The sequence below is a fragment of the Raphanus sativus genome, chromosome 2 (assembly GCF_000801105.2).
Source record: "Raphanus sativus cultivar WK10039 chromosome 2, ASM80110v3, whole genome shotgun sequence".
Lineage (NCBI taxonomy): Eukaryota > Viridiplantae > Streptophyta > Magnoliopsida > Brassicales > Brassicaceae > Raphanus > Raphanus sativus.
The window spans coordinates 18,525,294-18,667,894 of NC_079512.1; the positions used below are offsets into that span (position 1 = coordinate 18,525,294).

At 35.2% G+C, this 142,601-nt stretch overlaps 12 protein-coding genes and 5 long non-coding RNA genes across 29 annotated transcripts; 10 read left to right on the forward strand and 7 right to left on the reverse strand.

Annotated features, from left to right (window-relative positions):
• The first annotated feature begins 1,128 nt into the window (after window positions 1-1,128).
• Window positions 1,129-2,529, forward strand: LOC108839956 (NADH dehydrogenase [ubiquinone] 1 alpha subcomplex subunit 8-B). The gene is made up of 3 exons (XM_018612745.2): window positions 1,129-1,226; window positions 1,342-1,559; window positions 2,170-2,529. The coding sequence occupies exons 2-3, from the start codon at window positions 1,369-1,371 to the stop codon at window positions 2,300-2,302; spliced, it is 324 nt and encodes a 107-aa protein (XP_018468247.1). The 5' UTR covers window positions 1,129-1,226; window positions 1,342-1,368; the 3' UTR covers window positions 2,303-2,529.
• A 213-nt stretch (window positions 2,530-2,742) lies between these two features.
• LOC108821765 (chaperonin 60 subunit alpha 2, chloroplastic) lies at window positions 2,743-5,634 on the forward strand. The gene is made up of 9 exons (XM_018594761.2): window positions 2,743-2,875; window positions 2,966-3,131; window positions 3,321-3,442; window positions 3,546-3,753; window positions 3,842-3,987; window positions 4,095-4,401; window positions 4,487-4,737; window positions 4,865-5,068; window positions 5,149-5,634. The coding sequence occupies exons 1-9, from the start codon at window positions 2,828-2,830 to the stop codon at window positions 5,437-5,439; spliced, it is 1,743 nt and encodes a 580-aa protein (XP_018450263.2). The 5' UTR covers window positions 2,743-2,827; the 3' UTR covers window positions 5,440-5,634.
• A 23,516-nt stretch (window positions 5,635-29,150) lies between these two features.
• LOC108832616 (squamosa promoter-binding-like protein 7) lies at window positions 29,151-33,556 on the forward strand. The gene is made up of 10 exons (XM_018606083.2): window positions 29,151-29,781; window positions 30,230-30,396; window positions 30,513-30,739; window positions 30,825-30,899; window positions 30,994-31,101; window positions 31,434-31,551; window positions 31,676-31,811; window positions 32,018-32,171; window positions 32,254-32,808; window positions 32,931-33,556. Exons 1-10 carry the CDS (start codon window positions 29,273-29,275, stop codon window positions 33,228-33,230), a joined length of 2,349 nt encoding a protein of 782 aa, XP_018461585.2. The 5' UTR covers window positions 29,151-29,272; the 3' UTR covers window positions 33,231-33,556.
• Window positions 33,557-34,116: 560 nt separating this feature from the next.
• LOC130508598 (uncharacterized) lies at window positions 34,117-34,896 on the forward strand. Its single transcript, XM_057004180.1, has 2 exons — window positions 34,117-34,791; window positions 34,867-34,896. Exons 1-2 carry the CDS (start codon window positions 34,117-34,119, stop codon window positions 34,894-34,896), a joined length of 705 nt encoding a protein of 234 aa, XP_056860160.1.
• A 108-nt stretch (window positions 34,897-35,004) lies between these two features.
• On the forward strand, window positions 35,005-36,866 carry LOC130507221 (uncharacterized protein At3g43530-like). Its single transcript, XM_057001937.1, has 3 exons — window positions 35,005-35,716; window positions 35,789-35,950; window positions 36,060-36,866. The coding sequence occupies exons 1-3, from the start codon at window positions 35,018-35,020 to the stop codon at window positions 36,546-36,548; spliced, it is 1,350 nt and encodes a 449-aa protein (XP_056857917.1). The 5' UTR covers window positions 35,005-35,017; the 3' UTR covers window positions 36,549-36,866.
• On the reverse strand, window positions 36,804-41,993 carry LOC108835463 (protein FAR1-RELATED SEQUENCE 4-like). The gene is made up of 3 exons (XM_057001926.1): window positions 41,295-41,993; window positions 37,345-41,027; window positions 36,804-37,127 (listed from the first exon to the last, which is right to left on the reverse strand). Exon 2 carries the CDS (start codon window positions 40,038-40,040, stop codon window positions 38,568-38,570), a length of 1,473 nt encoding a protein of 490 aa, XP_056857906.1. The 5' UTR covers window positions 40,041-41,027; window positions 41,295-41,993; the 3' UTR covers window positions 36,804-37,127; window positions 37,345-38,567.
• A 2,846-nt stretch (window positions 41,994-44,839) lies between these two features.
• LOC108836625 (nucleoside hydrolase 4) lies at window positions 44,840-50,120 on the forward strand. The gene is made up of 12 exons (XM_018609764.2): window positions 44,840-45,026; window positions 45,119-45,298; window positions 46,659-46,769; window positions 46,914-47,201; window positions 47,275-47,451; window positions 47,859-48,158; window positions 48,249-48,374; window positions 48,455-48,652; window positions 48,743-48,996; window positions 49,067-49,256; window positions 49,336-49,641; window positions 49,725-50,120. The coding sequence occupies exons 1-12, from the start codon at window positions 44,853-44,855 to the stop codon at window positions 50,118-50,120; spliced, it is 2,700 nt and encodes an 899-aa protein (XP_018465266.2). The 5' UTR covers window positions 44,840-44,852.
• A 264-nt stretch (window positions 50,121-50,384) lies between these two features.
• Window positions 50,385-52,195, reverse strand: LOC108820987 (probable prolyl 4-hydroxylase 4). Its single transcript, XM_018594033.2, has 7 exons — window positions 51,957-52,195; window positions 51,805-51,862; window positions 51,610-51,714; window positions 51,304-51,361; window positions 51,044-51,219; window positions 50,903-50,972; window positions 50,385-50,831 (listed from the first exon to the last, which is right to left on the reverse strand). The coding sequence occupies exons 1-7, from the start codon at window positions 52,079-52,081 to the stop codon at window positions 50,536-50,538; spliced, it is 888 nt and encodes a 295-aa protein (XP_018449535.1). The 5' UTR covers window positions 52,082-52,195; the 3' UTR covers window positions 50,385-50,535.
• A 2,422-nt stretch (window positions 52,196-54,617) lies between these two features.
• Window positions 54,618-57,558, forward strand: LOC130507235 (uncharacterized). 8 transcript variants are annotated; one of them, XR_008942241.1, is made up of 8 exons: window positions 54,618-55,085; window positions 55,205-55,419; window positions 55,519-55,700; window positions 55,796-55,991; window positions 56,078-56,245; window positions 56,327-56,393; window positions 56,720-56,809; window positions 56,919-57,558. It is a non-coding gene; the product is annotated as an uncharacterized LOC130507235 (long non-coding RNA). The 8 variants fall into 8 exon arrangements; XR_008942246.1 differs by having other exon boundaries at window positions 54,623-55,085; window positions 56,327-56,809; window positions 56,919-57,137; window positions 57,236-57,558; XR_008942245.1 differs by having other exon boundaries at window positions 54,623-55,085; window positions 56,327-56,809; window positions 56,919-57,137; window positions 57,239-57,558.
• Window positions 57,559-61,414: 3,856 nt separating this feature from the next.
• LOC108836634 (receptor-like cytosolic serine/threonine-protein kinase RBK2) lies at window positions 61,415-64,393 on the reverse strand. The gene is made up of 9 exons (XM_018609774.2): window positions 64,256-64,393; window positions 64,031-64,122; window positions 63,526-63,945; window positions 63,189-63,440; window positions 62,933-63,087; window positions 62,631-62,710; window positions 62,391-62,526; window positions 61,849-61,998; window positions 61,415-61,759 (listed from the first exon to the last, which is right to left on the reverse strand). Exons 1-9 carry the CDS (start codon window positions 64,321-64,323, stop codon window positions 61,577-61,579), a joined length of 1,536 nt encoding a protein of 511 aa, XP_018465276.1. The 5' UTR covers window positions 64,324-64,393; the 3' UTR covers window positions 61,415-61,576.
• A 4,231-nt stretch (window positions 64,394-68,624) lies between these two features.
• On the forward strand, window positions 68,625-71,103 carry LOC108843484 (BTB/POZ and MATH domain-containing protein 1). The gene is given in 5 exon segments (XM_018616695.2): window positions 68,625-68,981; window positions 68,983-69,344; window positions 69,451-69,799; window positions 70,327-70,603; window positions 70,707-71,103. Coding segments are annotated over 5 exon segments (1,212 nt in total). The 5' UTR covers window positions 68,625-68,939; the 3' UTR covers window positions 70,889-71,103.
• A 2,791-nt stretch (window positions 71,104-73,894) lies between these two features.
• On the forward strand, window positions 73,895-75,491 carry LOC130498313 (uncharacterized). 3 transcript variants are annotated; one of them, XR_008937209.1, is made up of 5 exons: window positions 73,898-73,948; window positions 74,052-74,209; window positions 74,735-74,827; window positions 74,895-75,177; window positions 75,268-75,491. It is a non-coding gene; the product is annotated as an uncharacterized LOC130498313 (long non-coding RNA). The 3 variants fall into 3 exon arrangements; XR_008937206.1 differs by having other exon boundaries at window positions 73,895-73,948; window positions 74,735-75,177; XR_008937205.1 differs by lacking the exons at window positions 73,898-73,948; window positions 74,052-74,209 and having other exon boundaries at window positions 74,234-74,827.
• Window positions 75,492-76,365: 874 nt separating this feature from the next.
• Window positions 76,366-77,686, reverse strand: LOC130503415 (uncharacterized). Its single transcript, XR_008940811.1, has 2 exons — window positions 76,758-77,686; window positions 76,366-76,670 (listed from the first exon to the last, which is right to left on the reverse strand). It is a non-coding gene; the product is annotated as an uncharacterized LOC130503415 (long non-coding RNA).
• A 2,538-nt stretch (window positions 77,687-80,224) lies between these two features.
• LOC108840120 (adenylate isopentenyltransferase 5, chloroplastic-like) lies at window positions 80,225-82,189 on the reverse strand. Its single transcript, XM_018612943.2, has 2 exons — window positions 81,945-82,189; window positions 80,225-81,817 (listed from the first exon to the last, which is right to left on the reverse strand). Exon 2 carries the CDS (start codon window positions 81,796-81,798, stop codon window positions 80,794-80,796), a length of 1,005 nt encoding a protein of 334 aa, XP_018468445.2. The 5' UTR covers window positions 81,799-81,817; window positions 81,945-82,189; the 3' UTR covers window positions 80,225-80,793.
• Window positions 82,190-83,198: 1,009 nt separating this feature from the next.
• On the reverse strand, window positions 83,199-84,196 carry LOC108840916 (uncharacterized). Its single transcript, XR_008937832.1, has 2 exons — window positions 83,774-84,196; window positions 83,199-83,589 (listed from the first exon to the last, which is right to left on the reverse strand). It is a non-coding gene; the product is annotated as an uncharacterized LOC108840916 (long non-coding RNA).
• Window positions 84,197-115,667: 31,471 nt separating this feature from the next.
• On the reverse strand, window positions 115,668-118,670 carry LOC108839869 (uncharacterized). Of its 2 annotated transcripts, none has more exons than XR_008942269.1 (6): window positions 118,472-118,670; window positions 118,225-118,334; window positions 118,004-118,162; window positions 117,792-117,895; window positions 116,074-117,630; window positions 115,668-115,990 (listed from the first exon to the last, which is right to left on the reverse strand). It is a non-coding gene; the product is annotated as an uncharacterized LOC108839869 (long non-coding RNA). The 2 variants fall into 2 exon arrangements; XR_008942268.1 differs by having other exon boundaries at window positions 118,464-118,669.
• An 8,549-nt stretch (window positions 118,671-127,219) lies between these two features.
• Window positions 127,220-129,969, forward strand: LOC108843001 (heavy metal-associated isoprenylated plant protein 33). Of its 3 annotated transcripts, none has more exons than XM_057001993.1 (5): window positions 127,220-127,512; window positions 127,602-127,701; window positions 127,808-127,883; window positions 128,011-128,316; window positions 128,368-129,969. In XM_057001993.1, exons 2-5 carry the CDS (start codon window positions 127,672-127,674, stop codon window positions 129,735-129,737), a joined length of 1,782 nt encoding a protein of 593 aa, XP_056857973.1. In that variant the 5' UTR covers window positions 127,220-127,512; window positions 127,602-127,671; the 3' UTR covers window positions 129,738-129,969. The 3 variants fall into 3 exon arrangements, with proteins under 3 accessions (XP_056857973.1, XP_056857977.1, XP_056857968.1); XM_057001997.1 differs by having other exon boundaries at window positions 127,220-127,392; window positions 128,011-128,319; window positions 128,410-129,969; XM_057001988.1 differs by having other exon boundaries at window positions 127,220-127,392.
• Window positions 129,970-142,601: the final 12,632 nt, after the last annotated feature.

A 142,601-nucleotide genomic window follows, 5' to 3' on the forward strand; every position in this document is an offset into this window, starting at 1 on the left:
TATCTACATATATTAATAACTCATATATCACTATTAAAGTAATATATATATATATATATATATCACATAATAAAAATAGGCTAAATAAGAGTAAAAATATATATGGCATCAACAAACACAAAAATAAAATAACACTAATCAATTTTTAATAGTTAAATGATTAAAATTTTATTTAAATTTATCTATTCATCAAGTTAATTAACAAATTGATTTTCCAGTTTAACATATTAAAATAAAATAAAAAACTCAAATTTATTAGAATTTATATATATATATATGTATATATAACTAGATGATAAGATATAACATTTAAAATAAATATAATATAATTAAAAATATATTTTTAATGTATTTTTTCTTTTATTAAAATTTAAATAAAATCAAATTGAAATCGTTAAACCAACTCAAGAATCACAAGACTACAGAAAATAAATTTATGATATTTTTTTCAGACCATTGAATTTAAAATATAAACCAATAATGTTTAAATATAAATTAAGTTTTATCTTTTGAAATAAAAAATAACTCAGATAAAATTCCTAGTTATTTTAAGTTTCTGTTTTGGCAAAGGTCATCTATGAGTACCTGGAAAATGAACCCAGGATTCAAATTTCATGGCTTGGCTCGTTTATGTGCTTCTATGTTCTCCAACTCCTCCCCTGAGATGTTGTCAGTCATTCTTGAGACATACTTTAGCCTAGAACACCACAATTTTGTGTGTTTTACATGTAGATCTGCCAACAATTTTGTTTTTACATGTAGATCCCCAGGAACTAGTTTTATGATTTACTGGTAACATAGGGGAGAAATGGATTTTGTACCATCATGCGACCTAGAAACCTAAAGAGACCTAGAAACCTAAAGAGCAAAGTGCAATCACGAACCTTTTACTATACATTTTCATAGATTTTGGAAGCAGATCAATAAAATTGAGAAGGATAAATTCACCGACTGAAACAGAATATCAACAAAGAGATGGAGCAGCAGGAACTCTTACCTATGACAGTCGGCTACGAGACGGCGGCGATACGACGGCTGAGAGAAATCGGGAGTGAGAAGAAGCTAAGAAACACTGAAAATGAAACAAAAAGGCTTTATAAGGATATCCGGCCCATTTAAATATTGATAGGCCCAGAGTGGCCCATTTTATCTAAACAACTCTCACCTGGTTCTGTTATCTCTCTCTGTTCAGTGGAGAAGAAGATCCAAATCGATTCGTTGAAAAGGTACGATGAAGATGTTCGTTGCTACCCAGTAACTAGCGTCTTTGATTTTGAGTTTCCTTTTCTTTTGCTTTGCTATTAGATTGGATTAACTTTATCTTCTCCGTTTGGGATTCAGTCTCAGGGACAATCTAATTTGTGAGCTATGTCGAGTGCTGCGGTGGACGCGACGGGGAACCCGATCCCTACATCTGCGGTGTTGACTGCCTCAGCGAAGCATATAGGTCTAAGATGTATGCCTGAGAACGTTGCGTTTCTCAAATGCAAGAAGAACGATCCAAACCCTGAGAAATGTCTCGACAAGGGTCGTGACGTCACTCGCTGTGTCCTTGGCTTGTACGTTTCTTCAAATCTCTCTTCTATCTCTTTTTCCAGTCTTAGTAAGTTCTTCCTTGGTTTGGTTATGTTTAGGATGACGATGAAGATGATTGACTGAGTATCAATTGGTGAAGAAGATCACCAATTGAGAAAATATATATGAACATAGCTGTGCCATTGTCTTTCCAACATGCTTTTAGCTATTCTTAGACATGAGCATGAGATCATAAGAAAAGCACAAGAAATGTAGTTTAAGCTATCAGGTACTTTTGAACAGATGAGTTAACTAGTAAATGTTGTTTAGCCTTATGATACTGGCTCACACCAAGCAGTAGAGTGTAACCATCTGTTTCACAAAATAGAGACAGGTAGCTCACAACTTGTCATTAAGCCAATTATTTCCCTTGGGGAGTTAGTCTAGGACTCAGTTTGATGTATAGTTGTCTACTCTTACACAATGATACAATGCTGTAATAATATCAATCAACAAGACTCATACATACTGTGCTTCATTATATCATTTCTGCATCATTCTGAAAATCTACGATGACTGTCCACACTCAAACATTATATAGTACCTCTGGCAAAACATTTTTTTTTTCCATAATGGATTGGTAAATTTTTGCAGGCTGAAGGATCTTCACCAAAAGTGCCAAAAGGAGATGGATGACTATGTTGGGTGTATGTATTACTACACAAATGAGTTTGATCTGTGTAGGAAAGAGCAAGAAGCCTTCGAGAAAGTCTGCCCCCTGAAATGAAGTTACTGTCTCATGTTTTAATTTGTAATCTCCTAATAAAGCAGCATGTTCATTTTTGAATGAGCTTTACTCCCTCTCCTCTTATTCTTGTCATCACCATTCTTTCCTTTCAAATGTTGTCGAAGTGAGTTCTCAGAGACTTCAACATAACTCAGTTTTCATTGCTTGATGGTTATTTACTCAGAGCATAAGCGATTTCACGAGGAAAAATCTGGTTTATTTACTTATATCTTTTGCCATAATAATTGACAACTACTGTGTGTTTGTTTATAAGAGTCTTCAATCTTGATTTCAGTTGTATCCAGGCTATGGTTATAGGCTTATGGGCCTAAATTATATGGGCTTAACATACTATTGGATTCTTAAAAGTAGAGGCGAACAGGCCCACAAGGGACTTAGATTGGAAAATGCAGGACTCGTTCTTGACTCGTCCGGGTCATCGAACTTGGAAAACTCGTTCATCTAATTAAAACCCTTGGCCAAAACCTCCCTGGCTTCTCTACCATATAAACCGGAAGACACGAAATGTTCGCCGTTTCACCGTCGTACTTTTCGCCGGCAACAATCTCTTTGGTGAGTTCCTATGCTTACTTCTCATGGTTCTATTTTCCCGAGATTCTTCCTAATTTAACGACCGATAAAGCTCTCTACTCTCTCTTGTAGAGCCGTAGTAGCGGTCATCAGGGGAAGAGACCTCAATTGGCGAGGAAACTCTTGGTGGTGAGGGCAGGAGGTAAGAGGATACTGTACGGTAAAGATAGCAGAGAGGCTCTACAAGCCGGCATCGATAAATTAGCTGATGCTGTTTCCGTCACCTTGGGCCCTAGAGGTGAGACACGAGTCTATGAACATAGTTGGTTTGAATCAGAGTGTCTATGAGATTATTCATTGAATAGTTTGGTTAATGTGAATTAGAATTGAATTATAGAGCTAACTAAAAGCCTTCTTAGAGATCTCTCTTAAGCGATAATGAAATGATTTCTTTTTTTTTTTGTTAATGTGGAAAACGACGACGCAGGGCGTAATGTAGTGCTGGCTGAATCAGATACAATCAAAGTGATCAACGATGGTGTCACCATTGCTAAATCCATTGAGCTATCTGACACCATCGAGAATGCTGGAGCTACACTTATCCAAGAGGTTATATGGTGGCTAAAATTATTCTCTTCTTCTTGTTAGTTTTGAGCATGAATGAGAAGTAAGAACGAGTACCCTGAGGCTGGTTATGTCTATGTTTTTCTAGGTTGCGATTAAAATGAATGAATCAGCGGGTGATGGGACAACCACTGCAATCATTTTGGCTCGAGAAATGATCAAAGCTGGCTCTTTGGCTATTGCTTTTGGAGCTAATGCTGTTTCCGTTAAGAACGGAATGAACAAGACTGTTAAAGAGTTGGTCAGGGTGTTGCTAATGAAAAGTGTTCCTGTCAAAGGGAAGACTGATGTTAAAGGTTACTTACTACTTATTATCTCAGCTAAGTTTTGATCCACCAGAGTCTTAGTTTGAGATAATTCACTAGGGATTTTTGTGTTTTGTAGCCGTGGCTTCAATCTCTGCTGGCAACGATGAATTTGTGGGGAAGTTGATTGCCGAAACTGTGGAAAAGATTGGCCCTGATGGCGTCATCTCCATTGAAACATCTTCCACTTCAGAAACATCTGTTATAGTTGAGGAAGGCATGAAGGTTAGTGTTTCAAATGCTTCACAATGACACTTTCACCCTTTACCGTCTTTAAGATGATCAGTCCATTGAGTATCTGCGATTCATGAGGAATGTTTTCTTCTGTACAGTTTGACAAAGGCTATATGTCGCCTCATTTCATCACAAACCAGGAGAAGTCTACAGTGGAATTCGATAAAGCTAAAATCCTCGTGACGGATCAGAAAATCACTTCAGCCAAAGAGCTAGTTCCTTTACTGGAGAAGACTTCGCAACTGAGTGTTCCGCTCCTCATTATCGCAGAAGATATCTCGGCGGAAGTGCTCGAGATACTGGTGGTGAACAAGAAGCAAGGTTTGATCAATGTCGCTGTCGTAAAATGTCCTGGAATGTTGGATGGAAAAAAGGCTTTGCTACAAGACATCGCACTCATGACAGGTTTTTTCTAACTCATTTATACTTTCCGTGTTCGGTTTCTTACTTACAAGTCTCAGTTGCTAACGTGACAAATGATGTTAAACAGGAGCTGATTATCTTTCCGGAGATTTAGGCATGAGTCTAATGGGCGCAACTTCAGATCAGTTAGGTGTTGCTAGGAAAGTAACAGTCACAGCTAACTCAACAACTATAGTCGCAGACCCTTCAACTAAACCGGAGATTCAAGCAAGAATAGCTCAGATGAAGAAGGATCTAGCTGAGACAGATAATTCATATATGACAGGAAAAATCGCAGAGAGAATTGCTAAGCTCTCCGGAGGTGTGGCTGTAATAAAGGTCCGGTTTTACAATAACCCTTCTTTGCTTACAATATGCTGACACAAAAAAAAAATGTTCGGTTCGTGATGGTTCTTTTATTTGAGTCCTCTTAAAAAGCATCAGCTTAACCTGGTGTCTGATTCAGGTGGGAGGTCACACTGAAACAGAACTTGAGGACAGGAAACTTAGAATAGAAGACGCGAAGAACGCAACGTTTGCAGCCATGAGAGAAGGTATAGTACCAGGTGGTGGTGCCACGTATATCCATCTTTTAGACGAGATCCCGAGAATCAAGAAGACTCTAATGGAAGATTCATACGAACAAATAGGTGCAGATATAGTGGCAACGGTATGAAACCTGTTTTTTTTTTTAACCTTCTTGAAAGACCCTTCAAAAGTTATTATCACTCTGTGTGTGTGTGTTTGCAGGCGCTCACGGCACCTGCAATGGTCATAGCAACCAATGCCGGGGTTGATGGATCAGTTGTAGTGGAGAAGACCAGAGAACTCGAATGGAGAAGCGGTTACAACGCAATGTCTGGAAGATATGAGGATCTTCTAAACGCTGGAGTCGCAGATCCTTGCAAAGTTTCAAGATTCGCCCTGCAAAACGCGGTTTCTGTTGCGGGAATTGTTCTCACGACCCAAGCAGTGCTAGTGGAGAAGATCAAGCAGCCTAAACCTGCGGTTCCTGAAGTTCCTGGCATACCCACCTCATAACCAAGCATAAAAACCAGACTCTTTTAGCAAGTTTTGTCTAAATCCAAACCTTTGCTCACAAAATGGTGTTTGGTTTGGTCGTCATTAGTAAAACGGCCTCAGAATCTGTGATGCAGTGGTGAGTGCACAGGGTTAAATGAAAAAGAATATTGTAATCATTGTTGCTTATTGTGGAAGCCAAGCTTATTGTTAGCATCAATTATCCGACGAAGCAACAAGAGATGTGCCTTCTAATGCAAAATTCAAACGTTGTAAGCCCTTGTTACTATTCAGCGTGATATATCATTCGATTATATATTAATTGAACTCTTGGCACAAAATCTTATCAAGTGACTGGTTTATAACCGACTTAATTTAATCAAATATGTAACAAGGTGTGATCAAATACTAATTTCCTCAAAATAAGAGTTTCATCTTTGTAGAATCTATGAAACCATAGCGATGTTTTTTGAGTTCTGAAAGTAACTTCGGAAATATAAAGTATTGCACACGTCTAACATTCATCACTCAACATGATTTCCGAAGCTACAGATCTAGATTCTGGAATGCCTATTGTGGACGTGGAGTCAATGTCATGACACTTTATACAGTGGTAAAGAAATTTGTCTCGAAAGGAAAGATTTCAAAAGCATTTGATTTGCATCATCCAATGTTACAAAGAGTGGCCTTTTTTTTGTTTTCATCTGTTCATGTATTGTTCATGATGTCGTCATTTTCTCTTGGGCCCGGACTTGCCCTAACAAGAGCTGGGCTAATCTTTCAATTTTCATCACATATTCTCGTACCACCCACCCAATCACTGGACATGTATTATTGCTATACAGTAGTTATCACATGGTAAGTGGAGATACGTGTCGATGTTCCTATGGTGTTTGACTTGGGACCAAGCCAAGTTCTACCATTATTCTTGGAGAAAAAGAAAAAAGAAAAAAGAAGAGAGAGCTCACGTCCCAAATAACACTGATCTGACGTCGTTTTCGATAACGACTGATGAACAATCGGTTTCCTCAAACTCGCGTAGCTTGCACTCGACTTCTCTCTTTAGTTTTTTCTTGGCCAATGTAACGCGTGCCTGTCACGCCCCACACTCCTACCTGGCTTACTACACACACACTCCTTCGCCTCAATCAAGTTTATAAAACCTTTCAAACTTGTTTTCATTAAACTTATTTTAACATTTCAATTAATATAATTATTTTGTTTTCAACATGTTTTTGCATTTGGTCTGGGACACACTACAACGACTCTAATGTCGTGTCTATTACTCATGCTTATTTGAAGACTTAAAAATTGTAAAGCATATTATAAAGTAAATATCAACAATTTGTATGTATGAAAACAGTATTCTTCAATGGTTGACAAAAAGAATATTGATCTATTCATGTTTGTGTGTCACTAATGATCCATAAGCTTTCTAAAGTAGTACCACTGAAATTCGCCTATTAAATGATAAAACGAGTATAGAAATTCCATAGAAATTCTCTCTCAGGCCCGAGCCCCGATGCACGCCTACCGACTCCAGCAGCAGTAAATCTCCGTCGCAGAAACTCCACCACCACCGCAACAAAGAAGAGCACCGCCGTCTCTATTCTTCCGATGACCTAAAAAATTTCCAGATCAACATTTCCTTCGGTCAGATGGTAGATCCCGGCACGGCTAATCTCCTCCTACACTCCTTTCTCCGTGGGGATATCAGCTTGCTAGGGTTTTAAGGTCTCCGAAGTTCGTACGGTGGTTTTTGAGTCATCTACTGCTTTTCCAGATTTACCTCTGTTTGAGGATTTTCTCTACAGCTTCTCTACAGTTTGTCTCACATCTCTAGCAGTAACTCAACTTTTCTGTTTCATAAGTCAAGCTCAACAAAACATGGCTCACAGACTCTCGCGAGCAGAGAAGGGGAAATGGGCAGAAGATTCGTCTAGGGAGCGCCCGGATCCCAGTTAGGATTCCAGTTGACGACAACGCAGCTTTGATTGAAGAAAACAAGTTAACCCTCATTGGAAGGGTGACGAATCCAGCAGTTCAGAAGACGCAATGGGTCGTCGATTGGCTAGTCCAGTACTGGAATGTCGAGGAAGAGCTCACGGGAAGGGAGTTAGGACCCGAACTATTCCAAATCCGCTTCACCTCAGAGGAAGCGTTAAAATCAGTGCTCAGGAAGGGACCTTACCACTACAAACGATGGATGATACTCCTCCAACGATGGGAACCGGTAGTCTCAAACTCCTTCCCTAGGATGATAGCTTTCTGGATCAGGATACATGGCCTTCCCCTACACTTTTGGACGGAAGGAACTTTCTCAGCCATAGGCGACGAACTTGGGCATGTCTTGGACAGAGACGTAGAACATGGGCGAGTCAGAGTACTCATTGACGGGTTGAAGAAGCTTGAGATGCGTCTTCCCATTGAGCGAGCAGGAGAAGTGATTAAGGTTGACCTGGAGTACGAGAAATTAGAAAAGCATTGCTTCATTTGTTTTTCTCTCTGCCACGAGAAAGAAACTTGCCCTCTGAATAGGGACAGAACCTCCACAAAGATAGTAACTCAAGGGATCAGTCAGCATAACACGCTTAAGAAGTTGGAAGAGCATCGTCGGAAACATGATTCCAGGAGAGTCAACTCAGTTAGCTCTAGGGAAAGGAACTCATATACTAGAGAACAACAACAACAAAGCAGTCAAAGGTCTGTCTACTCCCGCTTGCAGGAACCAGAAAGAAACAGAGCTCCACTAAATGAGAGAACAAGATCCCTTGGATCAAGAGATGAGGGAAAAAGAGCCTATGGAGATTACAGGAGAGAGAGACATAACGACAGAGAGATGTCCTCCCACCATAGCTTCCTATCTCACCGTCATCACTCCCCTGGTAGAAGAACAGGCAGAGGACCCTCCCCGCCTCCCAGGAGTAATGAGTACAATAGACACCAAAACTCAGGACAAAGAACCCAGAGCTCAAGAACTCCGCCTCCTAGGCCTAACAGAGAAGCTATGAATTTACCGGCTGCTCCGGAACCTGTTGAAGTTAACAGTCGATCCAAAGAACGTATCTCAGCCCTTGAGCGGATTGAAGAAAGGCCAAATCAGCCAGGGGTTAGAGTATCAGCCCTCGAAAGACTAGAGGAAGGTACCAACCAGTCTGCTGACAGAATCTCTGCGCTAGAAAGAATTCAACCACCCATGGAAGAAGATCAAAGAAATGTCGGTCTCTCAGATTCTCTCCTGGCAAGGCTGCAGGATGTAGAAGTCCGATATATGGAGGAAGATCATCAAAGCCCACTTATAGGAGATGACCATACGGGAGGCAACCAGCAACAGGAGCCACAAAGAACTCCAGCCTCCCTACGTTTGGGATCAGCTTCGGAAAGAAAACGAAACCCTCCCAGAGCGGCAGCGGGGAAAGCAGCACAGGCAAGATTGGCTCTCCAAGCAAAAAAGGCGACAAAGAAACCCCCCACCGGTAAAGTGACAGGATCAACCAGAACTAGGGGAAACAGAAGCCCAGTGCAAGGACTACGAGTGTCTAAACAAATTGCGCTAAGAGGCAGACCTCCTGCAAAGAAGCGCCTCTGTGTTGAGAAGACTGGTCAAGATCAAAATTTACCTTGTAATAAGGATGTTGTTGCTCCTGGAATGGGGAATATAGCAGGAACAAGTAGAGGTAAGGTGGATTTTCAAAATCCACCAAGCCTAATTCCTTAGCTATTTTGAGTTGGAACTGTCAAGGATTGGGAAGTGAATTGACAGTTCCTAGAGTCCGGGAGCTGAGACGTGTTCAAGCCCCGGACATTATGTACTTTATGGAAACTAAAAATCAAGATGATTTTGTACTCTCAAATCTTATTACTCCAGAGTATAACCACCACTTCCTAGTACCACCCTCAGGGCTCAGCGGCGGACTGGCCCTTCTTTGGAAAAATGAGGTCAACTTAACGATCCTGAAGTCATCCCCCAACTGCATAGACACAAGCGTAATCTACAAAAACAAAGCCTTCTACATCACGTTTATCTACGGAATCCCACAGCAAGAGAAGAGAGCAGCATTCTGGGATGAAATCTCGCTTATGGGCCAAGGCAGAGATTCAGCTTGGGCCATAACAGGGGACTTTAATGACATCTTGGACAATACAGAGAAAGAAGGAGGCCCAGAAAGAAGTGAGGGCTCGTTTATCCCTTTCAGAAGTTTTGTCTCCGTTAACGGCCTGTGGGACATCAAGCATACTGGCAACCAGCTCTCTTGGAGAGGAAGACGGCACACTCACGACATTAAATCCAGGCTGGATAGAACATTAGCAAACATTGCTTGGGCGGACATGTTTCCAGCTAGCTGCTGCCATTACCTCCGATATGAGGGCTCGGATCACCGTCCTCTATTGACTTATTTGGATGCTTCGAAACTAAAGCGCAGAAGACCGTTTCGTTATGACAGAAGGCTCAACGAAAACGAGGAGGCGAGAAGAATCATTGAGACAGCATGGAGAAAGGAGGATGACGAGACCATCGAAACTAAGATCTCTAGATGCCGCCGCGAGATCATAAGATGGTCAAAAGAGCAAAAGGAGATTAGTGCAAAAGAAGTACTACAGAGGCAAAAAGAGTTGGAGGAGGAATTATCAGCAACAACCCCCGATACTGGCAAAATCATGGAACTCACAGAAGCACTCGTCAAGGCCTACAAGGCGGAGGAACTGTTCTGGAGACAGAGAAGCCGAATCCTATGGCTGCAAGGAGGAGACAGAAACAGCGCCTTCTTCCACGCTGTTACTAAAGATCGCAAGGCGAGGAACAGCATTACAGCCATAGAAAACGCAGAAGGAGTCCCGGTTTATGAGGAAGAAGAGATAAGTGAGGTCTTTGGAAAATTCTACCAGCAACTCTTCTCTACTAATAGCAATGAGGACTATCACACGGTAGAGGAAACAATTACAGAGTGCATAACTGAGGAAATGAACAACAATCTCTGCAGTATTCCTGACGAAGATGAAGTGAGAGCCGTCATTTTTGCCATACATGCAGATAAGGCACCGGGTCCCGATGGATTTTCGGCCAGCTTTTACCAGTCTTTCTGGAGCCTTTTGGGGTCTGATATTTACCGAGAAATTCGGAGCTTTTTCACCTCGGGAACTTTGACGCCACAGATCAAGGAGACACACATCTGTTTGATACCAAAGATCTCGGCTCCAACGACTGCAGCGGATTACCGGCCAATTGCTCTCTGCAATGTACGGTACAAAATTATAGCAAAGATCCTCACCAAAAGACTTCAGCAGTACCTCCCAGAGCTAATATCTCAGCACCAAACAGCTTTCGTCCCAGGCAGAGCAATGTCGGATAACGTACTAATCACACATGAAACCCTCCATTACTTGAAGTGCTCGGAAGCAAAGAAGCGATGCTCAATGGTCATAAAAACTGACATGAGCAAGGCTTACGACCGCATAGAATGGGGGTTCTTGAGAGAGGTTATGAAAAGAATGGGTTTCCGAGGAATCTGGATAGAGTGGATCATGGAATGTGTCACCACGGTGTCCTACGCCTTCCTCATAAATGGTGCACCACTCGGGAATGTCACCCCATCCCGAGGTCTTCGCCAAGGAGATCCACTCTCCCCCATCTCTTTATTTTGTGCGCTGAAGTCCTGTCCGGTTTATGCAAAAACGCTCAGCTGAACGGCAGCCTCCTCGGTCTACAAGTCTCACAAAGAAGCCCGTATGTTAATCATCTCTTGTTTGCGGATGACACAATGCTATTTTGCAAAACAAACGAGAAGAACTGTCGAGTACTTGTTTCTATCCTGAAGAAATATGAGATCAGCTCGGGGCAAAGCATCAATCTGGCCAAGTCTACGATCACATACTCATCAAAAACTCCGGCAAGCATTAAAGAGAGAGTAAAAGCATCGCTGGGAATAGACAAAGAAGGTGGGATGGGAAAGTATCTTGGCCTGCCAGAAACGTTTGGTAGGAGGAAAAAAGATGTCTTCACAGGCCTGGTGGATAAGATCAGACAACGAGCCCAATCTTGGTCAACTAGGTTCCTCTCGGGTGCGGGGAAGCATGTGATGCTGCAATCGGTTCTGACTGCTCTACCTACACACTCGATGTCATGCTTCAAAATTCCAGTTTCTTTGTGCAAGCGCATACAGTCCATTCTCACACGCTTTTGGTGGGATAGCTCACCCGATAGGAGAAAGATTGCTTGGGTGGCCTGGAGCACTATGGCGCAACCCAAACAGTTGGGAGGGCTAGGCTTCAAAGATTTGGGGGATTATAATGACTCGCTACTAGCAAAACTTAGCTGGAGAATCCACAGTAATCCGAACTCCATGCTATCCCAAGTGCTCAAAGGTAAATATTTCCATGATTGCTCTTTCTTGGAGAGCAGCGAGAAGTCGGGATCTTCCCACGGATGGACGAGCATCATGGCTGGGAAAGGGGTTCTAGAAAAGGGTCTGGGCTTTATTGTGGGAAATGGAGACAGCATCAGTGTATGGTCAGACTATTGGCTCTCCCCCCTTCGCCCCTGGACGCCAATAGGTCCACCAACCTTCTCCAATCAGAACTTGAAGGTGGTGGATCTGTTAGACACCCAGTCAAATGAGTGGAATCTGGATCAAATCCGTCTACACTTACCTCATTATGAGGATATCATCAGACTTATCATACCGAGCTCCCTCAAAACGTGTGATAAAAGAGTCTGGTTGCCTGAGCCATCAGGAGTTTACTCATCAAAGTCAGGGTACAAAAGGATTTTTGAGGAGAAACATACCACCCCCCATGAGCAGTTTGACTGGATGGCTTTGGTTTGGAAGCTCCATATTCCCCCAAAGATCCAACACTTCCTGTGGAGAATGCTTAACAGAGCACTACCTGTGGGTTCCCTCCTGGCTACGAGAGGGATAAACTTAGAACTTAGTTGCAAAAGATGTGGAGAACTGGAAACTATAGACCACATGTTCATTTCCTGTCCTTTTGCAGCAGAGTTCTGGAGTAAAGCCCCACTTGCAGGACCAATGGTAGGGGTGTCTCCGGAGATACAGATCAGGATCTGGATCGCGAGCTTTGTTAAAAGGGCTTCCCAACCGCCCCTAGGAATCATAGAGTCTCCCCTTGTCCCATGGTTAATCTGGAATTTGTGGCTAGCGAGAAACAAGCTGGTTTTTGAAGGAAAGGAATACAAGGTGGAGGACATTATCACCAAAGCAGTCAAGGAAGCAAGAGATTGGGAGTCTGCGAATACAAAGAAGAAGCAACTGATAAAACAAAAAGCTCATGTAAGTTCAAGACTGTTGAAAGCACCAAAGTGTTGGTGTGATGGTGCTTGGCAGGAAAGCTCGCAAACAGGAGGCATGGGATGGATCATCAAGACTGAAGAGGGAGCTGTGTTATGTCGTGGATCCTCTAGCAGATCACACATCTCCTCAGCGCTGGTGGCCGAAGCCTTGGCCATACGTGAAGCTCTCAAGAAAGCCAGAGACTTAAACCTCCAGGGTCTCAACATATTTTCGGACTGTCAAGTCCTTATTACCGCTCTGCGTGAAGAGCAAGACGTGAACGAGATCGCGGGTATCCTCCAAGACATTAGGAACCTTGCCACTCTCTTCTGTCATCTATCTTTCTCTTTTATTCCAAGGCTAGAAAATATTCAGGCTGACTCTTTGGCAAGTACAGCCCTTGCTCTTTTTGCTGTTGTAGACTGAAACAAGTTTCTTTTGAAGTTCTATTTGAAGTAGTTGTTTGACAAAAAAAAATGATAAAACGAGTAATAGACATGTTTTTATGTCTTCAAAATCACAATCTTACCAATTGTGATTCTTTTTGACAAAAATATATTTTAATGAAACTGTGTGAGGGATAATATAAAAACATCAATCACCGAAAAAAACTTTAACCTCATTTAAGCTTTTGAAAAGTGTAGGTAAAGTTTTTTTTTTTTTTGAACACAAACAATGTCAAAAGTTAAGCACTAAAAATGGAAAATAATACTATGTGAATAAACTATTACAGCACGATTAAAACTAATCATGATTGTGTTTATTAGTTCAACGACTTCACGTTCATAAAAGAAAAACTGTACACTAGTTTAGATAAATTATTTTATTGGCCTTAGAAATTATAATTATATTTTGGGTGAATTAGCGTAATAGCCATATTTTGGAGTGTAATAGAGGGAATGGACATGATTTTGACATAATTTAGCAACTGTCTTTTTGCCTTCAATCTAGCCGGTAATACCCTTGTGAGGGAAAGGTTTCCGGTTTCCTTCACATAAAGGAAGAACGTGTTTCATTTGTGACCTACAGTTACAATCACGGAAACAACGAAGCGCGTGGAATGAAAATCAAAGAAAAAAAAATGCTGTGGGATGAGAATAGAGAAATTTTCTAAGTGTTGAATAACGTTAGACAAACGGAGTGTACTAGATTCATATTTCCAAACTATATAACATGGATACTATATAGCATGGATAGAATACTATCAGTCCAAATATAGAATGACATGACCCGTTACACTTTATGTACTAGAAGTGTAAGTTACTTATACAAGAAAAGATGAGCCGTAAACCGAGAATAAGAAGGAGAACATACAATTTAGGTGTAAGCATGTGTAATTGACAGGGAAGTTGAAGTCCGGCAGGGAGAAGCGAAAACTTGTAATGAGACAGTATGATTATAAGGTTACATTTTATGTGATATTATATTACATTCCACATGAACAAAATAGAATAGCGTGCCGTTTACTAAATTAGTAATATAATGACGACCAAAATTTGGTGAAGTGACAGAATGGGGAGAGGCGGTGATGTAGTTAGCACAATAAATGTGCAATTGTGTGTTACAGCTATTCCAAATAAAAGAGTAGGGAAAGCCACGTAGAAAAGTAGATTTACTTAAGATATTTTTACTGTGGAGAGGTAAACAAGTGGTTCAAATTAGTAACTCTAATCTTAAATGGTGATGTGAAAGCAAAGCATAAATGGTGTATTATATAGAATAATCACTGTAATCTATCTGAAGAAGAACCTCAGAAGGACGAGAGAGGGAGGAAGTTAAAGATTTTTAGCTTTCAAGCAGCAGAGGTAAGTTCTGGATTCGTAGAAATTTACTATTTTTTTATTGGAAAATGGAATACTATTCTGTAGATGTAGTCTACAAATTAAGATATTTAAATGGATTTCCACTTACTTGTACCTGTAGATGAAAAGCGATGACAAGGTTTTACTAGTATTTGGAACTTGGGTTTGTGACAGCCATAGAAAATGGGGGTTCGAAGCTGACAATTCCTTCAGAGCTGAGCACTATATTAGCATCAACAGTGGTATGAGCATGTCTGATTTAGTCAGAGGAGTAAGAGATGAAATAGAGCCAACTTACGCAGCAGTCAATTTGAAACTCTCATATCAATACCCGGAATAGATCTCAGCTGATGGGGGAGGTCTTGAAATGCCCCAATACATAACCGATGACACTGAAGTAGGGGCATTCATCGAGCTTAGACGATCAATAGCGCCAGTTAATTTACTATTCTCAGTTAGCAGTCCCACTGCGCTTGATGATGTCATAGAAGGTAGAGAAGATGCTGTGATAGAAGATGATGACTGGCATGAATTTGCGATGGCTGATACCCCTTTGATGACTCCTGCTACCAAGTGTAATGCAGGTCCGAAGGAGCTTAATTTCCTTGATACTATGATAGAGGACCTATATGGAATAGCAAACACCGGAAGAAGTTCTATTCCATATCATACAGGTGGAGTGAAAATCAGAGAGCCGGACCTAAATACTCGACAACGGATTCAGCGTCAGTCTGATCTATCTATGCAGAAGGGGAAGAAAAAAATGAGGATTGAAATATTTCAGGACATCATATGTGTTGGGCCCGAATATGGCCCGGTAGCTGATCTCCAAATAATAAAAGATGGTAATGGGCCGGGACAGGCCCATCGCAGGGTCAATGCCTAAAAAGAGCCGGAGGCTGAAAGCTAAGGATTCTAACTAAGGAGGTCACGACGAAGCGGAAGCTCACGTCACAACAATAAGAAGCGCAGGACCCGGTCAAAGGGAAGCTGTTGCAGATTCCACCTCAAGCGGAGAGGATCTCGGAGACCAGTTGCAAACAACCTAAAGAAGTCCAAAGCTATAAAAAGAGAAGGTCGAAGACTAAGAAGGGGATCCGATCCAACTCATATTTTCACTCAACATTCACAAAAACATTCTTAGGACAATACTCTTGTAATCTTTATATTCATCGAAAGATACATCTTCTTGTAACCATCCCATTTTCTATTATATCAATACAAATCGAAGTTCATTCATCAAGTTCTTACGGGATTCAGCCCGCGATAATCTTTCCCTAACCTTTCCTAAACATAAAACCTGATCTAAAATCTAGGTGTGAGTTTAATCCCTCACAATTGGCGCCGTCTGTGGGGAAGAAACAATCGAATCCCTTACTCTAACTCGAGGATGAACCCTACCGATCAGACAACAACCCCGTCTGACCTTAACCTCCCGATTCAGAGCGATGGCTCACCGAATGACGGAGGCTCTAGTCTCGTAATCACAGAGCCTCAACATGGCGACCACCGATCTGGGCAACAGCTTCCGGTTGATACTCGAACGAGCCAAACTACAACCGGAGTTACTAACCCGAGGTCATTAGGTGGAAACACCTCCGAGCTCCCGGTTACCGAGAATCCTCAGCAGCAAGCCATTCCGAATCAAACGGAGGCTCAGCTCTCTGAGATCCGCCAGATGATGATACAATTACTAGACCGAGCTCAGGAAAGTGAGCGCACGATGCATCAGCTGGCTGTACGTCAACAACGATTCGAAGAGATAACTAGATCTCTAAACGCAACAACCCAACCACCGCAACGTCAAGCTCCGGGGGTCATCTTCCATGATCGATTAACCGATCCCTCTTTTCCCCGAGCACGTTTAAACTTTTCCCCTGATAGCACTGCCCCTGAAGGACGCGGATCTGCTTTCCAGACACCTCATACTGGAACAGTTCCCGTATCCAATCCACCTAATGCCAGTGCTATGGGAAGTAACGTAGCGACAACCAGCTCCACCCCCGGTCAGGTCACTGACAGAAGTAATCGTTTACCTCCTCCGCCACCTGATCCTAGGTCCGGAGCAGGAATATCCTTCCCATCTGGAGGCAGAGCGTCAGCTTCGGTTTATCAAACCAGAAGCTCGGTCCCAAATGAGGACGGTTATCAAAGGATAAACTCCGATAACCCAAGAAATGTCGAGCGACTTAGCCCACTAACCGCATGGGAAGATGAGCCAACTCGATTCCGTCAGGAACCTACTCATCGGGTACCTGCGAACGATCCAACTATCCTTCCGTTTGAAGGACCTGAAGCTATCCGTAGATATATGGAGAGAACTCACGCGGCTCTCCAGAAATTGGGAGCTCAAGTCCATAAAGCTACGAGTTCAGCTCCCGAAATCGATAGCTTAATCGAAGAAACCCGTGGAACTCCATTCACGGACAGAATTGCCGGCTCTCACATAAGAGATACCCGAAAAATCAGAATTCCTGAGTATGATGGGACCTCCGACCCAATGGCCTATTTGAGAGCTTTCCGATTGGCAATTGTTAAAGCTCATTTCACTCAGGAAGAATGTGAAGCAGGTTACTGTAGAACATTCGCCGAAAATTTGGTCGGAACAGCCCTTGAGTGGTTCTCCGGCCTCGAGCCAGCCTCGATAGACAACTTTGATCAATTAACCAACGCCTTTATGAAGCAATACTCAACCCATATCCGGAAGCAAGCTTCCGAGGCCGAACTTTGGAAGGTCAGCCAAGGAATGGGAGATTCATTACGAGTCTACATTGAGAAATTCAGGGCAATAAGAACTAAGCTATCGAATCCTAACGACCTAGTCGCCATCGAGGCCCTTAGGAGAGGTCTGTTCTATAGGTCGAAATTCTGGTCAGAGTTAACACTCAACGCTCCTCCAACTATCGATGACGCTCTTCATAGAGCCACTAAGTATATTACTTTGGAGGAGGAAACAGCTGCACTGGATAAACTCCACAAGAAACCACAGAATCATGCGAAAGGTGACTCCTCCGAGACTAAGGGACCTCATAAAAGGGGTAACCCCCGAAATAATCAAACTCAGGGAGAACATTCCTACGCAATCGAGGAAGACAAGGAAGAGAAACCTATTGCAGCTGCAAACAAAACTCCCTGGTCAAAAGGCTTCGATAAAGGCAAACATTGCTCTTGTCACGATCGCGAAGGACACTCAACCGAAGAATGTTGGGACCTCCAACGCCAGCTGGCAGCTAAATTCGCAGCCGGAGAAATAAAGGGCGTGGATCTTAAAAAGCCGCCACCTTATCAGAAAAGAGGTTCCAGGGACATTTCCCCGAAACGCGAGAGGTCACCTGAGAAGGAAACCGATTCGCCACCTCCAGTTCCCAAAAAAAGAGTCGACATGATTCTTGGGAAATTCCCCCAAGGAAAAAGTTTACAAGTCGAAGCTCTCTTGAGCAAACCCTCCCATCAATCGAACCCCGACTCGAGGGTGGACTGTATCCTTGGAGGATCAGACATATGTCAAGACTCCGTCAATTCCATTAAGAATCACGTGCGGAAGGCTGTGTCTAACACTGGACCTAAGCCTTCTAATCCTGAATCCAACACCAAGATTTTTTCTGGGAAAGCGAGACCTCAAACCTTGACAGACCTCACGATGATGCGTTGATCGTCACCCTGAACATCGCAGGATACGAGGTTCCTAAGCTCATGATAGACACAGGAAGCTCTGTCGACCTCATTTTCTATAACACCCTAAAAGGGATGGAAATAGACGACTACGAAATTATTGGCCAAAAAGCTAATCTCGTAGGCTTCTCCGGAGAAACAGCTACCTCATTGGGAACAATCAAGCTCCCAGTCATAGATGGCGGAATAATGAAAATGACCAACTTAGTAGTCATCGATAGACCTTCCCCGTTCCACGCGATTTTGGGAAGACCTTGGATCCACAAAATGAAGGCAGTAGCCTCAACGTACCATCAGTGCGTAAAATTTCCAACACCCGAAGGGATAGCTACCATACACGGTAGCCAGAAGATATCCAGGATCTGCTACTTGGGAGGATTCGAAATCCTCAAAAAATCCCCCCAATAGCAATTACAGATCCAGGAAGGTCGCGAGATGCAACAAAATATTCGAGGTCCCCCCAGGAACCTAACCGAAAAAATTTGCATCGACGACTCAAATCCTGAAAGACAGGTGAGCATCGGCTCCGAGCTACCTCTTGAGACAAAAAAGGAGCTCATCGATTTTTTGAAAAGCAATGTCAAAACCTTTGCGTGGTCCACCAACGACATGAAAGGAATAGATCCGAACGTCACCACCCATAAGCTAAAAGTTGACCCTACTTTCAAACCAATCAAACAGAAGCGTCGTAAGCTAGGTCTCGAAAAGGCTCAAGCTGTTAACGACGAAGTTGACCGACTTACGAAAGCTGGGTCCATTCGAGAGGTACATTACCCCGACTGGTTAGCTAACCCAGTAGTGGTAAAGAAGAAAAACGGGAAGTGGAGAATCTGCGTAGATTTCACAGACCTAAACAAAGCTTGCCCTAAAGACAGCTTCCCGTTACCTCACATCGACCGCCTAGTTGAAGCAACAGCTGGCCATCGACTCCTATCCTTCATGGATGCCTTCTCAGGATATAACCAAATCATGATGGATCCTGAGGACCAAGAGAAAACTGCATTCATAACCGAACGAGGAACCTATTGTTATAAGGTTATGCCATTCGGATTAAAGAACGCAGGAGCTACCTATCAAAGGCTAGTAAATAAGATGTTTGCTGGACAACTTGGAAAAACCATGGAGGTCTATATCGACGACATGCTAGTCAAATCCTCAGCCGGGGAAGATCATATCTCCCATTTAAGGGAATGCTTCGATATCTTGAACAAGTACGATATGAAGCTCAATCCCACTAAATGTACTTTCGGGGTACCCTCAGGCGAGTTCCTAGGCTATCTCGTAACCGAAAGAGGCATTGAAGCCAACCCGCAGCAGATAGCAACCTTCCTAGAAATGCCGTCACCTAAGACGACCAGGGAGGTGCAGAGACTGACTGGACGAATCGCGGCGTTGAATCGATTCATATCCAAGTCTACCGATAAATGTCTCCCATTTTACAAGCTTCTAAGAAATAATAAGAAGTTCGTATGGGACGAGAAATGTGAAGAAGCCTTCAAGCAATTGAAAGCTTACCTCTCCGAACCTCCGATCCTATCTAAACCAGTAGTAGGAGAGCCATTGTACCTATATCTCGCTGTATCTACTGCTGCAGTCAGCGGCGTTCTAGTACGGGAGGAACAAAACGAACAAAGACCTGTCTATTACACCAGTAAAAGTTTGATAGATGCCGAAACCAGGTACCCTGCGATGGAAAAACTAGCTCTAGCAGTCGTAACAGCTGCCAGAAAATTGCGACCTTACTTCCAATCGCATTCGATCGTTGTAATGACCTCACAACCATTACGAATGATCTTGCACAGCCCCAGCCAGTCAGGGCGATTGGCTAAATGGGCCATAGAATTCAGCGAATATGATATTGAGTATAGACCTCGAGCAGCAGCGAAAGCTCAGGTCCTCGCTGACTTTATCATCGAATTGACATCCGAGCAGTTAGACTCCGAAATGGAATCTCCGAAGTGGAGCCTATACGTCGACGGAGCCTCATCAAAACAGGGCTCCGGTATCGGTCTAAGGCTAACTTCTTCAGCAGGAGAAACCATCGAGCAGTCATATAGGCTCGGATTCAGCGCCTCAAACAACGAAGCTGAATATGAAGCACTAATCGCAGGGTTGAAGCTAGCCCTAAGCCTCGGAATCCGAGAGCTAAACGCTTATAGTGATTCACAGCTAGTAGCTAGCCAGTTTCACGGAGAATATGAAACGAGGGACGAAAGAATGGGGGCATATCTCGAAGTCGTCCAGAACCTCACTAGGCAGTTCGACAAATTCCAGCTAACGAGAATCCCACGAGGTGAGAACTCCTCAGCAGATGCATTGGCTGCTTTAGCTTCCACATCAGACCCCCTCGTAAAACGAATCATACCCGTAGAAGGAATCGAGAAACCAAGCATCGATATAGCTACTAAAGCTGAAAAAGAGAGCAAACTAAAAGCGCAGCCCGAAGGTACCTGCCCTGAAGCGGTAGCTACCCAGGTTTTCACAACATTTTGGTTTCCAAAAACCAGAATATGCAGCGCAAAAAAGCATACCTCCGGGAACATAATCCAAGTCACGGAAGATATTCCTCGAAATTCAGACTCCTTAGAGCCTGATCTCGAGAATACCCCGGGGGCACCAACTCAGACCCAGTCATCTGCAGAGTTAAAACCAGAAGCCGTACAGCTCTCCAAAATTCATCTGGAGGTATTCCTCGGAATTCAGACTCCCTGGAGTCCAGTCCTACCAATACCTCCGGGGGCACCACGACACCAGGTCCCGAACAGGAACCTCCCTCGTCTCTTCATAACAAAGTTGTAGGAAGAGAGGATTGGAGAATTCCAATCACGCAATACATCCTGGAGGGAAAGACTCCACCCAATAAATGGGAGGCTCGAAAGCTCAAAGCATTAAGCGCGAGATATTGCGTAACTGAATCTGTCCTCCTCAAACGAAGCATTTCCGGACCTTACCTAAAATGCGTCCATGGCCTCGTTGCTATGAGACTCATGAAGGAAATGCACGACGGTTCCTGCGGAAACCACTCTGGAGGAAGAGCTTTAGCCATCAGAATCAAAAGACAAGGATATTTCTGGCCTACCATTATTGCAGATTGTGAGGCCTATTCCTCTTCATGCGACAAATGCCAGAGGCATGCACCGATTATACACCAACCTGCGGAGAAGCTGTCTAACATATCCGCCCCTTACCCATTTATGAGATGGTCCATGGATATCGTGGGGCCACTAGTACCATCAGGAAGTGGAAAGAAGAAGCTACGCTTCCTCTTAGTCTTAACGGACTACTTCACAAAATGGATAGAGGCTGAAGCTTTCCAGCAGGTAACCAGGGTCGAGGTCGAGCAATTTGTATGGAAAGATATTGTGTGTAGACACGGCGTCCCGTACGAAATCGTAACTGACAATGGAGGACAATTCATATCCCACGATTTCAAAATATTTTGTGACAAGTGGAATATTCGCCTGACCTTCTCATCACCTCGCCGACCTCAAGGTAACGGACAGGCGGAGGCTGCTAATAAATCAGTATTAGCAAACCTCAAGAAGCGCCTCGGAACCCAGAAGGAACTCTGGTCAGAGAAGTTACTTGAAGTACTTTGGGCATGTCGGACCACCCCACGAAAAGCTACAGAAGAAACTCCTTTCTCCTTAGCATATGGGATGGAAGCCGTCGTTCCGGCTGAAACCATTGCTGGTAGCCTCCGCCGGGAATTCTGTACATCCAATCCCGCAGCTAATGATCAGCTCCTAACTGACAGCCTCGATCTAATCGAGGAAAGACGGGACCGAGCTTTGATTCGCATTCAGAACTATCAGCAAGCAATGGCACGGCAGTACAATTCCAAAGTCAGGCTCCGGCAGTTTGCTGTAGGTGACCTAGTACTTAGGAAAGTTTTCGAAGGAACCAAAGAGCCAAATGCTGGGAAGTTAGGAACTAACTGGGAAGGTCCCTATCAGATCATCCATGTAGTACGACCTGGCGTTTACAAGCTCCGAAAGGTGCGAACCGGGGTACCTGAAATCAGATCGTGGAACGCCACGAATCTTAAGAGATATTATCATTAGGTACCTAAAATTCCCGAACTACGTTAGGCTTGATCCCTTGACTGGGTACGTAGGCAACTCCGTCATGAGTGCAGCCCCAACCTCATTTCAAACACTTCGTTCACTACAATCAAAGGGGGCATATGTCTGATTAAAATCACATAGCCCGTGCAGCAAGTGTATGATCATCGTAATACAACAATTGTATGATTACTATGATACCACGTATCCAATTATCAATAAAGAAATTATTCTCGATATCTCAATTCTTTAACAAAACAGGTCCCTGCAAACATGGACCTAGGGTCCTAAAAACCCTTCGGTGTAGCTCAGGTCTCTACAAACCTGGACCTAAGGTCTTAAAATCCTTAACAATCTTAAAGGTCTTAAAATCCTTCAAGCAATATCAGATCTCGACGAACCTGGACCTAAGGTCTTAAAATCCTTACCAAGTCTCTAAGGTCTTAAAATCCTTACCAAATCTCTAAGGTCTTAAAATCCTTACCAAATCTCTAAGGTCTTAAAATCCTTACCAAATCTCCAAGGTCTTAAAATCCTTACCAAATCCCCAAGGTCTTAAAATCCTTATCAAATCTTCGAGGTCTTAAAATCCTCACCAAACCTCAGAAGGTCTTAAAATCCTAAGCAAATCTCAACGGGTCTTAAAATCCCACAAGCAAACTCAGGTTCCCAGGAACCCCCACCTAAGGTGTCCAGATTAAACTTAGGTTCCTAAAAACCCTAAGCTAATCCCAGTACTCCAAGATTTCCTCTTAAGGAACTAAAAATGACCAAAGTCCTCCAGACTTATTATAAAATTTGATTATGATCAAGTTGTCATATTTCACGATTAAAGCCAAAAACTCAAAATGAAACGAAAACCAAGTTTGAAATTAAAACAAGGGTTTAAAAGCCTCCCCATGCTAACAAAGATTCGAAGTGCAAACAGATAAAGGTTTAAAAGCCTCCTCAGGCTAAATGAAACAAAGCCCATCGGGCAGAAATCTTAGAAAACATGAAAGAGCCTCAGCTCTTAAACTTCTTTGTCATCCGAGCTCTTCTCAGCTCCCTTACCAGCTGGATCTTCCTCCTCAGGAACCTCCTCCTCCATCTCTTTGTCGCTACCTCCAGAGGCGGCTTCGACTGGGGCTGAGTAAGAACCCACCAATCCCAAATTAGAGCCAAACTCTCCAGAAAAGGAGAGATTAAACATATTAACCTCAAAAGTACCTGAGCTCTCAGAAAGCTGGGGAAGAGGAAGCTTGCCGATCGAGAAGTCCGAGACCTGAGCTTTCTCGTATGCTGCAACAGCTTCCGGCATTATGGCCACCAAGTGATCGTACTCGTCTTGAGCACTCTTAATCTCGCCATCCAGCATGTCTTTCAGCAGCTCGGTGTTGGCTTGAATCTCTTGAGCGTGAACCAGGAGGTCGACTTCGTCCTTCTTCTTGGAGAACTTCTCCTTAACAACAAGCAGAATCTTGTTGTAAGCTTCGGCTAACTCCTTCTTTCCTCTCCGGACGGCTAGCCTGACCTCAGCTTCCTTGTTCTTCTGGCTGTTCTGGGATGTGGAAATCAGTTCCTTAACTTGATACTCGGCTATCTTCCGAGCAGCATCCAACTCCCCAATCTTCCTTTTTTCACCTGGAGGTAAATCAGCTGGCTCTCAATCGTCCCTTGCTGAGCATCACACTTAGAGCCAAGTCTCTTCACCTCGGCTTGAAGATCCGAGATCAGGGCTCGAGTCTGGTTGAGCTCAGTCTTGTTGGCCTTGACTAATTCAGTGACCTGGGCTAATTCCTCGACACTAGGGGCATTGTGTACAGCGTCCTCAAACTTGAACTGAGCTCTGTTGATAGCACCAGCCAGCTGCAGAAAACGGAAAACGATTTAGCAAAATCTTCCAAAGAAAAAAGCTGAAAAAATGAAATAAACTTCATACCTGACCCATGTGATGAGCAATATCGACGTACTCATCCTTGTGCGTGAGATTAGAGATAGAGGGGAGGGAACACCCGGGACTCTTCATGTGCCTCATCAGAGTAGCCAAACCCCACGGATCGTCCAAAACCGATCCAGGCTTCGAATGAGCAAAGTTCCAGCCAACAGTTCCTCCTCTAGAGGAGGAGGAGGAAGACCTCGAAGGTCTGTCAACCTGGTCAGTTCGGGACCTCTTGTTTCTCGGAGGCTCAAACTCCGGAGGATCCCTCACTATTTGAGGATCAGCCTCAGACATCGGGACCTCGGAGGGAAGGCCGACTTCCTGAACCTTAGGCTCCGAAGAGCCAACACCTTTAGCAGGAGCAGAACCTCCTTCATCAAGAGCCTCCTTCACAGAGTCAAGGAAGGATCCTCCCTGGTTCTTGTCACTCCCTCTAGAGGAGCTGGCAGCCTTGGTTGATCTACCCCTGGAACGGAAGGAAGGTTGAATTGGCATCTTCTGTGATTGAGTCTTCGAGGAAGTACTTGCTCCAGAGGAAACTTCGAAAACGGAATCACCTTCAGAAACTAAGACATGAAAAAGATTCATCAATCGCGTGAGACAAATTCAGGCAGTAAAAATCATGAATTAAGAATAAAAGGTTACCTTCTAAACCAGCAACCGTCACTGAATCAGGGAAGGACGCCTGGTATCGCTCAGGAAACCTAGCTGATCCGACTCTTGAAGTGGTATAAGCCCCCCAAGTGTTAGGACTATGCTGTAGCTTCCTGTAGAGAGCTCTAGTGAGTTTGCTAGATAACTTGACGGGATCTTTGATTCCTGCAAAAGGAGTCAAAAGACAATTAGCGTAACATGACAAACAAAGATAAACATGTGAGCATATCCCTAAAATCCTAACCAGAAATATCAGACCACGAGTTCCTGAGGTCACGGCCTACAGGAACCGTCGAAGGATCAATCTTGACATAAAAATACTTCCTACGCCAGTCATCATCACTGGCCGAGAACTTGAAAACGCCTAGCCCTGGACGACAGGGGAGATAGTAGGTACCGCTCCCGCCATCCTTGGAGGTGCTCTCCTTTATCGAGAAGAGACTCATTAACTCAGATAGCCCAACGATAACTCCTTCTTCCTTGGCTCTAGTGATGAACCCGTTTATCACTCGGATGACCGACGGGCAAAGTTGAGGAAGAGCTAGCTGGTAATGGTCTAAGAGATCCAGTAAAAGGGTAGGAAGAGGAAATCTAAGGTGGGACTTGGAGATATATTTTTCATGAACGCAGAACCAACCCTCCGGAGCGGTCTCGGGGTTCTCGTTTTCAGCACAAGCTCTAACAAGATCAGTCTTGCCGTGAGCTTGAACGGCAAGGTTGACAACGTCCTGACCCTTCAAAAGGGAAGGAAAGTGAGGACCGGAGGAAGTGCTCTTGCCGCCTTTCTTCTTCATTCTCTTAACTCGTGCTCCGATCGAGTCTTTACTCTTTTTCTTCTTGGCTTCCGCCATCTTCTCACCAGCTTCCTGTTTGACCTTCATAATACGGGCGCCGGAGGCTGAGATCTGAACTTCGCCGGAACCTTCTTTTCGACTCATGATAGGGAAGGAGAAGAAAGATAGGAAGCAAAAGAAGAGAATCGATCTAAGGCAGAATCTCAGAGAGAAGTTCAGGATGAACTAGATTGATCGAGAAGCAGATAAAAAAAAGTAATGACGAAAAAACGGTAAAATAAAGGAAAGAGGGTGAATTACCTTGGAAACCGTCGAGAGGCGTGGAGGAAGTGGAGAGACAAGTAGTTAATTCTCTCAGCTTTATATCCCATCACGTCTCGAAAACCGGAAATCAAATTTCAAACTCGCTTTAATCTAAGCCATCGATTTAATCAAAAGAAATTTACAGCCGTTCGATCAGATAAAAGTAAATATGGTTGAGATAGCTAGTAATCATGATCTCAACAAGAGAATCTAGCTTGGGCGGCTAAGTTTAGCTCCCGAGAATAATGATACCTAGTCTCGAGAGCTGGGGGCAACTGTTGGGCCCGAATATGGCCCGGTAGCTGATCTCCAAATAATAAAAGATGGTAATGGGCCGGGACAGGCCCATCGCAGGGTCAATGCCTAAAAAGAGCCGGAGGCTGAAAGCTAAGGATTCTAACTAAGGAGGTCACGACGAAGCGGAAGCTCACGTCACAACAATAAGAAGCGCAGGACCCGGTCAAAGGGAAGCTGTTGCAGATTCCACCTCAAGCGGAGAGGATCTCGGAGACCAGTTGCAAACAACCTAAAGAAGTCCAAAGCTATAAAAAGAGAAGGTCGAAGACTAAGAAGGGGATCCGATCCAACTCATATTTTCACTCAACATTCACAAAAACATTCTTAGGACAATACTCTTGTAATCTTTATATTCATCGAAAGATACATCTTCTTGTAACCATCCCATTTTCTATTATATCAATACAAATCGAAGTTCATTCATCAAGTTCTTACGGGATTCAGCCCGCGATAATCTTTCCCTAACCTTTCCTAAACATAAAACCTGATCTAAAATCTAGGTGTGAGTTTAATCCCTCACAATATGTACCTAATATGTAATTAAATTGCTTTATGTTAAGTGGAATAGTAGTATGACTAAATAGAACCTAGTAATCCTATTATAAAGAATATAACTAATCCCGGATAATACATTCTAAATGTGATTTCAGCTTTTAACACACATATATTGTCATCTAGCATCATTTAATATTACCGGTTGTTCTGAAGTAATCACTAAATCCTAGTTTGGGAATTTCAACCCAAATCCATTGAGAAACCAAAACTTTCTAAAACAAAATACAAGTGCAATAACAGAAAGAGGAATGTAATTAATGTCTTCATTACGCATATGAACTTCATATTAATGGCCATGGTGATAGGAAATTTGTCTGTGAACACTAAACCCAAGTTAAAGAACTATAAACCCAAATACATGTGTAAAACATTTTACCATATCTAATACCTGATATATGATTCACCTAAACCCAAACTTCCAAAACACAAATAGAAATATATAAAGCCATGGAGTAGAAGTGCCACAAATAGAAATATATAAAGCCATAGAAGATGGAGGTAGAACATCCCTTCCCGCGCGTTCCTTTACCCTTCGACTTAAGGTGGACGCCCACTATTGGTCCATAATTGAGCTCTGTCACAAATGCGAAGTCTTGAATAGCATAACGAATTGACTTCCCAATGAAAAGCCACCAAAGTTTGAAATCCTTCTCTGTTACCAACTGGCGTGAAAGGATGTAATGAAGAAACATAACGGAGAAGGTATGGGACCCCGTCCTCATGACTTGGCCAAACTGTGATGCATTCAACAACGCAAGGTCCTTATCCTCCAATGCTCCCTTTATTGTTTCAATCCAACGGAGATGGAAGTAGTTGTTAACCCTTTTTCTGCCAGTGGGTTCAAAGTCCGTCTCAAACAATCTACTTGGAAGTTCTAACTCCTCCATACCAATCCTGCATAATGAAAACAAGGAGAAAGAGTAAGAATGATTGACAGTGGGATATTGAATATAAAAATGAATAACAAAAATACAGTTGAACATCACATGGCACATATATACTATTCCACACCAGATGGAATATAATTATTAGCATTCTATTTTGTTTGATTGTGACTACCTAATACTCCTCTTGGTAGTAAAAATAATGAAAGCACACACATGTACTAATTCTATGAAGACTAATAACGAAAATATTTTCAGACTGCAACAGACTGTATTCATAAGTAACTGAAAACTATTTCATTCCAAATAGAAACCAGAACAAAAATTACATACTATTCCGTTTGGTTTCGAATCACTAATACGCCTCTTGGTAGTAAAAAACAATGAAACCACACACATCAACCAATTATAAGAAGAATAATTACGAAAAGAATTACATACTACAACACATAGTTCATAGGTAACTTAAAACTATTTCATTCCAAATGGAAACCAGAACTAAAAATCCATACTACTCTGTTTGGTTTCGAATACAAAATCCTCCTCTTGGTAGTAAATACAATGAAACCACACACATCTACCAATTCTATGAAGACTAATAATGAAAATATTTTCATACTACAACACATAGTTCACAGGTAACTAAAAACTATTTCATTCCAAATGGAAACCAGAACTAAAATTCCATACTATGTTTAAACAAACCATTCCAAATTTATAAAATACTACACAGTTTTAGTATGACTTACTACCCCACATATTTTACAGCTACATGAAACAATTCAAATTCAAAAAGCCATGACGGCAACAACTCGGGAACGCCCAAACCCTAATTCTATTCCTCAAATTCCTATCCAGACACAAACTCTGATTAACCGTAATAATGGTTTCCTACAGGATCTATGATACTATCTAATAGGATGTCAAACCCTGGTTATGAGCAAATCGGGAAATTGGAATCCAACAAACAGATGTGAAAGAAAAAACGGCAATAGCTTACAGAGGGGAGAGAGGTAAGCGGCAGAAAGCAACTATAAAGGAGTACACAACCACCGGCGGTATTATTCCCCTCCGTCGAGATCATAACAAAAAGGACAACCAGGCGATTGGAAGAGAGACAGACTGAGATAGAGCAGACTTTGAGTAGATGCACCGTCGAACTGATTGTGGAGGAGCTATAGCAGAATTGCGGATGGAGATTTCTGAGAGGGAGAGACGGGGAGAATGAAAGCAAAGAGAAACTTTATGTGGAAGGGGAAAAGACACGAGTTACTTTGCAGGTAAAATTTTTATTTTTATTTTTTATTTCTATCAGGTCACCCGGCAATTTATCAAGGATAACATAGTAATATTATGTATTAAAGACGCCGTATATCGTTCTGTTAGGTTAAAAGGCTATTATTCTAATTAGTGTTTTTTTCATGGCTATAGCTCCTAATTCCCCTTATATTAATATGTTTAATATAAAATACAAAAAAAACTCAGTTTTTGTAATGACTATTCCCCAGATATGGAGGACTTGTTATGCAATTTAACCCAAAAACCTTCAACCAAAATCACCAACTTCCTCAACAACCGATGATGCGTCCTTAAACGATTAGAAAGACGCATCATCTTCTATGTCGCAATCTCCACCGGAGATGGATATCCAACCGCCGGCATTGCTCGACGACGATCCTTCCTCCTCACCTATGTGGGATTGGGGAGATCTCCTCGACTTCGCCGCAGACGACACTCTTCTCTTCTCCCCCGCCGTCCCTCCTCCGATGATTGCGACGCAGCAACCTCCGACGCAATCCGAATCCTATCCCTCTCCGGACGAATCGGGCTCGGGTTCGGATCGGGTCAGGAAGCGGGACCCGAGGCTGCTCTGTTCCAATTTCGTGCAGGGAATGGTTCCGTGCTCGTGTCCGGAGCTCGATCAGAAGCTGGAGGAGGCTGAGCTGCCGAAGAGGAAGCGGGTTCGAGGCGGGTCGGGCGTGGTTAGGTGTCAGGTTCCGGGTTGTGAGGTGGATATAAGGGAGCTCAAAGGGTATCATAAGAGGCATAGGGTTTGTCTCACGTGTGCTAACGCTAGCTCCGTTGTGCTTGATGGAGAGGATAAGAGATACTGTCAACAGTGTGGAAAGTATGTTCCTGCTTTGATCCTATGCTTTATGGCTTAACAGATATATACAATAGTAACTATCTTGATTATCAACACCAAGTCTTCAAGATCTGGATTGATTCCTTTTGTCTGTTTGATTGGATTACAAACTGTTGAGAATCTATCATAGCCATTGTCTTGGTTAGAAGCTGGGACGAAACTAATATATTACATGTGATTTTTGGGGATTACGGGCTTGGGCCCTAACCTTTTGGTATTCAAAAGAAAAAGAGAAATAGATATTAGATAACTTGGGGAGAGACTGTTGATCTGTTTGAATGATTGATTCCACAGACCACCTAAATGATTAACCAACTCTCTTTGTTCAGCATAAGCTGAGTCAATATTATTAGCTAGCGGAAACTTTTATCACTTTTTTTGGTCGTATCGATGCTGGTTCCATGCTTACAGTGAGTAAACCATATGGCAGGTTCCACGTGCTCCCGGACTTTGATGAGGGAAAACGCAGCTGTCGGAGAAAGCTAGAGCGTCACAATAACAGGCGAAAAAGGAAAGATAAAGGAGGAGTTTCTTCTAAACAACAGCAAGTGTTATCACAGAATGACAACAGTGTAATTGATGTTGACGATGGCAAAGGTAAGCACAAATCATGTCATCATGTGATTTTTTTTTTTTTTGTGTTGTTTAGATTGCATTTTTTTTCTTTGGAATTCAAGCTGATTCCACTTGGCCATGGTATTACCTTCAAGCAGATAATACATGCTCTAGTGACCAGAGAGTGGAACAAGAGGCTTCATTGATTTGTGAAGATTGGAATATTCCCACTCAGGGTTCTGTGCCCTGTCCTGGTAGCATCAATGCAGACAACTTTGTCCCTGTTACAGGTTCGGGTGAAGCTCAACCAGATGAAGGAATGAATGACACAAAGTTTGAACTTTCACCTTCTCGTGGGAACAACAAAAGTGCTTACTCAACTGTGGTGGGTTTCTCCTCAGCCATTCTTATATCAAAAACTTGTGTGTGCTTTATGAACTATTTTTTTTTTTTCTTAAATTTCATTGTAGTGCCCTACAGGACGGATATCTTTTAAGCTCTACGATTGGAATCCAGCAGAATTCCCACGGAGACTACGTCATCAAGTAATTTTGTATTACAGTTTAGTGTTCAGAGACTATGTTTACCCTTTTCGACATCTCAAAAACTCATTTTTCGTGGGATTAATTGAATTTGCAGATATTCCAATGGTTGGCCAACATGCCTGTTGAGCTGGAGGGCTATGTCCGTCCAGGATGTACAATTTTGACCGTCTTTATCGCAATGCCAGAGATTATGTGGGCGAAGGTACATTATATTATCTTTTACTTATCGTTTTCATGTTCTTGTTGCTATAACACAATATAAAAATCGTTTCGTTTCACCTATTTTCAAAGGTGCTCTACTTTCTTGCACATTTTCCCTCTTAAGTACTATATGCACATGCAGAAAAAGTACTATATTTGCATAAACTTCTTACGGGTTTGTGTGTCCTGGAGTTCTTTTGTTTCTGAAACTTGTGCATTATCTGGAAGATTGTGTCCCAGAGGGAGAAAATACCAGCTTAATATCTCTTTCCTGCGAGCTCTCTCTTTGACTTTTCACTTTATTAAGCGTTTCCTATTTTTTCATTTAAGCAGTTGTCTAAAGATCCGGTGGCATATCTTGATGAATTCATTCTTAAACCTGGAAAGATGCTATTTGGAAGAGGCTCGATGACTGTATATTTGAATAGCATGATATTCCGTCTTTTGAAAGGCAAGATGATGTGCTTTGCTTTTTTCTCTGCTTTTCTTGTTCCCTATCATACGTGATACGCATAACCTTGGGAGTTCAGACATTATCAGTGCAAGTTATACTTATATGTTTTGGTTTTTGACAGGTGGATCAACTTTAAAAAGAGTTGATGTAAAACTAGAATCACCAAAGCTTCAGTTTGTGTATCCAACATGTTTTGAAGCTGGAAAACCAATTGAGCTCATTGTTTGTGGACTGAACCTTGTGCAACCCAAATGCCGGTATGCGTATCAGCCCTTGTTTTGATCTGTGCCTCAGGCTTCTCTGCATGTTTTAGTTCTGTTATATCGCTCATGTGATGAAACTACATTTCAAGAGCCTTCGAAATGTTTGCATTAGGATTACTACTCATTGTGTGTTGGTTTAGTTTCTTGGCCTTGTTTTGACCTGGATAGGAAAGAATAACATGATAATGGTTTCATTGCAGGTTTCTTGTGTCTTTTGCTGGGAAGTACTTACCACATAACTATTCTGTTGTACCTGCACCAGACCAGAATGGGAAGCGTTCTTGTAATAACAAGTTGTACAGGATAAACATTGTGAATTCTGACCCTACTCTCTTTGGCCCTGCATTTGTCGAGGTACCCGCTTGTTGAAAATATACATTTTTACAAGTTGCTCTGTTCCTGCAAATAATATGGTCCTCCTCTAATCCTTTTGTAGGTTGAAAATGAATCTGGCTTATCAAATTTTATACCTCTAATAATTGGAGATAAAACTATTTGTTCTGAAATGAAACTAATAGAGCAGAAGTTCAATGCTGCACTCCTTCCAGAAGGACAAGACGTTACCGCATGCTGTTGCTCTTTGACTTGCCGTTGCCGGGATTTCAAAGAGAGGCAAAACACCTTTACTGGGCTCTTGTTAGATATTGCATGGTCAGTGAAGGTGCCCTCTGCAGGATGCACTGAGCTAACCGTTAACCGATGTCAGATAAAAAGATACAACAGAGTGTTGGATTATTTGAAACAGAGTAACTCGCCCTCAATCTTAGGAAACATACTGCACAATCTGGAAATTTTGGTGAAGAAAATGGAGCCGGACAGTCTCATTCACAGCAAATGTGACTGCGACGTGAGGCTTCTACACGAGAATATGAATCTAGCAAGAAAGCAGCAAACCCATGAAGATTTAAAGCTGGATCCAGTTACATCAGCATGCTGTTGTGAGAGCAGTTTTCAGAAGGATATACCATCAAGAACATTAAACTTCAATCAGGTGTTTTTTCACTAACATCTGATTTCCCTTATTTGATAATATAAGCTGGACTTGGCACACAATCTTGCATCTATTTATTCTTTTTTTGCATACTAACATATCCCTCTTTGTTGTATTTACAGGATCCGGAAGCAGGATTAGATCGTAAGGAGAGAGTGCAAGCGACTTCACTAGATGCTGGCGGAAAAGAAACCGATCCTCTTTTAAACAAAGAGGTTGTCATGAACGTAAGTGACATAGGAAACTGGCCGTGGAAGTCCTGTATATCAAGACACACTGCCCAAACATTCAGGTCCCGTCAAACTGCTTTCTTAATCACTACATTCGTCGTCTGCTTTGCGGTCTGTGCGGTTATCTACCATCCAAACAAGGTCAGACAGCTTTCAGTGGCAATCCGAGCGAGATTGGCACACAAACTTTGATAAGAAAGTTCAATGGCAGAGACTCTTATTTTAACCGGTGAAAGTGTGTTCATTAAAGAAAAGCTTGAAGGGAGCTGTATTAAAAAAAAGCTTGTCTCAGCTTTCAACAGAGCTAAGCTACAGCTTGGCAGATAGATTCCCTTGACAAAGAAACAAATTGGTTAAATGATCAGATGAGTTTTCCTTGCTCTTTCTCTGTGTTTCATCTTCTTCCCAATTTCTTAAAGACTGGTGGTGGTGCTTCAACTGTAATAACAGGAAATGGTCTGCTCAGTGATCTTATGATTCCTTATCGAGTAGTGTTATATATGTTAGGGTTTGCTTTCGCTGGCTGTATAACATCTTTTGGGAGGCATCTCCTGTAGAGCCCCTAAATGTCAAAAGGCAATCTCTGATAGACACTCATATAAACATAAAGATAAACATTTATTTAAAAAATCGGAAATGGTGGAAATGACATAAAAACCGTGGGATAGTTAAAGTATTTACAAGTGTTACCAGGGTATAACCCATCCGCCCGGACCCGACCCGGATTTATGGTCAATTGAATTGAACCGAATCGTCTAACCATCTAACCCATCCCTCGAAACCAAACCAATCCCTCGAAACCAAACCCAGTCCTCGAAACCGAACCAATCCCTGGAAAACCAAACCAAATCTGTCGGTTTTCAATAACTCAATTTAATTAAACCTCAATTCCTCAATTTAACTCTCTTCTCTCCATTTTCCCCCTTTCACTCCACTCAAACCCTAATTCGAATTTGTACTCACTCGAGTTTTGCGAATTTCGACTCCTCACTCTTTCAGCCTCCAATTCCTCTACGTACCCAAAATCAACGGTGAGAACGAACGGAGAGAGAGAAGAATTCAGAGGAAATCGAGTGCGATGGTGGTTGAAACGAGAGGAGGTAAGAGGAAGGATAATCCAACGAAGGAAGAGGCTCGGAGAGTGAAGTTTGCGAAGGAGAAGGAGACGAGTCAGACGACGGCGGCGGAGGCCTCCGATAACATCGAGAAGACGACGGAGATGGCGGAGACTGCGGAGAAGACGAGTGAGGACTCGAGGGAGACTACGGCGGGAGGAACGAAGCCGACTGAGCCGACTGCTCCGACGACAGTTGTTGGTGGCCCATCTCCTCCAGCTCCTCCAGCTCCTCCAGCAACTCCGGCGATTGGAACTCATTCTGGAGATGATGAGATTGAAGGTTCTGAAGAAGGAAATGAAGACGGAGAAGATTCTGAAGAAGAGAATGGAGATGGAGATGGAGCTGCGGAAGGAAAGGATGATGAGAATGGAGGTTCCGAAGATGAAGCTTCTGAAAATGAAGCTTCTGAAAAAGAAGCTTCTGAAAATGAAGCTTCTGAAAATGAAGCTTGTGAAGATGAAATGGATGATGATAATGGAGGTTCTGAAGAAGAAAATGGAGAAGGAGAAGAAGAGTTAGCAGATGGAGATAGAGAAGCCTCTAGAGAAGCAAACGAGGATGATAATGAGAATCCACCAGAGAACGAGAATGAGAATCCACCAGAGAACCAGAATGAGAATCCACCAGAACCCGAGGTAAGAAATTATCACTTAGGTAGGAGTCTCCTTAGGTAGGGGAACTTGGATATAACTGTTTGGATATAACTGTAGGGGAACTTGGATATCACTGTTTGGATATAACTGTAGGGGAACTTGGATATAACTTGTAGGAAAATTTTAGTATAACTTGGATATAAAACTTTGGTATAACTTGCAGGGTTTGAATGGAAATGTGGGACTCGATATAGTCAAACCGACGAGCATGTTCTTCAAGCCCAGCGAGTACAGCAAGAAAATAAAGCTTGGCACAAGGTGTATGATAGCTAGCGCGATTAAGACGCTAAAAGATCTGAGACCTAAGCTGTCTAACGCGGAGTGGAGCTGGTTCACGGAGCATCCCCAATTCAAACACATTTTCCACATGAAGACGGAGAATAACCATAGGGTACATGGGATGTGGATGTTGTTGTTGCGTACTGCTGGTAGCGAGAGGCAGAGAGAGAGGTGGTTTATAGTGAATGGGGTTGCTATCCGTTACGGGCTGAGGGAGCATGGTTTGATATCTGGCCTATTCTGTCACAACTATCCTCTCGGCTACAAACAGCTTGGTGGGACGAGGTTTGTTGATCGTCATTTCAAGGAAGGAGAATCTAGAAGGTTAGAGGATGTTAAGAAGAAGCTGGTGAACATGGGACCCCACAAAGACAGACTGAAGATGGCGGTTCTATTCTTCTTAGCTTCGGTTGTTTGTGCGCAAACCAAGGCTGGACACAAGGCTAATGATGTTTTGGAGGTGTTCCAGAGAGCAGTGGACGATCTTGACTACTGCAAGTCCTTTCCGTGGGGGAGATTGTCATATGATTACATGCTGAAAGAGATATCTCACACAATGGAGCATTTTGGAGGAGTGGTGAAAGAGAAAACATTATGGCCGCTTCCAGGATTTTGTGTTCCATTAGAGGTATGCAAAATCCCATTAAACCAGTTAGTGGTTATTGTTGTGAACTGATGCATTTTTTTTTATGTGTAACAGCTTCTTGCATTCGAGGCAATTCCCAAGCTAGGAGTTGCGTTCAGAGAGCCTGTTGATGGAGCTTCTCCCAACTGTCCGAGGATGTGTAAGAGCTCATTCAAAAGAAATGGATCCACAGGGGTGTCACTTGCTGTGATAAACAAGGAACTGGGTAACACAACTGTAAGTCTTCCTGTGAACTAAAGTATTCCTGTGAAACTGTGGTAGAACTAAGGTAGTACTAGAAACCGAACTATGGAATAAGTTTTGAAAATAATTATGTTTGTGGCAGGTTATTGACAGCATCATCCCCACCAGAACTCCACAAGAAGAAAGACTGTTGGATGAGATTTTGGAAGATGAAGACGACGTTGATCAATCCGATATAGCTGTGGACAGTTGGGAGAAGTGTCTGGATGCAGGTGAAAAGATATTTTTTAAAGACATGTTCGACGAAGATGTAGCTGGGCGTTCAAAACAGCCAGAACCGATTGAAGATGCAGCAGGGGATGGAGTACAGATAGGTGAGCAGTCGGTTCAAGTGGGAGATGTTATGACGTTGGTGACGTTGGTGAAAAAGACAATGAAACTGTTGAAGACAGTTGACAAGAAGGTGGACCAGTTGGATGGGAGACTGGACCAGTTGGATGGGAGATTGGCCCCTATTGAGGAGTTTGTCAAGGAAGCACAAGGCAAAGAAGCAGAGGTAGATGAAGCAGAAGCACACGGGAAAGGTAAAAGCCAGAAACGCAAGAGGTCTGTGGGTAAAGGCAAGAAGTGAAGCTATGTTTATCTAGTTTGTTGTGGATTTAGATCTTTGGATGTTTATCTAGTTTGTCTTTGTGGATTTAGAACTTTAACTATGTTATGACTATCTTGTTATGACTATTTTGCTCCTTTAATTTTGTTATGTGTTGACCATGAGAGTTAAAGTGAGAGCTACAAATTGTAGGTATTAGCTTAAAATGATTGGACAGAATACAAACTTTTTTAAAATTAACATGAGATAATATGAGATGAGATTCAAGACATGAGATAAGGGTTCTAACATTAGATAAGATTCAAGACTAGCTTCGAATATAACATAAGTTTTGACAGAGACACTTATACAAGTCTTAACAAACAAAGACTTGTATTAACCGAAATTATTGGAAATAGATAGGGAAATACAAAGTTTTTTAGCAAATCCATTAACTGAGTACTTAGAGTTGAGAGCATCGTCTCATGGAGGGGAGGTGGAGGTAATAAGCCTCTTAAGCTTAGCAATCTCTTCAGCCATATTATTGACCTCCATCCTTAGTTGCCTCACTTCATCCTCAAGACCAAAAGTCCATGGCTGACGAAAGTGCATCCCATCATCCTGCACAGTTTCACCCAGAGTAAACCTCAGTTTCACCGAGTATGACTAAACACAGTTTCACCCAGAGTAAACCTCAGTTTCACCGAGTATGACTAAACACAGTTTCACCCAAAGTAAATCTCAGTTTCACGGAGTATGACTAAACACAGTTTCTACCAGAGTATAACACAGTTTCACCCAGTATGATTAACACAGTTTCTACAAAGAAGAAGATTACCTCATAATTCTTGCAGGTGAAGTACCTACTTCCAGGCAAGGTATCGAAATCGTGGCGATACTTCGGATTTGGAGACACATCTGTCTTGATTTCACCACCACATGGGCAACGGGTAGGAATTCCATATTGGGCATCGCAAATGTAGCCTAACATGTCGTAGTGTTTCTTCAGCTTCTTCATCTCCTTCGCCTCTTCGTAAGGATGAGTCATTGTCAAATCGTGAGAGAGAAAGATAATGGATTTTGGAGAGATGAGAGGAAAGATAATGGATTTTGGAGAGATGAGAGGAAAGATAATGGATTTTGGAGAGGTGAGAGGAGAGAGTAGAGAGAGAGAGTGGTTGGGAAAAGTAGACAGAGCACAGTTGACGAGACAAGAGAGAGAGTCACGAGAAAGGAAAAGGAAGGAAAATAGCAGAGGGAATCTATCTTTGACCGAAATAATTGAAATTTTCGTTTTGGCGCGAGTAAAAAAAATATTTTCCCCCCAAACATATTTGCTCATAGTTTTACTGAAGTTTCAAGTGTTACCAAATGTCTTCATAGTTCTATTTTTCGTGATTTATACATTTGTAAGTTTTACGTATAATTTAAATTTGTGAATAAAGTTTTACTTGTCATTTTTACTCATTACCATGTAACCATAACTGATAAGTGCAATAATATTGTTAAAATGACCAGAATTATAGATTACTACTTTATAAGGTCCTCTTTATTAAGAAAGTGATCTTGGAAAGACTATATAATGCATAAGAGAAAATGTGATGTCGATGAATCATGCTAGTTAATATTTGTTATTTTGCACCAGTCTTGTCGATGAATGTGATGTTGATGAATTAGTCAAGTGATCGTGCTTGTTCATTAACAATTACGTGTGTTGGATTAGAGGGGATTATGTCAAGTTAATATCAGTTATCTACTAACTTAGTAACACCTAGTTTTACTAGTTTTCCGTGGTTTTCCAATAAATAGCTGAAAGTTTCAAAACAGAGAAACATAAAGTAAAAGCAACATACCAAGTTCAAAATACAAAAAGCAACATACCAAGTTCAAAATACAAAAAGCAACATATCAAGGTCAACATACCAAGTTCAAAATACAAAAAGCAACATACCAAGTTCAAAATACAAAAAAGCAACATACCAAGTTCAAAATACAAAAAGCAACATATCAAGTTCAACATACCAAAAGCAACAACATATCAAAGGCAACATACCAAAAATTCTAGTTCGGTTCACTTGGATTGTTTGGTTCACTTGGATTATTAGTACGCATTCCAAACAACAGCCAACTAAACCCGAAATTTGTCCTCGGTCGCCTTACATTTTGTGTCCTTTTACGCCGTTCTCCAACTGATGGATTCCTATTAACCTTTTTCCTTCCCTTCCTCGTTAGCTTTTTTGGAGGTATGATCTGGAGCAGTTTGATGTGATCTGGTACATTCCATTCAGACTTATCCGGCACAGAATAAATGGTCCTGTAATAAGCCATTGCCCAAAGTTCTGTCCAGTAATACTGTGAGCTCAACTGATGATACTCTATGTTGACCTCACGTCGACGACCATGAACAGCAGGAACCTCAAGGAAATATAAGTAAGCAGCAAGTCCATGAAGACAAGGATACTTTTCATAATCATATACCTTACAGCTACATGTCTTCGCTATCAAGTTCACCAAATAAACCTTCCCATCGTCAGTGTCGGTTACCTCGTACTCAAGATCATAACTATTCAGCTCACGCACTGGCGTTTTCTCAGCTTTGCCCCATAAGTTGTGCAAATGGATCTCAACCAGAGGAACCAGTTTGGTATCAATCGATCCAGACACGGCGTCCTTCCGATGTTCATTAAACCAGTCAGAAATCTTTTTGATTATTGTATCCAACAGTGGTATCAAGGCATACCTCCTTGCATCCCTAAACGCGCTATTCATCGACTCCACACTGTTGCTAGTGTCCAAGTTGTATCTACAACCTGGAAAATACACCCTAGCCCATGTTTCTCTCTTAGTGTTCTCCTCCAAATACTTGAAGGCTGAAGGATATCTCACCTTAAAAGATGCATAAGCAGACTCGAACTCATGCAATGTGTAATACCTAGCCAACTCCATAAATCTCCATGCCACTACGGCTTTGATGGTGTTACAAGCATGATTTCTCACATTCTGAGCTAGATGCCATATACAATGGCCATGGTGAGATTGTGGATACACATTTGCTACAGCGGTGATGAGGCTCTGATTCCTATCACTCATAAATACTATTTCAGACGAGTCTGGTATAACAGTTTTCAGCATCTCAAAAAACCAAGTCCAACTAGCATTATTCTCACCGTCGAGTACCCCAAACGCGAGGGGATAATGGTGACGATTAGGATCTTGAGCTTTAGCAAATACTAGTACACCACCATATCCGTTCTTCAAAAACGTTGCATCCACAAGAATCACTTTCCTCATGACCTTAAACCCTTCAATGCAAGCTCCTAAAGCTATGAAAAGGTACTTGAACTTTCCTGCCTCATCCAACTCCACCTTTGTTGTTGTTCCGGAATTAACCTGCTCTAGCATGTGCAAGTAGCTATACAACATCTTGTAGCTGTCTTCTGAATTACCACGCAACTCACGCATAGCTAGATTTTTCCCTCTCAAGGCTGTAGAGTAAGATACTGATACACCCAGTTTTAACTTGATTAAATCCATGATATCTCTCGGGAGAGGAGTCCTCAGTTTTCCAGGATATTCCTCATTCAAAAAAGTTGCAACTAATTCTGCAGAGCCTTTCCTCTTGATGTTGCAGCTATTACTTTGACTAGTCCGAGAGCATGTATGCACACCCACGTACCTCCTAACAGAAAAAATATCTGTAACTCCAATCCTCGCAGCTCGCAATCCTCATTTACAGCTTTCATAACAACATTTTAACACCAACCGTTTACGATCAGATTTTTTGATAACATAACGAAAGCTTTCACCAAATGCAGCTCTATCCACCACCTCTTGAAGTGATCTCTTGTTTGGAAATTCCTGCAGCTTGAACAGACCCAAACCGTCTCCCCATTCCTCTATAACTTGACTACATTTCAGTAAAGGTGGCTGCTCAATATACGTAACTCTCATAACGGTTTCTATATTACCACTGCTATCCGTCTCAGCTGCAGTCTCCGTCTCAGCTGCAGTCTCCGTCTCAGCTGCAGTGTCGTCTGTATCCATAAAATCATCATGTGTTGTATCATCACCATTCTCTGCCTGTAGATTTTCTTGCCCCTTTTCAACGTACAGAGTTATGGCGTTTGGTCCGACTTCTTCATCATCATTTCCCTGCAACACTTCGTGATTCATACCAAACGAACTTCCGCCCACTCTGGACAGCTTATCTAAGTGGTGATCCGAGTTACTCGTCTCCTCCACTAACAAAAGACTTCTACGGTTGTCTTTATCAATGGAAAGAAGGTAACCGAACAACTCATCATCATCACAAATTCTGCACTCTTCTGATACTTCACATCCAAACACCATCGGCTTGTACCTTAACGCCAGTTTTACATTCCTTTCATCCAAACTCAGCTTTTTATACAACCTTTCTTCTATCATTGCCAAAGTTATAGCCTCCACTGTTGTCTTCATGGTTATACAAGAGATGCGATCTCTGAATTTGAAATGTAAGCACATGTGTTTGGACATAGCATCCTGCAAAAACACAAAATAAAGTTATAGTTAGACCAGTTGCTCTTTGTTCTACTTAGTTTTAATCAGTTATACTAGTTTTATCTAATTCTACAAATCAATTGAAATTCAGAGGTTTCGGGTACTATAAGCTCAATATGTGATTCATCTCAATCCCATACATTCAACCATATGCTTGCATTGTTTCACATGAGACAATAGCTCCACATACCAAATCTCAAATTAATCATCCAATGCTCAATGCAAATCGAGGGAGAGAGAGAAGAGAACCTGCATTCTGGCCTACTACTCTAGTCGGAAGGAAGCCTTGCCGGTGGAAATGTTTTCGTCCGGCTGCGTCGGCGAGGTTCGGGAAGAGCTTTGATTCCAATGAGGCGGGGACGTGAGGGTCGAGCAGCAGCTGAGCTGAGCTGGGGGAGAGGAGAGGCTCGATTTATTTCGAGGTTTTTTTTTTTCATATAATTTATTATTTATTTCAATCCAATCAATTGAGGCAATTGCAATTCGATTTCCATACCGAAACCGAGAGCTATCCGACCAAACCCGAGTTTCAAACCAAACCCACCCCAAACAAATAAACCAATTTCGATTTTCCAATTTTTTTTTTTTATTTCGCCCACGAAGGGCATTTTTGTCTTTTCACTCTTCATTAACTCTAGAGGGGCATAAGCGATTGACAGAGCCCATAAGAGATTTTGCCTTTCACATTTAGGGGCTTGGTAGCAATTGCCTCATCTTTTGGTCTAAAAATTGATTCCTGGACACATAATAATTGTAATTTAGTGTTTATATACATTTTCTGCTTCAAAAAACGAAATTACAATTATTTACTTATTTAGCTGTGGTAAAATTCAAAACTATATAGAAAGGAATTTATTCCTCAAATTACTACTTTAGGATGGATTAGTCATCAAAATGTCACTTATCACTTTGATATATGTTTTGGTGTTTGTGGTTTGGCATTTAAGGTATGGGGTTCTCGCTAACGATAGAATGAAAACGAGATTCTTTGAAGATTTATCAATAAAACACGGTTCTTATTATTTGACGCATTTTGATAGGATAATGTTAACACATTCGGCGACGGATCTAAAATTTCAGGGTTAGAATATTTTTTTAGAAAAAATTGGAGGCCTATATCTATATAGAAAACTTTTAAATTTTTTGAGAGATAGTGTCAATGTTTCATGCGGCTCTGCTCCTGATGACATTCTCATTTTATGGAATTTTTTACTCTGAAAATGCATGATAATGAAATGGATTATTTGTATTTATGTCATGGGGATTTTTTTTCGGATTAACCGCTTTCTTAAGAGACATTCTTAAGTTTCTCAAATTAGATATTTTTAAAGAGTTGATTACATCAAGGTACACTTTTTATCTTTCTTTTACATTAAGAAACACTTTTCAAATGTTAGACATTTTCTGCCGAGGATCACGCATGTTTTTTACAAATTTATTTTTGTAGGAAATTAAGAATTGTGGATGATATTGTAGATGACTAGTTTTTGAGAACGAATTGTGGATGATGAGTAATTTGTGGATATATGAATTAAAAAAATACAAAAATATGTATGATGGTTTATTTCTACTATTATAAATTTGAAATGTTAAAGAAATTTGACATGTATACAAAATATGTGGATGAACAACAACAAAAAAATGTGGAGTAATAAAGATGTGGAAAGGAAAATGCGGATTACTGAAAATGCGGACACAAAAATATAGACGGTATAAATGGGGATATGAGTTGGATTGGATGTGACCACGTGGGAGTTTCCAGCAAATCGGTGTACAACCGTTCGAAAGATGAGATCTATAGTGAGTTAGAATAAGAACTCGATCGTGGTTGTACCGTCAGCGGTGTGACGGTGGGAATAAAGGTAGAAATGTGTTTATGTGGGTTTCTTTTTTCCGAAGATTAACAACGTTTTAAATGTATCAACCAATGTTCTCATGTTAAGATGTTCATGTCCACGACTAATCTATAGTTTTACTATCCACACTTTGGTATCTACATTTACATTTAATTTTGTTTACACGATAATATATATATAATATATATATATATATATATATAAATCTTATAAGATAGAAAATTTACATATAATTTATTATGATATTTATTTTTGTTTAATATATTTTAGAATTTGAGATAAAAGTAAATGAAAACATAAAGTGAAATAAGAAAAACAATAAAGTGAAATAAAAATAAGAAAGAACCTCATGAGGAAAAAAATGTTTAGTTCCATTCTTTTAGGAGTTATTCTTGGGTTCACCCTAGAGTGAACCTAGAGGTTCACCCAACCAATAGGAATCACTCATTTCACAATTGATATCTTTTAAAAAAGGAAACAAAATATTATCAAGTTATATTACTCCCTCTGTTTTTAAATAATACATGTTTTGAGATTTTCACACTTTCTAATAAAACATATTAAAATTTATTTATTAGTGCATAGTTTTTTGTTATTTTATATTTCCTATATTTCTAAACCAATAAAATTTCAAGAAATGCAATTAATGTTTTTGAGATTCACAATTATTCATAATTAGTTGACAAAAATTACATTGAAAATATGAAAAATACATCTTTTTGAAACAAAAAAAATTCCTAAAACATACATCTTTAAAAAACAGAGGGAGTATGTTTTTAAAATAAATAAAATGAAAACAAATAAAAATAATAGTAGTTAAAAAATGATTTAAAAATATATTTTTAACATCTTCGAAAAAAATAAACTCTAAACCCTAAATCATAAACCCTAAACCCTAAATCATAAACCCTAAACCGTTAAGTATACCCTAAACCCTTGGGTATACGCTAAACCCTTGGGTATACGCTAAACTCTTGTATAATCTTAAACTCTAAACCTTAAACTCTAGTATATGCAAAAAATTAGATATGTTAATGCCATCATCGAAATACTAAACCCTAAACTCTAAACCCTAAACCCTTAGGTAAATCATAAATACTTGGATAATCCTAAATTTTAACTAAAAACTAAACACTAAAACAATAAATCTTAAAAATACTAAAACCTTAATCTTAATCCCTAAACTCTTTTTAGGATTAAGGGTTTGATATTTTTAAGATTTAGTGTTTAATGTTTTAGTTTAGAGTTTAGAGTTTAATGTTTAGTGTTTTGACGACGGATTTAAAATATTTTGATTTTTTTTGTTGCATATATTACTATTTTTATTTATTTTTAACATTTTTTATTTTAAAATATAATATAACTTGATAATATTTTGTTTCCTTTTTAAAAGATATCAATTGTGAAATGGGTGATTCCTATTGGTTAGGTGAACCTTTAGGTTCACTCTAGGGGTGAACCTAAGAATAAGTCTTCTTTTAGTATAGGATTATAAGAATATTTTCTACAAGGGAAAGTGTATCTCAAGTGACAAGTGTCTTATACTGTAATTGAAATATGACAATGTGTCTCTCTAGGTGTACAAAATAGATATACATGAAAAAAATTCATGACACATGTTGATTTATAAATGGTTTATTTATGCTTAAACAATAAGATATGAGAAAATTCCAGAGATTGGAGTGTTCTTCTACACACCATATATTTGTTTCCTTTTTTCCCTCAACTCTTCCATTTAAAACTCAAAAAGAAAAAAACATCTAGATAGTGTTTTTTTTTTGGTAAAATGTTAAATTACATTTAGATAGTGTTCTCTTAATAATTTAACCTCTTAAGATTTGTCCTTTTCTTAAGTCAGGTCTTGTTATTGGTTTAAATTTTTAATTTACAGACAAGAAACATATCTCTCTTGAGTTTCTTCTTCTTAGTAATGTTGAGCTCATATTGCAAGATGTTGTGGTTCTTGTTTTTTCTAGTCATCACTATTCTAGGACTCTTAGGTCATAACCTCCCTTGTGTCCAGTCTAGCCCACACCGTATTTTAGTGGACACAGATGTCGATACAGACGATATCATCGGTCTCTTGTACCTCTTGAAGCTCAACAAATCAGAATTCGATCTAGTCGTGAGCCTAAGCACATTACACATGGCCATCATCTACACTCTACTCTTCAGCCTTAATTAGTTTATCGCCTAATGCTCTGTTTTTTGAAACAGGGGATTACATTGAGTGCAAATGCTTGGACAAACGCAGGACATGGACTGAATCAAGTGTATGATTTATTGCACATGATGGGTCGTGACGATATCTCAGTTGGTGTTGGAGGGGAAGGTGGGATTCTTGACGATGGTACTATTCTTCCCGACGGTGGTGGTTATCTTCCCATCATCGACCAGGTTCTTCTTCTTTCTCCCAGTTTCTCACAGTCAATTAGTTATGCTTCATGTTATCATTCCATTATGAACATGTTCCTAAATGAGGGTATCCATTTGCCTAGTTTATATAAAACTAAAAAACTTTGTTTCTGGTGATCACCTGAGTAACAATATGAATGACTAGGAATAATTTAAAAAATAAAGTAAAAATGAGGAGAAATATAATGTCTGGATTACCATAAAAATGTCCAAAAGTATAGATAAACTTTTCAGATAATCAAATATGATGAATAAAATGTATTTTTCTTTTAATGAATAAACTAGGTGTTGTTGCCCGCATATGCGGGCACAATTTTTTATGAATATTTATTAATTTATATATTTATTAAAATATATATACTTACTATTGTACTAAATTTTTTAAAACACTAACATATTGAAAATATTTTTATTTTGAAATCTTATACTTTTGTTACCACTTTTTGTACACTTATTTTTACTTATAGTTTGCTCATATTTTCCATTTCTTTCCCATTATTTATATTTTTGTTACATATATTTTGCTCATCTATAATATTTAAACATAAACAATAGAATATTTACTTACAAAAAGTAATAGTTGGATCAATACATTTATTGTTAGATTGAAATAAAAATAATATGATTAATATAAGTTCGTTTTATTTTATTATATTTTTAGATTTTGGATAATTATTATTATTATTAATTTTAATGATTTAGCTAATAAAAATTTGGTTTTTTATTTTGTTGTTAATTTATGTTTTATTCATTAAGGATATAAATGATATTGACCACTCTAATTTTTATATTTTAAAATATAGTTTTAGATTTTGTATAGTTCTTATCATTATTGATTTTATTTAATTATGTAATAAAAAATTCGTTATTATTTTGTAAGTAATTAATATATTTATCCACTAAGGATATAAACAATATTAATCACTCTGTTTTTTATTTTAAAATATATTTTTAAATTTTGGATAATTCTTATCATTATTAATTTTAATCAGTTACTTAATCATAAAATTAAAATTCGTTTTTATTTTATGAATAATTTATATGTTTATTCATTAAGGGTATAAACGATATTAACCAGTCTAACTTTTAACGTGAGAGCTCCCTTGCGAAAAATAACTTTGAAAATAATAGTATAGATATACATATAATTTGTTTTTACTTTTCTAAAAATAAAAACATGTCACTTTATGTTTACAATTTACATGAAATACTAAAATTATAAGAAAATAAAAACAAGAAAGCTAGGAAACAACTTTTAAGAAATATTTCATCTGACCGTAAAGCTTTTTAAAATTAAATTTGTCTTGCACCAAAAAATAATTAATTTTGTTTTTGACTTCAGGGGATGACAACAGCAGGAGGATGCAGATACAGACAAACCATCCCTAAAGGTCGTAAAGGCCTACTCGACACGGACTCCAATTATGGATTTCGTAAACATTTTCTTCCTCAGGTATCCTATTTTCTCAATATTATCTAGTTAGAAACAGCTAGGTCTAGAGGAGGCTGGTTCCAAACCAAATGTGATAATTGAAGACCTCCTTGTTAAAACAAACAAAAAAAAACCACTATAATCTTGAATATCGTGGGAAATTAGGGAAACAGAAGATACACTCCTCTCCAACAACCAACGGCACAGAAAGTGATCGCCGACAAAGTTCTTGAAGGTCCAATAAGCATATTCTTGATGGCATCTCACACCAATCTTGCTCTCTCGATAATGTCAAACCCTCACCTCAAACATAACATACAACACATATACGTTATGGGTGGTAGTGTCCGGTGTGCGAACCCTAACGGGTTCTGTGGAAACTTGTTCACAGATTTCACAAGTAATCCTTACGCTGAATTCAACATCTTCGCAGACCCTTTCGCTGCTTACCAGGTTTCTATCATAGTCATGTGTTTTTGTATTTATAATATGTGTTTATATACGTCATGTTTTGTTTCCATTACAGGTATTGCATTCAGGTATTCCAATGACTCTGGTTCCTCTAGATGCAACCGATACAATACCCACCAGCAAGAAGTTCTTTGAGACATTGGAGAAGAATCAAAAAACATATGAAGCTCAATACATTTTCAAGTCTCTGGAAATCATCAGAGAAACCTGGTCACCTGAAGTATTCTACTCGGTAATACTAATACCTAGCTAGTTTCATATGCATTCACTTGAAGTGCAAAAACAAGTAATTAGCTTATGATCGTTGGCTTAGCTTATACTATGGCTTAGGTGAACCATTCTATGAAGCTATTTAGTAATTGTCAGTTATCTTGCGGTTATATAACTTATATTATTGGTACAATACATGAAACATGGAATCCATAGTTTTGTATAGGAGGTTTTAGAGATTACTGTTCTTATATTAATCATCTTAAACAAAATATTTGCGTTTAATGTGACTACTAAGTATGTCAGAGTTGGAAATATCAAACTCATCATGAAATAAGTGAAAAAGAGCTGAAGTAACTTGTGGAGTAATCTTTCTTCATGAGGAAACGTTTTCTCAATATTTGTGAAGTTAATTTGAATTATTTTCAGAGCTTCTGCATGTGGGATTCTTTCATGGCTGGTGTTGCAGTTTCGATCATGAGAAACTCTGGTAATAACAACAACAACAACAACAATGGTGAGAACGATTTTGCAGAAATGGAGTACATGAATATAACCATTGTTACTTCAAACAAACCTTATGGATTACCAGACGCCTCAAATCCATTTTTTGACAAACAAATAACTCCAAAGTTTAACCTAACCCTTGGAGGAGTTCACAGTGGTCATGTTCAGAGTGGTTTGAACGATCCAGTCTGCATACAGAGAAGAGACAAAGGAAACTGCAAGGTGCATGCATGTGCTTTCCTTAATTAGTCCTCATTGCAATTTCAGAGTAAACAATGCAACTAAGCTCTCTTTTATTATGTTTTTCATTAGGATGGTTACACACAAGAGATCTCTGGTCCTGATTCAGTTCAAGTCCTTGTCGCGACACGAGCTAAGCCCAACAAGAAGATCAATAAAAGTGAACTGGATAGAGAGTTCTACGTCGATATCTTGGAAGTTAGTTATTTTCGTTCTCATAAGGCCTATCTACTTTTAAAAATGTGATAAACATGTCATAACCGAGTAATCATGAACAGGTTTTGAATAGGCGTGAAGAAACAGGGAGGTTTAACTTATCAACTCAGTTTCCATACTATAGAGAAGAACGGTTCATACCAGATCTTAGTAACACACAGCTCGGAAAGCCTGTTCTTTTCGATATGGACATGAGTGCAGGAGATTTCCTCACTCTCTTCTACCTCCTTAAAGTTCCTGTGGAGATTATAGATTTGAAAGTATGTTTTTGTTACATAAAATGGGACACAGATATTTCTTGTTATACAAGTAACTGTACACTCACTCTATCAACACTCTGAATTTTACAGGCGGTTATTGTCAGCCCGACCGGTTGGGCTAACGCAGCGACAGTAGATGTGGTCTACGATCTGCTTCATATGATGGGACGTGACGACATTCCAGTAGGTCTAGGGGACATGCTCGCACTGAACCAGTCTGACCCGGAATCTCCATCCGTTGGAGATTGCTTGTACGCCAAGGCGATTCCACAAGGCTGTGGAGGTTTTCTTGATTCCGACACCCTCTATGGCCTTGCTCGTGACCTCCCAAGAAGCGTTCGTAGGTACTTAAATATCCATTGTAATAACGCTATAGGCAGTTAATAAATAGAGTAGTCTAACATCGTTTCTCAGATACATTGCACATGGAGCTCCGAGGAACACTGATAGTCATGAACTTAGACAACCTCTGGCACTTGAAGTTTGGCAACATCTAACCAAATCTGTTAATGAAGAGTCTAAGATCACTGTACTAACCAATGGACCGTTGACTAGCTTAGCCAAGATCATCTCATCAGATCAAAACTCAACCTCACTTATCAAGGTGGAGAACCTTTCTGTTAATCTCTGATATGTAAGTAAGATCTTTTAGTTAAGGGAGCTTTTTATGTAAAAAACTGCAGGAAGTTTACATTGTGGGAGGACATATAAACACTAACAAAACAGATAAAGGGAACACATTCACGGTTCCTTCGAATGCATACGCAGAGTTCAATATGTTTCTTGATCCTTTAGCAGCTAAGACTGTTCTCGAATCCGGTCTAAACATCACACTCATCCCTCTAGCCACCCAACGCAACTTGACTTCTTTCCAGATGATGCTCAACAGTCTCAACTCTACGGTTCAAACACCTGAATCTCAGTTTGTGCACCGGTTGCTCGCTAGACTACACGCTCTTCATCAGGATCACAGGAGCTACAAGCATGTGGTAGAAACCCATCTCTAGTCTCATGCGTCTTAACAAAGATGATCCTGTCTGGTTTTTAAACAAACACTTAACTGTTGTTCCAGGGAATGTTCTTAGGAGAGATTATTGGAGCATTGTTCTTGGGAGGAGACCATGCTGCGTTGAAGCCAAAACTACGAGATGAGCAAGTTAAAGTGATTGCAGAAGGGTCTGAATCGAAAGACGGTCAAATGTTGATCGATAAACTGCATGGAAGACGAGTACAGATTCTGGAAAGCATCGATTCAAGAGGCTGCTACGAGAGTTTCGCTTCAAAGCTCAATGACAAGGTACAATCTGCAGTCATAGGAAGCTTTGAAGAACAAAGGAACAAATGGATCACACCACCTAACAGAACACTGAGACGGAAGAAATGGGTCACACCACCAAGCAGAACGCTTAGAAGAAAGAAATGGATCACACAACCTATAAAGGAAACGACCAAGGCTCTGAATAGATAGGTCCTGTTCGTTTGCTGGTCGCTAGCGTCAGCGATCAGAGTCAGCGACCATCGACTGCGATTTTGATCTCACCATTAGAATTTTTAGCGTCCAAAATTTTTAATCGCTGGTCACTAGTGTTTGGTCGCTGCGATCGGTCGCTGAACCCGTGACCAGTAAACGAACAACATTTAGTCGCTGAAATTAGTCGCTGACGCTAGCGACCAGCAAACGAACATGGCCATATTCGTAGAGATTTGCACTTTCTTGTATTACTATTCGATATATAAGTCTATATATGTGTTTATATAATATTCTCTCCAGAGAACTTTTGTAGTTTTACATATTCAAGTTAGAAAAAGATTAACCAACGATAACAACTCTACAAAGAGACATCAAACATAAAGTTTTAGAAGAGGGTAGACTAGAGTATAGTCTAGCAAGCCTTACAGCTACGCCTGCAATAGCCAGGAAGCTCAGCAGAACCAACCATATACTCTGGATTCTTTGTGCATTCCCCAAGCACTGCCCATCTCTCACAGCTCTCGTTCATATCAGTGCAGTTTCCACCAGGCGTCAAAATCTTATCGAATGAGTCCACGTGGATCCACTTGGTCGCTGACCATTTCTCTCCTTCGATCACAGGACATCCACCGTGAAGGCTCAATGGGTCAGGGATTGCGTCAGGGTGGAGGTTGAAGAACAACAAAGCATCCCCTTTCCTTGGTTTCACTGATTAAAAAAAAACATTAAACCAATAAACATACACACACACAAACCAAAAGTCTAGTTTTGTTTCCTACCGGCGATTCCTTTCTTGGCACAATCAGAAAGGTCTTCTTGTTTCTCAGATAGTACTCGGCGAGAAGGTATCTATAAAAACAAAAACAGATGTTTATGAGAGAGAGAGAACAAATGAATCAATACGAAGAACTTCATCTGACCTCTGCATGGGGGAAGACGGTTTCTCCACCTCTTGTGACATTAGATAGATACATGAGAACTGTTGCTATGCGGTGTCCACCACGTACAATATTCACTTTGTCGTGGAAGTAGTCAAAGTGAGCATCGTATTTTTGACCGTACTCGTATCTCAGTACTTGAATGTCTTCCCCATTCTCTGTCACCACAGAAACCAAATGACTTCATCTTGTCAAAAGAATATAAAGATTTCAAGATTTTTGGTTAGCAGTTGTTGTTGTACCTTTAGGAAGAAATGTCCAAGTGGAGATCTTGTCTTCTATACCAGCAACAATGGGATCCTGTGTTCAGTAGATTACAGTAGTTACAACGATGATCAAAAGAGCTACAGATCTGTATATGTGGCAGGATTAGGTTCTAATTCACACCAGACATTGAAGATTGACCAATCAAGATCTGTCATTTGCAGAACTTTGCCAATTTCAAAGGGAAAGATCCAGTTTAACCACTTGGGATTAGGGTTTTAACTTGATGAGCAAAGTAAGAATCAAGGAAGGGAAGCAAAGACAGAGAGAGAGAAAGGTTGAACCTTTGCTTTGGGGATAAAGGTGCCAGAGCTGGTTCGAACCTCGCTGAGCTTGCTCTCTCCACTATCATTATCAGCTACAGCTGATCTCTTGAGGCTCGCTTTTGCCTTTTTTTTTTACCGACCAAATCCAAATTTAGAACCAGACAGACAAAGTTTCCAAATTAAGCAAAAGATAGAAATGGAAGAAAAACTCACAAGCGAAACCATATGATCGCATTCCAATTCCGTGAGGAACCCTTCATACACAAACGCCCTGAAACAAAGACAAAACCATTGAATTATCCGATTCATCAGTGAAAGGTTCAAACTTTCCCAAAAAAAAAAAAAAAAATCAGTCGAGGGCAAACCTGGGTTTGGACGAAACCTGCTTCACTTTGGAAGGATTAACAATTGCGCTTGTGGAAGATTGAAGCAGGACGGAGAAAAATAATATAGCCAAGAACAAAAACGATACATTATGAGACATCGACATCGTTTTGTGGATCGGATCTAAAGATTGAACGAGAGTCGGTGCAACGAAAGAGGTCAGAAGACGGAACTAACTAAAAAAAGACATCGACAATCGTAGTTTATTACGCTCGTGTAATAAACGACAAAAAACTGTGTTGGCTGTCAGGTTTTTAGAATGTTGTTCCAGCGTACCGAACCTAATTGTACCGAAACCGATCATCCGAATTCCCGGTCCAGCTCCATTCGGATAATGTAAATTATGTCTGGGACTGGGATACTGGTGGGAGTTCGAATACTCATTCCAATTTAGATAGGATATTTTGAATTTTTGGGTATTTCAGCATGGGGGTGTAGAATTCGTTCGAATATTTCTGTACTTTGATTTGGACCGGGTATTTTTAGTTTGTGTTCAGTTATTTAAGGTCTGGTTCGGATATTTAGATTTTGGAAAAAAAAATCATTTTTGTATTTGAAAATTTAGATTTCGATTAACTGATTTTTTTTTTAATAGATTGAATGATTAATAGATTTGGAATTTGGTTATTGTTTTTTATAATTTGAGTGTAACTTTTGTTAATACATGAAACAACAAGTTTGATATATATTTTTAGTGAGTATCAAATTATTTTCTCTGTAATTATATGTATACTATATCATCTTAAATTATGTGCAGCATCAATATAAATATTTTAATTAAAATGAGAGATGTAAACTACAAATTTAAGGATAAGTATACGTTCAGTTAACTTCGGATATTCATTCGGTTTTGGATATTACCCGTTTCAAATATCTAATCTCTCATAAATAATTATTCGTTCGGATATTTTGCTATTTCGAGTTTGAATTTTGAATACATGTTGTCGGATTCGGATACGGGTTCAGATATCGGGTAAAATGTCCACTCCTAATCTGGGAGGACAATATACTCGGATCTAAAAGAACAAATAAAAAAAATTATACCAGACACGAGCTGAAACTAGTCAATACTAGAACGAATCCAAAATTTAAATACATGCAAACTAGAACTCAATTAGACTCTGAATCAAAATATTTTGGATAATCAAAAATATCTGAATCATAGTTATATACTTAATGTATTAATTATTTTATCTAATATATAGAAAATATTCAAAATACATAAAACATGTAAAAATCATTCAAAATAGTCAAAATTAAATCTAGAAATAGCTAAAATACGCAAAAAAATCAAAGAATAATCCAGAATAAAAAAGGTTTTGCCATTAATTATATCCTAACTTATCTACCAAATTTACATCTAAATCCAAACCAAATCAATTTCATTTAATTTTAGATAGTTGTTCACTTAATATTCAAATTTATATATTGTATTATTTTTTAGTTTTGGATTTTAAGATTTTAAGGTATATTTGGATTTTTATTTCTTACATAATTAAAATAGGTGCCTCAAATACAAACATAATCCACAAGGATCCGACTGAAATATAACCTAAATTTATAAATAACGAATAAACTTAAATTTTTAGCTCCAAATTTTTAAAATTCATATGAACTCAAGCCGAACTCAAACTGATAATGCAGACCTATCCCTAATCTTGTTTTTGATGTAAAATGACCATCTCAAAGCATTTACAACAAGAAGTTCTCATAGGGGATCAGAAATTAAATTATAAAAACAGGAAAATCGAAAAAGCATCTTACTTGAGAGCTTATAAATTACCCATGAGAGACTTCTTTGCCTTTATGTCACTTCATGTTCATCTATTTTTTTATTTTATTATAAAAAATCAAAATAGAAAATTAAACAAAATTAAAATATAGTATTTATTTGCCTAGAACATCTGCAGCTTGGGTCTCTCACCCCATTTCTTATCAGAGAAAGTTAAAAAGTGTCCAAAGAGAAAAAGAAGAAAAGGAAAGAAGAATCGAAACGTTTCTTTTCCCAGAGACGAAGAGGACATGGGAAGAATCAGGATTTATGGTTTGGTGATTAACTTTAGGGAAAAACCCAAATATAATGAAACTAATCAGAATTCGAGTCTCAGCCATTGGAGAATTAACATTTCAGACATCGTCAGGAACATGAAACCGACATGTGGCAACACTTAATTAGTTTAGATCATTTTTGTGAAGTCAAGATAACCATATTTAATTCAAAAAAGACATGGAAAGAGACTTTAATGCCATGTGTTTAGTGTATATCAATGATTTTTTTAATATTTAATTATTTATCTAATTTATATTGTTATCAAAATAGTTGAGAAATGGGGAGAGATACTTAATCACTCTTCATCTCCACCCTACTCCAAAACTCACTTCAAACTCTATTTACGGTAAAATCATTTCCAACTCCACTCCAAAACTCCCTCTAAAATAGAATAATCTATACTATACTAAAAGGCTAATATAATCAAAGGAGAAGGCGTCCACATCAGCAAATTAATTCAGACCAATAAGAAAAGAGCTTTCGTCCACGTCGGATGCGTCACTTAAGTCTGCTGGACTTCAATCGAGTTTCATGTATGGGCTTCGTAAAACGCAGTTTCATCTCTGCTTCATTTTGTATTCTTTTAGGCCCAAACCTACCCATCGTCGTATCATCTTCTTCATCTCACCATTCCCGTCGCATTTTCCCCTTTCACCTCCTCCATAACGTCGGTCTCTCACTTTATGATTCACAAATCCTCATACATTCAATTCACTATGATAATCAATGGCTATCGAACTCTTGCACTTTCCACAAATTTAGAACTGCATATATATATATATCTCCTCCCCTATTGATGAAACAGTCATGTTCATCAGAGATATCTCCCTAAATCGGACTAATCGGTCATGTCTTGAATGCATAGTGTCTGAGATATGTTGGAGCTTCGCCCTGGAGTCCTTCGTTGCCGTGTTATCGACATTGAAGCTCTGAATCAGCCTAAAACAAGAAACAGAGGAAGAGTAATGGCAACATGGAATCCAGTGGAGTAACAGAAGCAGCCACTGCCGTGGAGAGACAAAGGCCAAGCTGCTTGAGTTCTTCGTACACTCTCTTCACGGTAATCAATCTCTTTTCCTTTTTGTTCTCCATGATCTGATTTCTCAGACTTTGCAACCGTTTTTTCTAAGATCATCTCCTCCTAAAGAAAGAGTTTTTATTTTTACCTGTCTTGATTAGGATTTGTGAAATGTGAATGATTTTTGAAATGCGAATTGGTTCTACCAAGAATGTGATCGTGGGTTTTGTGAAGTTATAGACAAGGAAGAACAAAAGAAAAAGTTCTTTTTTGTGTGGATTGGTGAAGTAGCTAAGAGAGGTAGATATGTTTATATGAGATACTTGAGCTTGCTATATCTCAGCCAGCTCTCGACATGCCTGAACTGTTATGGAAGGTAGAATATTCAGTCCAATACATTCACAGAAGTAAAATATTCCTCAGACTTTTGAATCGATTGGATAATTGAAAGAAACTCTATATTTTTGTGTGGCAGGCATACATAGGACAAGGGTTTATATGAGATACTCTTGGACTGCACAAAGCACTAGAAGGTGTGGGTTAGTTTTGCAAAATTTGAAGCTTCTGCTGCAGAACAAGAAGAAGACTAAAAAGAGGAAGAACAAGAAGAAACAGATGCTATTGAACGCAAGAAAGAGTGCATCAGACATGCCAGAGGTAACTTTTAAACTACATGTTTCTCTATGATTTTTGATGATTCCTTTTGACAGGTTTTAACTGTTTTTCTCTCTCTTTTTCTTGGTTCTACTCAGAGATTTTCGAGAGAGTCAACAGCTACTACAAAGACTCTGCAGCAGAGTTGAAAGAGTAAAGAGCTTCACTATTGGAGGATTGGCTTAACATGGAGACAAACTTTGGTAATCTCGGGGATGTGAGTGTGGTACAATCTTAGCTCCCGAAGAGGCTCAAGAAGAGAAAACGAATCACCTGAGAAGATGGCTCTATAGAGTACGTTTTGCAATGCATATATCATTTCTCAGTTTTGATATTTTTCAATTTTGATAAACGAAGGCATCTCGCCGAAGTACCTTCAGGATCTTCACGAGAAGCATGAGAGCTGGCTCCTCCCATTTGAGGGTGGGAACCATGGCATACTGTCTGTTAGCGAACCGTCTTTACATATGGATAACACTCTGCATCCTGACATTAAAGACCGTGTCTTTTACTTAGAAGGAAACCATATGCATTCCAGCATACATAAGGTAACGTTGTCTCAATTTCTATTTGTGCTAAATGTCTGAAAGATAGGTCTAGCTTTAAGACTGGTTCATTGGTTTTAATAGGTCCCTGCTTTGGTTTCAGACTGTCAACCAAATATTACAGCAGCAGACATATTGAAGCAAAGAGTCAGTAAGTTCTTATGACTGTTACTGTCACCATAATAGATTCCTAAACATAGCTGATGTTTTCTTGATTGGTGTTGGTGAAGGTATGCACACCAGGTTGCTGAAATCTTTTACTTTTTCAAACTTTTATTATGCTCTAAGTTGTGAAGCATCTTGGTAACGTTTTATACTGTGTTGTTTAGGTTAGCCTTCCCCTGTTATATGTGTCGAGTCTACTGCTTGATAGCTGCTTAGTTCATTGTTGTGTTTTATTTTTCTGATGAGTTGCAACTGTTTACTTATTATTCCCCCAACAGAGATGTAACTGTTTACTTATTTTTGTGGGACGAGGCTGCGTCAATCTTCAGGGGTCTCTTGAAAGCAGGGGATAAATCACAGTCTGTGATGTTGGTGCCATGGTTAATCCAAAACTATTTGGAGGTAAGCACCATCTACTTTCTGCTTCATGCCAAGCTAATCTCATACACGTTTACACCAAGAATCTCCTTACATGTTGATTTATCTCACAATTTGTTTTTTTTTTAACCAGTGAACCTGTACTTAAACTCCACACTAGGGACTAGGTTCTTTTTAGACACCAACCTCCCTGAAATAACAGAGTGTGTCAGCAGTTAAGAACAGAATACTCAAGTAGTAACAGAGATTCTCCGTATTGTGATGCTACCATACATACTATATGCAGGGTGGGAGGTGCATCATCCCAAGCTTTTCCTAATGTCGACAATCTCGAAAGGATTAAGAGAGGAAGGTTAAGTTAATTTACAGATCTTTTTTTAGCAATAATAATGTTTAAATAGGTCTCAACTTTTTAAATTTAAATTTGTTCTCTCTTTTTGAGGTGCCAAGTAGCAAGCTGCTGATTCTGGAACGCCTGTAATTTTAGAATAATTTGCTTCTCTCTATCTCTCTACTGTCACAGTTGGTTCTTCTCCCCTAGACACACTCTCATTCCTTAAAGTAGAAGTTGACGTAAATTGGAATCTGTATGGGGAACGCCTCTGCTTGAAGTTGAAGGAGAAGTTTCAGATTTTGTTCTAATTATTATAGATTTTGAGATTATTCAATTGTGTTCTAATTAAGCGAATCTAAAACCTTTTAGCATTGTTTTAAGTTGACCAAAGAAAAACAGTCGTGTTATCCCTTTCTGAGTTGTACATTTTATTAGTCTCCTCCTGTTATTTATAAGACTAGGTGCGTAGCTTTAACAATCTCTTTTTTTTTAACCAAAAAAGGAAAGAAAAAGTAAAGTCACCTGCTGGAAAGTGATTGCTCTCACCTCCGGTTGAGGAAGTCATAATTTTTCTTCTCACCATCATACTAAAACCAATTCAGGAAATTCAAGCTTTATAGTGTATAGTGTGGTTTAGATAACACAAAAAAGAGCAGATAAGTTTACCACATTTGTTAACACCTAAAACCATAGTTTCATAAGCTTAGAGAGAAACTAAGGACAAACAGAGAGAAAAAAAATCAGCCCAACACGGACATCTGGTTTTCCGGCAACATTCACAACCACATCATAGTACTCAAGAGTAATTTTTAATTAAATCACAAGTTTTCCGCAAAAGGAATATTTTTTAGATATCAAGGTCCTGAGATCTGGCTCCTGTTTGCATTTCACCTAATTTTTTTATTATTCCCAACATGTAGCCAAACAAATCAAAGAAACGATTTGATCAGAAAAAAACACAAATCAAAAACACGACAAGATGACTAGGAAAATAAGTATATGAGAGATGCTTTTAAATATTAAACTACAACTCAGTGTGACTACAACAAGCTTTCTGTTGTGCATAGAATTTAAAAATCACACATGAGAGTTTCTAACATCAAAACATGATAGACGAGAATTCATCACCACATATTTCCCAATCACAAATCTAAAAACAACTTTCTTTTTTATTTCTCCAAGAGTGCCAGACTTGTGGTTTCCATTTCTTGAGGCCAAGAGAATGTATCGATAATTAAAACTTCTGGAAGAAAGTTACAGAGCATAGAGATTGGTCTATGGGTATGTGTTCGTGCCGGATTTCAGGAACATGCTCTTGAAACTCTTTCTCTAACTGGCCTACTTCGCATCCTATTGCTGTTGCAACCTCCTCATCTGCAACAATGATATTAATCAGAGTTCGTGTCAAGCTAGGAGCATAAAACAATGACAATACGCAAGTAGAACTTGGTGCAATGCATACTGTAGTTTGACATAACATTGAGCATTCTAGAACCATTTCCTCTCTTTGCAGCCTCGCTAAACTGAGCAAACAAACCATCAGTATTTTTGAAACACAATATTTTATAAAATTGTTATTTTAAAATTGAAATTTCATTATTTTATCAAATTGTATTATATATATTTTAACTGATTTGGCTTGGAGTTAGACTAATTTATTATCATGATCAATTTAATTAGTGTAAATGTTTTTTAAAACTTGAAACTTCTTGAATGAAATATAGTAATATATAAACTTCACATTTTATTTTATTATGCCAAAGTGAAATAAATTAATAACAATATATATAATTACTATTTTCAAAATTATTTTTGCTAATTTTGTATTTTCTGAAAAAATAGAGAATAACGAAGATTGCTGTCACTTTAAAAAAAACCAAAAATGATTATTAAAAATAATAATATGGTCTCAAAATTCTGTTCATTATTTATTTCTGTATAATATCATTTTCAATTTACAATCTTTTGTTTTCAAATGCTTCATAAAATCAATTTATATAAAATAGTTTTTATTATAAAATAGAGAGGTAGATATGTTTAATAAAATAGTTATGCAATGACAATCAACTCGAACTATGAGTTGCTCCTCGAGGGGTGGAGTATATTATTTTCATAAATAAATATATAAATACTTAACATTTAAAATAATATTTTTAAAAATAGTTTTAAAAAGAATTTTTGAATTTCAAAAAATTATTTAAAAAAAAAGAAAAAAAAAGCGAATTTGGAGACATATAATTCGAAAATTTTAAAAATATATTTTTAGATTGTTTTTCTTATTTAATTAATTATTTGTGTTAACATATTATAAAGTAAAGATTAAAGGTTTTTTACGAAACTTCATATTTCACGTATTTATGAAAATGTCTATTAAAATCAGGTAAACATGAATGAAGATACTAAAAATTAAAAAAATTAAGAAAAATTAGAATTCCCTAAATATTTTAATAAACAATTATTTTTAGATAACTTACTATGATTATAAAATATAGCTATGTAGTTAACATAAATCTGCGCGTAGCTGACGAACATTATCTGCCTTCTTTGCAAGGTTACCCCTCCATAAACTGTGTAAGCTAAATACATTCATAATTCAACATTTTGAAAAGTTAATACATTTACCATAGAACACGCAGGTAAATATGTAATCTTCTACACCATTTCTTATAAAAAGAAGAATATATTTGATGCTACCAAATTTATTTCTATTAGATGAATGTGTCTCCGATTCTTTTTGGCTAAGATATTGGGATATAAAATCAAAAATAAACCATAATATAATTTGTTTTAGTGACTCGGTTTATGCCTATCCCTGAACACTTTTATTATACAATAATTTAATTTGGTTTAGATAAACTACTACACTATTAAAAATAAAATATAAAATTAATGAAATAAACATTTAAATATGAGGTTCATATCAACAAAATAAACCAAGTATATACTATTAATTATATTATATAATTTACATGTACTTATGCTATTATATTTTAATTGATTGGTTTATTCGGTTTACTCAGTTTGAACGGTTTAAATAGCAAATCATATCTATATATCCATATTTCTAAAAAAGGACATATGTTCGGTATATTTGGTATCGCCAGATTTAATCCACTTTCTCTAGCTCGGTTTGGTTTAATTTTAGTGGGTTGATTTTACCGGAATAAAACACCCCTAAATAATTTCAGTAGCACTTACAATTAGAAAATCAAGTTTATTACCTAAACTACTCTTTTTGTTTTTAAACAATTGATGTTCACCAACTTTCCTATTGTTTTGAAAATACAAAACTCCCATTACAAACAAAAACATTGAAACATACGATCGATAAATAAATTATCAACACATTTATCTGTTTTGTCTCCTTGACTTTTCGGTTTCTGCTAGCTCCCTTTCTTTTCTTTCTGTCTAATAAGTTGTGTTTTCTCACAGCATTGTAAAAACTCAGAAAATACTTATAAAATTTTAACATTTTGACCCAAAAAAAACACATTTATCAACACACTTTTCTGCGTGTAGCGCGGAGAGAGACTCTAGTAGACATAATTATTCCAAATCTAAAGTAAACCAACTCATTACTCTAAAATAGAGTTAAACTTTTTATTTATAAAATGGTCTTCCACATTTAAATATTTTTTCGTTTTAATAAAATATTATTATAAATAAGTATATTAATATTATTTTACTATATATTATGAAATTTACTGTTAATATTTCTTAATTATACAAATAACCATCTAATTAACTATTTTATGCAACAAATTAAAATATATATAATATAAAAAATAAAAGATCATACATATAAAAAATAAAAGATAAGCACCATAAAAAGAAATAACATAAAATAAAATTTACAACAAAGGTAATTCCTTCATAATCCGGTAAAGAAGCTCATTTTTTTATTTTGAAATGCATTAATTGACCATTTTGAGAAAATTATACTAATTCTAATGAATAATTTAAGTTGATATGTTATTGTGCTTAAGCTATGTAATATAATTTTTAATGTAATAAATGTTTATTTTTTAAATTTTGTTGAGTAATTTTATTTATATAATAAAAATTAATTGGTTAATGTTATATTTAATAGAAATGTTACAAACTAAAAATAGGCTGTTTTGCAAATAGTATAAATAAAATGTAATATCACTAAATTTTAAAATAAATATAAAGCATAATATATTAGTAATATTGTATTTTGGAGTAGAAAATAGAATAATACTCGAGATGCTCTTATATGGAAGGACGTGCTCTTATATGTAGTAGTGGTGTATTTGATTTGTGTACCGAACATCTTTAGAATTTAATATTATATATTTTAGTAATAAACATACAGAACAATAGGATAACATTTAACAAACAATAAGTCAAATATGGAAGAACACAACACCATGATCATGATCAAATACATATGCAATAAGTGAATCATCCTCTATAAACTTAACCAGTAAGATGTTTCAAGAGTCGTTTGACGTTCCGAGAAGAGTCTCCATGTGTCGATTAATATCGTTTAAATATTTTGTTGAGTTGTATTCTTCGTTATCCAATAGTTCTTCCGAGTATGTTCTCTGCAGTTTTGCGTTTTCTCCTTCTCTTAACTTATCTAAGCTGCACTTGTCTCCCTTCAGAATCTCCACAACCTGTATATTTATATATCATAGATCATTGTATATGTGACCATATTAATCACTTTTGCTAAAGAAAAGTGTGAACGTTTTTGTCTGCATGCCTGACTCATGTGAGGTCGGTTCATGGAAGTTTGGTGTATACACAAGGACGCTATGGAGACAAGACGGTCCAACTCTTCTAAGTCGTAGTCATCTCCCAAAATCGGATCAACAAGTTGTTTGATCTTGTTCTCTTTGATCAATGGCTTGGCCTGCAAGAACGGAGATGGCTCATGTTAGTAATTTCACTAAGAAATAGATATTAGATCACTTCCAATAAGGAGTTTCTCATATTTCTAAAACCCAAAAATTATTTTAATATTAGGTATGTACGTATTTCAAAATATTAAGAAACCGACTTAAAAAATTTAAGAAAAGTTGGATCAATTTCTTAAACGCTTTTAGATAACTAGTAATGTTATAATAATTATTTGGTTTATGGAAATTTAAGAGACTCATCTAGTCATCTTAGATAGCTCTTATTAGAGATATATAGTTTAACAATCTACTCACATTGGTTCTGAAACCAATATTTATGTCAAGGAAATATGAGAGAAGGCTCTATCTAGCTAGGGATTTTAAGAGAGGGTTACACATCACATACCCACATGACAACGCTGTGTTGTGAGCTGTCGATGGCTTGTTTACCAGTAATGAGCTCAAGAAGCAGTACACCAAAAGCGTATACATCTGTTTTCTCGTCTACAATCCCGTGCATGAAGAACTCTGGCGGAAGGTAACTGATGTATGAACACATAAAAGATTATGTGAGATATATGAAGCACAAGAGAAAAGTGAATCTGTGTATATGATATATATATCAATGAGAGATTCTATTCTAAACCCGAATGTTCCTTCGACTTTGGATACAGTATGGTGAGTCCATTGGTCTGGTAGCCATTTCGCCAGCCCAAAATCAGATATCTAACAAAGAACGAAAAAATATTTTAGGTTAATTTTAGTATTTAAAATTTGACAATTTGGGGGCTATGCAACGTATGTATAATATCTCTTTAAATTTTGGAGTAACAGGAATTTTTCATCTTGCTACGCCTAAAAACATATATGTTCTTATTTCATAATCATAAATTCGAAAGACTATAAATTTGGGTAGGGGGATCTTAGACGTAACTTAATAATCATTACCTGAGCCTCAAAGTTCTCAGTGAGAAGGATGTTAGATGCTTTGATGTCTTTATGAATGATCCTTCTCTGACAACCTTCATGGAGATAGTACAGTCCCTCAGCTGTTCCCATCGCCACTTTGTATCTTATGCTCCAACTCAGTTTATCTTTCGCCTCTACAAAATGTTATAAAAATCTTAATTAGGTCTTTGAATCATCAAATGAATCGACATACAAGAATGCTTTGAAAACATGAATAATAAAGAGATTTATTCACCATAGAGCAAAGAAGCGAGGCTTCCATTAGGAGAAAGCTCAAGAACAAGATGCATTCCTCCTTCAACACAATATCCAATAAGCTTAGCAATGTTTGGATGATCTACATGAACTATGATCCCTAGTTCTGACAAATAATCCATCGTCATCTCTTCCGCAGACCCTCTAGTCAGTTTCTTTATGGCTACTATCTGCCCATCTGCCATCTCTCCCTTGTAGACCTCCGCATATCCTCCTTCTCCGATCAGATTCTCTGCCATGATATCCACAATATTCATGTCCCATTACTATATATAGACACGATTTAGTTAAGCTTCTTAGAATTAGGGTTTTCAAACCAGGGCTATAGCCATTTGTCGCGGTTTGAATATCTTGGAGGGAATAATTTTTCCAGGAAGGTTTGAAAAGGAACAAGTCATCAGTGTCAAGAGCAGCAGCAGGTAGAGCAGGGACCATGTTGTCTTTTATGCGTTTGCTCTTGCGTCTGGTTAGTTTAGGGACTCCTTTGAGATGTGAGAATGTATTGAATGGCATAGCTGATGATCCTTTCTTGAGTAAACGGTGGAAACCTCTCCAGTGACCGTTGGTAGGACCTACATGCGAGTGATGATGACGGCGATGGGGATGATGATTAGCTTCTGATGATGATGTGTCTGACGTGCTCAACACGGAAGATGATAATGTTTCAGATTCTGTATTTAGTAAATCATCGTCTGATTCTGATTTGTTGGTGCAGAATGTTGCTATTTGTTCTTCATCTGGATTGAATGATGGTAAAAAGTTTCATGAAATGGTTTAGTCAAGAACAATCTGAAAGTCAATGAAATTTTTTAATTGTTTTACCATGAGAAGAGAAAGAATCAGAGAAGCCAGCTCGAGATCTTCTTATTGAGAGAGGAATTGATTGTTTTCCACGATTCTTAACGTTTACATCGCTGCGAGATCACATGCAAAATTGAGACATTATTTTCAGATGACTTGCAAGACAAGGTACACATCAAATCATTGTTATGCGAGTAACATTAACAACATATGTCTCTGAACACAAAGAAAAATTAAGGGAATTACTCGGAGGGAGACGGAGAAGACGTTGTCGTGGAAGCAAGAGTTTCTGATGAGTCTCGAACGGCTTCCATGGAATTGGAGATAGAAAATGAAATTAAGGAAAGAGAAGAGAGAAAGTAACGGAAGACATGATCATTGGTTTTCTATTATTACACCTCATCTTCTGTTTTTGTTTTAACTGAAAATCCGCCTCATCTTTCTTAATTTTAGACGAAAAATTCTTTTTTTTTTTGCTTGGGACATAGAAAATGCCCAGAGAATATTCTCAATCATTTGATCAATATATAAAACCTAAATTTAGAGTAACAGATTAATGTATTCTTCGATCTCAACTTTCTAAGTAAATTTAGCAAAAAAAAAAAAACTTTCTAAGTAAAGTCAATATGAAAGTGAAAAAAATTTACGTCCGTTTTCCGATATTTTCAGAAGGAAACCATTGTTTATGTGGATGTGACAGCTCCCACGTTGCTGGGTTAACGCCACGGGGCACAGTCAGTTTCCGGACAACCCGACAAAGATTAGTGGACCTGAAGTCATTAGAGACGGACACAAATCTTGTACATTATAAGCTTTGACTTATCCACATGTTGACCACTTAATCTGTATCAAATCTTCTTTTATGGGCCTAGTCTCCGGATAGTGTTGGTAACCTTTAGCTGTTTGTGTAACTCTGTGATTCGTTCCAAAGACGTACAAGCTTTGAGGGAATGCAATGCAAGGAGAAGGAAGAAATAACAGAGTGAGGAATAGACACACATGATTAAAAGCATTGATTGGTTGCTTCTTATACAAAAACCATATTATTAGTATGATCTATGTATACGGCTTTGTGAACTAGTTTTCTAACGATTGTTTGTTGTGACGACTGTGAAATGCATAAGCTTTCCTGCAGTGTACCCAACTTGTGCTGGGAAAGGATTAGGTGAATGAATAGTGGAGAAGAGCATAAAAAACTGAGATATATGTTCATTTACTACTCCCTTCTCTAGATATCTTCGAAAATTGTTTGATTTAAGTGGTGTTCTTAAGGGGAAAATGATTTACTTAGATCAATCTTTTACGAAATAAAAGAATCGTAAGATATCTTGGTATAACCTCAAAATCTTCAGGAAAGAATCGTAAGATATCTTGGTATAGTAAAGATTGGAGGTTTTGGAAGATACTTAGGTCTACCTGAGTATATAGGTAGAAACAGGAAAGAAGTCTTCCAATATATAGTCCAAAGGTTTGAAAATAAACTAGAGAATTGGTACTCACAGTTTCTGTCTCCAACTGGTAAAGAAGTGTTGCTAAAGCAGTGATAACAGCATTCCCTGCTTATACGATGTCATGTTTTTTATTGTCCAAGGTACTGCTTAAAGAGATCACAAAATCTATGAGGCACTTCTAGTAGTCGGCTAATAAGGACATACATTTGATTTCCTGAGTTGCATGGGATAAAATTATTGCTTCAAAAAAAGGAGGATTAGGTATTAGAGATATGATGGTTTTCAATAAAGCATTATTAGCAAAGCAGGTTTAGCGTCTCCTTACACATCCTTCTTCATTGCTGGCAAGGGTGTACAAAGCTAAATATTATAGGAAGACGGATTTACTTGAGTCTATAAGCTATCAAACTTCTAGCTACGCCTGGAGAAGTATAGTTCAAACCCTCCCACTGATAAAACGAGGTATGAAATGGGTTATAGGTGATGGTCAGAGAGTAAGAGTGTGGGTCGATAGTTGGTTTCCTGGAACAACCAATAATGCACCCACTGGGCCTGGTTCCTCTGCTTTGCCAAATCTATTGGTTAAAGATCTTGCTTCAGACAGAATCCATTGGGATACACCTAAAATAGAGGCTCTGGTTAACCCTGAGTATGTCCCTAAGATACTAACTATTTGACCGTCAATTGCAGGAGGAAAAGATGTCGCCTACTGGATGCATAGTAGAACCGGAGTATACACAGTCAAAACGGGATACCATATCCAAAAGGCCATTGACATAGAAAATATCCAAAATCAGGTTCCTTCTGATCCTTTAATAGCTCAACGCAATAAATGTCTATGTAGTTTGTAGAACCTGAAAATTCCTCCTAAAATAAAACTCTTTTGGTGGAAGTGTATTCATAATGGCTTACCAGTTGCAGAAAATCTCAGTATTAGAGGATGTAGAGTCTATAAATATTATCAGTTATGTGGTGAGGATATAGAAACAGTGAAACATATGCTCTTTGATTGTCGAGTGGCTAGAGAAGTCTTGAATTTATCACTGTTAAACACCTCCCCTCAGCTTAATCCGCAACATACAACTCTTCATCTCCTACAAACACTACTTGATCAACTGCAACATGGTCTGATAGATACACTTCCATTCTATCTTGGGTGGAGAATATGGAAGATGCACAACAAGGCTGTATATGAGAACAAAAGAGACCACATAATCCAAGTTATTATGGAAGAAATGATGGAGAAAAGATTATGGGAGGAAGCACAAAGTCAAAACCCAAACAATAATATTCATCAAACTGCTACAGAACAGGTCCAAGTTACGCTTCCTCTAAACTCGCTTTCCCATATTCTTCCCCAATGCACATATTACTTTTGTGTTGTAGATGCATCCTGGAAGTCTCCAGAAGAAAAAGCTGGAAGAAGAAAAAGCTGGAATAAGGTGGTCCTTAGTGAGCACAGAAGGCACTCCTAGGCTTCAAGGAAGCTCTGCAATAGAAGCTACCTCTTCATCACTGGTAGTAGAAACAATGGCCATGCTGATGGCGGTACACAAGCGCACACCCTTGCATATAAGAATGTCATATTCATAGGTGATTGCGGGGAGCTATTCAAGAGTATAAAACTAGAAGCTATGGATGGAAGAGCACATAAAGTTCATGTCAGTGAAGCTACTTCCATAGTTAAAGATATAATAAGCATAGCTAGACAAAATAGCTTCTCTTTTTACCAAGTACCTATAAATCTTGTTGTAGCTGCTGATCACTTAGCGAAAAAACCAGGTACAATAGACAACAATATGTAATAATCTGGTACTAGTAATGGTCATTGTAAACACTTCTCTTTTATAAAATAAAAACTAGATTAGGACCCGCCCTAAAGGGCGGACATTGATTTGTTAAATTTTAATTTTAATATATGCTATATATAATATGTGTATATAATATATATATTTTGTGTAATATTTTATATATATATATATATTAGACATATATATATTATTTATATTAAATATATATAACTAAATGGTGTTATATAAGCAAAGGCGGGATGATTTCGAAATATTTTAGTGATAAGCAAAGGCGGGATGATTTAGCAAACGTGAACTTTCCATTTAATTAGTTATGATTCTACTGGTTTGAAGTTCAATATTTCGAAATCATCCCGCCTTTGCTTATATAGCACCATTTAGTTATATATATTTAATATAAATAATATATATGTCTAATATATATATATATATATATATATATAAATAAATATTACACAAATATATATATTATATACACATATTATATATAGCATATATTAAAATTAAAATTTAACAAATCAATGTCCGCCCTTAGGGCGGGTCCTAACCTAGTTTAAAACTTGTTAAAGGTTATTATATACTATTATATTTTTGTATATAAACATTTTTAAGCAATATATTGCTAATAGTTTCAAAATAAATAAAAAGATAATGTATGGCTGTAAATATAAAATTTAACTTATGCTAATACATTTATTTTAATATAAAAGTATTATATAGTTTTCGAAGTTTAGTCCATTATAATGATGATCAATAATTTATTTAGTTAAAAATAAAATAATTTTTTTTGTTAATTTACCTATTTAATATATTTTTAATATTTAATTCATATCACTTCTATTTTTATATAATACGGAATATATCATAGAATCTATAAAAAGTTAGTATAAAGAATTTTTTTATTTTCTTTTTTATAATAAGTTTTAGTTAAATTTACTTATAATAATATTATATTACTAATTTCGAAATATATTAATGTGTTATTTATAAAAAATATTTAAATTTTAAACTAAGATTTTGTTAGATTCTTTCTCAACAGATTTTATTATAATTAAAAAAATCAAATTTATAGTTGGTTATTGTTAATATATTTATAGTTGGTTTATTGTTAATACAAATAATCAAATATGTCATATTGACTAATTCTTTAAGTGGTCCTACTATGACTTGTTAATAGTAGATAAAAATAGAACCCTAAATTAATAGATTAGATGTTGAAAAAAAGAGATCATGTATGGCCCAATAAGATACAAGACAAAGTTACGGCCCATCAAGAATGTAAAATTCTCTTCTGCTTTTTTTCTCGTGCACATCATAAATGATTTTGGAATTTTATATGTTGACGTTTTTAATTGGCTTACCTTCTCCTCTTCTCCTTCACCGAACTTGCTATTCAAACCTCTTAATTAGCCCACTCGCCATTCTCTTCCTCCTTCCTCCTCTTTTTGTATCCACCGACGCCATCGATCTACCATTTGTCTCGATCTCCGCCGGACACTCTCACCGATTATCACTTTCCATTCTATATCCCTCCGATTCCTCATTCCAATTTCGTCTCTTTCTGATTTCCTTCAAAACCCCTAATTTCTCGAATTATTGACCTAGATTTCGCTTGATTCCCTCTATAAATCGAAGATCTTTTGTTTGTTTTTCGGCCCAATTTTGTTGATGGGCACAACTAGGGTTTGCGCGGAGCTTTCTAAATCTCCAAAAACCGCCGCTCACTCTCTCGACCTCTCTAACAGAAACCGTCAATGGCTTCCACGAATTCAAGATCAGCGGCTACTCTCTCACCAAAGGCGTTGGGGTCGGCAAGTACGTGGCATCCGACACGTTCGTCGTCGGAGGTTACTCTTGGGCCATCTACTTCTACCCAGACGGCAAGAGCCCGGAGGATAACTCCTCTTACGTCTCTCTCTTCATCGCCCTCGCGAGCGAGGGAACCGATGTGAGGGCTTTGTTCGAGCTCACGCTCGTTGATCAGAGTGGCAATGGGAAGCACAAGGTTCATAGCCATTTCGGTAGAGTGCTCGAGAACGGTCCCTATTCTCTCAAGTATCGTGGAAGTATGTGGTGAGTAATGATCTCTGTTCCAGAAAGTTTCAAGCTTTCGATAAAAGAACACTTTTTTAGGTTGGTTCAGTGTTAATAGTGTGTATCTGATGGTTGTTTTCTTCAGGGGTTACAAGCGGTTTTTCAGGAGGTCTGGTTTAGAAACATCAGACTATCTGAAAGACAATAGTCTCTTGGTTCGTTGCCGTGTCGGTGTGGTGAAGTCGTGCACTGAAGGACCGAGGGATTACAATATCCCTGTACCAGTTTCCAACTTGGGCCAACAGTTTGGAAGTCTTTTGGGAAGTGGGAAAGGTTGTGATGTTACTTTTGTAGTCGATGGAGAAACATTCACTGCGCACAAACTGGTTCTTGCAACGCGTTCCCCAGTTTTCAGGGCGCAGCTTTTTGGCCCGTTGAGAGACAGGAATACCGACCGTATAGAGATAGAAGAAATGGAGTCCCCTATTTTCAAGGTACACTCTTTAATTCTCTGTTTGGTCTTTGGAATGTGTAAGTAGATATCTACAGTTCATGGGTCTTATAGGAAGATAGATGTCTTGGTTCCTTGCCTTTAAATTCCGGGTGAGTGATTGTGGTGTCATACAGGATGTTCTGTTCACGAATGTACCATCCGGGATCTTCTCCTGGGGCGCTACTCCTGTTGTCTGAGTTTACTCACCCGGGATAAGGTTCTTTCTTTCTGCTTCTCTTCCTAGTTGGTTGCATGAATGTCTGTTTTCCTCTATGTGGTTTACCCTTAATGAATGAATCTTAATCTTTAGCATATTAGTGAGATTGGCTGGACACTTGAGTGGCATGATAGGTTTAGTGATGTAATGAATCTACATCTGTTCTCTTATGTCATGATAGGTCCTATAAGTTACTTCTAGGATATTTAGTCCTTGCTTTAGGATCAGATCTTAACTCGTGGTAGTTTTACTATCAATGTGTACACTGATACAAACTCTTTTTCCATTTTTATTTAATTGCTTGTATGCAGGTTTTGCTCCATTTTATCTACTGGGACGAATTGCCTGATATGCAAGAGTTAATAGGCACTGACTCTAGATCGGCTTCTACACTTGTGGCTCAGCATCTGCTTGCAGCGGCAGACCGTTATGCTCTTGAGCGGCTTAAAGCGATCTGCGAGTCAAAACTTTGCGAAGGAATCACCATAAACACGGTTGCGGTCACCTTGGCCCTAGCGGAGCAGCATCATTGTTTCCAGCTAAAAGCAGTGTGTCTCAAATTCGTCGCGTCGCCAGAGAACCTGAAAGGTAAAAAGGAAGGATCATCCTTTTTGCTGTGAAAATGTTCCGACTTCCGAGTTAACTCTCTGTTACATCTAATGAAATTTATGTTTTTTTTTTCCCCTATCAGCTGTGATGCAAACGGATGGGTTTGATTATCTGAAAAGGAGTTGCCCATCTCTACTAACCGAGCTATTGGAGTATGTGGCGAGGCTTAGTGAACACTCTGTTATTGCATCGGGGCCTCGAAAAGAGGTACTTGCAGATGGTTGTGATGTCAATGGAAGACGAGTGAAGCAACGGTTGCGTTGAACAGATTTGTGCCTTTTGTAAGCATAATGGCTGATCTGAAACTATCTGGTCCGGCAATTACAGTTTTCTTTTTCAATGATTTCTGTTAAAATCAAAGATCAAATGCAATTTGGTGACTGATGTTGTTGCTCATCTGAGAATTTGATGTGAATACAGTGTTACAACGTTGAGATACAAGTCGCTCAAGAACACGGAAAAATTCCATTAGGACAGCATCTTGCTTAATGCTGCATATAATGCAAAACACGAACCGACCATACTGCTGTCTCACTCGCTTTTATATTAGCCCATACCATAACAAGCCCACAAAAAGGCCTTAAAATTTACCCAAACAATCAATCACGCTACGCCACTGAAGGCACGTGACGTGACCACCAAACATTTCTTGTTAGCACTTTCTCTCCGATGATTTGCATAACAACTTCTCTGCTTCAGTCTCGTTTACAATTGAGCACAAGTTGATAATTAATGAAGCTTGTTTAGTTTGGACTTTAATTTCGGTCCATTTAAACCAGTTAAGCTTAGCTGGCAATTAGAGCCTAGCTGGTCCACCCATATAAAGGTTTTTAACCGGTCGAACTATACTGTAGTTTTTAGCTGCTCTCATTTTTAATATGCCAAAACGTAAACTAAGTATTAGTTTGAGTAGGTAATCAACTGAACAGTCTGCACCAGCCTAAAATATCAAGTTATACTACTAATGATGTTATTTTCAGTTTTAAAAACTGTTTTGTTTGTTGAACCAAAAAAACCAAAAAAAAAAACTGTTTTGTTTGATATTTATAAACAGCTCTTGTTCGTTTCGATTTTCTTAGTGAACACTTCAATTTCACAACAAACTTTTGATACCACTTTCAAATTGCTTTCAAATTGTTATGATAACTATTTTCATAAATGCCTTAAAATTGTGATAAAATCAGATTAACTCTATTAAATAATTTATAAATATTTATAAATAATTTATAATATTTAAAAATAATCTATAGAACATTCATAAAATTTTATAAACTCGATTTCACCTTTCAAATACTAGATCATAAACAATACTCAGAAAACGTTAGATCCAAATGTTATACTATTTTGGTTGATTGTATTTTAGAAAAATGGTATACAACTTAATTAAGGTCCGACTGGTTTTTTCCGCTCCTACCATCCGCAAACGCAATTTTTATGGTTGGTAGCAGTTGTTGGCGTTCTAAAACAACCACATAAAACGCTACAAATTAAATTATTTCAAACTGTTCTAAACTTTTTAAAATCAAAAATTAGTGTCAGTTAACGGTTGCAGGTGGATAAATTAATAAAAATTATTTTCTAAAATATTTTAAAGCTTAAATTAAAAATTTAAAATAGAAATATTATAAACAAAAATATTTGCAGATTTTATATTTTAGTTTAAATTCACAAATAGTATCATAATTATTTTTATAAAAACTTTAAACTAAGAATATTCATTATAATTTTTTTTAAATTAATATATAAAGATATATACATACATAAACGAAAAAATATTCCTTTAAAAGTTTTAATATATATAAATATTCAAAATAATTTTATTAAAATTATAACTTTCAACCAATTTTAAAAATTAATTAAATAAACATAATATTATTATTATTAATCATATTATACTAATAATTATTATATTTTGTCACAACATTATGTTTTATATTTTATAATATTATAGTATGTTAACATTTGTAATTTATTATTAAATCATTGTAATATTTTATAATCAACAAGTCACAAATTTTCGTAAAAGCACCAATTTCCAACCGTTGTACTATTTGTATAAATCATTTAAAACGTTGGAAACCACAACCATACATATCTGGAAACTCTTACTTACTGTATTTTAAGAAATTTGTCTTTTTTTTGTCAACTATTGTCTATTAAGTACATACTTAAGTTAATGTTTTGATTGTAATAGCTAACAACTATAAGGTTATTCTAAGTTCTTAATATATTCTGTCGACGATAGAAAAACACTTAGAAATCCTGTTAATACGTCAGCAAACTTTGCTCTTTATCACTTTCAAATTATATATGGGAAATTCATAACTAACAGAAGAGAAAAATGTACGTTCAATGTGTATAGAATCTAACTTATCACCCAAATCTAAAGCTAGGGAGACAAATCTTGCAAGATTTTGGTTGGCAAGTAAATCTTGAAAGATTTAGAATTAAAGAAAAATCTTTGGAGATAGGAAACTGAAATTAGATATGTTTTATTGTAATTTTGGAACAAAAATTTGTATCTAGATTAGGTACTTGACTTCTTGCTATATAACAAATATCTTATGCTATTTGAATTTAGTTTCATATTAACCGATGTATCTTACAATGATAAATCATTAATTTAAAAATAAAAAGTACTTATATATTCAGTAAGGTTTTCATTATAACCGGTGTGTCTTTACAAAAATAAATCAGATTAAAAGTTAAAACATAATACTTATACATACATCAAATTTACTCATTCTAAAAACTTTCAATGATTTAATCGTACAAATAAATTTATTTTATATTTTCTTGAAATCTTATCAAAACTTATGAATTCATTTAATGATTAATGGACATAAAATATCACGAATATATCAAAAAGAATTAAGACTAAATGTTTTTGGACTTATCAATACTATTAAAACAGAAGGCCCTTTTTTTAGGTGCCCTCCTGTTTCAACAATATTTACCATTTTTTGCCACTGTATTATTTTTAAGCTATGTTTTTAATTAAAATCAGTATTTTGTAATTTTTTTTATTCAAACAGAAACACATATGTGATAGCTATGTAATTCTTTTTATTTTCGTAATACATTCAAAGTAATCGAATATACCCTAAATCCCTAATAATACTGAACGACATATTACCTGAAATCCCTAATAATACTAAACGACATCTATTTAGTTTGATTTTGTACCACTTTCAACCGTGGTTTTTCGAAGATTATACAGATGAAGCTTGATACAAATGCTTTGAAACTTCCATTCCTACGATTGGCAAAAATATGCTTGATGATTTTCTATTCTATCCTCCACTGATCTCCCGAACATCATATGTGAGTTTTATTTCTTTGATGCGATTCTTTTGTGTTCATCCGATAAGCAATATGTGTTGTTGATTTTAGTTTTTTTTTCTGGGTTTCATTTTGATGAGTTTAGTAAGAAGCTGTACAGATTGTGAAGCCTGCGGAAGGAACAACCACACCCGCTTTTTTCTTCTGAGTTGTCATGGTCGCTGCTGATTTTCGGGCTAGGAGAGGAGGCGAATCAATCGAGATGAAGGAGAAGATTGATGTCAATAAGAAGCCAATGACTAGGTATATACTTCTTTGCCCGAATTGAGTTTTATTTTGGAAACCCCAACACTTGATTTTGCTAAGATCCCAATTTCTTTCATTGTATGGTTTTGTTCTTGCTTCCACTGTCTGGGTTTCTTCTTGCGTATTGGGTTCGTATCGTACTTATTCCGATTTCGTTTCAATTACTCTGTTTTATTCTCAGTGAACGGTTATCTTCACCCATCTTTAAAGAGCTCAAAGTTTAAGCTTTTTATGTTTCTGCAATGTCTTTACAGAAAATAGTTTCTTTGTCTTCCCAAATTGATATGCTGATGAATCATTAGTAATGAGTACCTTATTTGTCTCAGATATTTTAAGGAAGCCAAACATTAACCCTGTTGTCTGTTTATTTGACCCTGGAGAAAAGACTTCTGTGGAGGGTCCTGTCACACCTTTTATTCTCCATAATTCTTTTTCTCTGCTTATGTATTTCCAGCTAATAAGTATAAGTGTTCTTGCTTTGAAACTTGGACTTTATTATATGTACTGATGCTTTTTGATCAGCTTAATGAGCAGCGTCAAACTGATTCCTGAGCAGCGTCGAACTGGTGGAAGGGTGATATGGAGAGCAGGAAGCGTGATGGTGGTTTATCATGGGTGTGACTCCTTCTGCGATCTCTAATCAAATTGCCAGACCTGAAGAAACTCTTTTTTTTTGTTCCAGATGTATCTTCAGCTGGCATTAAAGCAACAAAATGCCAAGTAGTCTAAACGCACCTCCGGAAATCAAAGATCCGATTGTCAAGAACCCGATTCGCAAGGAGAGTATGACAGAAGAAGAATCTGAGTTTAACAGTCTATTAAACAGCTTAGGCTCACGTTTTCACGAGTGGTGGGGTACTGGTGTGATTCCGGTGAGCGCTGACTTACTACCTCATACGATTCCCGGTTAAAAAACACATTTCAGGCTTCTTCCTATAAAACTCTCCCTTGCCATTTTGCTCTTGGTAAGATGCTTTCTAATTCCTACTTACATTTTTCTCGGAGGGTTCTGTTTCGTGTGCCAAAATTTTTGACTTGAAATATGCACTTTACAGGTAGGAACAGGAATCACTAAGAATTGGCAACGCTATACTTAAGCCCTGGGAGAAAAGTTTGATTGCAAAGATTGCCGTGAAGCGAGGTATCCAGAATTCAAATAACAAACTGATGGCGGATGAGATATTAGTGTTTGTACATAATTCTCTTTCTCTGCTTATGTATTTCCAGCTTAGAAATAAAAGGGAAAACAGAATTTAATATAAAAAATAAGTCAATGTTTATATACCTTTGTATTTTTATATGTGGCCAAGAGAACGTACCCACACTGAAAAAAATAATATATAAAGCATGTATATATTTTAATTTTTAATTAAAAATTTCTGACAAAAATAATTAAATCCATATTTTGAAATGGGTGTAAAAATCAATATTATTAAGGTAGAATCACAAAATTGGATCCAACTGGTGTCTAAAATTGGTTACAACCTTATATTATTTAAAATAAATAGATAATTATTGTGAAATTTGAAAATTCCTTTTAAACTATTTTAAATTTTTTATTTTGAATTTTAAATATTTATTTATTTATTAAAATATTAAACTAACAAAATTCAAAATAAATAAATATATAGATAAATAAGTATATTTATTATTTAAAAAATGATATCAGTCTTAATATTTTGTTTATACACTCCATAATTAAAAATAAGTCTAAATCAATTATTTATCAAATATAAATACATATATATATATATATATATATATATATATATATATATATAATTAAGCTTCAGGATATAAATCGAGAATCAAAGTCTAACAGAAACAGAACCGAATCAATTTAACAAAATATCTGAATGGTTCTTACATCTCTAAAATAGAAAAACTAAAATCAAACCAAGAATCAAATGGGTATCCGAATATCTCAAACACATTTTATATATCTAAAAATATTAATTATATTTTAGTTTTAAAGTTATCAAATAGTCTAAAAATATTATTTATAAATCGAACTGCCCAAAAACTAGGTTACTCTATTATTTTTTATCTGTAATATTTAAAAGTATCCTAATTTCTTGATAGAACTGAATCACTTGAATATATTTTATTCAAAAAATTAAATTTATCCTATTTATCCGTTATTTTATCCAAAATGAATTTTAACTGAACTATTTAAAATTAGCCAAAAGTGGGAGCCGAACTCAAATGTTAATTATCAACAAGATCAAACTCGACCAAAGCAAATCTCTGAAACTAAAACGCACACACACACAAACTGAAAAATGAAAAATCCAAGGTAACAAACAGAAATATATTTTTTCTTTATTTAAAATTTTCAAAATACCTGTCTTCCTCTTAAGGAATTCATTTGTTTGACGTTTTGGATTGCTATAACTGATTATCAAACTCCTCCTGCAATTCGATCACCATTCTCTCTTCATCCGCCAAGAATAACCACCTATTAAAAGACATATAAAGTTTAGGCAAACAAAACAAAGACTGAAGAAGAATAATAAAAAACCATGGATTGGATTAAGTTGTATACTTTTTGAGATTGGGCGGAGTATGTTGAACCAACGGAGACGGCATGATTTCCCGGTGCGTTGAAGAAGACCTTTGGATTGAATTGAGCTCCACTCACGCGGACCGTATCTTTGATGAACACTTCGTCTTCTTCGGCTTTCCATGGCCCTTTCTTTATCAATTCTTCTTTGCCGCGTCCATGTATTTTTGTTTTAAATCGGTCTCTGTTTGGTAAATCGTGATGTTTTGTCTCAAATATCTAACCTGAAATAATAATTAGGAAACAAGAATATTTAACAAACAGATTTAATTTCTACTAAAATATTAAACAAAAAAGCTCTAACCGGTGATATAAGGAATCAAAAAGAATGACCAATTCCTATGCGTTCCTTAAAAATTACATCATTTATGAATAATGGTAATGACCAATTCCTATCTATTCCTTAAAAATTACACCATTTATGAAGAATTTTTGTTATGTGTAACAAAAACAAAAGTAATAAATTTTTCTTTTCATTTCTTTTATTTTGTTCCTGCAATTTTTTTCCTACTCATTCATATTCCTATTTTAATGGTCACCAGTTAAAGCCAAAGACAAATGAATACGCAGTTGACATATGAATTCGTAAAAGAACAAAGATAGAAAAGAGAACATGTTCATATTGGAGAGCAACGAATCCGCGGTGTCCTCCGGTTTTGGTCGCTGAATCGGCATAGATCGTAGAAGACTTTTTTTTTATGAACAACGATCGGAATCGACTTTGGTTTGTGTTACATAGAATATAACTTATGGGATTTTTTTAATATAACTCATGGGCTTAAGACTCATTTTGCTTAAACCCAATATTAAAAAAACAATTCATCAAACCCCATTGTAAACTAAGGTTTTTATTTTCAAGTATAATTTAAATATTGACTATGTTTATTAAAAAATTTAGTTTATTTATATTATTATTTAAATATCTCATATTCATCAACCTCTTTTTTCATCTATAATATTATTTAATTATCTCATATGAATATATATATATATGTAAATTAAAGAAGATATTATTATTAAATTTTTTACATAATAAAAATTTACCAAAGCAAAGTTTTCAATTTTTTTAACATCTTATAATTAAGTTTTAGATCTAAACATAAGTAAAAATACAAACTTATCATAAATAACCAAAGAGAATAAGTTTTTTGAAATACAAATATAAAACTTTAAAATAACTTATTCTCTAATCAAATGATTTTTTTTTCAACCATTCACAATACTAACATTTTGTATATATGAAAACCAATATAAACCTAAAAAACAACTTCTAACATAAATCATTAAAACACTTGATATACATTTTATGTTGAAACACATAATATATACAAACATAAATTTGCCAAAGAAACATATCCGCCATTGTCACTTTCTCAAAACATAAATTAAAATCTCAACTATTTAACTCGGTATATTATCAAAACATGAGTTACAATCTAAAACGTGTAACTCGAATTAGTATTACGCATCGTTATAATAGTATAGATTATACTTCAAAACCAAATTATACAATGTTTGATGTTTAAACTTTACAGGAAACAAATCCCGTCCGTCCAAAGGAAACATACCCGCCCTCTTAACGGTTGCTTGCCACGCAATCTGTCGGTAAGATTATACGTTATCGTAGTTGATATATATATATGTTGGACCAAACCAAATTTATTAACGACAATCGATCTCAATCCAGATATTCATGCCTAAACACACTTATGAAAAATTGAATAAAAGCATAAATTTAGAACAAAACGATTATCCCGCCCTTTATCCCGCCCTCTAAAGGGCGGGTCAAAATCTAGTTACATAATATAACATCTTTTAGAGTTGGTAAGATCAAACTGATCCCTCAAAAATATGCATACCCACATATTTGTAAATTTCAGGGAGGATAGAAATGTTATAATCCAGTGATTATCATTATATGTTAAAAGGGTATTCAGTGACTATTGTGTAACTCTATATTTAATTTATCGGAAATTCATCCATATATCAAATTTTACTTAGTCCTCTTGGACATTAAAAAGTTCTTTAACTGGTCAATACTAAGATTTACTTTCTATTTTAGCATGCCTAAGTTCGCCATGATTTTTCATAATTACATGATAACTGCATACTTCAACCAATACCAAATGAGAATAAAGACACCTTGTCTAACAAAAATAGTTAACCATTAATTAATCATAGCCGATAACTTTGTCCCTAAATTTAAAAGTTGATGAGACTAGACGGACTAATGCATGCATCTTTCAACTTATTATTCAATAAATAATTCAAATGCAAAGTATAGCTCTAATGGCTGATATAAAAGTACATAAAATGAATATATTTTACTTTGATGGTGAAATATTCTTCACACAGTTATAATATTTAACTTTCATATAATTATAATACTTAATTAAATCAATCACAATGGTACAAGTAGTCTAGGAATTTCTAATGAATTTTCTTTTACAGTTTCTCATTTGAAGATCAGTTCTTTAAAAAAAAAAGTTCTGAAAATCAGTTCTTATTCTCTTTCTTTTACTATTTATGGTTAGATACTCTAACGAATACCAGTGGAGATGGTTTTAACCTAAACAAAACTGAGTTAGTTAAATAACTCCAATAAAAACAAAACATATACATAATAAACACATTGATTCACCTGATTTTTAGTTGTTATCCTTTGACGACACGCATTGATACAAAGCTGTAAGATAAGTTAAGTAATAATTTAAATCTTGGAATATATAGTATATATGCTATGAAAAACAGCTTGTGGGTTGTGGCTCGAATACATCTGACGTGTAGACAGAGCTAATAATAGAGGCGTTCCAAAGTTTATAATCAACTTGCGTAATGGGAATAGTTTTTGACATCCATCGCACATTTTTGTCCAATTATTATAAACTTACGATAGTAATACTGTCTAACAAACGCAATATAGTTATGAAAAAATGACAAAATAATACTGTCTATTGGTAAAGTTCGCGCGTATTCTTAAACTATTTTTGTCGTTAGCAGAACTAACATTTTCATGTTGAGTTTCAATTCATGCAACTGCTAAAGCATAAATATCATCTCTTTCAAGTCATATTTAATAAGGTATTTCTTACCCAAAAAATATATTTGAAAAGGTACCATTAAACCACGATTATTCAGCAATATACTCCATCTCCTAAAACATAACGTAAATACGAAAAAATCTCCTTAAACATTCATAACAAAGTGTATGAATACACACAATGCATGTTGCTTCGGATTCGACATATAATTTGCAGGTTTAAGATGAAAAATCACAAGCTTCAAGCTTTACAAAATGTTAAGGCATGCTTGTTTGTTTGAGATGGACAAGGGGTGCGTGGCGGTGGGTAGTGGGCCATCATCAACTCACCCTGTCACACAAGAATCTCTTTAAAAGTATGCATATAATATTTACTTATGGGACAAAAAATGATGAAGTAAACTCATTTATAATTTGTTAACATAATCGCAATTAGAAATTTACATACGTCTTATCCGGCATGAATTTCACCACCAACCCGCCAGAATTATTATAAACTACTAACAATAATCACTTCAAACCAGAGATCCTTTATAAACTACTAATAATAATAGTCACTTCACAACGACATCTGAGAAGACCCAACATATATAGGACGGCAACCCGCCGTCAAAAAGTGGGGTCTATGTCCAACAAAACCGCGTTGACCAACGACCTCTGGTTGTCTTAACTGATAAATCTAACCTAATGCACCGTATAACCGTACACTAAACCGCACCGCTTCCTGGCTAAGTACCATACCGGAACAAAAGGGAAACCTGTCAGCATCCACTCAAAACTGATTCTGTTAACCGCAACACACTTCTAAGTAACATAAAGGTCATCTTCTCTGAGAGAGACCCATACTGCCACGTGGCATTAGCATAGCTCTTTTCGACCAATATAGCCACGTGGCATCATTATGGTCTCTTTATTTCTTGAACTTCCCTCTCTTTTCTTTCCATCATATACATTGTTCATCTCTTGTTATGTTCTTTTTTACCGCGAAATCGCTACCACGGCAGCTAGAAGCGGCGGAACGACGGAGATATTCGGTAAGAGAATATCAGCACCGTCTAAATGGTGATCTTCGCTGTAATTAAGGAACCGGTCGACGGCGAGTGCGCTAGGGCGAGCCACCATGTTCTCCCAAGCATCGTCAGCTTCTTCTCCTCGCCAGAGAAAAACCTCCGTCGCGTCTAGGCGGTGCATATTCCACTTCCACTGCTTGTAAAGCCTCTGAATCTTCTGATACTGGCGAGACGCAAGCGTACAATTGCTATCCTTTATTTTCTTGATCGCCGTCTCAAGAAGCTTCTCCGTTGTCTGCGCCGGATAATTTAGCAGCTCTGCTCGGAGAAACTCGTCTAGCTCAGGAAATCCGATCGCTTTACGGATTCCGGAGGAGTAATCCGAGGACGAGGGATCGAAGATGCGGCGAACCTCGTCGACGAGTCCCATCTCAACCATTTTATCAACTCGCTCCGAGACAAACGAGTGTAAAACCGGTTTATCGACATCAACCCACAAGAAGCAACAATTGTACCTTAACCGGAAGTCAACGCAGTTGTTGACCAAAGCCTCTATGTAAGAATTAGAACCGCCGGCTATGATCGGTACACGGTCTCTCTCCACGATTGATTTAACGGCTCTGATTGCTTCCCGCTGAAAATCCTCCGCCGTGAAATCGTCGTGAGTGTTTTCCACGGTGCCAAGGAGGTGGTGAGGGACGCCTTGGCTTTCATCCGGAGTGACTTTGTTTGTCACTATGTCAAGACCTTTGTAGACTTGGATCTTGTCGGAGTTTACAATCTCCGCCGGAAAACGAGTGGCAAGGTCGATGGCCAGACGGGATTTACCGGTTCCGGTGGCTCCCATGACGAAAACCACCTTGTCTTTACGCCGGAAAAAGGGAACGTCGACCATGTTTAGACCGGTGGATATCTCGTTGAAGTTCAACAATGGTGGAATCGCTTGTCTCAGAGCCGTCATGCATGGCTTCATTCTTATAAAAATTCCCCTACTGGATTAAATTATATTATATATAATTAATAGTTTTTTAGGACAGATCTAATTTAAAACATAATAACATGCAATAGATTCGTTTAAGTTCAAAGACAGAGACACCGTTCCCGGATAATACTACTAACCTTGAAGCGGCTGTGGCTTGTTTCCCGGAGCACTGTCTCTTCCCTGTCAATCGTTATAAACAATATTTTCTTATTGTAACCAACCTCTCTAATTAATTAGAAAAACCGAAATAACGTATAATAAAATGTGAGGAGAAGGCAAGTTTCAAGATTCTTGCTCAGGTTGTGATATATATTTGTTGACATATGCTGCTCTCAAAGAAAGTATTGTTGCTTTGAACGAGCATATGTTGAGGAGGAAAGATCGGGGACTTGGAATTTATAGCTGTCTAGACGTGTGTTAAGCGACATGCTTTTCATTTTGTTTATTGTTATTTTACAGACACTTGTGTCTTGACACATGTCTCATAATGATTAGATATATAACACATCTTCCCTAATCAGAATCATTGTGTGATTGGTTGCCAAGAGCTTCTGCCGCACCTATCCATTAAAATTTGCCTCACTGATCAAATTCAATGGTTACTATAATACTACAACTTAAGAATATAGTTAGAGCCAAAGTTAATGAGTTGTTTAACATATTAGTATTTAACATATTAGATCAGTGGTATGAACGCATCAACTGTTATTCTTTTTTGAAGTAGTTAACATATATAACAAAAAGGTCTGATTCCCTCGCATGTTTAATCGGAGGACCATACAAACATAGAAAACTGATTCTGAAGCTAGTGGAATCAACTTAAATTAAATTGGTGATGCGATATCTGAGCCGATCGTATAAATTATGGTCTCCTAGCTTTTTTATTTTTGGCTTTCGGTTTTAAGCCTTTTGCCATTTGAATTAATTGTTCCCCAACATAATTAGTTTTATTTATTAATTGCCACTAAGTCTTCTTAACTAGTGGAAGCTCCCTTGGTCCAGTGGTTTGACTAAATGTTCAATTGCTTCTACACCCGGAGGTCTGGGGTTCAAACCCCAGAAAATACCAAATTATCACTACAAGAAATAGTTTAAATTTTGACCACTTTATCCGACATAAAATGGTCAGAAACATGCCTTATTGACCAATTTCTAACCATTTATAACCGTCAAAAATCCTCCGTCAGAAATATATTTTCGTCAGAAAGTGATCAATTATTTTTGACCATATTAATGGTCAGGAAATTCATTAGAAATGTCATCAGAAATCGGTCACAATGTTCCTAACCATTTTCTGACGAATTTATGATAACTTATTTATTAATAATTAGATAAATTTATTAATCGACAAATTTGTATTTAAAATATAAATGACTAAACCAAATATAGCCTAGAGTTGAAACCTAAATAATTAACACTGAAATAACTTTAGCATAGTACATAGATAGAGTTTAAAAACAACAGATAAAGATACAATTGCTCATTACTAAAGTTCTAACCACAAATTACAAGCATAATAATTATTACTGAATTATTCTTAGCATCTTCAACTGCATCAAGCAGTTCTAGAAATTTACTCATAATCTCATGTTGCAAGTTCTGCAAATACTTTATAATCTTATCTTTGACAGCCTTGTCTTTCTCCAGTGACAAAAATCTTCTCGGTTGCATAGCAATCTTTTCATCTTCTACAGCTATCTTCTCGTTTGTAATCCGTAATTGTGCTTCTTGCTCCAAATTAGACATGAAAACTAACTGAAGAAGGTACTTGTCATGGGTACCCTGTAACGAAAAGTGTAAAAAAAGAACCAAAAAGATGATAACTATGAAAACGAACTTACCATGAAAACTAGAATTTTGTCTCTGCCTGCGTAAGAAAGAATTCAATCTTACCTAGATGAAATTTGCTTCAGAAAATCTTTTACAATACTAAACCGATGCAACCAAAAATAAAATAAACACTTACCAATAGCTCTTGAGTAGTCATCATCTAAGAATCGATGTCGAGGTAGAGATCCGCGCCGCTGAAGATGAGACGATGAAGGTAAGAGAAAGTGTAAATTAGGTTAGACATGTTTGATTTTATTAATTACACACACGATATTTTTGACCATTTTATGACCCCTACACAAAACAGAAGAAATAATTAAATTGAATAGAAAAATCTGACCACTTTCTGATTTTTTTCTGACCATTTTCTGATGATATTAAAGTGGTCAAGATTTAGTCACAAATTACTGACCATTTTTGTAACCAGTTTAGTTCGACGGTTATTTCTGACCACCTTTTGTCCACTTTGTTTAATCATCATAATATGGTCAGTTTATGGTCGAAAGTATTTTTGACCAATTTATGTGGTCAGAAATCTGGTTAGAAGATGTTATGTTTTCTTGTAATGTATGCAGATTATGGAAAAACATGTTATAGGAGATCTTCAGCTTGGTGCAAAGCGTACCATCGAACATGGATCTCATAGGACGGCTCAGAGTGGTGCAGTCAGACGTGTATTCTCACAAGGTGGTAGAATTGTCGGCTGTAGAATCGTCTTTGTAATATTCTCATCGTTGTAATAACATAATTAATCAATAATAATCGATCCAGACGTTCAAAAAAAAAAAACTCTTCTTAATTATAATGTTCAAACCATACAGTTTATGGGTGGTACTGTTAGTGGAAGCAAATAACATCTTTCAAGTCTAGTATGAGTTTTTTTTATCTATCGTTAAAAAGTAATCATCCTAACTGAAACAGCCTATAATACTAAGATCTTTGTGTTTCATAAGTTCTTTAATCCAAAGATGTGTTTTGTACAGGAAACTGAATGTTACTCAAAAATGAATAAAATCGTGTAATATTCTTTTTCAAACTTGGTCATATATTTTCTTTCTTTGTTATCAAGATTTAAATTATATATATATAGGCTAAATTGTTACTAAACTAATAATTGTATTGGACATCCAGAAAAGATTACCAACATTCAAAACCTAAATAATCTTATTATTATACATCTATCTTGATAAGAACTTAATCATATAAAATTTATAGCTTGCATGTGTGAAAGTCTTTATCATTAGACAAACATAGAATATATGATGAATTCAAGTTAGTGGTTGGACTAAACTTGTATTGATTGGACGTTTAGTGAATGGAATAAATTAAGATATCATATTGGCTTAACCTCTAGTGATAAAATTGATGGCGTATGATGTCGTTCAATTAAAAAAAAACTCTCTTCTTTATCTTTCTAAAAAATTTCTCTCATCCTTGCAGTCTCCGTTGTCTGTTTTAGGTTTCCAGCCGGCAGTGATGGGCTTCCTTAGCCATATCGTCGGTCGGATTATGCTGTCTATTATATTCCTTTTGTCCATCTGTGTCTTTATAAGCTTCTATCAATCTTTAATCATTTGTAGATCTAGATCAATAGATCCTTGCTCGATTTGGCTTTGCATGTTGGTTGTGGATCCTCTATTGCATGATCTCTTCTTGTGCGGGTCTCGGATTCTATGGGTCTAAGCTCTAAGAGGTTCTGTCTCTGGAATCAAGACTTGTCCTTGGTTTTGTCTCAGTTTTCTCTCCGATGGGCTTTATGTGCTGTTGCATGTTTGCTTCAAGTGGTGAAGAATTTGTTGTCAGGAGGAGTGCTTCTCGTTGTGGTTCGTTTTCAACGGTTCGGTTCATGTGAATCGTTGATAGTCTCTGTTCCGGTTTCTTTTCATAGAAGATGGAGCTCCGGGTCTTTGTCAACATGCCAATGGTAGTCGATTGGTCAAACCCAGTGTCTCACCTCGTCTACCCGGGTTTGCTTTCAAGTGGTTTATCTCGTGGCTCTTGTCAGTTTCTAGAGCAGAATATTGAGATCCATGTTGAAGTTTCACCCTCAATAATTGGGCTGTAGTTGATGCGCTTATCTCTTCTCCTCCTGGTTTCAGTTTTCTTCATCTACTTGGGTGTCTTGCTGGATTTGATCTACTTATGATTAGGTTGTACTTATAAGTTATAAATTACTGTTGTTGTTTATGTTCTGTTTCTGGGGAATTGTCATATTCCGCCGGCTTTGGACTCCGGGAGTTGTTAACTCCTGGCTTTGTATATCTCTTTGTGTTCTATAGTTTGGTTTAATGAATATAATCTTTCAGTGTGAAAAAAAAAATGTCGTTCAATTCAAAATAACATTTCTCGAATTCAAAAAAAAAACTGTAATTATTTAGCAAAAAATTGTAATTATTGTATGCACGATTGTTTTATAAACAATATGGCATTAAAACATTAAATTTCATATGCCTCAAGACCAACCAAAACTCTTCTAAGGTCAGTCTATGAGATTTGATAGGCTATTGACCTCGTCTAGTTTTTGTTTTTAATCCGAAGAAGCCCCAAACGGCTCACGTGGGTCACCACTATGGAGAATATAGAAAGTAACATATAACCAAATTTAGATGGTTGATGCGCAAATAGTACAGAAGATTAGTTTGAACTAATTACTTTCATGTTTACTACAGAATATAATTAACAAATAAAATGAAGGAAATTTTATAATAAACTAGATCCGCACGTCCGTGTGTATTTATTTTATAGTTATATATAAATGGATATTTATATTTAACTTTTTGATAGTGTATATTTTCAACAGTTATCTGTGTTAAATTTTTGTATAATATTACATTTATACACAAAATACTATTGTTTATATGAGTAATCTTATTTATAAACCATCAATTACATTAGTCATTTGCTTATAAATTTTTCTTATTTTATTTGTATTGGACTAATAGTTCTATAAAAATTTGAAATACAATAGCATATCTAAAGTCCTTTTTATTTAATATATATTTTAGAAAGATGATTATTTATATTTCAAATTTTTATATATTAGTAACAATAACGATGAATATTAAAATACCACAAATAATATTTACTGAACATTATTCTCTATTTGCTTAATGTGGAACATAAAGTTAATTAAATATTTTAAATGATCTTAATTTTTGTTGAAAATTAATCAAATAGAAAAATCTTTGAAAGTAACATTTTTTAAATGCCAATAAGATTTGTATATAACAATGGGTTTAGACTATTGTGATTCACTATTAGGAACTACTATTAATGTAGAATTTTTGATCTAGATTATATTGAATTTTTTTTTGTTATTTTACCATTTAACATATACTAATTTGTGTATTTTAGGTGTTGTGATATTTTTAAAAGAATATTCGTTTTGTAAAAACTAATTGGAAATTTTATTTAAACTATTATTTTTCAGACATGTTTGAAAATCAGTTGAGATATATCCATATTTTAACGTGGAAGTTAAATCCATAATTTGTATCCATATTTTATGTTGTTGCCGTAGTGAATTCATATCATGGAAGATTTTTTCACAAATTTGCTAAAAACATTTTGCCAGCACAAGTTTGCTAAAAACATTTCATGTATATTTTAAAAAAAAATCTTTAGTTTTTTTTTGGTAAGAAAAAAGAAAAGAAAATGTTTTAGTTATGTGCATCATGTAACTCAATTCAGATTCAGTTGTCTAATAAGAGACATGAGAACAAATCTTCAATTTATAGTGATTTTATAATGACTTTCTAAAACGTATTGTATAAAGTATATGATTTTAATGTAACTTTAATGAAATTCTAAATAGTTCAGAATGTGGTTATTATGAAATATTGAACAGAAATAGTTCAGATAGGTTGTTTTTTTAAAAGAAAAAAATAGATAATTATGTTAATCAATAGATATTAACTCAGTGGCATGAAACTGTAATTATTTAAAAAAGTCAGAGTCAAATCTAATGTGTACTTCAGTTTTAATAGATAAGATTAGTTATATAGTTTGCAATAGATTATTTTTAATTGGTGAGTATTATTTCGGAACCAAAAGAATATCCAACATATACAAGTTATTTAGATGATATGAAAAAACTGAAGAGAAGTTTTTACAACTCAGAGATCATTCATATACAAAGAATGCAGAATTTAACGGCGGACAAATTCGCACGCAATGCAAAGACGCAGCCGTCATTTATCGTTCATATAAATGCAGAGTTATCAATTTCGTATGAAGAATATTTACGAGTCTCTTTATCTTGTTGACAAAAAAAATTCTAGTCACATATTTTTTTCTATTGTTTACCACTCATACACGCTAATATTATTTAAAAATACATTTTATTTTGCACTATGAAAATATAAATAGGCATAGTGTTAAAGCAATTAAAGGATATATTCCACTAATTATTCTAAATGAACAAAAACTTTCTCAAAAAAGAAAAAAAAATTATTCTAACTAAAATGTATGGTCGAAATAGAGTTGACGTAAGGCTGATATAGATTTTATATAAATTTAAATCGGTTGACCGGGGAAAATGACACAAATTAAATTGTATCATTCGAGACAGAAGTGGAGCTGATTTGGAGAATTATATACTATAATATATAGCTTTTGTTAAGCAGTTATTGTATATGATATAAGAAACTGTTGGGGAAATAAAGCACACGGCGCAGCGGAACTTAACGGTCGTGTTTCCCCTGACTTTGTGTGAACCTGTGTGGAAAATACTTCGACGATAGCAGGATATAGTATAAGCAATAACTAAATGAGACAAGCACTTTTTACGTGGAAAACCTCTTCGGTGTAAGAAGGAAAAACCACGGGACCGTAGTCCACTCAACAATCCACTATATAAATGTATGTGAGTATCACCACGTCCTCCCTGTTCAACAACCTGAACAGAACAGAGACTCTAGCTACAAAGAGCTATCTCCAACACAAGAACAACAACAACAAGAGAGCAACACAAAGCTTCAAAACCGGCAGCAACAAGACGACCTCAGCTTACAAGGATTCCGGCAACCAGAGACTAATCCCACCGTACAAATCCAAGATGAACAAGTACACAACACCTCTGCCAAATCTCAGCTCAATCAGAGAAGATCTCACCGTCGGATTTACCAAACACTCAAGACAGTATTGCTGAAGAACTATGACGACCAGCTTCACCAAAACCCAGACAACAGAAGATCCAACCGTTAGAATCCAAATCCCTTCGGTGAACCTTTAACCCACTGACTGAAGAAGCTTCCCAAAAATATCAGCCTGATCAAGATCCGTTTGACCCTCCAAATCTGCCTTGACAAACCCAGACGAAATCTGCCTTCTTCTCTCCTTTTCTCTCTTTTGTCTTAAGAGTCTTCTTGAGTACTCTTCTTTCTTTTCTTGTGTTATGTCTGCTGTGTAGCACAAATTAGGTTAAGAGACTTTATATGGTGTCTCACTAATCCTAAGACCCAATACTAATCTCATGGACTAATACCAATGGCCCAACTCCAAAGTTTGGTTATCACCAACCAAACCCAATGGGTTTCCTCCATCTAGAAGGAACCCAACAAACTCCCCTTCCGACTAGGTGGAGGAAACAGCCATTCCGGCTATCCCTCGGCATACTTCAAGCTTCCCCCACGGCAAAGACTTTTTCATCATATCAGCTCCATTATCATCCGTATGAACTTTTGCAAGTTCCACTTCCTTAGAAGCAACCACATCCCGTATCCAGTGATACTTCCTTTGAATGTGTTTCGACTTCGAATGAAATGTAGAATTCTTCCCGAGACAAATGGCGCTTTGATTATCACAAAGCAACTCATACTTTTCTTGCTTGAAACCGATCTCTTCACAGAAGTTCTTCATCCACAACAACTCTTTACAAGCTTCAGTTGCAGCAATGAACTATGCCTCAGTGGTAGATAATGCAACACACTTTTGCAACCTTGACTGCCATGCCACAACTCCACCCGCAAATGTTACTAAGTAACCCGAAGTAGACTTGCTAGAATCAACATCTCCAGACATGTCAGAATCCGTGAAACTAACCAGCAAAGGTTTCTTACCTCCAAATGTAATCTTCAGATCAGAAGTCCCTCGGAAATATCTCAAGATCCACTTCACAACATTCCAATGTTCTCTCCCCGGATTGGAGATAAACCTGCTGACAACTCCAATGGCGTAGGCTAAATCCGGTCTTGTACAGACCATGGCATACATCAAACTACCCACTGCAGAAGCATATGGAACCTTCGCCATATCTTCCTTCTCCTCATATGTCTTCGGACTCTGTTGACTGCTCAGTCTTAAGTGTGGTGCAAGCGGAGTACTCAACACTTTAGACTTATCCATGTGAAACCTTTTAAGTATCTTTTCAATGCACCTCTCTTGAGACAAGTGAATCAGCTTCTCACCTCTGTCTCTAACAATTCTCATACCGAGAATCTGTTTCGCTGGACCCATATCTTTCATGGCAAAGGACATTCCGAGCTGCTTTTTCAACTCCTTAATTCTGTCCATGTTCCTGCCCACAATCAACATATCATCGACATACAGCAACAAGATGATAAAATCATCCTCACCAAACACCTTCACAAATACGCACTGGTCTGAATCAGTCTCTGCATAACCATGCTCCCCCATAACAGACTTGAACTTCATGTACCACTGCCTCGGTGCTTGCTTCAGTCCATAAAGGCTTTTCTTCAAGCGGCAAACCAGATTTTCTTTGCCCTCTTTAACATTGCCTTCCGGTTGTTCCATGTAGATCTCTTCCTCCAAATCACCATGAAGGAAAGCAGTCTTCACATCCATTTGCTCAACCTCTAGATCAAGGCTCGCTGCCAATCCAAGCACAACCCGAATGGATGACATCTTCACAACAAGAGAAAAGATTTCATCATAATCAATCCCCTTCTTCTGGCTGTAACCTTTCACAACCAATCTAGCCTTGTATCGAGGTGGCTTTCCATCCTCTTGCTTAATTCTGTACACCCACATATTAAGCAAAACCTTCTTGCCCTTTGGCAATTCCACCAACTCAAAAGTGTGATTCTCTTCAAAAGAATCCATCTCCTCATCCATGGCTCCAAACCACAGATCCTTGTGCTCATCCTCCAAAGCTTCATAATAGCTTTCAGGCTCTTCCCCATCAGTAAGTAGCACATACTCACTAGGATCATACCTTGTCAACGGCTTAAGACCCCTTGTGGATCTTCTAACAACAGTAGGTTGGTTCTCAGCAGCTGGTGTCTCACCATGATCGTCACCATGATCACCATTGCCATCTTCATGTGCGGGAGCATCTGCACCGGGTGTACCATCCTGAACCTCAACCTCAACCTCACCGTGGACTGATGTAGAAGGAGTAGCCTCTATATCGATCAAACCTTCATAAACCTGAGTTGGAATTTTGGACTTTTCAATGTCCTTAATCGTTTGATCTTCCATGAACACAACATCTCTGCTCCTTACGAGCTTCTTCTCAACGGGATCATAAAATCTGTACCCGAACTCATCCTGACCATAACCGATGAACACACACTGCCGCGACTTCATCTCAAGCTTCGATCTATCAACCTTGGGAATATGAACAAATGCCTTACACCCAAAGACCCTCAAGTGACTGTAAGAAACATCCTTACCAGTCCAAACCCTTTCTGGAATATCACCCTCCAATGGAGCACTTGGTGACAAATTCAGCACATGAACCACCGTGTTCAAAGCTTCTGCCCAGAAAGTCATTGATAAGCCTGACTGTGAGATCAAACATCTCATCCTCTCGACAATTGTCCTGTTCATCCTTTCAGCCAACCCGTTCAACTGTGGAGTCTAAGGCGGCGTGAACTGATGCCTTATTCCATGCTCTTTGCAATAAGAATCAAATGGTCCAAGATGCTCTCCACCATTATCACTGCGGATGCACTTCAGCTTCTTCCCCGTTTGTCTCTCAACCAATGCCACAAAATGCTTGAAATATTCCAGCACCTGATTCTTCGTCCTCATAGAAAATACCCACAACTTTCTTGAATGATCATCAATGAAAGTCACGAAATATGATGCGCCGCCAAGAGATCTTGTCTTCATTGGACCACACACATCTGAATGTACCAAATTCAGTACCTCGGGTTTCCTAGAAGGCGCAGAAGACTTGAAAGATACCCTGTGTTGTTTTCCCGCAAAGCAATGCGAACACTTCTGCAGGTGCAAACCAGAGATTCCTGGAATCACCTCATTCTTAGACAACACAGCCATTCCCTTCTCACTCATGTGACCGAGTCTCTTATGCCATAGCTCCATGGTATTATCATTCTCCACCGCGTTAACAGCATCTTTGGAGACCTTAGCCTGCATCCAATAGAAAGATGAAGACTTCTCACCTCGAGCCACAATCAAAGAACCACGAGAGAGCTTCCATTTACCACCACCGTGCAAAATGAAATAACCCTTATCATCAAGTCTTCCCATTGATATCAGATTCATCCGAATATCTGGGACATGCTTAACATCCTTAAGCACCAGCCTAGTCCCAAGACTAGTCTCCAAGCAAACATCACCAATGCCAGCAACCTGAGCCATCGCATCATTCCCCATCTTCACAGAACCATAATTACCCGTAGTATAGGTAGAAAATAAATCCCGCTGTGATGTGGCATGAGTAGTAGCTCCACTATCAATCACCCAACTGGTGTCCTGGCATGCGACATTAATGGCATCACCCTCAAGAAGAATGAGAAACTGATCTTCGGTGACGGTCACCCGATCCACCTTTTCTTCTTGATTTCCTTGCTGCTTGTTTTTCAACTTCCAGCAATCTTTCTTCATGTGCCCTTTCTTATGACACAAATAGCACTCCATATTTGCAAATCTATTAGACTTGCTCCTACTCCTGTTCTTATCCCTCTTGGGATCTCTACTTGAACTCCTCCCCCTTGACTCAGTAACAAAGACATCTGAACGCGAACTGCTAGCATTCGACTGCCTTCTTGCTTCCTCATTAAGAACATTGTTCTTCACTGAATCCATCGAAATAACACCTTCCGACGCGGAGTTACAAAGAGACATCCTGAAAACCTCCCAAGAATCCGGTAAAGTACCGAGAAGCCACAAACCGTGAATCTCATCATCAAACTTGATGCCCATATCAGACAGCTTGTTGAGTAATCCCTGAAACGCATTCAAGTGATCTGTCATCGGAGTCCCCTCCTGATACCTCAGCTCAATCAACTTCTTGATCATGTACATCTTGTTATTTCCGGTCTTCCTAGCATATAACTGCTCCAGCTTCTTCCACAAAGAACAAGCATCCGTCTCAGTCTCAATATGATGCAACACATTATCATCTACCCACTGCCTTATCAACCCACACACTTGGCGGTGCTGCAGCTTCCACTCTTCATCCGTCTTCTTATCAGGTTTCTTCTCCTTGAAGACATGAACATGGAATTCTTTAACAAAGAGCAAATCCTCCATCTTGCCCTTCCATAGATGATAGTTAACACCATTCAAGCTTATCATCCTGCCCATATTCTCCATCCTGCCCATATTCTCCATCATTCACACAAGCAACAATAACCCGAAGTTATCAAACCCAAAGCTCTAAAACCAGAAGCTCTGATACCACTCTGTTGTGGAAATAAAGCACACGGCGCAGCGGAACTTAACGGTCGTGTTTCCCCTGACCTTGTGTGAACCTGTGAGGAAAATACTTCGACGATAGCAGGATATAGTATAAGCAATAACTAAATGAGACAAGCACTTTTTACGTGGAAAACCTCCTCGGTGTGAGAAGGAAAAACCACGGGACCGTAGTCCACTCAACAATCCACTATATAAATGTATGTGAGTACAAACACGTCCTCCCTGTTCAACAACCTGAACAGAACAGAGACTCTAGCTACAAAGAGCTATCTCCAACACAAGAACAACAACAACAAGAGAGCAACACAAAGCTTCAAAACCGGCAGCAACAAGACGACCTCAGCTCACAAGGATTCCGGCAACCAGAGACTAATCCCACCGTACAAATCCAAGATGAACAAGTACACAACACCTCTGCCAAATCTCACTCAATCAGAGAAGATCTCACCGTCGGATTTACCAAACACTCAAGACAGTACTGCTGAAGAACTGTGACGACCAGCTTCACCAAAACCCAGACAACAGAAGATCCAACCGTTAGAATCCAAATCCCTTCGGTGAACCTTTAACCCACTGACTGAAGAAGCTTCCCACAAAATATCAGCCCGATCAAGATCCGTTTGACCCTCCAAATCTGCCTTGACAAACCCAGACGAAATCTGCCTTCTTCTCTCATTTTCTCTCTTTTGTCTTAAGAGTCTTTTTGAGTACTCTTTTTTCTTTTCTTGTGTTATGTCTGCTGTGTAGCACAAATTGGATTAAGAAACTTTATATGGTGTCTCAGTAATCCTAAGGCCCAATACTAATCTCATAGACTAATACTAATGGACCAACTCCAAAGTTTGGTTATCACCAACCAAACCCAATGGGTTTCCTCCATCTAGAAGGAACCCAACAGAAACATATATTCATTTTAATTGAGGTATAATGTCAAAAAGATGGTGTCGTTACAAAATAAATTATTAAAAATACAAAATGGGTATAGTCAACTTAAGCTAAAAGACATGGCTGATGGGTTCCTCTTTACCAAAAAAAACTTATCGATTTAAGTTTATGTTGGCTAACTTGTAGTCTTTATGTTATTTTAGTTGATTAGAATTCATGTTATGTGTTATGGGTCTATATTTAATCGTTCATCATGGCATCATATAAAAATGTAGCAACCATGAGGTGACACCAATATTTTTTGGGGATCCCTTTATTTTCAACGAAGCTACGAGCAATGGAATTTGCTTTCTCTTTTTTTTTCCTTTGAAGATTGGAATTTGCTTTCTTTGGAAACAAAAAAATTGTTCGATGCCTTGATAACTCGCTAAAAGATCCATTGATATTGCAACACAGTCGCTAATATAGATTGCTGAAGTATTGAAAATGAGTTGCGAAAATGGTCTAAAATTTATTTCAAAAACTGCTAAACTAAAATTATTTAAGATAACTTAAAATAAAAGCCAACTATATAAGCATGGTTGAGTGATAGTGATAAAGACGGTTTAGAAAGGTGTTAAAGACCACGTAATTGAAATCTACCTTCTTAGATTTACTTGTTTATACAGCCTGACAATATGGATATATAATTTTCGGTACGAACAATCGGATTTGTTTGAGATAGGTGGACACCACCAAAAATTAATCGGTTAAACCTAGACTCGTCAGAAATTTTTCGAATTATCAAAGAAAAAAACTTAAAAAAATATTCCATTACTTGTAAGTAAATCGCACATACATACCAAACTGAAAGTTAATTAATTACAATAGCCATGTTCTTTTGTCAATCGTGGCGTCAGCATCTGCGACTAAAAACACAGCAGTAATTAAATCAAATAACAGAGTAAAATGGAGATGGCGAAGCTTTTTGTTAACACTGGGTAAAGAAGGGAGAACTAATATTTGAGACGCAGCGTCGGCGTCAAGCCGCTATTATTTATGGTGTCGATGAAAACACGGACATGATCAGTAGTACAGTCGCCGGCGGCAACTCTATAGCGACACTGCGATTAAATTTTCTCAGTTTTGCTTGTTAATTATTGGTCTCAACGTCGTTAGCTGCGTTTGCAAAACGAACAATGCTAATGGCATTTAAATATTTTCACATAAAACTAAAACCTATGTTTCAGTATAAAAAACAGAAATGTCTAAACAATTCAAAATATTTTATCACACAGCTGTTGAACTCACAAAACATGCTCTACTTTCATTTTATACAGAACTTGAATAAATTGAAGTATTATGCAAAAAAGCTTTAAAAAATTACGGATGGATAGAACCGTATTTTATAAACTACGGATTACTGAATATTGTAAAGAATAAAATAGATAAAATAATATCAAAGATCAAGAAAAGGATGATACAATTGCAGAGGCGAGATATTATCTCTTTCTTTAACTCAAAATACGTCCCGTAGTGCGACGGTTCGATAACGTAATGAGTCCCAGGATACAACTGCAAACAATCTTCTGAATTTGCGTCACTCTATCAGAAGACTGGCGAAACTAGGTTTGTGTTGTACTACTCTCAGACACAAAAATAAATAAAATAAAAACATCACTATAACATGGAGGAATTGTATTTGTTGTTGGTTTTCAAGTGTGTCTCACAAGCCTTTATATAGAAAATACAAAACATCACATTATGCTTTTGAGAAGCCATAACATGCAAGAGAGTAATGGAGTCTTAAAGTCAAAAAATCAATGTTGTCATTAAGAAAATTTAATTCCTTTTGACTCAATTTTTAATGACTTAGCAATAAAGAATATATTATATTTGACCAAATCAAACATAAATAATATTTCTTTTAAGTTGGGTTTGCATTTTATGTTTATACAAACATAAAGATAGTCATGAATAAGTAATGGACATAATATCCAACTAAAAAATTCAAACCCAAATATCCAATATATGACATTTGCTAATTTTTAATATTTAGCCAAACTTATTTTGGACTTTCATTTCTCATTCAAAACCAACTCTGATTTTGACATACGAGTACACTACTTCATAGTGTCAAACATTCGGTTATTCCGACAAACGTCTTCGTCCAGAAACATACCGGAAAATGGTCTTAAACCATTTCGTCAAAAACGAGTTCCAACATAAACATGTATTTTGAACAAAAGATTGAAGATACCAAAAATATATCAGTTAACATATGCGCTTGTTTGGTTTATTAATTATAAAATATGTGTCATGGCCATTTTATATTATTATGAAAATTAAAAAAATAAGAATTTGTTTACAACTTTTTATTTATAAATTCCAAACTCTAAAACGAAAACTGAATCGGATTGGTTCTGGGTTTAGGTAGCTAGCCAGTCCCTATATAACTTGTGTCACGAAAATGGAATTGAGAAGGGTCAGAATTTAGGAAAAAGTAAACTAGCCATTTTGCAATATAGCTTACAAAGAGTCGGGTGCATTGGAGTGACAGATCTAGAAAATAACTTAATATGTGGCACAATATAAATTAAATTAAAACTATAGTTCATACAAGACATTAGTCATTAATTTTCTCGGAATGAATAATTTTTTTTTAAAATAATTTTTATAATTTTAAATATTAATTTTCAATAATATCATAAAATTATATATGCACATAGTAATTTCTCTATAAAAATATTCCTTTTAGTTTTTGCTTTTGTCTTATAAAAATAAATTTAATAAAAGAATTACTAAAGTTAAATTTTAATAAGTTATAAGTTTTTTTGTTTTGAGAAAAAAATATAAAAAATTTATTGAAATACAATAAGTTGACTATCATTTAAAAAAATAGTTTCAAGCAAAAATAATTTAACGTTTAGATTTATGGATTATTGTTTAAGTATTAATATTTAAGGGGTGATATTGGTTGTACTGATTTTTATAAATGATTTAAGAAAGTTAATTTAGTCATTTTTCATCACAAATTTATAATAATCATCTTTATTAAAAAATAAAATAATAAAACATAGTTTTAGGTAGTAAATCAAAAGAAAATATTTGCTGAAAAAAATCAAATGAAAATATTTTATAAAAAAAAGAAACACAGCACATGGGCTCGAACTTGGGCTGGATAATAAAAATTATTTTAAAAAATAAAATTTACAATTTTAAATATTAACTTTCAATAAAATCATAAAATTATATATGCACATAGTAATTTCATTATAAAAAATACCCCTTTTAGTTTTTGCTCTTGTCTTATAAAAATAAACTTAATAAACGAATTATTAAAGTTAAAGTTTAATAAATTATGGGTTTTTTGTTTTGAGAACAAAAATATAAAAAAATTATTGAAATACAATAAGTTGACTATCATTTAAAAAAATACTTTCAAGCAAAAATAATTTAACGTTTAGATTTATGAATTATTGTTTATGTATTAATATTTAAGGGGTGAAATTGGTTGTACTGATTTTTATAAATAATTTAAGAAAGATAATTTAGTCATTCTTCATCACAAATTTATGATAATCATCTTTATTTTTTAAAAAAATAGTTTTAGGTAGTAAATCAAAAGAAAATATTTGCTTAAAAAAATTAAATGAAAATATTTTATAAAAAAAGAAACACAGCACATGGGCTCAAACATGGGCTGGATGGTGCACACACTTTGACCTCAGCTACCAATTTAGTTGCACGACTCTCTTTGTCAATACATTTTCACAAGAAATATATAAAAGTTAGCATGGGGCAGGTGCTATACCCATTGCCTGCCTAGGTTCGCCCCTGGTGCTTTGCACCAATGCAAGAAGTATTGGTCTGATAGTGATCAATTCACAATATCGCCTTCTAATATATTTAGTACTAGGAGTTTTCCTGCGCCATTTAAAATTTTTATATAAGCAAATTTTCAATTTTCAGTATTTAAATTTAAATTTTATTAGTTAAAAAGTAAAACCATAATGTAACTTTTCAAATTTGATTTATTCAAGTTTACTTTAACTTTTTAATTTTATTTTATTTAAATTATAATAATAATTAAAAATTTATAAAGTTATGTTATTCATATTATATTTTATTCAGTTAACTTTTATTTTATATTAGTTCTAATAAATATATACATTAATATAAATAACATATATAAGTTGATAAATATATAATTATAACTACACTTATTTTGATGATAAAAATATGATTCACTAATTGATGAAATTAAATTCGTAATTATTATTTATATATATAACTATATTATTTTAATAGATATAGAAAAGTTATTAGTATTACCATATTTCTAAAATCTTACCAAAATAGATACTTGTAGAAAAAAAAAATTTTGATATAAAATTTATTAGTTATTACTATATTACGAAATTTTGCCAAAAATATGAATTCGTATATAGAAAATAGTCATTACCATATTTAAGAAATCTTACCAAAAACATAAATCTTAATATAGAAAATTTTACATGTCACAATTAGATCGAAGTCATGTCATATTTCTTTTAAACCATGTCATCATTTTTTGTTGAGATTAATTGTAGTGATGACACATGTACAAATCACTTCTCAAATATAGTCTAGGGGATTTAAATTAAAAACAATACTTTGACAAGTTGAGATTGTGATGTTTTGAATACAGATAGCATCATTTTGGAGCATAAAGAGGGGTTTTCTACATGTGTAGTCATTTGCAAATGATTAATCGACTTCACTGTTGCATTCAGAATCATTCTCTCTTTTCACTCTTGTAAAAATAAATTACACCATTTATTTAGGATTTGATAGAGTATTCGATAATGGACTTCGATATAATATACATTTCAGACATGGTTAGATTCGGACGCATGAGTCCTATTCGTGATTCAATTAATGTTTTCATTGGATAATTTTCCCAAGGGCTTTTATTTTTAAAAGATGCAAAATAACCAACCATGGATTGGAGTTTATGCATTTAGAACTGATCATCGTAAACGTTTTAAATGGTATATTAAACATTCTGTTTGGATCAGTATTTTATTACACATCACTGCCAGATTATCGCTATATAGCTTCAGATGTTTACAAATTGGACCGCAATACAGTTGATAATAACAAAAATATTTACATATTATCTATATTTTTATATGTTTTTGTTAGTTAGAACTGCATCACTGTTGTTCTGAATGTTTCCATTAAGATCAATATTAATAACAAATACTTTTGTGCCAATAACTATTAAATATTAAAAAAATTTAAAGGCGAAGAACAGTCCATTGTTTGTCAAGGTGTCGATGTGACCTGCGATTTGTAATTTACAACCAGAATTAGATTACAAATCACAGATCATTTTTATTTGGCTGTCACACTATTGATCGGACGACCAAATCGTAGGTTGTTAATCATTTTGCTATCGTGCGACCAGTCTTAAGTTGCATTTTCAAGTCACTGAAAAATACAACTAAAAACTAAAATTTTATGTAACAACTAAACAAACAATAACTAATTACAAATCGCAGCCGCATATTGCAAATCATAGAAACTATTTTGATCAAAAAAAAATTATTAAAAAAGGATTATTAGATTGGCTAATCAAAACTATTTTGCTCTAACACATCTTTTGGATTTTTTTTCGCTCTCATCCTTCTTTCCACAAACCTCTTATCAGCTTATTTACACAGTTATCTATTTTATTTATACTCAATTTCTCTTTTATCCGATTGATATCAGTTACATGTTTTTGTATTGTACTCCATCGATACTCAAATGATGATTGGTAATTGTCTGGTTAAGTTGTTGTTAGAGTTATATAGATAACAGATGCATACTCAAATGATAATTTTCTAAACACCTTTTTGATCGATGGTCGCTATTTATGCAAAAAATTTAGTCGACAATTATTTGTATTCTGAAAGGGCCTGTGTTTTTTAGGAGGTATCTAGCTGCAGTTATTCTTGTAAACCTCTAGTTTTGATACATTCTTGTTAGTTTTGAAATCCAATTTTACGGAATACTTTTGTTATGTGAGACTTTTCACCAATATCTGTAATTTTTTCTTTGTATCAAATTTTGGTGTAGATCGTAATCCAAAATTTTTAAGTTTATTACTCAGTTAAAGTCGTTCCTCAATTCTTCTTCCTCCTTCAAAGATATTGTCATTGAGCTTGTGTTCAAATTATTGATAAAACTCAATGGCTTAAGTTGACAAAATTTGCAGGATTCTAGATGGATGTCACACATTCTTGAAGCAGATATAAGGCTCTCTCAGCTCAATTAAACTCCAGAAGAAGCATCATTTTACCTAGCTAAAGAGATTGGTACATACAGTCATGCATATTGTATACAAGAATTGTCGCCCTCGTGGTTTTTACGTACCTACCTTCCAAAAAAGTAGATTGGTTATTTTTTGTTTATGTGATCATCTGAGATGAGAGTCACTATGGATTTTACAAGTTCAAACCTTTGTAATAATTGTATCTTTTGGGATTTGTCTGTGATGGAATGGATGTTTTTAGAAATATTGCATGTTATGAATTAATTAATTTGACTCTCTCATATTACCTTCTGTTATGAATTCATTTTTCTTTTATAATAATAGTATATATTCAATAATTCACCCTTAGCCAGAGTTCAGAACAGTACACGGTCCGGTTCACCGGCGAAACAGTATGACAACAGCAAAAACAGAAAGATTAAGACAAGGACAAACAAGCAGAAACTGAAAAGAGAGTAATAGAGTGAGGGAAGAAGACTAGAAAGCAAGCTTACAACCCCCGAGACGAAACAAGTCGGATGTCCTGCTGTGCAAACTGATCCTCTCTGCCTGATTTGCAACCAGGAAAATGAATCCAGGAACCACCTTCTTTTTCTTTTGGATTATACAGAGGTATCCTGACTCCCACATAAGTGGGTCCAAACTAGTCACGTGTTTGCAGCCTACGTTTTCAGCCAACATGTCGATCCCCACATAAACGAATCCAGGAACCACATTTACTTTGATTGTCCCTTCTCCCTTGCTGTCTGGTCTCCCTTCGCAAATTGCCTCAACATCTCCGCTTCCTTTACTGCTTGGATGTCACTCACTCTCTCATGTCTCTTTCAATATCTAGGAACCACAAATATCTCTCTTATCTCTCCTGGCAAGCATCGATCTATGAGATTTGGTGGGAATGCAAGGAATGCCTTCATCGACTGATCCCCTGACAGGCTCTGTAGAAAGATCAATACTCTCATCAAGAACAAGATTTCAGCATTGAGACCAGAGAACAATCCATTGGCAAGCAATCTCATGCAACTCTGGTTCTCCCTCTCTCTCTGATCTTTCTAGAATCCATATGTTCTATGGCTCACTGACTCTTCCTCTTCCGTAGGCAATCGCATTTCTACTTTATCTGGGCTTTCAAGGGCTTGCTATCTTGGGCAATATCTCTTTTATTTTCTTGGGCTTACTATTTGGTATCAATTGAGTCTAGTTTTTAATGGGTTTTAGTAGGCTTTAGTAGAATAATATTAAAGTTTGGGCTTTGTAACCACTTTTGCTACTCTCTATTTATTTTAATGCAAGAAAAAAAATTGGATGTCCCGCAATTTCACCGGGGCCGGGCCAGCCTGTTCGTGACCTGCCTCTAGATCCATACGAAGGTTTCATACCCCCTGCAATTTTATGCTGAGTAGATATATGTTGAGACTTGCTCTAACCAGAGAGAATGCTTCCCACAAAAGTCAGAACAAAGACTGATTTAAGGTGATTGTTGGGAGTTTAATAGATAGGATTATGGCAAAACAAGTTAAGAACTATTTAATCGGTAGCCCTTTTGTCCAAAAAAGAAAAAGAAAAAATTATTTAAAATCTGTGTTTTTCAGATTGTGATTCTTGTGGCTTCTCCTCTTCTTGAGGCCCGGTTCTTTATCTCTCTCATCTATATTATTAAAGTTGAAGTACAAAATCGGAGTTTTTGGAAACATGAATTGCAGTTTAAAAATGAGGTTTGTTTGGAAACATAGATAACAATATTAAATGAGAATTGTTTGGAAACATGGATAGCAGTATATTTACTTTCTTTTATTTACACATTTAGTCATTGTATTTATAAAAAATTAGGTATTTTCTTTTTGTAATTTTTTTATTTACAGATTTTACCCCTACATTTAAAATCAATTTAAATTAATTAATTATAATTCCAAACTTATCTAAACAAATTGATGTCTCCATATATTGATCATTATTAATATGTAAAATTACTATTAAAAAAATATTTCATCTATTTTAGCCAATCACATAAAAATATATTTTTTTCTACAAAATCAGTTAGGCATAAACATTTGGATACCCATTTAGGTACGAGTCGTTTCTTTCGAGTATAGATTTTTTTGTTTTGAAATTTTTTTTTAGTATTTCCTTTTTGTGTTTTTTTATTTATAGATTCTACCATTGCATTTAAAATCAATTTAAATTAATTAATTAAAACTTCAAAAATTATCTAAACAAATGGATATTCATATGTTGATCATTATTAATATTGTAAAAATATTAGTAAATATTCATTTAGCCAAGCACATAAAAATATTTTCTATTTGTTTACAAAATCAGTTAGGCATATACATTCATGTATCCATTTAGGTACGGGTCGTTTCTTTCGGGTATATATTTTTGGGTTTTGATATTTCTTTTTAGGCACTTCTTTTTGTATTATTTTATTTACAGATTCTACCACTGCATTTCAAATCAATTTAAATTCATTAATTACAATTCCATAACTTATTGAAACAAATCGATATTCATATATTGATCATTATTAATATTTTACAATTCCATAACTTAATTTAGCCGACACATAAAATATTTTTTATTTGTTTACGGAATCCGTTAGAAATAAATATTTGGGTACCCATTTAGGTACTGGTCAATTTTTTCGGGTATAGATTTTTTTGGTTTTGATATTAGGCCATGTTTGGATATAAATTTATGTGTGAGTTTCAAATTGAATCCCCCGGGTCTGTATGAATTTTGTTCTGATATATAGGAAACTAAAAATATTCAAATAGCGAAAGTATTTGAAAATGATTTATATTTGAACAAAAAATAATGGTTGCACATAACAAAAAAATCAATATAAAAATACTGTACATTTGCATTCAAAATCATTTTTTTTTTGTAAACCAGAAAAAATCATTTTTTAACAACAAACTACACAAATATGTTTATTTGTATAAAAATTAAATTACAATATAAATATTTAATTAATATAGAAATATATCACATTGTTTAAACAAAATATCAATATAAAAGTATTATACATTTGCGTTCTAAAATTATTTATTTTAACAACAAGCCAAATAAATATATTTATTAGAGAGAGAATAAAATAAAGCCAAAAACACATAGTTTATCAGAGAGAATCTATATGTCGAACTTATTTTAAAGAAGATTTTAATAAGATAAAAACATTCAATAATTACAAACAAATGATATATTTTATAAAAGTGAAAATAATTAAGGACGGGTCAAAATCTAGTTAACATGCAAAAGTCTTACGCTATAAGTTAAGGAATATCTAATTTCTCTCATTAAAGTTCCTCAATTCAGTGGCTCATAAGGTGTGAAAACCAGCATGCTACCAAAAGAATGTTAGGCTCCAACATCAATTAACCGCTTTTTAACCGCTTCTCACGTTCTATGTTCAAAAGAAGATAGATCTATGTGTTACTCATTTTGGTTTTCCTTTTAACCTTTTTTTCTTGTTTTCAAGAAAGTAAAAAGGTTGTGTAGAAGTCAAAAATGGGGACCTTGATAATAATGGAGATTCTAAAGAAAATAAAGAGAGATAGAACTGAACTGAACTGAAGTTGATGAAGGGCATTCAACCAAGCAATCTTTTTTTCTTCTCCTTTTGCCTTTTGTCTTTATAAAGAGGCTACTAAAGAAAAGGAAAAGCAGGTTGTAGATGGAGAATGTTTCCTACTGAAGTTAAGCTTGAAAGAAAAAAAAATAGTTTAAAAAGAGGTTAATATGTGTTCGATCTTTAGACGGAATGTTCAAACTTTTTAATGTAGACCATTTTCAAAATGTCTTTAAACCCTCAAATTTTGAAGGTTTTGATCTTCCAACATTTAAAAGATAGAATAGTTAAACCTCAAATTTAAGATTTAACAATTTAAAACCACAAAACACTTTTTCGTTTTAATAATTATATAAATTTCATATAATTTTATTAATATTAATTTTTGTATCACTTTAATTTTTATAAAATATATTTTGATTAAATATTCAAATATATCTTTACATATACATTATCATTGATAAAAAGAACATAAATGTTAAATTTAAATCAAAACTGTTAATATTAAAAAAGATTATGTAAAAAATATACATATTTTGTATACGTTATTACCATTTCTTAACTATTTTCTCTAATTGGTACATTTTCTTTTAAATTTTAAATATTTTTTATTAGGTGAAATCAAAATATCTGTATATTAGTTAAATATTATGTTTTGTATTTTAATATGCATTTATTATTTATTTATAATTAATTATTATAAAAGTTAAAGATTAAAATTTAATATAAAAATATTTTAAATATATATTTGGGATTTTTTACTACAGTAATCCATTCTCAAACATTCATTTTGAGAATCACTCACCTTTAAAATAAAGTTCCTCGATAAAAATGTTCCTAGAAAGAAGATATAAAAGAAAATCTTCATTTGATTGTTGTAAAGTGACCTTCTTCACAAGCCAAAAGGTGGTATAGTTTATCATCTATGTATGATTAGACATAATATTCCTTTGATAAGAATCAAATTGTTTCCTAATTTTCGTTGAAAATAGTTCTTATTAAAAGAAAGTTGCAGAAACACACCAGAAACACCAATAAGAAATCCAAAATACCAGAAAACCAAAAATAAGCAGCACACAATCACACAGATATTCAGATCTATTAGTGGTACCCTAAACACATATATGATCAGTAAGACATTGAACAACCCGGATCACCTCAGATCTGAACTTCCCTGAACCGTAAACACGGCTTTGATATCACTTATAGTGATTTAAACTTGTAGTTCAAGTTATCTAGCTCATCTTTTATCTTATCGTTCGTTCTAATGTGATGTTTGTATGTTTGTTTTGCAGAGAGTAAAAGACACAGGAGATTAGAGTTTTCAAGGTATTAATGAAGCCTTGATATGTCTCGAGGAATCAAGGAAACAGATCGTACGCTATTGACTCAAAATAGAGACACTCACCCAGCTCACACCTCTTGTAAGCTCACGTGGTAACCTCAATGAACAAAATGTACATACACAAGGAAGACGATGATCACGCACCCAAACTCACGTGTTTCTATGATAAATATACGTCATTATCTTTTCCCTTATATACTCTGCTCAACTTCCTGATCTACTAAACTCCTTGCAGCTGCCAGCTCACGGAATCTTCAACGGCATGTGCACATGATGTATCCTTACACACTCCGTGTAATTTGCCAAAACGCAGAGCACAGCTGATGAACTCTCTTGATGGGCCTCCACAATTAACTTTCGGTCCAATCCTTCATCGCTAAGCCCATAACCAAAAATGTCAAACCACATATGACAAAAGAAATTTTTTATGGATTTTATTTCCTCCTAAAATAGGGTTATATTTTAAATTTTTTGAATAGTGAGTATGATTTATTTTTGTCTTATTTTAGAATATTTATTGAATGTATGTGGCATTTTCCTTTTACTTATGATAGGGCTTACTAATCATACTAGGATGTTTAATTAATATTCTTACCAAGCCTTATTTCTCATCTGACTCGATGTAAATTCCATCTATCAATTTTCAGTTTCATATGTTCTGGTTTTTAGACCAACCCTCTTATATAGTTTTTCTATATATAACTGATTGGATATGGTTTTAAAAGAAATTTAAAATTTTAGCCAATTTCGAAATTGTTTTCCGTTAATTTGATTAAGCAATAAGAAAAATAAACGAGGTAACTTCGTGGTCTAGTGGTTGGGAACATGGGAACCGAAGCTCTATAATTGGTCGTCTCCAGAGTTTAATTTTTTTTTAATTCACCTCCTAAAACTTACACACTTTTGCTGGACTAGTTGCCTGTAGGACCAGGACATAAATGATGAGAAATACATGGGTTCACCCCTAGAGTGAACTTTTAAGTTCACCCAACCAATAGGATTTCATTATTTCATATTTAGTATCTTTTAAAAAAGGAAACAAAATATTGTCAAGTTTTATTATGTTTTTAAAATAAAAAATAAATAGAAAATAATAGTAGTAGCAAAAAAAGATTTTTTTTTTAAAATACCGTCAACAAAACACTAAACCCTAAACCCTAAATCATAAACCCTAAACCCATGGTAAACCCTTGGATAAATCCTAAATCTTTTGATTTTTTAAAAAATATACTTTTAACACAATCAACTAAACCCTAAATACTAAACCCTAAACCCTAAATACTAAACCCTAACCCTTGGGTAAACCCTAAACCCTTGGATAAATCCTAAACTCTAGGATTTAGAATTTATCCAAGTGTTTTGGATTTACCAAGGGTTTAGGGTTTACCCAACGGTTTAGGATTCAGGGTTTAGTGTTAGTTGACGGTATTAAAAGTATATTTTTTTAAACGTGTTTTTGTTTGCAATTATTATTATTTTTTATTTATTTTTATTTTTATTTTAAAATATAATAAAACTTGACAATATTTTGTTTCCTTTTTTAAAAGATACTAAATATGAAATAATGAAATTCTATTGGTTGGGTGAACCTTTAGGTTCACTCTAGGGGTGAATCCAAGAATTTCTCTAAATGATTCGTATGATGAAGTATACCTAATGAACTATATTTAAAGAGAATTCACACTTCTCTTCTTCGTGTGTGATTTTCTTTAAAATAAATCTTTTCTAGAAAATCATACTTTATTTATTTTTAATTAACATTATCATTAAGATATCACTTAAATAATTGACATGTATAACAACTTTATCTATAAAATTGTCTTATTTTTTTATTATAGACATCTGTTGACAAAAAAAATCTAACAGAATTTTATTAAATTTCTTAAATATTTTTATAAAATGAAGCATTGATTAGTTTCATGATTAATAGTCTAATACTATTATAAATTAATGTTAGTTAATATTTTATTATTAAATAAAAATAAAATTTGTACACTATTTTCTTAAACTTTCTAATTATAGTCTATCTTATCTATTAAAATAGAAGTAATGAATTTTTTCATGTGTGATTTTATAATTTGGACCATCCTTTAAATTTTTATTAAATATAGTTTATTATTAAGACTAATAATATATAGAATTTTTGAATTACGTTAATCACAATATCTTTTGATATCTTTCATTTTAAATATAAATATATTTATTTTATTAGTTCTAACAAGTCTGTTTAAAAGATTTTAACAAGATCATAATTTTCAGAAATTATATGTAAATATTTTCATTATTTTCGAAATTAGTTATGAAATAATATTATACATTTATATATTATATAATTATAATCAATCCTTTTAACAGAAAATTATCATATTGAGCTAAATATGATTTTATTATATTAAATTGTTATGTTTATATATTTTATTTTCTTAAGTATTTATGTTCGAAATATAATATTTAGGTAACACGTGTTAACATTAGCAAACTATATAATACATGTATATAAATTAACATGTATTTCATTAAAGTTGATAATACAAAATCTTTTAGTCATGATATCTTTTCATGTTAAATATAAATATAACTAAATATATATATATAATTTTTTAACAAATCTGTTGAAAATTATTATAACAATATCTTAATTTTCAAAAAGTTTATGTAAGTATTTCAACTACATTTATAATTAGCAATGAACTATTATTATGCATTAATATATATTCAGTTATCATTTATAAAATGAAAAATATCTAATTTATCTTTTTATCTATTTTATAATAATAATAATAATAATAATAATAATTAATATAAAATAAAATTATCATACTGAACTAGATAGGACAACATTATATTAAATTGATAAATTTGTAGAAATAATTTCATAAATATAAAATATTTATGTTAAAAATATTATACGATGATATAACAACTTAACATTCGAAAACCATATAATACATGTATAAAAATTGACATATATTATACTATTATATATATAATAACATATTATCTGAAATGAATAAACATAAAAATATTTCTAATAAGAAATTTGTTTTGAAGGTTAGCGGGTCAAATAATATAAATTTAATGAAAAATAATATTTAATATGTTATTAAATGCATATATTAATTTTTCAATAATTAAATGCAAATGCAATATGATAATATATAACAAAAAGTGACAAATACATATGGCAGTTTTAAACAATTGATTAATTACAATATGTAAACTATAAAATCATTGTATTTAAAATAATTATATAGATATTTAAATATAGTGTTAACATTAAAAATATATATCACTATGATCTAAAAATATTGAATATATAAGTACTGTTATAAATATTGTAGTGATGTCCATATGGAAAGTCCTAGATATACTTGTTCCCCATTCCAAGTTAAGCTTTGTCTCCAAGCTATTGTATCATATATAAGGAGTTCATTATTCATGGAATAAGACACATTAATTCTTCTATTCTCTTCTCTAATTCTATTCTTACTTACAACACGTTATCGGCACGAAGTTCTAGCGATCTTAAGCTAATAGGTATAGATTTATATTTTTTAGTTATAATCAATATTCAATCCTTTTTCAAATCATGTTTATTATCAATTCATGGTTTATAAAAATGGATCCATACACAGTATGAGATTAGGAGCTTTAGTCGACAATATTGATCTACCTTTATTTTAAGGAAAGAAAATCGTTTGATTTGAAAGAAATCTTGTCGATATTTATAAGCTAATGCCAGTATGTATTCTTGTGTGTTTTATTTAATCATATGTGATGGTTATATTTTCTTATTTAATGTCATCACATTAGCATACACGTTTATCGTTTTTGTTAATATTGCTTTAATTCGTAAGACTATACCAAAATTAACATTATTTACCACCTTTGCTACTGCATCTCAAAATTTGAATTAGTAATATTCATTGTTCAGCATAGTCAAAGTTTGCAGCTGCATATTAATAGTATTTTTCATTCAGCTGCTTGTTGCTTAATGATTAGTATTTCAAAGCATATTTGATTTAATAACTTACGTACGAGTTATACGGCTGCATGTTGTTGACTATTATTCATAAGCTTACATATATGATATAGTTATTGTTTATTCATACGGCTTCATGTATTTATAAAGAAGCTATTATAATTATTTATTCATTCAGTCATATATATGGCTACGTATTGTTAACATTGTCCTCGAACTTTTAATAGTGTTCTTTCGTTATGGTTGCATACATTAGTTATTATTCTTTACAGATCGATGCATACCATTTAATTCGTAAAGTTTTAAAGCTTATTGTTTAAATTATTCACAGTAGGTCTGCCTATTGGATTCATAGTCTAAGAAGTATTTATTAAACTTATAAGAAAATTGCTTGCTTGTTCACAAGTCTTTGATGCTTTAGAATCCATTACTAGATGAATTAATAGAATTCACGTTTGCATATGCTGTCTGACTAAAGTGCTCGCTGCTGATTTAGGCTGGTTTAATATGTAGTAACTTCATAGTCTTTAATAATGATATTAGTCTAATATCATAAATTCTTAATAGTAAATGTTGATGGTTACTAACGAAAAGGCCATATTTATATGAGCAAAATTTTGATTATTTATAAAAGACAGATTTTACAAGGATTGTGTTTCCAACACCATCATCATGGCAGATCTTCACTTTTCAGTTCACTTCTCCCTTGAGATAAATATTACTTATCATGTTTGATATGGATTCATAGCCAAAATTAATCTATATGTCATCTGATTTTTATTCCTAGTTTAAAACTAGTCAATAAAAGGATGACTAATCTTATGATAATAAAAAGTTACTGAATGAGAAAAGGAATATAGGAATATTATTTATTTTAATATAATAAGATGTTTATGATGATATATATCTCTATATAATTTGATATACATGTTTTATGTTATATAATTTATTACCATTATATATACAAGAGTTTTAAGTTGGCTTGATCTTAAAAGATCCATAAGTTTTGGAGAACACTCCAAAGAAAGGTATGATCACATGAATGTGACAATCTAAGGTTCATTATGTATTTTGCATCTAAAGATTACATGACCTAAAGTCTGTAAATAAATTCCAACTATGTTATTGGATATTAAGTTTAAAAGTAAATTTTCTCAGAAAATATTTAGTGATGCAAAGATGAGAATATATTTTTCTCACAAGTAATATCGTCTAGTAGACACATGAATGACAAAAGAGATTAAAGATGTTTATACTTCTATTTTGTCTCTTTGAGACTCACAAAAACAATGAGCCATTGATGTAAAGTCAAGAACCAAAGAGTTTCTTTTTAGAACTCATATATAGTCTCACTTGAAGTTGAGAAAATAATGATGATAATAAAGAAGAGGTATGATTCAATCATCTGTAGATGAAAGAAAATTATTGTGAGTACAATATAAGATAGTATAAATCTTATAGAATGTTCAAGAAGAGGATATATATGATGCTCCAGAAGAGTACATAATATTATTGCACATAAGAATGCAATTTAAATCCTTAATGTGTTATATTCTTATAAGTCTCAAAAAAAAGATCTAAGAAAGAATACATGGCCCATGTAAGGCATCTTGTTGATTCCAATATGAAATTCAATCGAGATTGATAAACATGTAGTGTTATCATCTCGAGGGGAAGAGTTAAAGAATCTCATATTTTATAATAAGTGAAACATCCAGAAGATTATGTTTACACTAAAAGTTAGATTGATGAATCTTTATCAAAGTAAATCTATGGAATTTTGAGACAAGTTATGTTTAGATACTAAGCAAAGGAATTCACTTCCAAAAAAAAAAATATTTCTCAAGACAGTAAAACCATTCTAGAGATAGTATCTACATCCTCTTATATATTGTACTACACAAAGATTAGTGTAATGGAGATATATATAGAGTAAACCAGAAGTTTACAAAATACTTGGCATGAACCAGTTAGACCATTTTGGTTCAGTAAAGATGCGAAAAGATACATAAAGATTTATGTGAATATTCATTGAAGAAGCAGAAGATTCTTGTGAATGATTTCACAAATGTTTCTTGCTCAAAGATAAAATGGAAATACGGTTTTTCACCAGCCAAATGAAGTTATGGCATGAATAAAGGAGATGTTGGTGGACTGATCACCCACTATGCATCTTTATAATATTGGTGAATTCACGTTTTAAGTCTTTGACGACTACAGCAAATTCACTTGGATAAGTGTTAAATATTTTGAGCAACACTAATTCGCATCGAGCCAAGAAATAATCATTAATTCTCCCCATCATTGGTATTAGATCAGAAACCAACCATTTTCATCTAAGAATGTTAGATGTGTGATATACATTCCAGTTGCTCCACCATAAAGCTTTAATTAAGATGAGTCAAATAAGGTTGGTAATATATGTTGGATATGAATCTCCATTGATACTTAAGCATCTAGAGCTATCCCCGGATGATATAAATGAGGCTCGATATGAATGCTAAAAACTGAATTAGTATTTCCAACATAAGGAGGAGAAAATAAAAAGCTGGAAAAGAAAACAAGTTGAAAGGAATTATCATTGGTCCTCAGACTAAAGAGAAAGTGAATCAGAAGTCCAAAAGATAATTCTATAGCTTAGTAAATCAGTTGCCAGAAGCAACTAATGACCCTAATATAGTGTGACCAAATCACATATACCAGCTATAAATGCTCTAAATAAGAATTAATGTTCTAGAAGAACAATATCAAACTGCCATTTACGCCTGAAGCGTAGTAGACATATTGGTTCCAAAGATAAAAATCCTCGTAAACAAAAATGAGCATAAATTAATAATGGTCAAGAGGAATAAGAGTTTTGAATGATCTCTAGAAGAGACATTAACATGACTGAAAGAAAATTTAGGTACCTGAGACAATGAAAAGAGATCTCAATAAGTTATGTCATGTGTGAAATAAAAAAGAACCGATAAGAAAATCGACGTCGTAGATATTTATGCATGCAAAGTAGTAGTTGATATGATGAATGAGAAAGATGATCATGAAATAAAGTCTATCGAAAAGTGTACACACATAAATGATTGGCCAAATCATAAGAAGTAATAGACAAAGATACAAACTCTTGTGAAAGAGAAATGTATTTGGACCATTAGTCCATACACTAGAAGGTGTAAAACAAGTGGGATAGAAATGAGTTGTTGCACCAAAGTAAGATCAGTATGGAATTGATTATGAAGAGACATAGTCTCAGATGATAGATGCTACTACTTTCAAGTTTCTTACTAGTCTGGCAATAAAGGAAGAACTTGAACTATACAACTCATTGGAAACTGATAATCCCTAAGAGATATAATCATGAAGGATTGGTGATTTCAAAATCATGTTATCGGGAACTCTATGTATTCGATCGAAATATGTGTTATGGGATATAAGAAATATTATAAGTTAATCAGTACATCCATTTGTATTTATCAAGAGATTATGAATCAATAGAATCATTGATTTGAATAAAATCCAAACTCTTGAAGAGTTATAACAAATTTTTTGTTTGGAAGAAAGATCTTGAAAAGACTACATTGTTGTGTGCTCCAAACTAGATATCTAGAATAAGAGATGTTATCTTAAAAGATCCTTAAATATTTTAAGATGATCATATATATGACTGGTCCTGAAGTACCATACTTAAGAGTGTTATTTGGGCAAGTTACTGATCTCTTTCTTAACTGAAAGATGTAATTTCATATGACAAGAAAGAAAGTCATAATAGTAACTTTTATAGTTATGAAAGAATAACTCGTATGTATGAGGTGAATGTCTAGAAGACTGTATGTAAGATGTTTGGCTTGAAGTCTAAATAGAGCAATAAATTATTGTCTATATCAAATGAGAATTGTGGACCAGAAGTCCATAGATCTTGAATACTCTAATGGAAAGAGTTTATTATGATATTCTCAGTTTCAAAGGAATTTATTTGATTGAAAATGCATATCCTGAAGATATTGCTTTCAGGGGAAGAAATATGAAAATGTGTATGGTTGCACTCTTTTTCCTTATCATGGTTTTTATCCTATTAGGTTTTCCCACTACAAGGTTTTAATGAGGCAACAAAGAACACATAAATGATAGACATCCAAAAAGATTATTATAATTTCAAAGTTAAAGTCTATCATTGATCTGAAGTCTTTGAGATCAAGAGAATTGAAGAAACAAATCAAATCATAGGAAAACTCATGCATTACAGACGAACAGCGATATTCGTGTCCTACAAGTTTGTTGAAGTGGATATTTGGCTGTTTTATACACAAGGCGCTATCCACTGCTACTTTCAAGAAGTTTGTTCACCTGATCAGATTGCATCATCTCAGAGATCTTGACGAATGTACACATGAGGGGAAGTCATTACGTGCTGCACTCTTTTTCCATAAGCCATGATTTTTCCCATTGGGTTTTCATGGTAAAGTTTTTAACGAGGCAGCATCTACGGCGTTTTGAAAGCACTTCGACATATTGGACATCAAGGGAAGTGTTATAAATATTGTAGTGATGTCCATATGGAAAGTCCTAAATATACTTGTTCTCCACTCCAAATTAAGCTTTGTCTCCAAGCTATTATATCTTATATAAGGAGTTCATTATTCATGGAATAAAACACACCAATTCTTCTATTCTCTTCTCTAATTCTCTTCTTACTTACAACAATTACATCAGTAATGTCGGATTTGTTGTAATTGAGTATGGACATATTAAGTACAGATAAATATGCTGCATTGGTACGAATATAGGTACCACCGTCAAAGATATTATCATTTACGTCAGTTCGCACTGTTCAAGTTTCAAACATATCATCAACATATATGATTACAAGATTATATCATCGTAGCACACTATCAACATTAAAGATTAAACGAAATAGAGTATAACATTTTCAACGCTAAAATTTAGCAATTCGAGTCCGAAACGTATTGTGATAAGCTTTGTTTAGTAACGGGAAAGAGGAAAACGAATCTAAATGGTAACAAGAGGTGAGAATAGGACAAAAGCTCCAATTAATGTCATTTTGTCAATAAGAGAAGAAGATGGCCCCATGTGAACATTGCAGAGTCATGTGACTTAGTTCTATCATTTTAGGCAAAAAATTTAGCTACCTTTTTTACCGCAATAATCCCAAAATTTACTCAGATTTTGGTACTTGACCAATTTAAATGAAGTTGTTTTCATGTTGTCCAACGCGAGTTTGAGATTTTCTTCAGATTCAGATCTTTTAAGAAGTTTCAGTCGAAGAAATGTACAAGCTAAATATACTCGATTCATTTTTTTTTTCCTTTTTTATAACTTTAGGGTTTCCAAAGACTTTTTTTTTCCAAAGACTTTCTAAACCCAAAATTTAAAATTGTGTCAATTTTTTTGGTAAGGAATATCGTGTAGATTTTTTACCTAAAAATTATCGTGTCAATTGTAAAGGATCTTTGAATATGATGTGTAAGTGTATATGTACCAAGTGAAACTTCAAATAATTCAATAATACATCACACTTGAATGAGATAATTAACCCCCAGCCATGGCAAAGCTTTATCATAAATGTCAAAATTGTACCATGTCCTTTCGTTATAAAGGACTTGGATCTACATTATACAGTAGTCAGTAGATATATGAGTTAGCATTACTTTTGTCCTATTCAATTATATGTTACAAAACTACAAACTATGTTTCATTGATAAGGCGATGAAAATATCTTGTAATTTTTCTAAGAGTATCGATTTTTATTCTTTTTTTTTGCTCTATAACATGCTTGTACCTCGTCCGTTTTTTTTTCTGAACTTTTCTATACTATAAGCATTAAAAGCCTACGTCGGTTATATAAGAAACGCGTGAACAACGTTGGACACGCACTACAACAAATATGGCCATTGATAGCAGACGATTAGCGCTATGTTATTATTATTATAGCATTTTCATAAATGCTATTACAGCCAACGCTATAATAGGATGGCATGATATGATAGCATTTTTACCGGACGCTATAATAAGGTAACATATAATAGCATATTATTAATGCTATTTTATATTTATTAATAACACATGAACCGTGCTATATTAAACTATATAGTAGTGGATATACGTTGCTATAAATAATTCATTTGTAGCTATATTTCTTTGCTATGATTCATGTTATACTAACTTATTCTTGGTGTCATTATTTTATATTTAGTAGCACTGATATTAAGCTGTGTATATCCGAGTTGTAGTTTATTTATATAAAAATATTAATTAAATTATTAATTAGTATATTTTAATCCAAATTAAAATTAAAATTAAAATTGATTTTTTATATAATTGATAATTGGTTTTAAAATATTAAATATATTATTTAAAAACTTGTTTACAAATGCTGGTTTAATAATTAAACCCGGTTTCAGACAAATCCGGTTTAGAAATCTAAATCTAAACCGTTCACCAAAAAAAATCTAAACATAATTAACCCTAACTAAACCTAATTAACTTCTTCAGTCCCCGCCGCTGCTCGCATCTCCACTCACGACCATGCTGCTCGCAACGCCACCGCACGACCACCACCGGCTTGCACCACCGCTGCACCACGCTTGACCGGAGACGAGTCTGCCGTGCCTCACACCAATGCCTCTCTTTCCCTGCTCCTTAATAAATCTGTATACAAACAAAAATCAATTAATCATAAGTTTATTAGAAGATGACGAGAAGAAGAGAGCAGATATGTGAAGTGAGTTGACCTGTGGTGGTGGAGAGGAGGTGAAGCCAACGCAGTGCTTTGACAAGTGACGAGTCTGCCGCGCCTCCACCGTCGCTTTGATGCCTCATCCGCCTTTCTAAAGAAGATGGTTGGAGATGTGTCGTGTGTGAGATAGAGAGATTAGGAGAGTGAGACAGATAGATGTCTGTGAGATGAAAAACTAAAAGAGGTCTGTCAAATTAAAAGAGATTGTAGAAGAAGATGAAGAGATCTGAAAAAAAGAGATCTGTGAAAATAAGAAGGAGATAGAGGCGAGAGAGAGAGAGAGAATAAAGAAAAGAAAAGGAAATAAAAAATAAAACAATCTCATCCGCTGATTTATTTGTATTACGGCTCAGAGGGTGATCCGTGTGATGAGAGCGGATTGGCCAGTAATTTTCTTTCTTATTATATTAGTTACCCATTTTTTCCTTTTTATTTTTATCTTTTGGTGTTCTACTTTCAATATTTTGATGACTTTTAGTTTATAATTTTAAAAATTGATGTTTGAATAAAATTGAGATTTTATAACCAATATTCTACACTTAAATTTCAAAAATCTATTAATTAATATTATAATTGTTCAGGTATTTGGTTGGAGTATGATATATATAGGGTTTAGGGTTTGATTAAAAAGACTAGATTGTATTTCTTGGGTTATTATTTGGTGGCTTAATTTTATTTTGTAAATGTATAATTTTAAATTTATTAGTTCGGAGTAGTATATTTTTCTTATAGAAATACAATTTATGTTTTGACAAAAAAAAGGAATATAATTTATGTAAAATTAAGTTTAGTGTATTATGATATATGTTAGTATGAGGTATTTGGTTTATGGTTTAGGGTTAAGATTTAGAATGAAGTATATGATTAAGTATTGGATAAACTTGGATTTAAATTTAAAATTAATATTATAAATTTGAAAATCTTATATTCATGATTTTATATGTCGGTTTAAGTTTAGGGTTAAGCGTATTAGGATTAAGATGCAGATTTAAGATTTAATTTTTAATATTTAGATTTTCAATTTGATATAATATTTTTTTGAAATAATGAATTTTTTAGTTTAAGTTTAATACTGAAATTATATTATGAAAATATTGAAGTCTAAAGCATATGTTTAGGGTTTAAAAAAATGTTTAGGGTTTAAAAAAATGTTTAGGGTTTTTTTGAATAAAAAAATACAAATAAACAAAAAGTATTTTAACAAATCTGAATGTGTTAATATTTTAACAAACCGGTTCCAATATTAATTTACAAAATTATATTTGGTTTTAACATTTTGTTTACTTCTTCATTTCACACTTGCCTTGAACAAAAGTTCAACACTTTTAACCTTGGTTTGATCCAATTCCATGAACTGAGCTCAAAATTATATTCAGTAAATTTATAAAACATATGTTTTTACATAAAATCTTTTTTCAAGTCTTACACAAATCACTTAAATATTAAATCACCAACCCTTTGTCTTCTCGTCTCAAGCCATGCTTCTTGTGATAAGGCATCAGTGGCGAGACCACCACCATCAAGCTTCTTCAGCCTCCTCCACCTTGTTTAACTAAGAACACAAAAACAAAACCAGAATCAGAACACTAAGAGAGAGAGAGAGAGAGTGCGAAACAAAATAAATAGAAATGATTCAATAAATCAAACATCTACTTGCATATGCAGCTTCATAAGTTAATAAGAAATAGATTTCAAGATCTTCAGATGAACTACCTCAATTTCTTCTCCAACATGAGGCTTTAACAGGTAAGTCAGAGACTTTAGCTCTCATATCATCACACATTTTAGTCAAAACTGTGATCTCAGACTTCACTACCCTGAAATCAAAACCAATCGAAGTGGAGAAAAAACATATTCAAATCAGAAACCAGATCTACTGAACAACATTAAAAGATTAGAGAAGGAGATTCTTTGAAATTTGAAACCTAGTAGAGAACAAAGGAGAGGTAAAGACAGAGCTAGAACTGGGTCGGTTTCATCTCGGCGGAGCTAAATCGCGTCGTCGTTGTAACCGCCGTCGTCCTCTTTCTCTGTCTTCTCCGTCTCCACTACCGAGGAAGAGAAGCTTTGCCGTGGGTTCGCTTCTGTCAAAACGCCGTCAGATTCAGAACAGAGAGAGAGAGTGATGGAGAGATAGAAATCTGACCTCGCGAATGGTGGAGAGTCGTCAGGATTCTTCCTCGATCCGACCCAACTGAAATTAGATCCGTTCACAACTCCGGTCATTCTCCTCTTGTCAATCTCGTTGTTATGTGGCTGAGGAGAAGAAGAGAAAGACATTAGAAGATTTGCCTTAAACAAAGATGTGACTTTCGAAACAAAAACTTAGATCTAGGAAAAGTTCAGAATCAGAAAAAAAAAAAAACAGTGGTAGATAGAACTCACTGACTCACTTGTCGCAGAAAATTAAAGAGGAAACTAGAATGGAAAAAGAGAATCACGGTTGTGTTTTAGGTTTCGAGAGTGAGTTCACTCGATGACTCTTTTTTTTTCAAGTCTCTTTAGTGACACTGATTTTTTTTAAACCTTAAGTAATGAAAGATATCCTAACGAGGGAATAGTTGGCCCTTGTGAATTTTTTGTCAAAGTATGGAGGTATTAATGTATTTCTATTCCGTTCAACTAAATTTACACAATGACATCAATAAAGTGCTATCAATATCAATCCGAAATTTTTTTTTATCTATCATAGCAGTTTGGAAAATTGTGCTATCATATTCTGCTATCAATACTACTTTTTCTTGTAGTGACGGTACCACCTAACAAAATTAGGGTTTGTGATCAAATTTCATGTTCAGTGCATGTGATGTCTGCTAATGCTTCAAGAATGGTCCTGAACAAAGCAAAATAAAACATCTGCCTAAAGTATAAATTTTTTCAAAAATATTTATATTAAAAAATATCGCTGAGTTTGTAAAAGTATTTTTTTTTGTTAAAATCTTATGAAAATGTTTATGGCCTCTAACATCTCATAGACGTCCATGGTTACCATCATGATACTGATTTGCTGACAACTAACTAACATCTTAAACTTTGGTCTTTTGGGAGGATAAGTTCGCAGATGTCATCATATCATTTTTGATTAAATTAGGATCGGTTTGAGATTTTATTATGTACGTGATGATGCTATTCTTTCTTGTCTTGTGGCATCAATTATTCGGAAACATGACTACTATCAATGAGAAAAGAAAAAGTTATATACAAGAACTTTCTTTTTAGGTTTTAGTCCCATTCAGAAATATGTTACAAAACATATCTTTGATATATTTTTAATTGCCTGGTATAATACTGTTAACTATTAACGCGTTCAATTTTAACAACTTATCCAACACATCAATAAAGCATATATCTGATATTGGAAAAAAAAACACAAAGACATCACCCCACCACATATTCACATTCACAATGTAGTAATAGTATTACTGAAGCTGGAAACTATTAAACCTCCTGAGGTTACTATTTTTGTATGCATGTGTATGCCTAATCTTTTTTTTTCTTTTTTCTTTTTTTTCTCCTTTAATTGGACAAGTACAACAGTGAATTTTGATTTTCTTTTTCGTCCAACAATGAAATCTTTAAAGGAAGAAAATAGTCTTTTATTATATACTAATTAAAAACCAACAAGAAAACTAAAACAAGGGGAGGGGATAGTGTTTCATGCTATATGTTTACAGTATTTAGGCTTTTGAGACAAAGGGAAATAATGCGTCGAAGAAAAGTGTCTAAACTTAGAGAAACTAAATAATGTTTAATAACAATATAAAATAAGATTAAGAGAACTGATGCGGCCGAAAACGTGATTATGTTCACTCGAAAGGGTGAGCCTTTCATCATTTCCCAACACCACCCTTTTTCCCCACCATTCTCACTGTTTCAGTTACTGTAAATTTCTGTTTGTTATTATTTTCATTTAAGTTTAATCTCTTGGTTTTTCATTAAGCCAAATGAAAACCATATTATTACGAATTTCTCTTAACATTTGTCATAATTACTTGTAGTAGTATTACTCAACTTCTCAAGAAAATTTCGACAAAAGGTAATAACGCATGGACAGTTGTAATTGCTCCGTAAACTGTGTTTATTTTACACAGTAAATTTTTAATGTTTATCTCGTTAGTTCCTGAAAACTTAAAGAAAACAATAATACTAACACAAAAAGATTAACATGGGATAACTTGATATCAGCTTCGGCCTACCCACCCGTTTCTGCAGTTCTCGTATGGTTCATCCTTGGCGCAATTTTTTTTTTTTTGGTAAAAGGTGCAATTTTATTTTAGTTAGTTTTAGTGTTAGTTAGAGTTTAGATTCTTGGCTATAAAGTCTCTTGTCTTGATCTTTTTTGTTTAACTTTTATTGATGGTAGTGTTATTTTCTTTATTTAGGGCTTAGTTTTCCTCTTCTGGATGTTTGATTGTGGTATCTAGTTGGTTCAATAACGGTCTAGATAATAGTCATTTTTGTATTTCAAATTTGTAGTTCTCTGTTAATAACCAGATGACCAAAAAACCGTTATTGGTGCAGAGACATTAAAACCCTAATCCGTGGCTATTTTTATATGAAATAAAATAAATACATAAATCGAGTATAGTTGTGAACTTGTGAATGATTGAAAAACCAAGCCATGCGTGAATGATATAATTGTGAGAAATTATTACTATTATATGTGTATCGATATAGTCAATAGTGATTTGAATCGTAAAATTAAATTAATCATGATTGTGTTATACAATCATATAAATCAAACCACAAAATAAAAAACTTTTTTTTCATTTTCTTTATTCTTTTTTCAATGAAAGGATTGAAGAAGACAATATTTTCTTTATCATATTTAATTGTTTTCTGCCGTTTTCCATATAACACTCCATGTTTTGAGCGAGTCTGAAAAGAATCTAAAGAACAGGGGAAAATTTGTCATTTAAATAACAAATTTTAAAATTTGGTTGAAATGCATTAATTTTACTTTAGATCATTTAAAACACCAGCTTAGTTTGAATAATCATTTTATACTTTAATTTAGCATGACTAAACCAAATTAAACATGACATTAACTCGGATAAAAGATTGATATACGGAATTAATCGCCATCTCTAATCTCTGCTAAATCCAAACGATGTCTCTTTAATTTTTTTTTAAAATTGCTTCTGAAAGGAATTGAACTGATGATCAGAGAGAGACCCATTCGTTACAAAACCGAACCACTAAACCAATTGCAATTTTCTTTAACTTAAATGAATACTAATAGATATTATTATGAAACCTCCAAATCATTTTCCCCTACCCCAAATCCCAAATAGTTTTATAAATATTAAAACTTGTAAATAACTTAATAACTAAAAAATTGGGTGAGTATTATTAAAATATTAAAACTTATAATATTTATTGTTATGTATAAGTATTATTAGAAATTATAATTAAAATTTCGTGAGCATTATTAAAAATATTAAAACTTATAATTAACTTAATAATTAAAAATCGTTATTTAATATTCTCAATAACTATTATAATTTTTTAATATTTTTAATAATGCTCGCAATTTTTTATTATTAAGTTATATACAAGTTTTAATATTTATAAAATCATTTAGAGATTTAGGGTGGGAGAAGATGATTTGGAGGTTTCATAATACTATCTATTAGTATTCATTCGAGTTAAAAAAATTGCATGTGGTCTAGTGGTTCAGTCTTGCAACGAGTGTGTCTTTGGTCATGGATTGATTCCTTTCAAATTTAATTTAAAAATAAAAAATAAAACGACAACTAAAGACGGCGATTAATCCCGTCTAATCAATCATTACTTGAGTTAACGCCGTATTTAATTTGGTTTAGTCAAACTAAATTGAGGTTTAGAATGACTATTCAAACTAAGTTAGTGTTTTAAATGATCCAAGAGAAAGTTTATGTTTTTTTCAACCAAATTTGAAAATTCGTAATTTAAATGACAATTTTCTCAAAAAACATGTGATATTAATAATGTCATCCCACATATATAGATTTACTGTTTGCATTTTCTGGATCATCAAATCTAATTCTATTGAATACTAACCAAGTCAGAAGTATTTTTTTCTTTTTTCTGTTGATCAAAAGTATCCGGCGGACCAAAACTTAACCGACTAATTCTCGGCGTATGGCCATGGCACCAGTCAGATACAGTTATTTGTAAAAACAATTTGATACTTTTGTCTGTCTTTGGGATAATATGAAGGCAACATATTCAAATCCACGATTTTTTCACTCGGATTCGAGTCTTGGACGAAACGGATTTAACATATGTTCTGTTGGGACGCTGGATCCCTTTCGAGAGAGTTATAAAAAAAAAAAATCCACGATCTTTAGAATCACGGCGAGACGTTATTAACTATCCAGTTATTAACGCGCGGTTAAACCGTAGATTCATTGTTTACTTCCGTTATGTCACCATTCACACATATGATCCATCCAGTTATTAACGCGTGGTTAAACCGTAGATTCATTGTTTACTTCCGTTTTGTCACCATTCACACATAGAAAACAAAATCTATGAACGGTAATATTAGGAGATTCCTTTCAAACCAGTGTAGCAAATTAGCATTCAATTCATTACGATGGCTCCACGTATTAAATGAACTGTATCTAATAATCTCACTATTTAAAGCCGTCCGTACGAGAACGGTCTCACATAACTACATATGTCAAAAAAGGAGTATAAGTTTTCTTGTCATTGCTGGGATGGATCCGGATTCGGATCCAAATTCGTCGGATTTGTAGATTTAATATTCGGATCTAGATTTAGGGTTTTCGGATATCCGGATTCAAAATATCCGTCTATATATCATACTGGGGATATCCGGATCTAGATTCGGATTCATAAAAACAATTAATAAAATAAAAATAATAATTTTAAAATATGACAATTCTAAAATAATACATAAATTGAATATTTATACAAGATTTATAAATATAAAAATGAATATCTATTCTATTAATTCTTCAACATGACTAATTGATAGTAAGTTATGTCCATCTTTTAATTTTTATAATTACACCTAAATAACCATAATCACTTTATAAATATTGTTTAGTGGTGTAACAATTATTTGTTAACTGCATCTAAGTAACCACCTCTTAAATACTACGTAGAATCATCAAATTGCATTTAAATATAAACGTGATGTATTTCTTTACTCCATAATTGTAGGACCTTCAATGCTTATCCCCCAAAAATAATATAACATATATGTTTTTCTTTATTCAAAAGGGTTAATATATTTTCTTTTACTCCTATTTGTTACCTAATAATAAGACTCATATCTAATTTAAATTCTGAGTATTTATATAACCAACAATAACATTTCAGGAATCAAATATATATATAAACTCATTTAGTTTAATGGGTCTTATATTATAACAAAATTAATAGAACAAATACTTATGTAAAAAATAATTAATTTATTTATCCAAATTCAGGATAATTAAATTTATCCAAAAATAATTAAAAAAATACATTTCAGGAATCAAATAATTAATTTATCCAAATTCAGTTACTGCTTCTTATCAATATATTGCAACGATCTCTTCCTATTTATTTAACTGCCTCTCTTCCTATTTTAACGATTTTTCAATATATCAATATATTTTTGTTAAAACGCAAAACGCTGACCATATTATAATTTTTTCTACCAAAATCAGTTATCACGTTTTTTAAGGCGGTATATGATTAATACCATTAAAATAGGATCATTCCCTCTTGATAATAGTTGTGTCCAATTTAAAAAAATATATATATAACTGCTTATCTGCATATTAATATAACTGATAAAAGAGTTTGAGTAATATTATAAAGTAAATGGTTAAGAATGATAACTGCTAAACATAAATTCGAGGGGAAGCTATAACTACACTCGTCCTTATTTAAATCATGTATAATTTTTTATTATAAATATATTTTTTATAAAAATTAAATTAAATAATGATTTAAAATATATATATAACCCCCGGATAACCTTAAAATTAAACAGAACGGATGCGGGTACAAAATTATTTGTTTGCAGGTTGTGCGGGTCATATTTTATAACCAAAACAAAATTAAAAATCCGCGGGTTGGCGGGTCAGCGGACGAGTTCAATCCGTAATCCAGCCTTAATCGTGCGATACTGAATCAATTTTTAAATTGCTATTGTTTAATAAAATATATTTTGATTAAAATTTATACAAAAATATGATTACCAAAAAAAATATAATCAGAAATAAAAAAATATCAAAAATTAAATTAAAACAAAAAATATACCCGCCCTTTTAAGGGCGGGTCAAAAGCTAGTAATATTTTAAAAATTAAAATATAGTATTATAAAACTAGTTTTGTGAATAAATATCAATATATCAAATATAATTATTAATAGAATTAAAAGTTTAATATATTTTATAAATATGAATCCGGATCGGTTATCCGGACCTAAAAATTAAGATATCCGGATCCGGATTTGGTTTCAACGGATCTTTAATTTTACTATCCGGATTAGGATCCGGACTCTCCGGATATCCTATTTTCGGAGCGGATCTCGAATCGAATCCGGATATCGAATAATAAATCTCAGGCCTACTTGTCTTAATGATCAAACAATATTTCAATTCGCTCTATTATATTGATTTGATCGTAAATTTGTATGAATATTTCTCCATAAAAAATGATGCTAGCTGGAGATAAAAGAATATCTTATTTTACATAATATTTAGATAAACATATTTGGTCCATTTATTTAGTAGGTTTTACAATGTATTTATTTCTCTAGATAAAATATAGTTAACATTTAATTTTTCGCATAATTTCATCTTTTGTTAGTGATGTAATTACATCTCTTATATATTAATTGAGAAACATTATAACAATGTTTTATAGTCATGTGTTACAATGAGAATGATATTCTGAATTCTTAGAAAATGGTTGGTCCATCTTAATTTATATTATAAATGTTAACTAATTAAATATCAAATTGATAAATAGTGTGCAAAAGAATATTCTCACACTTTCCTTCAATAAAAGCTATATAATTACCTGATATGATTAACGTATATATGACAATTAATGATTATGAATAATAAATATTTGATAACAATTTTTGTATCTTAGTTTTTTTTTTGTTTAATTTTATATTATTAAAATTATTATACAATCACATTAACCATATAATAAAATATTATATTTTTCTTATATGTTATATTTTGAATCTTCTAAAACAATTTTATATTAGAAATTTAAAATTCCATTGTGAAAATTTTGTGATCAATGGCTTAGTTTGTTTTGTTATAACAAGATACAAATGATCATAAAATTGTATAAATATGAATTTTTATTTAATAATATTCAAATTAAAAAAATATATATATATATATATATATATAATGACTTAAAGCAAGAAAATGAGATGCATCAATTTAGTCGTTCAGTTGAAACCCTTCAAAACTATGTGGAAGATTAGAGTCAAAGTAATTCGATTTTGGAAACAATGTTAAGCTGTTGGTTCTAAAACCATTAAAATGGTTCTCAGTGATGTTAAAATAAAATATTAAAACCAAATTGTAGAACCTATTTTTAAAATAAAATTCCACTTGATGACCACATTACGGTTTTCATAGATATAAACATGGTGATTTCAAGCCCAAATCAATCAGATTCATCATAAATTCAAAATAAATTATAATCCACAATTATAATTACAAATTTTCAACCCGACATATAGATGATTATATAAAGAAATATGCATATTAAAAAAAATCAAACAAATATACATATTTAATTTGTCACTACTATATATTTGAAATTTTTATTATATAAGTTCATCATACACAAAGTGTAGGTCTTATCTTCGTACCTAAGTATTACTTTAACTCTATTTGTTCTATATGATCAATTAATATCTAAATCTGCTCGATTGTATTGATTTGATCGTAAATTTGCATGAATTTTTATTCTACACAAAAACCAAAATAATTGATTCTAGTTTTTTTTTTCAAGATTAATTGATGCTAGTCGGAGAAAAAGAAATGTCCTATTTTATATAAGTATGCAATGTCAAGAAGTATTATATATATTTTGTAAAAAAGAAGAAGTATAATATAAGCGTTAGTTTCTATATGCGATGTATTTATTTAGTATTTTAATGTGCTTATAACTCTATATAAAATATATTTAACAGTTAATTTAATAGAATTTTCAAACGATATAATATCCACATTTATTTAAATAACTCTTAATTAAAACATGTTAATATATACTTTGACATACATTATTCATAATTTATGAATCTTATACAAAATCATATGAAAAAATACTGTGGAGCATGTGTGAACCCTGAACAATAATCAGATTCAACATCTACTCTCTTTTTTTCAAAAAAAAAAAAACAAAAACAAAAACTTCACGTTACTTCGGTGTTATAAAACAAAACGGAGAGAAATTATTGAAGTAAAAGAGAATGAATCGTTCCTAAATTTGATGCCGCAAAATTCCTAGGACCGGTTTACACGGAAGGAATAAAGAGAGAACTACTTCGCGTTTTCTCACAAAATTAATAAATTAAAGTTAATTTAAATGTAATTAGATTAATTCCTACTCCATAAAACAACTGGTTGTTTCGTTGAGGCCACGCCAAGCCACATAAGCTGAGCTACGAAAATCTGATAAGGAGTAAATTAAAAGTAAAAGCACATTCTTATAAAATAATGTAGTACTTTATACTCACTAATATATAGGGCATTTTATGAATATTCACATAGTGATCTTAGTCCCCATTTCTAACGTTTCCTTTTGATGTGTTAGTTTATGTAATTGACAGTGAAATGTATTAATTTATATTCCAATGTTCAATTATTTATTTGAACCAGAAAGACTAATATGGACAAAATAAAACAATATATAATATTTAAATTTCTGGTATTAAAAATATGTACGATTTCGAAAATCAAATACATTTGTATGTTGAAAAGATAGAGTTAATATATCAAGTATTAATACTCCAAATGTAGTTTCTTTTTGACACATACTCCTAATCTATTTTGACAATTACTTTTCACATCTAATCATTAAATAATATTTATGGTAATAAAATATTAAGATAGTATTTTATACATATTAGCCCGAAATAAGAGTACTTGCACTCACTCCATTTTTTCCAATAAATTAAAGCACATCTTAAAAAATATATCGAAGTATCAGCTCTGCTTCATCTTTCTCTCTCTCTCCCTTTCATTCTGAAACAGATGAAGTAGAGAAGTTAATGTTCACCAAACTTACTGTAAAGCCTGAAACTTTCTTTCTTCTTCTTCTTCTTTGCTTCATTCAAGTACGTTTCTACTTTGCCTTCTCTGTTTCTAAATTTTCTCTCTGCATATATGTCTTCCGTGAAAAATATCCAATAAAAAGTCTTTTCTCTCGAGCTTTTGTTACTGTTTTCTCAGATAATGTATAACATATTTGTGTTAACAGTTATGTTTGCTTCTGTCATTTGAATATATTACTCAGGTAACATTTTCTTGGTTCTTAATTGTGCAGATTAAAATTTCAAAAACCAGAGGAGTTGTTGCAGATCTAGTGCAATACAGTTTTATTGAATTCAAGAAAAATGAGTAAAGAAGAGTTTATGAAGATACAGGTTTGCTCACCACTTTTCTCTTCTGTGTAGATGATTTTTAATATTCTCACAGTAATATGAGAGTTCACTCTGTTTTTTTTCTCTGTTGTGGTGTTTTCTTGTATAGACTTGTGTTCTAAAAGTGAACATTCACTGTGATGGTTGCAAGCAAAAAGTGAAGAAAATCTTGCAGAAAATTGAAGGTAGAGTAACAACAAAAAAGAGAAAGAAAAAAATTTAACCTTCTACATTTGACTTTCGAAAACTCTTTTCATTTTAAATTCAGATTTGACTTAACTCTTGGCTAAGTTGTTTTGGTTCCTAGAACAGGTGTTTTCACGACAAAGATAGACGCAGAGCAAGGGAAAGTGACGGTATCTGGAAATGTAGACCCTTCTGTTCTTATCAAGAAGCTCTTGAAATCTGGTAAACATGCCGAAATCTGGGGAGCTCCAAAGGAAAATAACACCAACCAGAACCAACCCAACTTGGCCAATCAGTTCAAAGGCATGCAGATTGACCACGGCGGCAAAGGCGGTGGCGGTAATGGCGGTGGAAACAATAACAAAGGCCAGAAGGGAGGCGGTGGTGGTGGTGGTGGTGGCCCGCAACCACCGAAGATGGGTGGTGGTGGTGGTGGTGGTGGTGGTGGTGGCCCGCAACCACCGAAGATGGGTGGTGGTGGAGGAGGTGGTGCACCGCCAATGAAGATGGGTGGTGGTGGTGGAGGTGGTGCACCGCCAATGAAGATGGGTGGTGGTGGAGGAGGTGCGCCGCCAATGAAGATGGGTGGTGGAGGGCCGCCAATGAAGATGGGTCTTCCACAGTTAACTCCACAACAGATGCAGCAGCTGAATCCACAGCAACTGCAGCAGCTTCAACAGCTTCAGCAGATGAAAGGGTTTCAAGATCTGAAGCTTCCTCCTCAGATGAAGGGTCCAGGCCCTGGCTCCGTTCCTGCGAACAAGAATCCTCAGAATCCTAATCAGAAGGCTGTGAAGTTTGACGTTCCTGAAGATGATGATGACGATTTCAGTGATGATGAATTCGATGATGACGAGTTTGATGAAGACGACGAGTTTGATGATGATGAGATGGACGATGATGAGCTTGACGATCACCCTCCTCCGCCTAACAAGATGAAGCCTATGATGGGTGGACCTGGTGGTAACATGATGATGCCTAATAACATGATGCCTAACATGATGATGCCTAACGCTCAACAAATGTTAAACGCTCACAAGAACGGAGGTGGTCCTGGACCCGCCGGTGGTAAGATTGTGGGTAAAGGAGGCCCCGGTGGTGTTCCCTTTCCCGTTCAAATGCCTAACGGTGGTGGAGGTAATGGTGGTAAGAAGGGAGGTCCCGGTGGAGGTAGTGGCGGTAATGTGGGGAATCCAAATCAAAACGGGGGTAAAACCAGTGGTATCGGTGGTGACCCTAACGGTAATAAAAGCGGTGGCGGAGGCCAGATGGTCGGTGGTCCCAACGGAGGCAAAAAGGGTGGTGGTGGCGGCGGTGGAGGACCCATGAGTGGAGGACTCCCACCGGGTTTCCGGCCAATGGGAGGCAGCAATGGCGGAGGAGGCGGTGGACCTCCGACCATGAGTATGCCAATGGGTGGTCCAATGGGTAATCTACCATCAATGAGTGGTGGTGGTCCTGGTCCAATGGGTAATATGCAGGCGGTTCAAGGATTACCCGCAATGGGTCCAGGAGGTGGCGGTGGCCCATCCGTAGGAGCCCCGCCAGGATATTTCCAAGGCCATGGAAGCAACGGTGGTGGCCAAGACTCGGTGCCTGGAAATCCCTACTTGCAACAGCAGCAACAACAATACTTGGCGGCAGTTATGAACCAGCAACGAGCCATGGGCAACGAACGGTTCCAGCCGATGATGTACGCTCGACCACCTCCCGCTGTCAACTACTTGCCACCTGAACCGTACCAACAACATCCATACCCGTATCCGTATCCATACCAATATCCGCCTCATGGTAGTGATCAGTATTCTCATTACTTCAATGATGAGAACACATCAAGCTGCAACATTATGTGAGCAAAAAAACAACAACATCAAGCTGCCATAGTTTGTGTATCCGTCCGGTCTGTGATTATACATGGAAATGGGGTTTTTTCTTGATGGTTAGGGGTTCTTACAATCCTTCTTCTAAACTCCAACGGATCAAATCCTAAGTTATATTAGGGTTTCCTTTCTATTTAATTTGTGATAGTTCTTAAGTAACTTATAGAATCAATATATAAAATCAAACGAATATTTTATATTGCAATATTTGTCTGGGTTCTTACTTTCTTAACTAGATCCTAGTGTTCATATATGCCTGCTTAGAGGTTTCAGAAAAATAAATATAAATAAAGCCATAATGGAATGAGTTTTTTTCATATAAAGTGACTCAAGATATTCTGTTATTCTTATATATAATATACGCAATTGCGATGACAAGTTTCGTAGATACTATATACCAAACCCCTTCGAGTCTAGCTGCGATTAGTGATATTGACACTTGAGATTCAATAGACTCTTTGTTTAGAAAAGCTATTAATAAATTGTTTATCTGTTTATTTTATATTAACTCGATCTTGAAATCGGGAAAACTCGTCGGAGAAGTACAATTATTTTCCTTTTACCAAACTGAGCAAACATAATGAGTAATGGAATTGGAATTGTTTCCCACCCACTATAGTTTTAGATCATATTGTCCATTTGGTTTTAGCTTTAGTTTTTCGCTTTTTGTTATTAGGTTTGAATATATTTATAAAAGGAAAAAGATTACAAAGACTAGAGTAAACAGATTGGTTGTATTTTAAATAATAAAAAGAAAATAAAAACGCTGAATGTGAGGATAGCAACATCTGCTTTACTCTCCTCACACAGTGATTTGCACAATCAAATAATATTTCATCTGTGGCAAATGGGACGGGTTTATTTTGGTTGCCGCACAACGGTTGTAATGCAGTCTCAACGTCCGTGAACGTTAATGTCGATTAGTCTTTATCTAGGCCGGTTTAATCTCCTAACTAACAAAGTCAAAACTTATAAATAACAAAAGATGATCATCATCGTCATCATATTCATTACAATGATGTATGCATGAATGATCAAGATTGTGATGATAGATGATGAATGGGACCCATATAAGTGAACTTAAATGGATGCTTGCGGCAGCTACTAGTGTTTAGCGTCACTAACTCAGTCACTCAGCACTAGGCCTGGGCGCGGATCGGATATCCGGATTTTTGAAGGTATTTGTGATTTGCTTCGAATGTTACCGATATTTAATTTTCCGATTCGCTTTGCTTCGGAAAAATACGGATATTCGAAAAAATGGATATCTGGAAAATAAATAGATATTTGCGGATATTTACGGATATCTCATTTGTTTTGATTAATACAAATAATATTAAAAATTTAATACAAATTTGTTTTGTAAAATTATTTTTTGCTTGAAAGATATAGTGAATCTACATATTCTGTAAATTTTTAAACTTAGTTAACAATTATAATAATACAAAACTTAAGACAAATATTATAATTGTCATAAATATTTTCTCTTCTTTTATATAATACTTTTATATAAGTAATAATGTGAATAGAATCCATCAAATCATATGTTAAGAATAATAATTATATAATTTTATATATCTAAAACTTTAAATATAATCAAAATATACATGTATTTATATATTGACGGATCGGATCGGATATTCGCTTTCCAAAATTTTAGTATTTGTGATTTGCTTCGATTTTAACGGATATTGAGTTTTAATATTTGCTTTGCTTCGAAAACTTACGGATATTCGGAATTTTCGGATCGAATAGTAACGGATAACAAATCGAATCAAATTTAACGGATAAAATGTCCGGCCCTGATCAGCACACGTTTCTTTTCTCTCATTCTGATGCTTTTGTACACGTTACATAACACACAATCTTATTAAAGAAGCGATTTGGATTCACCCAGATTTGGCTTCTTTCATACGTATTTTGCTTTTTGTTACTTTTAAAAAACTAAAGAATGTGAATTGTAAGTTACCAATAGTATTTGATTAATTAAAAGGAGCTCCGGTATATAGTTATTTTATCATTTCACTTAGAATTCTTGTATGAGGTAGTTTCATTATCTAGAATCAGAAAATAAATTTACTACTACATTTTCTTTGTTTATGATTACATACTAACCAGATTAATTCATTATATAGACAAAAGAAGTGATGAATGAGAAAACTAGTTAAGGCTTAGAGCAGGCTGCTCACTTTGTTTATCACTTTGCTTGTTTACAGCTCTAACGCTATCCCACGGTAAATCTCTAGTATTACTACTCCGTTAAACTGCGTTTACACTTTACCAACTAATAACCCGTTACAAATTTTGACAGATCAACCATTTTTGTCCTCTGTTTTCTCATTGGGTGACGGGTCCCATGGTTTCTTTATTTCTGTCCTTTCAGATTACTATTATATTTCATTTAGTCATCGCCAAAAGCGAAAAAGTGAATCTTCAGTATTCACATATTACAAATATACCCACTAAAAAGTTTTTGTATTCAACAACATGCATGTTTGTGAATTTTAATTCGAGTTAAGAAAATACCAACACTATCAAGAACTACTACTATTTCAGACGTTCCTGTCAATTGTTATTGCTATTGAAGAAAATTTACACATATTACAACAGTAACTTAGAAACCTATGAATTTTTTTTACCAAAAAAATCTAAGAAAATTTATTACTATAACGATAATAGAAAAACCAACAGCAATAGCGAAAATCTATAACCTAGAAACCTGTTGACAAAAAACAAAACCTAAGAACCTAAGAAAAATTATTACAATATTATAAAAACTACATAATTTAAAAAGAAACCTATAAACCTATTAAAACAAGTGTTACAAATTTGTTTAAAAAAAGTATTACCAAATTATATAACTACTTCAATTTTATGAACTTCTTTTTATAATAACTTTTAAAAACATATTATTCCATTTTTTCTAAAAAAATACATCAGTTAAAGTTTTCTTTAAAAAATCTACCAAAAGTTAGATAGCTAGTGTAAATGAAAGCAAAGGAGTTCAGCTTCTGCTACAGACTGATCTTAGTCAGAAAAACCTTCGTGTTCAGGAACTATCCAATGAGATAGTGCCAAGTCATCAGAACTAAATTATTGAACGTTATAACGTCCGCATCACAGCCTGTATAGGAGACGCGTGGGACCCTCCCTTCACCCTATATAGGGTCTGACTGGTTTACCCACAGCGGTTGCGTTTGCGGTTGCGGGAGTTTACGGGTGCGGGTGGTTGCTGATAGAACCAAAATCGAGCACCGTTCTTTTTGTTCATGGACACGAACCAAAATGGCGATCTTGTCAACCAGCTCGACCAAACCGAGGTTTCACCATCAGTTCATGAAGATCACCCGACCAACCAGCCCGACCAGCCCGTGTGCGTCCTTGTCCTTACGCGATGGACCCGATCATCATGGATGAACCTAGACACTTGGACGAATCTTGACCAGTCTACATCAGAATCCACAATCTTGACCAGACTTCATCATTTTCCGCAACCTTGACCAAGACTACATCAATTTCTACAACTTTGACTCTCTAATAATTATTTAGTCAAATGTTGTATTTTCTAGACATCTTTTTCCGCACTTTATTTATGTCTCTCTTTTACTACATCTTGTATAAATATGTAGTCACTTTCATGAATAAAAGCAGATCAATTTGGTTGTTTATTTTTGTTCTTCTTCTCTGAGTGAGAGAGAGTTCTTTAGCTAGTTCATCGGTTTGAACCGGCTTGTTGATTTGGTGGTCAGCCAATCATCTCTGTGTGTTATTTGGTGGTTAGCCAACACATTCATCCCTTCTTTGGTGGTTAGCCTTAGATCATTGGTATATCAAGAGTCATTCCGCACCTCTTGACGATCCTATCATTCCATCCAGTTCCAGAAGTGTCATTGCCTTCTCGGATCATATCCAACACCCGGCCAAAGCCAGCCTCCCGATTTTGGGTCTATCATTTGGTATCAGAGCCACTTTGGCTGGTTTGTTTTCTATCTTCTTTTCACCTTCTCATCTCTTCATCATTTTCTTTTCTTATTTATTTTTGGATCCGGGCTGTTCCTTTACTCCCTTGTGATCGCCATTTAAAAAAAAAAAAGAAAAAAAAAAAAGTAAAAAGTTTTTGGCTTGAATCACTACTGAAGAGAAATCCAGGGGGAGTGGTGGAAGAGAAAGCCTGCTGGCCGAGGAGAAATCCGGCCTTAGGACAGTTAAGGCGGATCCATACAAAAATCTCTTCATCTTTCATTATCTTTTCTTTTACCCATAAAAGGTTGTTTTGGTTTTTGATTGCTGATTTTGACTGCCTATCATCCTTTGAACCAGTGGAAAGAACTCTGAGTGACCACCTAAAAATCGTGAGCTAAACACTTTGAGAGTGTGAGGATTTTTATGTGCTAACGTTTGTTAAGTGTTTCAGGATGTTTGGACTTCTCAAGAAATCAAAACCACTACAAGATGATATCTTCTTTCCTTTTAAAACTGTTTCGGAAAAAGAGCAATTAATTTTTAGAAATAAGAAACAGTTTGCTGCTAATAGGTTTGATTTTGTGCAGAAACAAAAGAAGAGACAAAACAGGTCCGATGATGAGAAGTGGGTCAGAAGTGGTGATCGTCCCTTCACCAAAACCAAGAGAAGCAGCTGTGATGTGTTTGATCAGAATGAGATTCAGACTTATGCCAGTTTGGAGAAGATGTTGCATAAGGCGATTCATGCTGTCCGGCAACTCAAAAGGAAGAAAAACTCCAACACTTCTTCAGCACCAAAAAAGCAATGTAAGTCTTCTTATCTTTCAAATTCTGATTTGAAAACTAATGATAATTCTTTTGATAAAAGCAAAGCTGTGAAACCCACAAGCAAGGCTCTTTCTACTAGGTGTTTCAAATGCCATAAGGTCGGCCATTATGCTAACAAGTGCCAAAAACAGAAATCATTGGTGACCTTGAAGAACGTTGAAACCGAGCCAGAAAAGGAAGTTGAAACCGAGCAAGAAAAAGAAGGACTTTCAGATCCATTGCCAATTTTCGATGAGTACCCACATGAACCGAATGAAGGGTCAGATGGAGAGCAAAACCGTGGTCATCAAACAAACCAAGAAGAATCTTCGTCCATTCAAGAGCCGGACCAAACTCAAGGTGAGCAATGTATTGATTATGATTCTTGTGCTTATACTCCTTTTCCTTTTAATGTTCCAGATTTGAGGACAAATCTTTTTGAAGAGGGAGAGTATGATAGAACCAAAATCGAGCACCGTTCTTTTTGTTCATGGACACGAACCAAAATGGCGATCTTGTCAACCAGCTCGACCAAACCGAGGTTTCACCATCAGTTCATGAAGATCACCCGACCAACCAGCCCGACCAGCCCGTGTGCGTCCTTGTCCTTACGCGATGGACCCGATCATCATGGATGAACCTAGACACTTGGACGAATCTTGACCAGTCTACATCAGAATCCACAATCTTGACCAGACTTCATCATTTTCCGCAACCTTGACCAAGACTACATCAATTTCTACAACTTTGACTCTCTAATAATTATTTAGTCAAATGTTGTATTTTCTAGACATCTTTTTCCGCACTTTATTTATGTCTCTCTTTTACTACATCTTGTATAAATATGTAGTCACTTTCATGAATAAAAGCAGATCAATTTGGTTGTTTATTTTTGTTCTTCTTCTCTGAGTGAGAGAGAGTTCTTTAGCTAGTTCATCGGTTTGAACCGGCTTGTTGATTTGGTGGTCAGCCAATCATCTCTGTGTGTTATTTGGTGGTTAGCCAACACATTCATCCCTTCTTTGGTGGTTAGCCTTAGATCGTTGGTATATCAAGAGTCATTCCGCACCTCTTGACGATCCTATCATTCCATCCAGTTCCAGAAGTGTCATTGCCTTCTCGGATCATATCCAACACCCGGCCAAAGCCAGCCTCCCGATTTTGGGTCTATCAGTTGCTTTCAAGCGTTTTCTAGAGATTTGTACGACTGGTACAGCGGTTAGTAATTGTTGCGTTTGTGAGATTTTTATGACTGGTAAACTACCAAACGCAACATCTGTTAAATAATAAATTAACAATATTTACATTTTATATAATTATAAAAATATTAAAAATTATAAAAATATAATAAATATAAAATTTATATTTATAAAATCATATTATTAAATTTTAAAAATTTATAGAAAATATTTTGGTTTGAAATTTTTATAATATAAATTAAAATATAATATGTATATATTTTACAATTTCTATTATTTCAATTTAAAAATTTTATTGGATGTTTTAGTATTATTTTTATTGATTTTGATTTTAAAGAAAAAAAAATTATCCTCCCGCAACCGCCCGCAACCGCAAACGCTAGCTGGAACCAGCTTTTGATTTTAAGAGGTTCGGAACGGTTTGAAGCGATTTGTAGTGTTTTCTATGATTGTTTCGAAACGCCAACAACCGGTAGGAACCGCAAAAGCTGCGTTTGCGGGTGGTAGCGGGGAAATCAGTCAAGCCCATACTTGCTCGCGAGTTACAAAACCGCCCGAACGACGAGTGAGTTATGATGCCGTGATGTTATTGTTAACGCCGTTAAATTGCTATAATTGTCATGTCAAATATAGAAGTTAAATAAGGATATTTTTGATAATTTTTAAAATGTAGTAGGGGCCACGTAATTTCTAAAAGTTGGTATGCTTCATAATTACTCACTAGTCACAAGCAGGACGAAAAAATAAAATAAAAACAAAGGAACTTTATGAATTAACGCAAATGTTCCCGCTTCGTACCATGAAAACCTGCATACCAATCCAATTGCGGGCAGTCACTAGACCATTCACCTATTCGTTATAGTTTAACTTAAATTTGATTTTTTTTTGGAAATTAAACGTATAGCCAGTGCCCAGACCCTGAAATTTTGAAAGCTAAAAAGAATTTAATAAAATATTTTGGCTTTAATTTAACAAATTTCATTTTTTATAATTTGAAAGGTTATGTCTATTATGTACATTATTTCTTAAAAATTTATGAATTTAAAACCAATGTTTAAGTTTTTTAAGTCCGGAGACGAAATTTTTTATAGAAAACATAGTTAAAATTGTTTACATAACTGGAATAGATTTGTTAAAAAAAACAAAAAAAGCATACTTAAAATTAGTCAATGTTTTACATGGAAACTTGAAAAGGTATAGAAGCAGATGCCCTATTCCACAAGATTTGTGGCTCCGCCAATGGTTATGTCCAAAATTGGTTCTGTATGTAGCCAAAGTTGTTTTTTTACAATTTTAAAAATCTAACCAAAACGAAAGAAGTTAATGTAAGGGTTTCTCACGTGAAGGTCGGGTCATGCAATCCGAAATATTATACATGTACGTACGTGCGTGTGTATATATTATGTATGTATGTATGTATGTATGTATGTATGTATGTATGTGATGTATTTTGATATGATAAAGAAAACAGTCCATGCATCAAACTTGTTTGGTGCAGACACTAAAATACAGAGGTGGCCAGATGGGTGTGACAGAAACAGAAAGAGCGTGTGTGATATTGAGAGCCCCGAAAAGAGATTATTGGAGAAAGGAAGTGAGCACATGGAGAAGCTTGTTTGTGTTTCCGATGATGAAAGAAGGGAATATTACAAACCAACAAAAGTCAAATCTGTCTTATTTGGAACTCAAGGATCTGAATCGTTTTGACAACTGATCAAGCAGAACATTCAAGAAAAGAATATAAAAGAGCTTTCAACTCTTTTTTAGCTCTTTTTTATTTCAAAATATCAGGATACATGTTGAAAAGACAGTAGATACTCATACAAGGGATGTTTTTGGAAACCTCAGCGACCATATACTGTATGTAATATATGTTTAAACTAAATAAGACACATACATGTTTTTAGAAACTTGGCTACTATATATATGTTTAAACTAAATAGTAGATAGCTCCAGAATTAAGTCTGAATTAGATTTATTAAGTTTTATGATTATTTATAGGGCTAACAAACATAGAGAACATCCATCTGAAATAAAACTCTAATATGTTGGATTTGGATTCGGTTTTTATAAACATTTTTCTCTTAATTGGTTGAAAGTATAATAAAGGTGAAACATTCCTTTTATAAACTTTTTTTTTTTTTGCTAAATTGTAAATATCATTTCAGAAATAAGTTGTTAAAGCTTATAGAATGTGACAATGAATAAACAAAATTTACAGCAGACTCATCAAGCGCCCACTTAAAGAAGAGAGAGAAGAGAGAAAGCAGATCCAGTTGGTTCCGGCGTACGGCCGGCGCGTGAGCGTCCGTGCCGTTGCCGGAGTCGTTTGTCTTTGAAGTTTATTCATCCGCTCCTTGTCTTCTTCCCGTTTCTTCCGGTGTCCGCTTTGTTTAAGTTCTGGACAGTCACCACCCGCGGTGGTTTCTGATCGTGGAGTGAGGACGTGGTTGTTGGAAGTCACGGCGCGGCGAGGTTTTCATAGATGGGATTTTTCCGGGAGGTGGAGGCTTACATAGATCCATCGCCGCCAGTCTTTGTTCTCCACGAGGTGGAAGCTTCCATAGCTTCACCGACGTTGGTCTAGTCTCTGGGGCGTGGAGGCTACCACAGCTCGCGTCGGCTTTAGGGTTTGTTTTTTAATAAGTTGCGGTGTGTAAAAGGTGATGGGCTCGAGGGTCGTGAGGGGAGATCTCGGTTGAAGCCGAAGATCTACGGCGACGGTGACGAAGCTCAAGAAGAAATAACGGTGGAAAAGATGTTTCGTGGGCGGCACCTTATCTCTTGCGGTGGTTCGTTATTGTCGAAGGAATAGCTCTCGCTTGGCGATTGATGCTTTCCACTTCAGAAACTCCAAGAGATGGAGGCGCTCGCGGTGGATGTAGTGGAGTTGAGAACTCCGGTGTAATCCGGCGAAGCGCACGGTCTTTCGCGGACGGTGGTGAGAAGCGGAGATGACGAGAGGGCTTTTGTGACGCGTGTCATCTCGGGTCTGAGGATGAGTACACGTGGCGCCAAAATCGAGAGGAAATCTATGAAGAGCCGACATCGTTTTGCGTTTCGGGTTGTCTGTCTGCTCAAGTTGGGCCGGTGTTGTTTGGCCCAATTGGGGATTTTAGTCTGTTTGCTCTTCTGTGGGCTTTGTAATGTTTTGGGCTTTAGCCTCTTTTTTAATCAAAATCTTTGACGGAAAAAAAAAAAGCTTATAGAATGTGATAAACAAACTAAAAGACTTCTGAATTTGATTCCACGGCAAAAAAAAAACTAAGAAAGCAAGATATTGAACTTCTTCTCGTTGACATTTACTTGTATTAGTCAATACAAGTAACCACCACCAAAAATAGTCACTGCATACTTTTGTGTGTTACAAATACATTATCACAAATACTTTTATGTAAACCTAACAAATATAATAAATAAAAATTAAGTTTAGTGCACTATACGCTTTCTGCTTTTTCATCATGTTTCTCATATTTGGAAAGCTATTACTTCCTCACCTTACCACTATTATAGTTTTCATCCATTATAAAAGTTATAAATCTATTGAGTTTTGATAAGAAAAATTAAATGGCTCACGTGAACCTGGTAGAAGAAGCAAAGCAAAGCAAAGAAAAGACAACTTTGACAAACAACTAAGCAAGTATGCTAAAAGTCTTTGGTTATCAATAATTGAACTACACGCTTTCGTACAGTTTTATAGTATTTTTTCTTTGGGTGTAAACAGTACAGTATTCATCTATATAAAGTATTGCTTTTTGAATATCGTTTAGTTATGCAAATGGACACTGACACTAATTAAGTAGGATTTGCATCCACGAGTTCTCGCTTAACGTGGACTCACCACTCATATAGTGCAAATCAGTAGCGGGGAGAAACGAATTGTAATAGCCGAATAAACCACACACAGACCTACGGCTAGTATACAACTGCTCTCATATATATTCCTCATTGTATTGTTTATTTTTCCGGTTTGATCTATGTCAGTCTCATCAAGTCACGATGATATGTAAAATTAGACGCCTTCCTAATCTAGAAAACCCGAGCGATTTGTTCGTATTTAAGTTATTTAGATCACTGTGAACATACCTGGAGTGCTGGACTAAAGACTGTACTTCAATTTCTGCATACTTGTACTACATAATTTACACATTATCGTGCATTCGTAATAGTCTACTTTAAGTATGCATGTATCTGTAATTGCTATGTGAATGTGATCGATAAAACATGTGTAATGTATATACAGATAAAGTTACAAAAAAAAAAAATGTATATACAGATAGAGAGACAAGAGAGCTGAGTAATCAAGCAACAAGACACGAACAGGTCACGGGCTTAAAGAAAACTCAAAACACTAGAAAACAATTTCGATACAAATATGCTTCAAATTAATATTTAGACTCGCAGAGATTTTTTGGTGGGTCAACATGGAGATATAGATAAAGCTTATCTTTGACAGCCCAGAAGCCAGAATGTTGCAACAGTCTTTTTTCTCCTACGAATAATAATTTGATCTTTACATATATGTAAGATGTATTGTTATGTAATCTGTATGTAAACTAACGTATAGTGCAGTCGATCAATTATCATAAGATCCAAATAAAAGCTTATCAGAAAAGACTTGTCCTTGTAATACATATGATTGATTCAACTTAGTGAGTGTGCTTTAGTGGGTCAATACAAATCCTTTCATTTCCTTTGTATCCTTTTTGGTCAACTATCCATTTATTTATTTATTTTCTTTTGTTTTGTTTTTTTCATATAAGTATATTAGCACTAAATATACTTGGCTTTTCATATGAATTGGTATTGTCATACTCGAGCCCCATACATGTTTTTGGTAGCACCACTTGAAAGATACGAAAATATTTATCTATATGTACTATTATTTACTATGTGATTTTTTTTTTGTATTCAAGCTCTCATATTAATAATCAAAGTAGGTAAAATCGTTATTACCCTTAACCATAAATAAAAACAAATTTCAAATTTATTAAATCAGATAATTCATTAAAATTGATATAAGAAAAACTAGCCAAAAATATAAATGTATTTTAAAAATAAAAAGATAATTTCTATACATTTTATGTTGTTATCCGAAAATAATATCATTTAATATATTTCAATAATATGTTGCGATCCAAAAATAATATATTTTAGTTATAAAAAGTTAAAAGATTAAAAACACAAAACACATAATTAAAAATAAATAAACTAAAAATCTTAATTTTATATAGTCAAAAAGTAGAACACTGAGTGATTTCAAAAAACTTTACATATGAAAACATAAATTTATTATATTTTGATAAATAATTTTGTCGTATATAAATAATTTGATATTTCATTTATTTTTTAAAAAACATAAACAATAACTTTATCATGATAACTTTGGTATATAGACAAGTAACTTGAAAGGACTATCTCCCATGCACAGTTAAAACACTTAAGGTTCCGAATGGTAGAAATAGTTCAAACTGCGCGAATTAAACGAAATAAATACAGATCAAACGAATCATGCATGAGAAATGTAGATCAAACAGATAATGCATGCATATCAAAAAAATCAAACAATTATTATAGTTTTAAATAAATAAAAAGTTCAAATAAAATAAATTATATACTTACATATTAAAAATTACAATAATATTTAACAAAACACATATAATACATAAACAACAATATATCTTGCACTAAAACCATGTTAATGCAATTTTGAAATCAAAATATAAAAACATTAAAATTCAATGAAATATATATATATATCTTCCACTAGTATACATATTTAAACTATACTACTATATTTTGCATAATATATATTATAATTAAACAAAAAATTATATAAATATAATAATTTAAATAAATGTAAAATTATATGACAAAAATAGAAAGAGAAATATTTAGTCAATGATAGTTTTTATATTATTAAAGTTGTAAGTAAAATAGAATGAAATATTCTATTTATAAAAATAGATAAAATATATTTTAAAATTTCCAGTAAAAAAACACCAAATGTAGATCTCCTCCTATTTGCAATGTAAAAAAAATCGTTGAATGTGAATGTAGTGCAGGAGAATTGCATGTGCAGATGGTCTGCACTTCTCCTGCAAAGTGTTTGAATGGAAGGGTGGAACAAAGTCAGTTATCCCGCAGATGGTCTGTATTTTTTTCTGTTTCTAAAATGCAATTCACAAGAGATCTATATGCAATTCAATATTTTTTTTTGTTTTTATGGAAAAAACGGAAAATCTGCATGCAAATCTCACCGCTAACATTTTGTGGAGTTGATATGTTATTTTTTTGCTGATAAATAACTTTTTTACAAATACTTAACTTTAAAATATATTTATCGGCTTTTATAAATACAATATTTTCAATTTATTTTACTTACAATTTTAACAATAGAAAACTATTATTGTCTACTTATTGTTCTTTTTATTTTATGTCATATAATTTTTACATTTATTTAGATTATTATATTTATATAATCTGTGTTTTAATTATAATATGTATTATGCAAATATATTGTAATATAGTTTAGATATGTATACTAATGGAAATCTTTCGTTTTTGATTTTTAAATTGTAGTAATATGGTTTTAGAACAGTAACATATATTTCGTTAAAATTGAAGTAACATGTATCTTGTAAAAATTATAGTAACATGTATTTCATTAAATTCTAATGTTTTCTATTTTGATTTCATAAAAACTGTAATTTATGTAACATATTTATATATGATATGTTTTGATATATTTCACAGTAATTTTATTATTTAAATATATAATATGTTTTATTAAAACTGTTTTTACCATTTAAACCTACAATAACTGTTTAATCTATTTGATTTGTATTTCTTCAGCATTATCTATTTT

What these genes read in the sequence shown, in the direction of transcription:
- LOC130508598 (XM_057004180.1), top strand. Translation starts at nt 34,117, where the DNA reads ATGGTGGTTGAAACGAGAGGAGGTAAGAGGAAGGATAATCCAACGAAG. An exon ending in AGAATCCACCAGAACCCGAG is followed by an intron (nt 34,792 to 34,866) that starts GTAAGAAATTAT and finishes ATATAACTGTAG; the next exon opens with GGGAACTTGGATATCACTGT.
- LOC108840120 (XM_018612943.2), bottom strand. Translation starts at nt 81,798, where the DNA reads ATGAAGCCATGCATGACGGCTCTGAGACAAGCGATTCCACCATTGTTG.
- LOC108836634 (XM_018609774.2), bottom strand. Translation starts at nt 64,323, where the DNA reads ATGGAAGCCGTTCGAGACTCATCAGAAACTCTTGCTTCCACGACAACG. An exon ending in TGATTCTTTCTCTTCTCATG is followed by an intron (nt 63,946 to 64,030) that starts GTAAAACAATTA and finishes CATTCAATCCAG; the next exon opens with ATGAAGAACAAATAGCAACA. An exon ending in GACAAATGGCTATAGCCCTG is followed by an intron (nt 63,441 to 63,525) that starts GTTTGAAAACCC and finishes ATATCATGGCAG; the next exon opens with AGAATCTGATCGGAGAAGGA.
- LOC108843001 (XM_057001993.1), top strand. Translation starts at nt 127,672, where the DNA reads ATGAGTAAAGAAGAGTTTATGAAGATACAG. An exon ending in AATCTTGCAGAAAATTGAAG is followed by an intron (nt 127,884 to 128,010) that starts GTAGAGTAACAA and finishes TTCCTAGAACAG; the next exon opens with GTGTTTTCACGACAAAGATA. An exon ending in GAAGATGGGTGGTGGTGGTG is followed by an intron (nt 128,317 to 128,367) that starts GTGGTGGTGGTG and finishes GTGGTGGTGGAG; the next exon opens with GAGGTGGTGCACCGCCAATG.
- LOC108832616 (XM_018606083.2), top strand. Translation starts at nt 29,273, where the DNA reads ATGTCGCAATCTCCACCGGAGATGGATATCCAACCGCCGGCATTGCTC. An exon ending in TGATGTTGACGATGGCAAAG is followed by an intron (nt 30,397 to 30,512) that starts GTAAGCACAAAT and finishes ACCTTCAAGCAG; the next exon opens with ATAATACATGCTCTAGTGAC. An exon ending in CACGGAGACTACGTCATCAA is followed by an intron (nt 30,900 to 30,993) that starts GTAATTTTGTAT and finishes TTGAATTTGCAG; the next exon opens with ATATTCCAATGGTTGGCCAA.
- LOC108839956 (XM_018612745.2), top strand. Translation starts at nt 1,369, where the DNA reads ATGTCGAGTGCTGCGGTGGACGCGACGGGGAACCCGATCCCTACATCT. An exon ending in ACTCGCTGTGTCCTTGGCTT is followed by an intron (nt 1,560 to 2,169) that starts GTACGTTTCTTC and finishes AAATTTTTGCAG; the next exon opens with GCTGAAGGATCTTCACCAAA.
- LOC130507221 (XM_057001937.1), top strand. Translation starts at nt 35,018, where the DNA reads ATGTTCTTCAAGCCCAGCGAGTACAGCAAGAAAATAAAGCTTGGCACA. An exon ending in GATTTTGTGTTCCATTAGAG is followed by an intron (nt 35,717 to 35,788) that starts GTATGCAAAATC and finishes TATGTGTAACAG; the next exon opens with CTTCTTGCATTCGAGGCAAT. An exon ending in AGGAACTGGGTAACACAACT is followed by an intron (nt 35,951 to 36,059) that starts GTAAGTCTTCCT and finishes TGTTTGTGGCAG; the next exon opens with GTTATTGACAGCATCATCCC.
- LOC108835463 (XM_057001926.1), bottom strand. Translation starts at nt 40,040, where the DNA reads ATGGATTTAATCAAGTTAAAACTGGGTGTATCAGTATCTTACTCTACA.
- LOC108820987 (XM_018594033.2), bottom strand. Translation starts at nt 52,081, where the DNA reads ATGTCGATGTCTCATAATGTATCGTTTTTGTTCTTGGCTATATTATTT. An exon ending in CAGGTTTCGTCCAAACCCAG is followed by an intron (nt 51,863 to 51,956) that starts GTTTGCCCTCGA and finishes TCTTTGTTTCAG; the next exon opens with GGCGTTTGTGTATGAAGGGT. An exon ending in GCGATCATATGGTTTCGCTT is followed by an intron (nt 51,715 to 51,804) that starts GTGAGTTTTTCT and finishes TAAAAAAAAAAG; the next exon opens with GCAAAAGCGAGCCTCAAGAG.
- LOC108821765 (XM_018594761.2), top strand. Translation starts at nt 2,828, where the DNA reads ATGTTCGCCGTTTCACCGTCGTACTTTTCGCCGGCAACAATCTCTTTG. An exon ending in AGGGAAGACTGATGTTAAAG is followed by an intron (nt 3,754 to 3,841) that starts GTTACTTACTAC and finishes TGTGTTTTGTAG; the next exon opens with CCGTGGCTTCAATCTCTGCT. An exon ending in GTGCAGATATAGTGGCAACG is followed by an intron (nt 5,069 to 5,148) that starts GTATGAAACCTG and finishes GTGTGTTTGCAG; the next exon opens with GCGCTCACGGCACCTGCAAT.
- LOC108836625 (XM_018609764.2), top strand. Translation starts at nt 44,853, where the DNA reads ATGTTGTGGTTCTTGTTTTTTCTAGTCATCACTATTCTAGGACTCTTA. An exon ending in ATCTTCCCATCATCGACCAG is followed by an intron (nt 45,299 to 46,658) that starts GTTCTTCTTCTT and finishes TTTTGACTTCAG; the next exon opens with GGGATGACAACAGCAGGAGG. An exon ending in CACCTGAAGTATTCTACTCG is followed by an intron (nt 47,452 to 47,858) that starts GTAATACTAATA and finishes AATTATTTTCAG; the next exon opens with AGCTTCTGCATGTGGGATTC.